Below are 144179 nucleotides of genomic sequence, written 5' to 3'. Positions count from 1 at the left end.
TGTTACTGTGTAGCTCTGACTGGTGATTTGATGGTTTAATGGGAGATCATTTAGCCCACGTTTATGACTTCATGTGTGTCTTTCTAATTACAGCCCTAATTAAGCCAATTAGGGTTTCATAACAGTGTGAAGTTAATTTAGAGAATGAGATTAAGCCCTGACTTTGGAAGGGGGGTCTTTGGAAAAAACAATGGACGGTGACTCGTGCTCTTGTTCTAATAACAGAAAAATAAAGAAGCATTTTTCTACCAGCCAGAGGTATATAATGCAATTTCATGGTGAGAAATTTTCCAGCCTGACAGTAAATGTTTTCTCTGAATCTCTGGTATCAGCCTGCCTTGCCCTGGTGCATAAGCCAAAGATACAATTTGATATTTCACTCTTAGTTACCTTAATGCATTTGAAAGTCATGCAGACACAGCTGGTGTATTTGTATGCCTCTTATTGGTTCCTCCTGAAAAACATCACACTTAAGAAAGTTGATATTCAAAACTCATCAGAGAAAGTTGGAGAAAATTTGAAGGAACTGTGAGGAATAACCAAGTGATCCTGAAAAAGCCTCACTTCTAGATATATGCCTGATCATAATCCACATTTTAAATTGAGATTATCAGCACCAAAGAAAGCAATTTCTACTATTTCTCAGTTTCTCACTTGGGCTGAACATGATTGAGTTGCAGCACTAGTCCCTATGACAATGCCACACTGGCTGGCAGAGTTTAGCAGAGAAATGAGACATCTGTGATTTTACTCTGCTGAAAATTATTTCTTGGATTGGTTTTGTTGTAATGGTAGACACTGGAGCTGGAATAGCAAAAAGAAAAAGGAAAGAAGAGCAGAAGAAAGCTAAACAGGAGAGTGACTGAGCATGGGCTACAACACGGACTAAGCTGTTTGTGATAATGTTCATTCTAACCCACATTCTGCAGTGGTCTGTTCAAACTCAAGAGTCTATCAATAAAATGAAGAGTGAGTTCGCCATGCTTGGTGAGATTGTAGTTGGTTGATGAGCACTGGTGGGATGTAAAAAGATTGACTAGCATTGCAAGTTATGAAAACCTATCAGAGCACTGGGCTGTGAGTAGAGATAAATACAGCCAGCTACAAAACTATGGTAAAAACTAAACCAAAAAACTTTGCTCGTTGTCACGTTTTAAACAGAAGTTCCATGTAACTGTTGATAAATACATGACCTTGTAGTGTTATATGTGGTTGCCTTGAACAAAGAGAAGTCTTACCAAAAGAAAGATCTGATCTCTGTTCATTTGCTTAACAACAATCACCTTGTTGAGGGCCACGTCCATACAACAGTGGGTTGCAAGAGTTATTTGGAAACAACAGTCTTTATCCCCCCAAAAAATGCTTTTCCAGATAGCCATCATACCCCTTTAAAAATCTACACCAAAATAACATTTTGGAGGAGTGGTGGTGTAATTTTCCATTTTAAAACTAATTTTAAAGGAGTCATTGAAATCATAGTGACTGACAGATCACTGTTGACTTGAACAATCACACAGCTCTTCCTCAAGGACCTTCCTCATCATGTATTTCCCAACTTCAATTCCCACCCCACACCACCCCCTAGTTGACTGGTGCTCCAGCCTCTGTCCTTCACATCCATCAATGCCACACTGCTGAGGTCTCCTCTTCCATTTCTCATCCTCATCATGTTGAAAGAACCGACCATATTTGACAGTCAAGGTCTCAAACGCTGTGGCTGTGACGCATCCATTGATTTAGACCAGCTGACACATCAGCAATCACCTCTCCCACAGATCTGTTAAAGCAGGAGCTCAACACTGAATCATTTGATCATCGATCTGTGAAAACCTCCAGGTTCAGTTTTTTTTTTTGGCACTTTACTTCTGGATTAGTGAAAGTCAGTCATCTGTTTCATTTGTAAGATTTTCATTCTTTATTCATGCCATCAAAACTTGGTGTCTACTGGCCCTGAAATCAAAATATTTAAAATTCTCTTAGATGTGAGATCCATATTCACTTTGACAAACTGCTCAGAGATTTTGTATGTTCTTCTTTTAAATATTTATCTGAAGATCCAAACTTTGTTATATCATTTATGTGGAAGAGATAATTCAGCATATATATATATATATATATATATATATATATATATATATATATATATATATATATATATATATATATATATATATATATATATATATATATATATATATATATATATATATATATATATATATATATATATAATAACAGCATAATATGAGTACATTCCAGGTAGTTACTTGAGCAATTTTTCATGTATGCACAGGGAAATATAACAGCCAGTTTAGACTTTTATGTTGTCCACCCTAAAAACAGTACTTTTTTTTTCAATTGGGACGAGTACAAAACCTAAATTGAACAACATCTTTGTTTGATAAAGGAAAAAAAAAGGAGACTTCAATCTGAAAGTTTGCTTACAGAAAAAGCTCAACTGCCAAGTGCTGAAAGTGTTAATATGAAGAGAATCCCACTGAACCGATTAATTTTATTGGATATATACTTTAATTACAGATAGAAAAAACAAACAAATCAAAAAAAAAACTTTTAAACCCATTCATTCATCATAAGGCCTGACTGTGTGTTATCATCAACTCTGGAGTCTATAAGATTCCCGTTTGCTGTCTATAAATATGAAAATACCAGCTACAGTCTGGATTACATTCTGTATATTCACAGTCACTCATGACCAGCATCTATTACAGAGAAGTTTACTTTATTTGATGTCAATGTTTCAGGATTATTTTTTTTGCATATAGTAGTTACCCATCATCTGATGCACCATGCACCTTTAGGTCTCTTGTTTTGAGTAATGATACATTAAAAGCATTTTCACTTAAATTCAAACCACTTCTTAAAGTCTTTGTCCCTTCTCAGTCCTCAGGTGCCACAAAACAAAGTCCATCCCTCTCGAGGCTGCGCTCAGTACCTTCACCGTCCTCACTGGGGTCCCAGCCCCCCCTGCGTGCTTTGGCCATCACTGTGGTCACTCCCCCACAGGCGGTAAAACTGACTGAAGTCCACGTAGGGCGGGACCCGGCCTGTTTCGTCGGGCTGAGCGGCTTGGCTTCCCCTCTGGCGGAAAAGGCTCCCGTCACCTGAGCTGGAGCTGGAGCTCTGCGTCTGTGTGTTGGTGGACCGGAGGGTGGCTGTGGGGCTCTGACTACTGGGGAGAGTGGAGAAGTGACAAGGGGCAGAGGAGGAGAATGGTGGTTGGTTGGGGAGGGGGGAGGAAGGGGAGGGGGCAGGTATGATGGTGGGGACAGAGGACAAGGTCGCAGGGGTGTCCAAGGAGAGGGAAGGATTTGTGTCATGGGTGGAGAGACATTGTAGAGAGGTGGAAAACGGAAGGGGACAGGGAGGTGGAGGGGTGGTGGAGAGTGAGAAGAGGGAGGTGGAGAGGGGGAGAGAAAAAAGAGGAGAGAACGGGGAAAAGGGGGGTTTAATTGTGGGCTGCATGGCGATGACGGGCGGTTGGCAGGTTGCAGGATTGAACGTGCTAAAGAAGCAGAAAGAGGAAAGGGAAGGACAGAGCGAGGTCGCAGGATTGATACGACAAGTCGGGGCCGTTAGGAAGAGAACAAACGTGAGTCAGATGGTTAGAAGCAATTCTTCTGCACAGACAAGGAAGAGAAGACACAGAAGGAAAGTGTGCACATGCTGAAATGGGAAACAGCAGCCATTAGAGTGTATTGTTCTGTTAAACCCCAGGGCCTGTATTCACAGAGCATCCTAAGGCTAAAAGTAGCTCTTAGTGATGTCATTCTACGAAAAATCTTAGAATTCCTCGGATTCTAAAACTTTTCATAGAATTTCCCTCGGTAAGATAAAAGTTATTTACTAAGCGTCTTAATCCTTAAGTGAGCTCCTAAAGTGAAAAACTGTCAGGAGGAGGGAGGAGGACTTTTGAGAAGCCTAAGAGTAAACACCAGACTCTCCCAACATGCTAAACACAGCTTCTGCCACCTGAGACAGCTGTTAGCTGCTGATCCACCCCCTAAACAGTCTGGTTAATGAGCAGATGAAATTCTATAACATTCATACAACTATTAATATCAAGGAGACCTACGTCATTCCCTAAGTGGTAGCCCACAAAACTGTTTAAGAACAACTTCGCTTCCTACTGTTATCTCTGCTCTCGCTTGGGGTTGCAACACATAAGAGCGCATCTCACACTCACATGGAATATACGCGTGAGGAGAGGGAGCGATGCATTGATTTGTTGGGCGATGCGCTCCAAAGTCTGCCTCTTCCCCTGTGCCCTGATCTAGAGACCTAAGTTCTCTCTTAACACTCTTTTATGCTCCTCCATAAGCTGAGCCAACAGCAGACTCCTCTGTTTAGCTCTTTTTTTAAAAATCCATGTCGTTCGTTGTTTTGGTCGTTCTGCCAAATCAAATTGCTTTTTAAAAAGACGCCAGCAATCACGGGAAGTACTGACAGCTGAGTCTGCGTCCACCATTAAAATCAAACACAATGAGTAGTAACATGACCAGCATGGACAGTAAATGGATCAATAAGCAAATCAGTATAATTGGTGTGTGAATGAGGTACGCTGACACGTTTTGAAGCTGAGTCACTATTGATTTAATTTAGCTGAGTTTGACATGAAATTAATGTCATGATTACAAATTTCTGAATACGGTCTGAATGATGTGATCTGTTGGTTTTACTGTTCATTCATTATTAGGGGCATCTTTTTCCCTTTTTGTACCAACCAATCACAGATTTTAGGAGACTGCGTCGTACCTAGCAACAGGGTCAACCACACCTCCTCACAAAGAGAAAAGTTTCGGTCTCCTCCTTGCTCGGAAATTTCCTAAATTACTCTTAAGCTAAAAATCCTTGCTAGGATTTTTAGGCTAAGTAAGGAGCTCTCTGAGAAGCTTTCTGAATACGGGCCCAGGTGAATTCAAGCAGGTAGATTCACAGCATGCTGGAGGAAGCTGTCTTTCAGCTGTAGTTCACTTTTATGTGATTATAGGCCAATATTTAGTCCAGAAAGCACTCTGACATGTTTGAAGCATCTCGCACTTTAAAAAATAATCTACATCACACTTTATCTTTTGTATTATGAGGAACATCTGGCAAAACAAAGCTGAATTTTCTTCTTCCATTTCTTAAAGGTGTTAAATCAAAACACTGGGAGAATAAGTGTTACCTTAATAAAAAATATAAACAAAATTTTGTTGATAGAAATAAAATAAATCAGAAACAAGCAATTGACTAGATAAATGAGAATACTTGGAAACTTTAGTCCTTTTTGATTCCGAAGGAAATGATTCCTCAACCTTTATTCAAAGTTCTCTGAGGTCATTGAGGGGGACCCCTTATTTACAATGAGGCCAAGAGCACTTTTTAATGTCTAGATGAAAAATCTTCAGTAATCTTTGTGTTCTTTCTCTTTACCTTTAAAAAGCCATCTTCAAAAACATTATCACTGAAGAAGAACATCCACTCATCTGCACTTTGACACCAAACAATGCAGAGGAGGCACTGTGGAAAAACATAAATCTGCAGCTTTGTGTGGGACAGACTGCTTGAGTGCAGTATTATTTTTATTAAACTAGAAAAGTACTCAGAGAGTGCATACTTCCGCCAAGCATACTGTGACTTTCATGCAACACTATAGTCTTACTTTAATGTCATACTCCCTTTCAGCAGACTGTCTGCTTCAAGTTGGTGTTAGTTGCAGGTTTGTACGATAATTTGTTACCTGACAGTGTTGAAATTGATGATGACCCAGTACATATTGCATATTGTTGATCCAGAATATTGCAAGAATCTGGGTCATACTTTTACATCCATCAGAAATTATGGTGACCTTGTCTTGTTTTGTTTTGCAAAGCAATTTGACCATTTACTGTGGAGTTATATGCAGATGGTGAAAACAGCCCTATCTCACAGTGATAAAGAGTCCTTCGAAAAAATCCTGGATCCTGACAGTGATCCAGATCACTTCCAAAATTTAATCACTTCTTTCTTATCTCATTTTGAACATTCCCTGAAAATTTCATCAAGATCCACTTTTTGAGCCATGTAGTTCAAAGACAAACAAACAAACAGAACAAAAAAACATAACCTCCTAGGCGGAGGTAATAATGTACTTGCCGGCAATAATTTCTTTGAACATCACTCAGTCTAGGGGGAGAAACACATTTGTTGTTCTTATTTTTTGGCTACTTAGTTAAAAATGATTACTTCTGGTAACAGTTTTTCATTTTTGGCCAGGGTGACACTGCCTCATTCTGAAGAGCTCATCATTTGGTGGAGAAGGGACATGACATTGTAGCAAAAGTAGCCTCTGTGTGTGAAAGTGTCGATGGCTGAACAACAGCTTTCCAGCAAAAAGTTTAACCCGGCTATATTAGCAAGCATCAGTCCGGAGACTCTTTTGATCATCATGATGAAATAATCTCATAGTGTAGTGGTAAATTACCAGATGGTTATGCAATGCTCTAACCTCACAAGCACCTTAACGCCTCAATCCAATACTCTACCTCCGGCCTAAACACAACTGTGTTTCTGTGTAGTTTGTTACAGAAGAACACTGCGGATAAATTGGCTAGAAATGCCCACAAGAGTAAAACTAATTTGATCACATAAATACAATTCCATTATTCTTAGAGGAAAGTTCAATATTGAAATACTTTTGCAGCTGCTCTCGATCCGTTTGTTTTTTCTCTTCTGAGGAAGAAACCCTTGGTTGAGACATTACACACAGCGGCAGAACAATGGGGAGTTAAAGCCCATGCTGACACATAAATAAGCATAGCAGTGGAGGGAGGCAGGGGAGTTAAAATCAAGCTTACCTAAAATAAATATAACAGGGGAGGAATGAGAGAGTTGATGATTCTTGCTTATCTAAATTACCCCTAAAATAAACTTAACAGTAGGGAGGGAGGAGTGGAGTCAAAATTAGGCTCACATGGAGGGAAAACAACACAAGTGGGGAAGAGGAGTTCACGAAGCAAGAACACAAACTCTGCACCACAAAAACAAAGAATTAAGCTCATTCAGAGCATGCATGCCAGACAGAAATACGCACATGTGTAAATTCCAAGCTGAGGCCAGCATTAACACAAAGTGAACTTACCCTGGTGTTGGGGTGCCTTCCTCCAGGGTGGAGGCTGTGTTGGTTCCATTGGTGAGGGTCCCCTGAGAGGGCATGACCAGTGAGAGGGTGACACTGGTTTTACTGGTGCTCTGGCTGTTTGAGTAGGGCACTGACACTGGGTAGATACGACCTCCTGTAAGAAGAAATAAACATGAGTTCAGCGACTTTTATTGATTCAAAGCCATGAGTTAAACCCACCCCGTCAACTGTTCTTAAATGAAAATATCAAAACGCAGCATGCTTGTATTTAATACTTTTCACAAGAGCTATTATTAAGAAAAACACTGAGAAGCTAATGTGAAGCCTCAGCATCAAATGGGCACCCTGGGAATGAGGAGAAAATTAGATTTTTTTTTTCCGCCTGTACTTTATTTTGGCTCAACGTGGATTTCTTGGCGGCTGCTCTTAAAATCTTTGATTTCTTTTTGTGAAAGCTGCCGACTATTATGTGGGTTAACCAAGTATTTTTTTCAAGGTTTTCTTTGAAGTATGTCCCACCACTAGTGTAAAGTTTTCAATGTAGGATGGATGGAATGAGACACATTTATGTCTGGGAGACGAAGCCTTTAAATGCAATACCAGATCCAAAATAGATTTCCAATGTTTAAAATGTGGTGGTGGTTGTTGTCAGGGGCTGGGCACCCAAACACAGAGAAAGGACTTTACTGGAACCCTGGTGTTTATCATCTTGAGACTAACAGGTTGCTAATTTGGAGGCTTTCACATTTTCAGAAACACACCAAAATTAGTCAACTCATCGCGTGGCACAAAATTCAGATATTTCTTGGGTCTCATAGGAAATGTGCTCAAAATGCTCATTTGTGCCCTGAGTATGTTGTCTTAAATTCTTAACTGAATCCAGAATGTTCTTCCCTACCTTGTGTGGGTGTCAGTGCTCCATCAGCCAGTGGGTAGTTTAGCGTGCGGATCAGCAGGGTCATGTCCTCATGCCGAGAGCAGAAAGTCGCCCTCTGACGGCCAGACACATAGACATCGTGGTGTAGCCGTTTGACGCGCTCCACCACTGACTGAGCCGCTGACTCCAAGCTGGTCTGCTGGGCCAGTTCTGCTGCTACCATGGCAACAATTTCCTACATTGGAGAGCGAGGGGAAGGAGGAATCAGAGAGAGAGAGAGATTAGTGATGGAGTTAAAGAACTAAAGAGCAAAATGAAGAAAGACAGAAAAACAGAAAGCCATTAGGACTAAAACAAGAAAACAGAAAACCCGAAGTGAAAGTGGAAGCCAGCATAAAGGGGCTGGAAACAGAAAAGTAACAAAGAGAATCAGAAAGATGACCCTTATGAAAAGGAGATAAGAGGTTGTTGATGGTAGAGAAAAAATAGACAAAGTCAAATGGGAGGAGGAAAAAGAACAGAAAAGGTTAACAAAACAGTAAAAAGAAGAGATGACAAAGGAGGACTATCATCATTCAAAAGTAGGTTTCAAGGTTAAAGGATTTACAAGAAGAAACGGGTGGCAAAAATGTGGTTTCTGGATGATTCTGCTGACCTGATTGGCCTGTTCGGCTCCGTGAGCAGACTCTAGGGCATTGATGAGACCTTCTGACATCAGCAACAAGAAGCCAGTCACGCTGTCCAAAGACTGGCTGCCATGAATCTCCGGCTCTGCAATGATCGGCCTTGTCTTGGCCGCACTGATGGTGGAGGAGGACAGGAGAAGATGAATATGTTAGCAAACACATTTATATCAAAGACAGAGGAGGACAAACAAAAAAAAAGCAGAACTGGAGGAAGGAGAGGAGGAAGACTGAGAAAGAAAGGAGGAGTAACTGAGGGAAGAGAAAGGCGTGAGTGCACCTAATCCAAAGACAATAAACCTGGCTAATTTCAGAAATCCAGAGAATTGTTTACATGTAGTCCACTTTGAATTTCCTGCACTTTGAAAGCACTCAAGAGGAAATTCTATAAAGATTCTTTTGTGTGTTTTATCGAGGATCAGGATCGAAATGACTTGTAGATATCTGAGCCTGATTCTTTTGGCTTGGACTGCAGACAGAGGCAGGAAATGAGAAGTATGAGAGAGAAGGGGGCCCCCAAAACATGGAATTTCAAGAGCTGAGCTGTGGTAAAAGAAAAGCTGGAAGAGAGTCAGATCGGATAATAAAGAACACGATACAGGGACAGAGCTTGAATGGTTGAGGCAGTGCAGAGAAGACATATGCAACTGTAAAGTTAGAAACAGAAAGCCTAACATGTCAGGAGGTGATCCTTAGTCAGAAATAAGCTCCCAGAAGACACAATCTGTTAATAGATGAGTGTTTAACCTGAGGCTTAAAGTCTGATGGGGAACATCTTCAGTTTGTGTTGATTTTGGTGTCCTCTAATCACATCTCTTAGCTCAAACAGTCCTGTACATCCTTTTTTTTTCTTCAAACAAGCATCCTTATCTGGCTTTCTTTTGCAGCCAGATATATTACTAATATATTTCTGATGAATGCTTAGAGTATGCTGTTGATGTTTTTGCCCCTCACCCACCCATCAACAGTAACTATAGGTATCAAAACTCAATGCCTGGGGAAATCAAGCAGACACTTGGCTTTGAATTCACCATTTTCACAGTTTTGCTCAATTGCATCATGACAGAACGGGGGACATGCTCAAAAGTTTTCATTCTTGAAGCTGGTTTCCAGAATGCAAATTTGTTGTGGGAATTTCCTCTGCAGTTTTTTCATAGTTGTTAGTGTTTTTGTTTTTCTATTATTTTTATTTTCTCTATATTTACATTTTTAATTGCATCAAAATGGGGCCTTGTCTTAGTGTGCTGCAGAGTAACAATATAATGAAATGAAATGAAACCAAAAAGACTAGACTGCTCACAGAAATGAGCTCCCTTGGACTCTTCTTCATTTTGTCACACTGGCACTTATCTTGTTTATCATGTCTGATTGTTGCAAATATTGACCCAGCTGAACGGCACAGAGCGAATTCACTGAATCAAATAAAAAAAATTCAACAATGAGGAAGAGGGCTGCTTGAGTTCTGACTTTACCTGAGTAAGTCCATTTCATTGTAGTTATATTTGACTCGGTAGTCTCCAAGCCTCCTGGTGCTGCTCTGACCGGCAATCTGCCCTGCCTGCTTCACTCTGGATGAATCCACGCCTGTTAAAGAGGCAGAGAGGGAGGAGATGAGTTTGAGGATTGCAATATGATGATATTCAGAGGGAATGTGGGGGGAGGAGTGGGAAAAAAATGTATGAGGAAGGGGAGGATGAAGCAATGAGACAAGAGAAATAAGGAGGAGCAGGAGGTTAGACTGGGAGGAGGAGCGCAGGATGCATGAAGATATGAGGGAAGAGGTCACCTTCAGCTGGGTTAATGGAATGACTGCCATTTGGTTTAAATCATTCAGAGAGGGGCCCAAACATCACAATAATGATAAAATACCCTACAGGAGACAGAGGAGCGGAGAGAAACAGAGAGGTCTGCCTCCTCTTCCAATTGTGTGGTGTGAAACGATGCTAAACAGTGCAGCTAATTCTCCATTAGAGTCATTACAGGTGTCAGGCTGCACCTTATGCTTCTCCTGCAACACTAATCACAATGTATGTATTTCCTGGTACATACACAGCTCTTATTACTGGACCATTGGCTGTGCTATCCACCATGGACAGAGGGCTGCATGTGTGCGTCTTTAACAGCTGGGCCACACTAATGGTCACATCCGTGTGTCTGTTTGTGTATCCTCCATTGAAGGCAAAGAATGTAATATTGTTTGAATGTATGTCTCAAGGTACTGTATTTTTGTATGACAGAATTACATATATTACAGAAAATGTGAATGACAAACAACTTTGTTTCCCAGGGTTTTCTGTCATTCTTAGCAGGGCTCTGTGAGATAAGAAAGTATCTGATGTGTGTAATTAGAGTAATACCTACACTCACCAACCACTTTATCGGGCACACCTGTCCAACTGCTCGTTAATGCAAATTTCTCATCAGCCAATAACATGGCAGCAATTAATGCATTTAGGCATGTAGACATGATCAAGGCGATCTGCTGCAGTTCAAACTAAGCATCAGAATGGGGAAGAAAGTAGGGATGCACGATATTAGATTTTTGCCGATATCCGATATGCCGATATATCGAAACCCCTTTTGGCCGATACCGATACCGATACCGATAATCACAAGTTTGTTTTTTTCACTGTAAAGAAAGCTAAGTCTATCCTGTGCTGGAATTTATATGTCACTATTATTGTGACGGTCTTATTTGTTTAAGAAACACATATGAAACAAGACAAAAAAGATTGTTTTTACCATAAATAAGAAATGTATTATTTTTTCAAACTCAAGACATTCAGTATTGAAATACAGAAAAATAATTTCTTTAGATCACATGAACTTTAAATGTACAATGCATTTTTAAACATCACCAAGTTGCATTTGATTATTTTAGAGCTACTGTAACAACCTGGTGACAGACACAGAGCTCTGCAGTGTAAATGAATGAAGTGCTACATTTTATTTAAGGAGCTTATTTTTCAGATGGAAAATAATAATAATCCTACCTGAATAGCACCTTATCAGCTGTGCCTATCGGCAGAAATTTCCATATCTGCCGATACCGATAAACGTGTTTTTAAGCTTTTATCTGCCGATACAGATATTGTGCCGATAATGTCGTGCATCCCTAGAAGAAAGGTGATTCAAGTGACTTTGAACGTGGCATGGTTTTTGGTGCCAGACGGGCTGGTCTGTGTATTTCAGAAACTGCTGGTCGACTGGGATTTTCACGCACAAGCATCTCTAGGGTTTACAGAGAACAAAATGGGAGTCTGTGGTTATTCCTGTCTTTGTTGAGTCAGAGATGACCATTTTATGAAGACAGAAAGGATCTGAACTTGTCATACCTTTATCTAAACTGATGTGAGACATTTGAAACTAGAGATCAACACCTTTAAGTCAAGAGGGAAATGTTTACGGCAGTAACAAATTAGGTTGGATGCAGTCTAGAGCAGAGGGTCTATGTGTTTTTCATCCACTCTGTGTCTGTCTTTTGAAAGAACTGTGTCTCACCCAGGGCAGCCAGTCTCTGCAGCTCGTCTTCATTGTCAGTGCTGTGGGGTCGACCAATCTGGAGAACCTGGTTCTGTCCATCGCTGCTGGACTTGCACAGCAATGCCCTGTTGGTACCTGGAATATCCCACAAACACAAGCATTGATGATGTTAATGGAAACATGCTCGATGTAGTCAGGTTGCTAAAGGCTGGTCAGATTCTGTCCAACACACTTCAATAAACCATGTAAAAAGCCACTCGTTAATGATCTTCAGGTCACCCCAGTCTCATTTAAAATGCTCAGAGAAAACATCGGCCATCAATTTGACAACTCATTGTCAACCCAGCTGCCATCCTTTCAAAAAGCAGCTCTCTAATTGGCTCAAAACTTAAGTTGGAAACATAAACAAGTGAAAGATGAGACATCTTTGATTTCCCTGAAAAGGAAAAACAATGAAGAAAGGTACTCGACTCAGTTTAAACCTTGAAATAGTTCAAAGTTTATTATGATTCTTCACATGAACATTTCGCTCATCTCTTTTTGTGATCTTGCGACAGATTTGGCCTTCAGATTTTCTCACATATAGTAATGACGCAGACACAACCTTAGTCACGTTGCCTTGAGGTGACTCATAGGGCCCAACCTACACCAGTGAATCAGTGTAGAAAAAGAAGCTTCATTCTGAATGAGAAAGCAAGTCTGAGAGGCACACGGTGAAAAGGGATAAATGACCTTCGCTGGCATAACAGAGATGTTAAACTGGGGCTTCTTCCAAAAACAGTGTACCAAATGTTAATTTTTGCCCAGATAATTGTATTATTATAAACCAAGCTGTGACATTTAACCAAAACCAAACATATCATTTTCTAAAGGTGAAGGACATCATCAAAGTTTCTTATTAATCGTAATTAATTGTATCTAAATGTCATTATTGCTTGGTAAAATATATTTACCTCTGTCAAGGACGTTATGTTTTTGGAAGAGTTTGCTTTTTTTGTTTGTCTGTGAACAACATAACTCAAAAAGTAACCAACAGATCTTGATGAAATTTTCAGGAAATGTTCAAAATGGGATAAAGAAGAAGTGATTAAATTTTCGTGTCAATCCGCATCACCGTCTGGATCCAGGATATTTTTCAAAGGGTTCTTCATCAATATCAGATTGAGCCGTTCTCACCATACTTGTATATAACTCCAGGATAGAAGGTCGGGTTGCTTTGCAAAACATCACAACACAAGGTCATGATAATTTCTGACAGATGTAAAAGTACGATCCACATCCTGGCAATATTTTGGATACTAAGATCCGGAATATAAAATATGTACTGGCACAACATAATTTTCAATACTATCAGGTAACAAATTATCGTACAAACCTGCAGCTAACACTAAATTGTAGCAGACAGTCTGCTGACAGAGAGTAAGTGTTGCGTGACAATCACAATATGCTTGGCGGAAGTCTATGCTCTCTGAGTGCTTTTCTAGTTGTACATAATTTCAAGTTCAATTTCACGATTGTTAATTCATAAACTGAACAGTTTGATTAAACTATTTGAAATTCTGCAGTAAAGTTTAAAAAAACACCTGCAATCATCAGACAAGAATGCAAACCACACACAAAAAATCTGAACAGATATTATTGACTGTGTGTGACATGCAGGGTCTTGCAGAGGCCCTCTCAGAAACCCCTCATCTTACCCGAAAGTTTTAAACAGGAGTGATGTATGTTTCACTTTTAAACTGCAGACAAGGCCATCCAATTAGTTACCATCACACTGAGTGAAATTGCAGGCGGGGGCCCATGTGCTGCTCTTAGACCTCTCTGGGGCCCTGAGCCTCAGCTCCTGTAGCCCTGGATGTTTTTCAGGCGGCGCTGACAGAAGGAGTTACAATCTTAGTCTTTCAAACTGATGCATTGGTCAAAACATACTCTACACACCATTTCCATAAACTTGGTAATCATTCTTATGAGCTTGTGTGTAAACTTGCTACATGTCTGCATGAAAAAGCTTACGATGTCTGCTGTGTGTTCATGCACCCTTGACTACCCCTACACAAACCCCCACTCCAAGAATATCAAGTTATGGGCCACACGACCTAAACTGTCAAATATATTTCACATCAACACACAGCTGGGAGTGCTTTTTAGAGCACATTTACTCTAATTTCAAACCTCCCTAGGATTCATGTTCTGTCAACTTTGAACTCTTGACCTGACATGACAGACCAATAAGGAGAGACTGTAGAGTCCTCCTTTGCCACTAATTACTATACGTCCTATTTTCTGCTCTGCGCCTCGTCCTTGAGAACAAAAGAAAAGGAAGTCTTGGAGAGAGGGTGAGGGGCTCTTTTCCTTCACCTGCCATAGATTCCAAACCAGAAGCTGAGAGACAGAAACATCGAAAACATGGAGGGGTCGACATTTTTTTTAACCCAAGTTACTTAAAATAAATGAAACCTTCAAAGAGAAACTGATCATAAACGCATCTTTTCCTAAGCTACGAAGGTGGAAAGCTGCACACAAAACACATTTATACTGAATACCAATGTCAGCACTCAGAAAATGATATCATGCTGCTGCAGGGATTTGACAGTGACCCACATTGTTGGTATGTTTTGATTGATCTGGGTGGGAGGGGCACAGAAAACAGAACCTGTGGGAAAATATGTCTGGCTGCCTCTAAAAATAAACTGTCTGCCCAGTTCTTAAATGTATTACTCAAGTCACTGCAATTTTGGCATCCTACTGGGGTTAAAGAAGACACATCCATATGTGTGCAACTGTGAGACAAGGGCACATGATCACAAAACTCAGTGGTCCAAGATGTTTTTAAGAAAATATCAAGGAAAGTGTCAAAAGCTCCTGTAGCTGCTGCTCATCATTTCCTTTCATGGATCTTTATTTAACTTCATTAGATGACAAGTAATAGTATAGCAAATTGAGCAACACATTTTAAATAAAAGATTTAAGAAACCCTCATGTTAGTATTGATATATTTTTCATTGGTATGTAAGATGAACAAAGGCCAAACTCACAGCTGTGCTCTTCTTGTAGCTGCTGCTATGCATTCCTTTCCTTTTCAAATAGACAAAAAGAGCATGACACAGAGATAGAAGCCTCCTTAAGTGGATCCTTAGTTTAAAATAGATCATTGAATAATTTTTTGTTTTATTTTCAAAAAAGTGGATATCATGGAAGTATGTAGCATAAGCAGTGTGAATTTCTTTTTTTCTGAAGCAGCTGGCATGATTTTCTTCCCAGATACATTGCAAAGCAAATGAGGATCCCATCACAGAATGATGTCATGTCATGTTGTGTGTTTTAACTGTCAGCTGATGCTGATACCTTAATTTTATTTAAATTGAATGAACTGCGAGGAGGTATTGAGAGGTGAAAAGGAAGACAAAAACCTTCTGAAAACCCTACTTTCTGAGTAATATTGTGTTTTGTTTGTGTTTTTTTTTTTTCCAGAAAATGATGCAAAGAATCAATCAACACATACAGTTTGATCTATTTCTGGGTTACATTTATATTTTTAAATATAAAACCTTATTACCCTTTGTACTGGCTTTTTCAAACACTTGTTCGCATTTCAGTGGTTTTATGGTTAAATCTCATAAAAACATAGTGACATTTGAAAACCATAATGCAGACACTAAGTTTCATTCCTTGATTCGAACATGATTCTCATGACCTTCTTCACGTCTGTTTTCACAGTACCAGTTACACCATGCTGTAGGCTTCAGGGTCTGATTAAAGCAGTCTCTTACTTTTGTCAATACTTCTTCACTTTAAGTGTTTCTGCATCTTAACAACAAGCCTTGCAGTAAAACTAACACATCTCAATTAAGTCATATAGAATCTGTCTTTAGTTTCAAGTTATTACCAAATATAAAATGATTATTCTCAGCATAGCAATCAATACTGTTAAGGCCTCACTCTACCTGGAGATTTACTGGACCTCTGGAGGGTCCACTTACCAATTAGGCCTTTTCTTTCCTACTGACTGAAACTTTTATTTGTCTTTTTTCCTAGGTTAAAAAAATGTTTTGTTTCCAAGTTCCCTTGAAAAGGTCTTGTTCCCTGGAAAATTCCAGCATAAAAAGCCCTGTCTATTTGCTTCTACTTCTTTTTTCTTTCTTTCCCCTTTATTTTTGTTTCATAGAATCACTAAAGAAACAAAACACAGTGTGAGGAGGAAGAGTAGGAGGCAGTGTTGTACTCACTGTGCTACACCAGCACCCCTGACAGAGATTTTCAGAGCCTGACAGGCTCTTAGCCGAAACCTGTTGAAGCCTGACATCTACTGGTGCAGCACAGACTTTTGAACTGCTATCGCTCCTGGCTGATCTTTAGTGACAAGATTTTCCCACACTTCTACAAAGATGACAGTAACGCATGACTAAGTCGTTATATTTCATCAGTAATGAATATGTAGCATTATTCATTTAGATACTTTGATACTAACTAGTACACAAAGGTGTGTGTGCATGTGTTTGTGTGGGTCTCCATACCAACATTGGCGATATAGAGCTTGTTGTTGAGGATCAGCGCCACCACGGCCGTAGCTCCTCCTGACACCTCCTGCTCCAGCTCCTTCAGACGCTCCTGCACCTTCTGACTCTGAGAGGAGTGGTGGAATGACACATTCTGACCAGCCCCGAGAAGTGGATGGAGAGAGGAGGACAATTAATACAAATATGTGGAGAGTGGGAGGAAAGAGTTAAGAGAGAGGAAATGAGACAAATGATAAAAGAGGAGGTGTGAATCGAAAGAGCATGAGACATGAAACGAGATGAAAGGCAAGTGGGAACAAAAGGAAAGGGTCGAGTGGAGGAGGAGAAACAAGAATTACATGCAGGAGGTGAGATATAAAAAGGATAAGAGATGAGTAGGAGCACAGGAGATAGGAAAGAAGGCATGAAAGAGGTGCACGACAAAGTATGAGAGCAGAGAGAAAAAAGTACAGATAAGAACGGGATGTTCCTAATGAAGCAGCTCATGAAGCGAACATCATCTAACAAAAAAACACCCACCAGCAATATTATCAGGATATGAGTATATTTGAGGAAGCAAAGCAGAGAGGAGACATGGTACAAAGAATAATGGACTGGGTGAGGGGGAGCAGAGAGAGCTGTATCCAGAGAAGGAGAACTGAGACCAGCTTATCTAATGAAACAGGCTGATGAGCCCAATTAGAAACATCACAAGCTCATTCTCCAGCCGCTGAGCATTACCTCACTCTAATGCCCAAATCTGTGGTTGCCATGGAAGCCAACAGAGAACTCCTCTTCTTAATTTTCAGTCTAGTGTGTCAATATGCTCAGGAATGTGTGTGTGACTATGTTTATGTGTGTGTGTGTGTGTGTGTGTGTGTGTGTGTGTGTGTGTGTGTGTGTGTGTGTGTGTGTGTGTGTGTGTGTGTGTGTGTGTGTGTGTGTTTGTGTGTGTGTGTATGTACCTCATTGTGTGGTGGGAGGTAGTTGGACAGGTGAGCTTTCTCAGCCAGAGCATCGTCTATTGTCTTAAAGTAGCTCTTCTCCACCACATCAAAGGCCTGCAACAGTATGAATAGAAATATTTAGATGACACAGTTCAGTGATGGCAAGCCTGTGCTCAGACGTAAGAAGAAATACTATTTAGCACAAACACAGTTATTAAGTAATTTAACACACCAAGAGCTGTACACACCTGAAAAGGTTCGTTCTACGATAAAAAAAAAAAAAAAAATCAGGTTGTACTTTATTCTGCTTCTAACTGAGCTGGTAAATTACTTAACACACACAAAAAAAGATTTTAAAGTGAAAGTTCTGTTGTTTTTTAGCTGAAGGATATTGTCTCTAAGCTTTATGATTTGTCACTGACTCATATGCAAGGTTACTGTGGGACCTCAATTCTTTTGAATCTACAGCTCATTATTTTACCACTCTGTAACTCTGTACATATGCATTGTTGGTGTCAATGAGCGTTTCATACTTTCCAAAATTCAATTAAGAAATCATTTATATTTTTGAATTTAAATGTTCATTAAGCAAATTTAGAATACACAGGTCTAACTTTTTTTAATTGTTATTATTTCATTCCACAGTGAAAGAGTAAAAGCCTATCTCTTACCCATGCTAAAATACCAATCTAACAGATCATTTTTCTGTAACAGTTAAAAAAGCAAGGCGTATTAAAAGAAAAAAAAAAGTTGTGGATTGTCCTTTATAACTTTTAATCTAGGCAAAATAGCAAAGACTAGCAATAAGAAAATGACATGTTTAAGCCCAAAGCTTTCCTCAGCCCTACAGGTAAAAATGGGACACACCCCTTAAAGGATAAGTTTGGTTTATACAGCCTTTACATTGTTTATAGAATGAAGTAGAACAAAATATTCACCCAGAAGGCTTTCCTGATCCAAGCAGTGCTTTGGGAGATATTTAGATCCAAAATCGTGCAGCGGACGTCCGTATAATGGGATCCATCGGGGCATAGACAGCGCCGCTCCTAAAACTAAAAAGACTTTGTTTACATTTGCTCCTCAAAGAAAGGAGTCAGCTCTCCAGCGAGTACTGCGCATGCACGGAGGGGCAAACGAAGTACTCTCTAGAGAGCTGACTCCTTTCTTTGAGGGGAAAATGTAAACAAAGTCTTAGTCAGTTCAGAGGTCATTACAGCCACACAGCGCTGTCTGGAGTGACACAGACTGCAGCAGAGGACAAACCCGGAGCAGACCATGATGGAATATTGGTGAAAAACACGAGTTTTTGGATGATTAATGCAGTTTTAGGAGCGGCGCTGTATAAGCCCCTGATGGATCCCATTATACGGACGTCCGCTGCACGATTTTGGATGTAAATATCTCCCGAAGTACTGCTTGGATCAGGAAAGCCTTCTGGGTGAGTATTTTGTTCTACTTCATTCTATAAACAATGTAAAAGCTGTATAAACCGAACTTATCCTTTACTTTCACATGTTTTTACAAACGAAACAAGTAAAAGATCACATTTCTTAAGAAGGAGGCCATCAGTAACACATCCCAAAAAGACCATAAACTGGACACCATACATTTATATCCCCTTGCAAAGCCTCCGTGTAGTTGTACACCCTCAGAAGGTTTTGATTTCAGTGTGACAAATTTTATTTGCCTTTACACACACACACCTGTGTAAGGATCCTGCGAACGTCATTGTCGGTGTGACTCGAGTTGAGCTGTCCCAGCAGCAGTTCAGCTGTCAGATACTGAGAGGCAAATCTGGCTACTCCACCGCCATCATAACCATTAAAAACCCCATACAGGAAACAGCCATCCTCTCCTCTGATTGGTGGGGACAAAAACAAAACAAACAAACGTGTAAAGCTCTTAGCACTTTTTTTCTGACTTGAAGGTTCAAAGCAATCACTTGATGCCTTAATATTTTCTACAGTGATAGATAAATCACATGTTACATTTTAAAACTTATGTTGATCAATCTTTAATGATGAATTAAAAATAGCTAATGTAACTGAACACAGAATTAAAATATTAAGTTATGACTAAAAACTGCATTTAAAGTACTCGAACTTCTACTGAACACCAGTCAACAAACATTACACTGACAAAATGTCTGGATGTGGATGTCTGTGATTGTGCTTGCAGAGGTAAATGATTTACTTTAACTTGAAGTGGATTACAGAGTTTATGATGATTCTTTTGTTTACACCTCATGCTTACAGTGACGTTTTGTATGTCCATGTATTCTTACCTTAACCTGAGGTGTCCATCTTCGTTGCTATGGCTCTGAGTCCCTTTACCATCAGGACCGTATACACAGTTTGGTGCTGTACCAACCCCACACATCTGACACAGGGGCAGGTCATCTGTCCAGCTCTGGTGCTGTCAATGTGTGAACACACGGAATAAAAATTGGAATGTTTTACATCATGAGGCATGTGTCAGCCGTCATGGCTTGTTGCTGTGAATTGCAGTCAGCTATTGTTAACCCTGCCCAAAGATCCCCAAAATACATTCCAGAAATGTACACCAAGCAACATTACGGTGTTTACAAAGTTGGTTTGGGCAACTGTGACGTGCTCTAGATGTCTCTGATAAATCGTTTCATCGTTAAAGTTTGTGACGCTAACTGTTAGCAAAACTCCACATAATATCTTTAAGCTAGCATTAGCCTCAGAAAGCCGCACCAAACGACATGGAAAGGCACAAAACAACACAGGCGACCCCACGGGAAATAACAGACGCAAAAGTTCTTTCTTGGATCAGTGCTTCATTGACTTTACACGTTCGTGAAAGTGATAACAAGAGGCGTTTTCACTTACGCTCTGCATCAAATTCCGACGCTGGGCCGCCATGTTGGACGGTGCTGGTAACGTTCATGGACGCATCACAGGGTCGGAGCTACAGTTGTCGCAGCGATGGACAAACATTTTACTGCATTAATCGAGTATTTGAAAAATAAATTGACAAACTCTGGCATATTTGTAAGCTAACCTGTTTTATTCAGAAATCCCCGCCACATATTAAATTAAGTAAGTTTTCATCCTGCGTAAGTTTCAAGAAAACCTTAAAAACGCTGAAGATTCAGACGGTGCACGAAAGCACACCAGTCTTGGGCCTTAAAATGTAAGTTTGCATAGACTTTTCATGCTATTAAAATAAAATTATGAATAAAATTGTAGTCATCTTTTTGTCTGTTGTTCGTTATCTAAATTCTACAATCGACTTTTTAGCTAGGTTTCAGACGGGCCTTAAATGCAGCATCAGAGAAGTATGTCTTTTCTGATATTTTTGCACTCTCTATTGTTTGTTCTATGGGTAGTTTCTTTATTTTTGGTTGGATGAACAGAGAAGAATCATCTTTAAGTATTTTTATGTCTATGTTCAAGAAAACAGAGAGGGAATCAACTCAAAACAAATTCAACTTCCGTGTTGTTGACATGAGAAATTTCTTTGACATTGTCGCCACCCTATGGCTAAATACGGAACTGCAGGATGACACCAACCGAAAAGTTTGTTAAATGCAACATGGAGGTACATTGCATTTATTTTCTTGAGACAAAGATTTAGTTTAAAGCTTCGATGTAAATTTAATAAATCTAAATCGCTACAAAGCCAGCCCTCTAACACAGTCCTGCAACTCCACGTGTTTGCCATGTGATGAAAAAGTTAAGTAAGTAAAAATCTAAAAGTCTTGTGTCATAAACCGGGGCACTTTTTTGTGAATTGTGATAGTTTGTTGCTAGTTAAAGTGGGTGTGCAAGACCTACACATCAGTCATATTCACGAAAAACACATTTACTGTATTTTTTGTCAACAATCAGTAGTGGTTAGTATGAATTGAAATAAAACCCCAGGTTGCTCTTGCATGTCAGTATCTTATCAGTATTTCTTTATTTTTATTGGTTAAAATTTAACACATCAAAAACATACATTTGTACACAATCTTTTCTTACATCTGACCTTGCATTTTGAACAGATTTCACAAAGGTACATCACACATTTCTACGCCTACAAGATTGTACAGTAAAAGTATATATGTGCATATATACTTTAATAATTTGGTCACATTTTTTGTCGCTGTTTTTTATAGTTAGTATTATTATCCCAAAATAAAAACTTCTCCATACCCAGAAAGCAACATAAAGGAGGTCTGTATGACCTCACTGTATATCTTATCACAATAACACTCAATAGAACATAGATCTTCTTTCTTATGTCTTTTGATTTTTTGTACAGAACTAGCATAATGCCCCAAAATAAAGCATAATCTTTCTTCAAACACTCTAATATACTGAATTATAGATTTACACATATTTATAGAGAGATAGATATACTTTACTCATTAAGAAAATGGAGCAATGCATGTTCATAAATACTTAGGATGTTAATGGTTGCCTCATTTGCTGAAATTTAGTGGAGAGATAAACAACCTGCAGTTCTTTAATGTGGGATTTTATGTTTGAAGTTCTGTAGGTAGAAGACTGTTACTTTTTTGTTACTTGAGATGCTCTGTCAGTATGATAATGCTATTTTTGTTCAGTGTTTAAACATGCTCAGGAACAAAGGCAAGGAAAAAACCTGCTTGCTTTTGACCCAAACATGCTAAAAGAGAAACTAAGATTCTGTGCATGTTGTTGGGTTTGTGTTGCCCTGTGTTCATTGGATTCACTTGGCAGTCAGCACTAAGGCAACAATTGCGGAAAGAAAATAGTGGCTTCTTCAGGGAAACAAGAAAACACACAATGTTCAACATCCACGCATCATTAAAACCAGGAGACCTTTCAGCACACACACACACACACACACACACACACACACACACACACACACACACACACACACACACACACACACACACACACACACACACACACACACACACACACACACACCTTGTAACAGTTGAGGGGATTAGTTGCCAGATATGCCACTGTTGCTTCTTTGTCTATGCTGATATCCTGTAATGCACCTCTGAGGAGTTTAGTCAGCAGATAACCTGTGTTGTCGAGTTGTTTTTTTTTTTTTTTTAATCAATACGTTGTGAACGTGTTGCCTGTATGTGTGTCTGTTACCTGTGTGTTTGTGTTCCGACTGACACTGAGCTTTGTAGTTTTGCTGACTGACTGCAGACGTCAGAAGATGAAGGCATGTAGCTGATCTGCTACAGGGTGACTGTTTCTGCGTACCGTTGACCTCTAAATGCTCCTCACTTCTGATTTTGTTTTATATCTCTAACCACACACAGTGGATTTCCTGAACCTTTTGCATTATTCCCCTGCAAACTCACAGCTCCATGACATCTCCAAAACTTTGCTGTTTCTTTAGCATCCCAAGGTTGATAAAGTTGCCCAAAATTTCTTTGACTCATATTAAATCTGCCGTTTAACCCTCTGAAAATAATGAAAATCAGTCCCATAACTTAAATCTCGCAGTGTGAAATCAACCAACTCCTCCCCAACATAATGTAGTACTGATGTTTGATGTACACACTAAAAAGCACCAGATCAAACTTAATTCAGTTTGGGTCAATATGTAAGCTACATTGCCTAAAACATGTCTGTGTCTGTGTTTTTATCTAATGCTTCGGGTTATTCACTCAAAATCAGATTTGTGATTGAGTTCCAAACATTGCCTTGTTCATCCAATGATGGATTTAAGAGAAAAAATGAAAGCCTGCTTCAGAAGCAGTTTTTTATTTGTCATCACAGGGTTTCCGTAGCAATTTAGTTGATTAACGTGGCAGATTCTGTGGAAAAGGCCCGCTTCAGCCACAGTCATCATGAGTACTTTCTTTGGTTGACAGCCCAAAACTCCTACACTTAGGTGTATTTACAGTCATTAAAACAACATTTCAATATATTTTTTTGAATCTCCAAATAACCTTGCAAATGGATCCCCTATTTTTACACACTGAACCTTTAGTTTTGGTAAATCCAACACAAGATAATAACAGGTCACTGGTATGGTGTGTGTCAGTGCTACAACTTGGAACCCAGTGCTCTTTAGTGTGACTGAAATTGTTGTAACCCGCACTATATTGGAAACTGTGGGCAACTTCAACCTGCAGATCCCCCTCTAATAACTCAGTAATCCTGACGCTGGTAGCCGCCACTCCCGTCAAAGGCCCCATCACTGTTGGCCTGGCCCCCTCCTCCAGGACTCTCTACGTCATCCCCTCCAAAGGAGGTGTAAGGGGCTCCAGCTGCGTCCTGACTTGGGTCCGTGTAGTCCTGGGAGAAGAGGGCAGAGTCTGCCCCCAGCTTGTACTTCTGGAAGCCCAGGAAGCACTGACCCGCCTTGGAGGTGGAGGAATGGGAGGTGGAAAATGGGAAAAGGTGGATGGGTGTGGAGAAGTGGATTGACAGTGAAGCAGAGATGGAGTATTGTTAGTGCAGAGGTTTTAGGATGAACAGAAAAGACAAAGAGAGAAGGAAACATTGATTAGTTGACTCTGAAAGCTTGTGAAGCTTGATTAGATACTAAGAGTGAGTCATTTAGTCAGTTAGAGCAAGTTAGTTCTAGAGGCAGCAGAGCAAGAAGGCTAGTTATTCAATGCTCAGTCCATAATGAGAAACAGCAGCTCAATGCCACTTCAGTCCACAGAGAAACAAGACCAAGCAATTAAAGTGTGTCTGTGTGCATTATTAAACAGCTGAGGCCCTGCACTGTAAAACAACACAAATCTCAGCTGAGTCGATATTTGGAGCTGTATCAATATAACAGCAGAACAAGCCCAATACACAAAGCACACACAAGACTCAAAGCAAGAGAAAGGAAATCACAAAAGAGGTCCAGCTACCTTAGGCTTTTAGTGATGGGAAGTACAACAAGCTTTAATTTACAGAGTGCGTCTCACTCAATAAATTTTAATGTCACATCAAATCATTGTGAAAAGTTTTCTTTCAGTCTGACATCAAACTGTGCCATCGTTCCATTAAATCTTTTATTTGGGTGGTTGATTGCATAATCATAAAAAAACAATTCAATAAATAGAATGAAAAATGAAACGATTGTAGTCCTTATCTCATAAAACAGAACAATTAACTTGCACCGGAATATTTCACTATTAGGAAAATAAGTATGAGTAATACAGCAGGAAAGTGTCTGTGTAATAAAAAATATTTATGACTCAGTAACAGGCACAATTAAAAGTCATAAAATCCTCTGAATATGCAACAACAGTTTGATATTTCAATTAGTGTCTGAAAACTGTCTCAATTAAACTGCAAAGTCGTTGTCAGTGGGCTATTAGTGCATCAAATCTACCAAATAAGTTTAATAATGAAGTCAGAGAAGGGGAAAGAATCACTTTCTATGCACTCAAGCAAAGTAATGTACAAGGAAAACCATCCAAAAAAACTCATCAAAAAGTTTGAAAACCCACTTTTTGACAGGCTGGAAACTTTCTTTTTCACCTTCTTTAATATAATGAGAAGAATGGCATCTGTGTTTATTGTGGAGCTAGTTAAGTGAGCTTAGCATGACAGAAGAGATATAAGTGAGCTTGACTGTCATAAGTGAACAAAAAAAAAACACCTGACCATGTTGCCAAAGCTTTTGATAACATGTTGCATAACTTTTCCTACTAGATTGGAAAGGTTTGTAAACCTGCAGCCAATAGGCCTCTCTAAACATGAACCCCTAAACAAATGAAAATACTTCTTTCATACCAAAGCTTTTGTACCAATACAATAAATAAGAAATAATGTCTTTATACCACAGCTTAAAAGTATGCCATCCAAACAATATCCTGTTTTCCATCTGTTTTCCCCAGTTTATATCATTATGCTACGCTATGCTAACTAGCCTAAGTTAGTATTACGCCCCAGTCCTTGCGCCAAAGCTGTGCCACAAAATGAAAACACGTTTTTTGTTTTCAGTTACAGAGCTTGGTCGGGAAGATAAAGTTAAGGCTCTGATCTTTGCTCACCAAAAACTAAAAAATACAAAACTTGTGCATTTTGAACAAAACACTTAGAAATCTTATATCTGAACTCACCTTAAAAATACAAGTTTTTTTTTTTTTTTTAACAAAATCTGATGCTTATACAACAATACCACCTGATTTTTATTTTATTTTTTTAGAAAACCTAGTTATTGATAAGGTAAAAAGGTGAGTTTGCACTTGATTAAGGGCTCAAGGTTTGGAAGTACGAAAAAACAAACTTCTGTTCTGATCACTAAAAATCTTCTATAACAGTTACCTTAGGGCCTTGAGAAAAATGCACATAAAATGAAGAACACAATCATTTCTGGTGGTTAATAACTTAAAACTCAATAGCCAGATCTACAAAAAGTATGACTAAGCTAGTTTTTCAGTGTTTATCTTCTGATTGTTGGCATGACATTAGAAGAAACCTCCACATTCATTTGTAAAATATGTTTTGGGTCAACATTTAGCAGTAAAAGTGGGTGGGGAGCCTTCAATCCAAAACAGATAACAGCATTCTCAGTGGGTGTTAAAGGGCAGAAATCTCAGCATTTGGCATTGAAACTGTTGACTCATCCATCACCCATTGACACTTGAATCAGCCCACCTCCACATATATCTTCATTATAATGTGCATGGTTCAGAGGTTGTTTTAGAAATTTAACCAAAAGTCATCAAGCAACATCAAACTGGAAACACTGATGATAAAGCTGTTCTTCTCACTGGCTTGTGGTTACACTCATTTGCAGGACTGTTTCATTCCACAAGTGCCCTTAAACAAGTGCAACCCCTGCTGAGCACCAGAGTGAGTGTATATGTGTGTGTGTGTGTGTGTGTGTGTGTGTGTGTGTGTGTGTGTGTGTGTGTGTGTGTGTGTGTGTGTGTGTGTGTGTGTGTGTGTGTGTGTGTGTATGGACTATCAGCTATGGAGTGTTAATGCAGCGAGAAAGAAGAGAGAGCAGAGTCAGACAAAAGGTTAATTGGGCTGAGGGGGGAACAGCTTGGTGTACTCCTCTTCAAATGACAAGTTCTTTAATTTCTCCATAGAGAAGAGAGTCTGTGCGCCCTGTAGGAACAACACCCACACATGGATGAGTTTGCGTGTCTGCATATACAAATGTACACTTTCAAAGCATCCAACAAATAACCAAAAGAAGCTGAAGTATCAGTGAAGACAAATACATTCTTAATATCTCGGAAGCTAGAAAAAAAAATTCTGGGCTTTGTCCACTAATGGTATTTTTGCACTGTCAGTACCTATTTTCTACTAAACCACATGTGGAAGTTCTTATTCAGATTTTGACGGTCCATGCTTGTTTTTGAAGTACAATAACCAGTCAAAGATCTGCTCCCAATTTAACAACACATCAGAATCAATTCTTTAAGTGGTTTTAAATAAAATAAAAGATGATACAGAATTTTAAAAAAGAATAGGGTTTGGATAAGTGGAACTGCCCTAGAGCAATTGCCATAACTGCTGGTGTGAAGCGCTCTAAGACTGAAGCTGTGGAAGCTGTGAGTGATAAAAACGGTATCAGAGGACACAGCTCCTTAAAGATGGTCAGTTTCCTGTCACCCATTGCACCTTACAGCACAGTTGGGTTTATGTTGTGCTAGATTTCAAATATAAGAGGTGAGCAGACCCTTACCCAGGTGAAGATGGAGAAGAAAGAGAAGGTAATAGCTGCACGAGCGGCGTCTCCCCCCTCCCTAAGGGGGTTGTCCTTATGATTGGTCACCTGCCACTGGTTTGCCAGGAAACAGAAACCCACGAACCACATGAAGGACCAGAACGCTGAGGAGGCAGATGGGTACATTTAGTGTGTTAAAATAACAATAAAACTGCACGAAGGCACTACCTGAGACATATAAAATGCTGTCACCAGGAAAATAAAAACACTAGATTTAAGACAGAGATGTTATAGCAGAATGAATCTGATAAAATAATATTTGAGACCTTTTTCCTGGAAAAATGAAATTACATCAAAACACTTCTCTGATCACGCTAAATATGTTGGATAAGATAGGTTGTGGTTCTTCCCTTGTCTCTGAAAAGTACAATTTGTAGAAGAAGAAGAAAAATAGATGTGATTTGTGGTTAAAGATATCAGGTAAAGAAAGTCTTGTCTATGACAGGACGGGGAATTCTGATACTCACACTTGAATATCTTGTCATTGTGTCTGACAAGCTGCAGCAGAGTGACCAAGGCACTAAGTTTCAGAGGCTTGTTAGCACCAGAAGAGCTCTTGGCTCCTTATTATCCCTCTCATACCTGCAGCCTTTTTGCTGTGATGATAACCTTCCCACCACTCTCTGAAATATCATTTTGATAGAATGTGAAGAGCATTATACTTTTCTCTGAGGGTTAGATCTTTTGGTAAGCTAGGAATTCCTGTCTGAGACAGAGGGTGTACTAAATGCTCTCTGATCCAAACAAAACTATATAAATTAAAAGCAAGAAAAACACTATCAGGTAGGAGAAAAAGTTGCATACTCATTTCATTGTTGTTTTCATAAGTAGCAGCTTAACAAAAGACCTGCTTTTGGTTATGGGTATTTCCGCTGAGAACTTCACTTTTACCCTTTTACACCTTTCATACAGCCATTCTCAATTGCATCAAGCTACTCTGTAATATATAAAGGGGTACTAAAAGTGCTTAACACATTGAAAATTAGCAGGCACAGAAGCATTTTAACATCCTTTATCCTATTTTATTCTTTTTTGTGTCTACAGAGTTTCCTGCAAGGCTTTCCATAACAACTGAATAAGCTTTTAATACTGAAGGCGCCATGAAGGCATGTAGGAAACTCTGCAGAAATGCCCAGGGCACCTACAGACAAATTCAAGACTGTATTGTTTGTTTTTCAATTGTTTTTTACAAAGTGCTGACACATCTGAACTCCAGCCTGAGAATGTAGCATTCTTTGAGGTTAAAATAGTTTCAGATGGTTTTATTTTACCTGGTATGTATAATAAACTCTTACCCATGTGCTGACACCTACTACTCCACTAAGAAATATCTTTAAAACCTTCAAAACAAAGTTCCACTTCAGGTAGTTAGGTTGTGGTGCTGAAAAGTTAGATTGAAGAAGCCTGTAGTAGTACTGGGTTTACCTGATACCCCGACATCAGCCAGCACTGCCTTCTTACGGTCTTTCACGCTGCTAATTTGGGGGAAGTAAACATCCAGAGCCAGGAAAGCCATGCAACAGAGGAAGGCCATGGAGCCCATAAAGACGCCGTAGTTACAGGCGTTCTGGTTGCTGTTGAAAATGCAGTATTCCTCCTCTCCCGTGGGGGGGTTGATGTAGCCCTCATTGGCGATGCAGCCAAAGATCACGATGGAGAAGAGCTGCAGAGGAGGAGGGAAGAAAAGATGAGACTGATAGAGAAGAAACATGCAGCCTTTGCAGGTTGCTGTAATGTCAGGACCTTTGAAAGGACAGAACACACAGAAAAACCTTTTTTCAACACTTCTAGTCCCACAGATACACACAAGAACAGAATGGGGGACATCAAAAGAGCCAGTTTTTGCATTTACACTGTTTAACAGTGGTGTTTTCACACTTGCCAGGACACATTATGGTCTTGTTTCTAGCATCACCACTACAGTGGCTCTACATGTATAACTGAGTGAGTAAATGTTGGTGACATGTCAATTCCAGTGCCTTTTCAAACACTGCATACAGTCTGCACAGAGCATTTTCCATTCTCATTGTGTTTCTTTATTGTTCTTTATAGTAAGTTTGTTCCTGAATGTGTGCAAAGCAAAATTAAGGACTAAATTACAAATTTACTAACCTGAACAGCCTGTTCATGGATGTATTTGTTGAGCTCTGACTCAGCCTGCATCACTATGTTTCATCCCATTCATACAAGCTCTTTACATCACGACTGCATATGACCTGCTGCAGTATTTTTAGACTGACGGGATAATATTTGAAAAAGAAAACACTCTGCCGTGACGTTCTAAGCGCAGTAATGTCACAGAAACCCTGAGGGGGAGTTTTATGAATAATCCGTCGTGTCTTTTTTAAAACAGCATTGCCCCACGTGCCTCTGGGTTTCCTCACAAAACATTGAGTTTGACTGCAGAAAAATTAGCCTCTCTTGTTGTTTGACATTAAGTGTGACAGCTGCTTAACACACAATAATGTAAACAACACATTCAATCCACATCGCTAATGCTAAGCTAGCATATATCAAATAAGCACAAAAAAGCTTAGTTTGATTTGAAAGTTATCACATATGTGATGAAATAAATGAGAGATTGTACAAAATGCTCAGTGAAAATAGGATTTAATCATGTTTGGTAAGAGTATCTAATGACCTTATTGATTTTTGTTTGCATTTTGACTACATTAAACGATAAAAAGCTGCTTAAATTACAATAGATCACATTTTTTATTGCCCTTGACTTTTTTTGTCTGAATGCACTGAGCCAGGGGAACCAACTCTGCAATTATTCTACAGCAGGAAATAAAAAATAAATATAAATATGTGTCATACCCTTTTTATCATTTAGAAATGTCTGTGTTCTGGGTTTTATCTTATGCCTGATGCAATACAAACGTGCTTTTTGTTGCTGTTGGTTTTTTGTTCATGCTTTTGTAGTGGGCATATGCAGTCTTTACAATAGTACCACACATATGCATATTAGCATCATAATACCTTTAAATATCTTATGCTTAGATTAAATCCTGTCATAAATCTCTCATCTGCTCTGCGTCTTTTAAAGTAACTCTTAGTGGAAGTTCATTTCTTATGCATCATAATTTCTCACAGATGTGGCCAGGACTGTATTACTTCAGTGAAACACAAAAACAAGTAATGGAAAAATAGCCTAGCAATGTTCAAAGGTAACAAAAAGCTTCTTAAAAATGAAGCTATTTATTATGCAAACAGTGCCTCTGAGTGCTGATTAAACACTCAGGCATACACTGTGATAACTCGACTGAACGCTGGAGTCAGTAAATGTTTGGATATTATGGGGCCAGAGGAAACACATAATGAACATAAATAAAAGGATCAAACTTCTTCAAAGTGGCATAACAAACTCATGTTTTTTCAACAGTGGTATAAAGCAACTTCACATATGTACAGAATGTATATCTATATGATGTATCAGTTTATTTGACAGGATTTGAAATACAAATACAAACTTGATAGGTTTCCTTGATAGGTTGATGCTGGTGACAAATTGGAGTCAATCTGACAACAGAAGCAGTTTACTATGACAGCATTTTATCCCTTCCTCCTATTCCTCATCCCTTCTTCTCTGTTTTTTTTCTGATTTCCCCTTTCTCTTTTCCTGGCTGCCTCATAGACTGAAGGCACGAAATGGAACCCATCACAGGAGCAGGTTACTAAGATGACATCTAATCCCTCTCTTGCCTCTTCTCTTCGCTGCTGTCCTCCAATCATTATAGTGTCACAGCAGAGCGGTAAACATGAGACCACACACACAGACACCCACAGCGTCAGTGTTCCACCCTGCAGTGCAGTCAGTGGAGCAGTACTCTCTGTACTTCACTTGGTCACAACCGATCAGACAACTCCATCCAACGACAGACCCTCAAGGCAAACCTCTAGGGAGTCCGTTCAGTCCAAATGAGACCATGTCTGTGTGTGTTTGTTTGTTTGCAGTCAGTGTGAATATGTGTGTGTGTGTATTTCTGTGCTGTGTGATGGATTATGAATTGGAGCCCCTTTTGCATGTGAAGATTTTTAACCTCTCTCTAGAAAGGGTGCCAGTGTGAAAACAGACTGAATTCCTACATGGTTGAATACTCCTCTAACTAGGTCATAAGATATAATTTTATGCAGAATCAAGCACATATGGAGGCTGATTTGATCGATAGATGGGCAACATGTAGCTGTCTGTAAGGCAGCAAAGCAGCCCAATTCTACCTCTTTATCAGTTCACAGAGCAGACAGAAGAAAGCTGGAGTCAGCAGTCCAATTCAATATGGTGTCCAGAGTTGTGTCCTACACAGAAATTAAGTTAAATCAAACACTATTTGTTCAGCTCAGCTGGAGTATCACACAGCTTGCAAGTAAACAGTCTCAAATGGGTTTGCTCAGTATGGATAATGATAACAGAGCCAGGTTAACAACCTCATATCTGTGCTGGGTACACATTTCTCCGGCAGAGTTAACCAGACATGTCCAATATTCCTAAATCATTTCCACATCACAACCTTCTTGATGTGGATGCCATCTGTCATCTGTGCTTGTTTACATCTGGATAGTAGAGTAATTAAGCAGCAGCAATTAACTGCAGGGCAACTCTAGCTTGTGGCAGGAAGCTGCACTACAGCTAGGTGTTTTAGACCTGATAAAATAATAATAATAATAATAATAATAATAATAATAATAATAATAATAATAATAATAATAATAATATGTTTCACCGTCTGAATGTTCTGGTACAAAGGGTAATGATGTATGACCATTCAGTTGGGTAAATGCACAGACCTAACTGTTACCAACATCTTTGGCCTCATGATACTTTTCAGATTCTGACTTATGTCACTGTGACTATGTTCATATCAGAGGCCTTTTCTTATTTTTATACAATAGCTACAACGTTAACTATTTCTGGGCATTCACACCAAAAGAGGCAAAAGTGGCAAGCCGGAAGTTAATCCATTTTCAATGACAGCCCGGCGTCCTGAGCGGCTAAAGCAGCTAATGGGTCAAAAGCAGCACCAGATGAGAAGTTGAGCCACAGTCAACTTTATGGTAAATAGCTATGACGTAGTTCAGTGGCAAACGGTGGCAACCAATCAGAGTAGAGATGTCCTTTGACCTAGCGGGTCCCTGAGAACAACGCATGTAACTTTGGTTCCTAGTTCCATCATGGATATTGAAAAGCTCATAAATTGTGTTTGGGCTCATCCTATTCGTTTTAATGTCCACCTTTTTGGCTACTGCAACCAACAACAAAAAACCGTTGCCTGGGATTGTGTCGCGGAGGTGGTAGGTTGTTCTGGTGAGTTAAAAAAATGTGCAGTAATGGCAGAAAATAGCAACGTGAAGTGTAGTCTGTGGCAAAGACGTAGCCTAGCCTAGCTTGCAAACAGTTCTTGCTTCATCTGAATGAGATGACACCAGGGCTCCAGACTAACTTTTTTCAGCAACGATCTGAGGTTTACGGCGCAATAGTAATTATTATTATCAAACAGTCTCCCGCTGGATCCTTCTGAATCCTTCCATGGATGGCTTCGTCCCTTCAGACTGTGAGCAACGATCTCAATGGACGCCGGTGACCTGGTTTTCACTTGGTCAGCTCGTGACTGATCAGATGGTGATTTTACATTATGTCCATGCCATGCTTTAAACTGAAGTTGAACAACAGCAAGCAGCTGCTGCTGTGAAGAAGTCCGCTGGTGGAGTGAACCCCACAGTTACCTGATGAAGACACATCCTTTGGAAACTGCTGTCAAATTTTGGGGGCTTTGTAGTAACCACCAGTTGGCAATAGCCTTCTTCTGACTGTGACTTCCTTTGTGTGAGTTGAAGTTGATAACAGTCATTCTAACTAGATATTGGTATTGCAGGAATGTTCACGGAGTATTATAAGTTGCTCATCTGACCAATAAAGTCCAAATTCAATATAAATTTGTTAAAGGCAATTGTTGAAAATTTAAGGATTTGACTGATCTTGTTCAGATATTGTCAGGGGCTCATGTGTTCAAAGGGTTTATGTGTGTGTGAGAGTAAGAGAGTAAGAAGGGACCTTACTTTCTTTAGCTGCTCCAGTAATTTACACAGCTGCTGTGTCTGTGTTTATGTAATAAATGACATCTATACAAAAGAAAGAATGCACAATAGACTCTGCTGACAGCTACCCGACCATGAAGGCCATGAACAACTACGCTGGGAGGAAACAAAGATGTCAGTCATGATGGGGATTACAGCTCAGTTTTTCTCCTCTGCTCTTCTTTATCTGCTTTCAGTCATCTTTTTTTACACTGTCTAGTGAACAGTCTGAAACATTTTTTTTACAGCTGATATCAAGTACTTCACATCTGAAGTGCAAGTTTTTTTATTCACTTGACACAGACTTAATCATGATTTTAAAATAATCTGATCAATTCACTGTGCAAGAGGAAACTTTAAGCAATAAACCACCATCCCCATTTAAAGAAATATTTTGGTATAACCCACTGCTGACCTATCTTACTTCAGCGTAGTATTTCATTTAAAAGTTTCATTGTTTCCTTAACGCCCCCATTTAATTCTTGACTTTCTGAGTACAAGAATGATTCTATAAAAAAACTGTAGTTATTTGGGGGTTCTGTGCCACACCTCTGTACCACATGCACATGTCAACAATATGGTGTTACCTTAATACATGAGCATCTCCCAATTCCTCAAACCTAAACCAAAATAACACAGGATTGAACTAAATGGCCCCTAAATGACAGCCTCTGTTGGGTTTTTGCGATTCCTCTTTAATTCAGAAAAAAATGCAAATGCTCATTCTTTCAACAAACTGAATGCATACATGGTTCTGTAGGGTAATTAAAATAAGAGGCATAATTTTAGGGCTCTTATATAAAAACTTGTGTAGTTGCACAGCTTTAAGAAAGAGTAACTTGTTAACATGGTATTGGTGAAAGAGCCTGGGACTTAAAGTCTTTGAGGTTGTGAAGTATGCAGTATCACATCGCAGAAAATAGGTTTTGCTCTTTAAACGTTTAGAATAAACTAAGACTTGTTATCTAAGGTGAATATTGATTTAAAATAAAAATGACTCTCTTATAGTTACTCTTGAGCACCAGCCCTCTGTCTTAAAATGCAGAGAGAGCAAACAACAGGAAGTGTTTAAACCAACTTATATCTGGAAAAGTCTGGTTATACTTTATAGCAGCAACACAAGTGACTTAGTATTATGCTCTTTATAGGATGCATCTAAGCTGTAAATTCCTACAGTTGAAACTGAAACACTTTCTACAGCATGCTGGGAGCAAACATGAGCTGGCATTGTGAGGCTTGATGAGAGCAGTTTGTCAGCAAGCATTCACAACCTCTCTGTCCCTTTTCTGCTCCATCTTAAGCTCCATACACTCCCCTCTCTATGAAACGAAGGATGTGTGGAGGAGGGTAGTAACACCTCTATCACCCCTTCATCTACTTGCAGCCTTTTTTCATTAAGGAGAGAGATGATGGAGGGATTGTGGTGGGGAAAAGCGTTGGGGGCAGAAGGGGTATGGAGGCGGTTCTATTTTTAGACTGGCTGCATCATCGCTCCCTCCCTCTCTCCTTCCCTCTTGTCTTCTTCCATCTCCCTTTATTACTGGCCTGGCCTCTGCCCACGAGCAATCTTCAGGAAAAATGAGCATGCTCCAACAAAGATGCACAAAAACTCACATTCACACACCTATGGCTACATGGTTTGTTCACTGCCTTACATGAATGGTTCACTTTCAGATTCAGATTCATATATACTCTAAAAAAGAAAAAGCTCACAAGAAAACACAGTCAATCACATTTCTGTCCTTTCAGAATAGTTAGATGTTAAATCTGTCCTAAAGATGCATATAATGAGATGTAGAGTGGCACATGTCTAGATAGGTATTTGCTTACATCTTTGCTGCATCTGTATCCATCAAAAAACTTCATCTTTGGTAGATTCTGATCAGAGACTACTCTTCCTCTAAAGACCTACTTCTTGCTTGGGATGTAAACGTTTTTAGGTGTTTAGTTCTTCTTGATCTTAGCTCAGCTACATTTATCATCAATCATCTCCAATATATTTGGTATCAGAATTTAAATATATAACTTGTTTTATCTCTTATCTAACTTAAGCAACCTTTTCTTCTTAAATCAGTGAGTTCTTTTCAGCAGGCGTTCTCATCTCTAAAGTTCCACAGGGTTCTATTTGAGGTCAGTTGCTGTTTCTTGAGCTCTGTTGAAAACACTGCAAAGACAACACGTTGAAAATGTTGCTGAAACTGAAAAGTTGTAGTTGTTGATAAAAAAATATCTGCTGGCTTTAAAATGGGCATTTGCTTTATTTCTAGTGAGTATTTCAGAAAGACAGAGTTGCTGGGGTTAGTTTAACCCTGTGGTTGAGTCATGCTCCCCATGTACAGAGGCTGTAGTCCTTCAAGCAGACAGTCCTGATTCAATTCAGCATGTCATTCCCACTCTCTCTACTCAATTTCTCACTCTATCCAACATCCTATGAAACTAATAAAGTCATGAAAAGCTCCCTACACTAATAAAAAAAAAGATAGAATAGCCAGTTTTAAAGCAAGGGACATGGACAGAGTAGGCATTCAGAATAGTGAAATGCTAATACCTCACGTCTGTTTCATATCACTTTAAACCGTTTAAAAACACTGTGTAGCATATTTGTTCAGCAAATGGATGAAACATTTACTTTGCAAACACATGTTTTTGAATGAGATATTTGGTTGTTCACTAAGCACCTTTTTCAGAATTCCGTGAAACAATCTCATAAGCAGCAGCAAGGCTGATGTTTCGGGTATCAAATAACAAAGTGTCCGTGCTGATAACATGATTTCCATGGCTTTGGTCAGCATACTGAATATAGAACATACACTGTGCCCCTTGTGGTTTTTACTTGGATACAGAAAAGCCAGTTTCAGAACAAGGACAGCAGGACCTGCAGGGGCACTGCTTCTGAGCGGTGTGACACAGTTTGGTTTTCTGGCTCTCCCCTGTGAATCTCTACTGGGACACACACTCATCACCAGGGATCTTCTTTTTTTTCTATATACCCTTGTGTTCCACACTTTTTCTTCCCCCTATTTTAGTGAAACAAACACACAAATGTCCTCTCATGAAACAAGGATTGGTTTTGGCGTGACCTAGTTGGTTTAGTTTGAAAGCACGTCGTCCTCTGGGTCACAATTTTATTTGCTGTCACATGGCGAGGAGCAGATTGAATTACTGAGCTTTTTCTCCAGCTGCTCACAGATATCCAGCCCAGTTTGGGATGGTTGCTGCAGCTTGTCCTTCATACTCACATCGAGAGCATATCACAGGGTGTAATGCTCATTTTCTCTGCCTGCGCTGCTTAAGCACAAAAGAAACATTTGTATCTCCTGCATCAATGACCTCAAATCTGTCCTACGCCAGTAAAGGTTACTGACACCAGACAGGCCTTTGTAGAATGCTTAGCATAACTTCTACGGACAGCTAATGCTTGAAAGCTCCTCTGAGGAGAATTTTTTATCAGGTTATGAAACAAACAGAAACCAATACTGGTATCTCTATGGACTGCAAAAGCAGACAAGGTCACCAGTGACAACACCAGAATGATTTTTAAAGCTTTTCCCCTGGGCCTGTGTGACACACCGACTGGCAGTACACATACTAAAAGAACTGTTGTTCGGGTTTTTCAACACAAAAATTTACAGAATGTACGTTATTCAGTTAAAAGGTGGCAGAGTTAGATATTTCAGCAGAAAAAAAGGCATGCTTGTTTAGGTTAAGATCAGTAAAGAGTTACTGTTTGTCTATAGAAGTCATTAAGATCAGCAGAAAAGGAAATGTCCAAGTTACTTAAAAAAATGCAGTTGAGGAACAGATGATCTAGTGGTTTGTAAGGCTGAGACAATACACTTTTCTCCTAATTTGATTATTTTGTGATTTTTGGGGTGCCGATTTGATTTGTGATTCTTCAAAATTTCCGAATTTTGTGATTTTTAGTTTGCCTTTGTAACACAAGACCATGTGAAAAAAGTTTAATGATGATGATGATGTCTACAGACTATATCAGGAGCCATATTTAAAAAATATATATGCACCACGTGTGTCAGTTTTTAGGATTTATGCAGGGCCACCTCTAGTGGTTTGGGCACAAGCCCAATGTACAGAGGCTGTAGACCAGAGTCCTGCACTGGGTACCCGCAAAAACAGCTGATTTGCGTGTGGTTTTTAAAAACGTTTTTTTCCCGGTGGGTTCGGATCTGGGTGGAAAAAATACCATACGGGTCGGTTCGCGGGTTTTAGTCTGACACATCAAAATTAATATAAAATAATAATGAATACAATAAAATAAAAACGTAAGTTGTAAGCTGGTTGTAAGGCTGTGACCATATAGCCACGCTCTCCAGTTCTTATAATACATCCATGGTTGTGACATGATCACGGCTCGTACCTGCTGAGCGTCGATTAAATCTGGACAGAAAGCAAGTCTACTATTTCACATGTAAAGGTCCTTTTAAGAGATTAAATGTTTAAAAGCATTAAACGTAAAAAACGAGTGATTTTACAGTTGTATGTATGAAGATCACAGAGGGTTGATGATGGAGCTGGAGTCAGGCTTTTATTGGAAGAGTTGCTTCATTCAGGTGCGTTGTTTACTCACTGGCATCTGAACTACGGCGATATACCGTTCAATTTTCAGACAATATGACCCCAAAATGATTACTTTAAATAAGGCTGCGGGTCGGGCTGCGGGTCGGGCTGCGGGTCGGGCTGCGGGTCGGGCTGCGGGTCGGGCTGCGGGTCGGGCTGCGGGTCGGATCGGGTTGCGGTACTAATCGGGCTGAAGTGCGGGTTTGCGGTTCAGGTGCGGGTTTATACGTCCCCGGGTCGGGGCAGGGCGGATCTTGAAGATTGGACCTGTGCAGGACTCTGCTGTAGACCTCAATGCTGCAGTCCCTGGTTCAACTTCCAGCCACAATCATTTGCTGTATGTCATCCCTCACTCCCTGCTCCTCACATTCCCTGTCTCTCTACAGCTGTTCACACCAATAAAGACAAAATGCCAAAAAGTAACTTACGAAAAAAGAAAACAGAAAGAACACGTATCCAAATGCACTGTGAGGAACTTTCACATCCACTGGTTAAATGACACCTTGGGTCAAATTCCAATGAGCACTAACCTTATCACCTTATCTAGGCTTCTTTTCTTCCTTTTTTTCTTTCATACTGTAAAAATGACTTATTCTTATCTCTTGGTATCTTCTGATGTTGAAAAAGGCTGGCATGTGTTGTGCTTAAATGTTGTGTCTTGAACTCTAAAGTTTTAACCATAGCATAAACTAAATGCGGTCCCTGGTATAAAATCAAATTTGACCAAACACAACTTTGTAAACTACATATGAGATTTGCCGCCTCTCACCTCAACAACATTCCTTGGTCAGTTAGAAGCCATGAAAAGTAGAGCATGTGATATGGTTTCATATCTTTTTAGCTTGTGCTACAACTTCTTAAGCTCTGTGTGTGTGTGTGCTTGGTGTGTGTGTGCATATGGGGAGGTTTCCCAGCCCCTCTGATCCGTTGACAGATCACAAGGCTTCTGGTGATGATGAAGGCAAGCACTGTGAAGGACACCACGTGGGTTTCTGATCTTGTGACTGCCAGAGACTCACCTACAAATTGCACATTAAGAAAGAAGTGTATGTATGTTTGTACATCTATGAGCTTTTACCAGAAGTTATTCCTCTTTCTTCCTTCCCTTTGTCTTCTGAAATAAAAACAAACTTTAGATTTTAGAGAACTGTTTGTGTAACAGACTCAAACTGCAAACATATCTCAGTCCCTGTGTAGGTCTAAATCCCAGCGGTCTAGTCTGGCTGGTTGTGAATGATTTAGAGCTGCTGTTGTGCTGGATGAAAGACCTTTTGGATCCTTTGTAAAGGCCAGACAATTGAGCCAGGCTTCTGGTCACCCTGGTATTTAAACACTGTACCCCCAACAAAGTCCTGTATTACACTCAGCTGCACACACACACTCACACAACCACACACACACACACACACACACACACACACACACACACACACACACACACACACACACACACACACACACACACACACACACACACACACACACAGATAGACAGATTGGCTTAAAATTGTACTTTGTTCAAGTCTTTACCTTCAGCCATCAGTAAAATGTGTTCACAGTCATCTGATAAGTGAAATCTCAAACATTGAAATAATGCTAAAAAGGTGAGCTGCAAATCTGATATGCTGCAGCTCTTTCCTGACAGAAGTAGACAAATTACAGGAGTTATGACGGGATGATTCGTGCTGTGAATCTGACAAATTAGTGGCTTCCTTTTGGACTGCTGACATTTGTTGATGCTGGGAACTGGGACAGTGGTATGATCCGACGAGACGATGACAGCCGTGAAGTTGACAGAGGCAGAGTGTGTCACACACTACAGCAAGAGTTCTGGAGTCATTACAGTTCTGTTCCCTTTTTTAATTTTTTTATTTTATTTTTGCAAAATGAAGAAGGTTAGAAAAAAACACTAGCGGTTGAACATGCCAATGAGGGGAAATTTTTACAAGATAATAAACTCATGAGACAAATATTTAAACATCATGACACTTTGCAGAAAACCTTTTTGGTATGATTCTTGGTGTTTTGTATAATGCTTGGCTATCATTGCCATTAGAATGAAACTCTCTCTGCAATATAAAGCTCTTACTGTCTTGATGATGTTGCAGAATTGATGTAATCGATCTACTTATATGTTCTAGGACATCTTACATGGGTTATACCAATTACCAGGAAAAGCTTCCAGCTATTCAATCCCCTTCCCCCTTCTTTGGTTAATTTCTAAGTGTTCACATTTTTGGATTAACTGTACAGGAAATGTAGTCAAAGGAGTGGATGATAACATGCAGCAAATGATCATGGTTGGTACCAATCAACAAAAGGCTACAGCCTCTGTATGTATAATTTCAGGATAGGGCAGTGGTTCCCAACCTTTTTTGGGCTGTGACCCCATTTTTACATCACAAGTTTCTGGCGACCCCAGACACCTAAAACAAGTGGTTTTTTTGCTAAAAAGGTTTTTGTTCATGTTATATATATATATATATATATATATATATATATATATATATATATATATATATATATATATATATATATATATATATATATATATATATATATATGCAAATTAATACTGAACAAATAACTAAAACAATTAATTATGAAAGAGCTGCAGCATCTTAAACCAGTAACAATGAACATTTTAAAGATAAACCACAGTGCTTCAGTTTCAGCTTCAGAGTTTTTTTGTGTCTTTTATGTTTTGTGACTGTTTTCTCAACTCACCATATTTAAAGTGATTCTCCGGGATGGAACAAGTTGGGTCCTATCACAAGGTTTAGGGCAGAAATTACCCCTACAGCAGTGTTTTTGTGCAGCAGAAGCCCAGAGCGCTCGCACCAAACACCCCCTCCCTGCTCCTCTACCGGTTTCCTCTGCACACAGACGGGGCCATATTTTACTTGACCAAAAACACAAATAAACGGATTCCCACCTAAAAAATCTGATATCGGTCTGCATTCACGCTTTATTTGGAGAATTTTCAGCGCATTACTTTCACACAAAAACACCGCTTCAAAGTCAGTGGTGAGGTGGAGAGAGCGCATCTCATCTCCGACGTAACATCCAGTCGAGAGGGTTAAACTTCTTTTTTTATTATTGTTATTAACATAATAATTCTTATTATAAAGGAAAATTCGTGTTTTTTTAATTTAAATGAAATATATGGGCCTATTCAATCATTAAAAAATATATCTTTTTTTTTTTTAATCAATTGCTGGAAGTTCCAGGCGACCCCATTTGAATTCCGTGGGGTCGCGACCCCAAGGTTGAAAAAAGACTGGGATAGAGGAAAGCAGTGACCTGCTTTCTAGCAGTTTGCTAGAAAGCTCTGACACAAAGAGTTAGCATAATTAAATCAGTCACGTTTCCTTTACTCTTTTCTTTGTTGATTTAAAGTAACAGAGCCTTAATTAAAACAACATAATACAACATATAACTGTGCCAAAAGGGATTTATGCCACTTGAGACTAAAAAATACCTCCGAGAAGCAGAATCTGAATTCTCAGTAGTGCCTTTCACCTCTGACCCTGGTCCACTTTGACCACTAATCTACAGTAATCTAATGTCAAACTAATCCACAGCTCCATTTAATATGTGTGGTTTGTGTATTTCAAGCTTACTCACAGCACTCAAAACACAATAAGCCACTTTAGATGCAAACACAGAAATCTTCCTGTTTCAGACCAACAATAACAACACTGCAGTGGCACTGTACCTAAGTAGAATAATACCAATGTTGAGTGTCCCTATCGATTGAATCATTCAAAAATAAAAATAACAGAAAAAAAAGAGAACTCTGCTGGGTGTGATAGTGTAAGGTCACAACACAGAGAAGACAAATCTAGATTTGGCTTTACTGAACAGCCTCTTGGGCTCCATCTAAGAATTATTACATCAGCTTATTTCCACAATGATAGTTTAATCTTAAATATTGAACATGAGCACACAGTGATGATGTCAGATCATTTCATCTGTCAATCAAGAAGTCGAAGACTCCAAGGCCCTTTATTTTCAATCGTTATGACCACAAAAGCTCCTAGCCAACATCATTTTGATTTAATAAGTATTTCTATATATGATTATTAATCGATAATTTGTGCTCAGCTGGTGGGCTACACAGAATTACGCAGAACCTGATGTAATTGCAGGGACTGACTGCAAGTTGATTTGATGCAGGGTTAGCAGTGATACAATACATTACAATACACCAGGATATGCTTAGGTTAAGTATGTCATAGCACAATGCAATAAAAAAGACACCATGTAAAACTGCATGTGCCAATAATATGAATCTGCAGTGGTTTCACAATAATAGAGGAGTTGTAAGACAATATTTAAATTTCTCACTGTATCTGGTTAAATAAAAGAGTAAAAAGCAATGCACAGGATTAATGTCACTGGCACCACTAAGTGGAGTCATGTGTTGTGGTGAGTCAAATCAAACACAGGGAAAATCTGTTCAGGGAGCCAAAGTATTTTAAATAGAAATAGAAATATTTAGCAGCAGGGATTAAAGACCGACATATTACATCTCTGCATATCGCCACATGGATACTTTTTCATGCCTTTGGTTCACAGTGAATGAGCTGAATAATACAGCACAATAATACAGGATCACGGCTGGAGGATATCAGCTTGTGTGGTAGGGTGTGTGTCTGTGTGTGTGGGCTTATTGTCTGCTGCAGTGGCGTGCAGTCCTGGACTGGGCATACCTGATTGCTGCTGTCACCATGGCAGCAACTGCTCGTATAATGAGAGAAGGAGGGAGGGAGAGAAAGAGGGAAAGTGATAAAGGGAGGAGACCTTGTCAGAGTACGATTCAAGGAGAGCCACTGCAGCACGGAAGAGAGACAGAGTGACACAATCACAGGTCCAGGACTCTCTCTCTCTCTCTCTCACACACACACACACACACACACACACACACACACACACACACACACACACACACACACACACACACACACACACACACACACACACACACACACACACACACACAAAAACACACACAGTTCTGCTGAACACACTTCTCTAATTCTTGCTTTACAATCCCTCACCTTCATTGACAAGACCATAACGAGAAACATGATCAAATGATTGTAGAACACAAGGTTCCATCATCATAAGGAAACAGATGGTTCCTGGATCAAACAAAACAGAACAACAAAACTGAGTCTAACTGGACCCACAATCAGCTGATTTTTACTATAGAGACCAAAAGTGATGCTTGGGTATGATCTAAAACAAGGAAATCAAACCATGTTGTTTTTACACAGGGATGCCTCACAGCTATCTTGCTTGCTGTGGGGTAGGTGTAAGGTAAGGTGATGAACAACAATCTTTAAAAGTTTTCTATGCAAGACATTCAAAAGTGAAGAAGAATGATTTTTTTTCTGAACAGTTTAGGGGCTGATCAGTATAGGGTAAGATGCTTGGTCCACAAGTGTTGCCAGAACTGACGGAGTCCAACGTTCCTCACGGAAGCTTTAAAGTTCAATTTTACTGAATGCTTAATCTTTTAGGGAACTTTTTGGCTCAATTTGGACATATTTTGGGACCAAAAAGGTGCAGTGTTTAATATTAAGCAGCAAAGCAGACTTGGTGAAAATAAAATGTTCATAAGTACAAGTATAAGTACATTTATTTGTGTTAATAAATGACTCAAAATAAATGACTAAAGACTCAAAATTGACTTTTCGTATCAGTCTACTTACTAAGAAGCCATATTGTATTTTAGAAAAATCTCAGAATTAAAAAATGAACATCTATCCTATTAAAAAGAAGTGTAATGGAACACTACACAGAGTGAGGATCTTACATTTGGGGCATTTCTACCTTACAGTACTATACACCAGCAAATCGATAATATATACATAAAGTATAATTACCTCCATCTGGCTCATCATTGTCATCATGTCAAAAATATCCAACAAATAATCTCTTTTAGTCAATTGTGTATCAATTGTTTTTATTTGCCCGAGTAAGATTATGTAGTAACAAACAGCATAAGCGCATAATTCTTCCTGTTGCTATTGATTGATTAAAGCTTTTTTGTTATCCTCAGTTATTTACATTGTGATGATGACCCATCTGCCTGACTCAAAACCATTTCCTGTCCTCTTTCAACTCTGTGATCACATCACTCCCATTATCACTGTCAACTATCTGAATGCCTGCCAGTAAATATGAACCGCCTCAGCCATTGATTCCATCTGCATGTGCTGTGTGATCACTTCCTCCTGGCCCTCAGTCACATGTGCATTAGCCACAAAGGAGTTTCACTGATATATTCAACATCAAACTCATGTTTGTACACGTTGTATTCATAATAATTAACTCAGAGGCTGTAATCTGTGCTTAAACCACTGTTCACCACAACCCTGTGACTTCCACTTCTGTATGAAAAGAAAATTAGGACTGCTGATAGATTTTATTGTTAAAATAAATCAGTGGTTTACAACTGCAACAAAACATCAACAATAAATTGTTTTAGTCATTTTAGAGATAAAGATTGGACATTTTTTCGGTTGAAGGTTCTAAAATGTGAGGTTTCAATTCTTTTAATGGACTCATTAAAAAAGTTATTATCTAAGGGTTTAAGACTGCTTGCAAAACAAACAAGTAATTCCTATCGCAATAAAAAAGCCCTTCAAAGCTGAGATAAAACAGGAAAAACAACATTTTGAGGTACTGATTTGAGCAATGAGATTTGGGGTAATAACTGTAGTCACAGCTGCTAGCTGCTTGACAGCTAACTAATGAATCCCAGTGCAGTTTGACTTGAATCTGAGAATTGTTGTTGCACTTGTTTAGTCCAAGCTTCTACAAAAATGTGTTGTGTTTTTTATGTTATTTGGATTTTTCTGTCATCAAACGTTATTCATTTTTTATTTAAAATTTTGAATGAGTTAAATGTAAGTTTCAAAGCAAAAATCAGCTTCTGACAAGCACTGTGTGCTTCTTTTCTCTCTTGACTATAAGCTGAATTATTCATTGGCTAAATCTGGAAACATCACTGTAAGCAGATGGAAAATAATTTATTAAGGGGAATAAATCTGTACATTTAAAAAAGTCCCACTGACATTTTATGTATTTACTAGAGAGCAAACAAAAGAGTCATTAAGAACAGGCAAGGATCTTAAAGTTAGTGCCGACTTCAGTGGCTCCTGTGGACAAATAAGTATCTGTTCTCTGTTTGCTGATCTTGCAATTAGTGTTTTCCTACCAAAAACCTTACCAAGCTTTAGTTTGACACTCATTAAACACATAAACTGTGAAATACATATTGAAATACATACAAAAATTTGGTGGTTTTAATCAAATTAACTGTCAGTTACTCCCATTCAGCTGTTTTAGACATCACAACAAATAGAAGGAGTCACAAAACATGTAACTGATTGTCTCACATGCTTCTTCAGGTCATAAAGAGGCATTAACATTATTGTTAGCCTGCTTCACAATATGCTATTTAAACCATGTTCAAATTTTAGGAGTGACACTGTTTGAATTTTTATACAAACTGAAAGATAGAAAGAAAGATTGATAGATATCGATATATAAATATATTTATGTTTTTATTTATATGCATGTATGTATGTGTATAGTCAAATAAGAGCAAAAACATAACCAGGACAGGGATTTAAAATAATAAAAAAATTCCAATTCTAGTTTTAACTCGACTTCTGTTAAAGCCAAAGAGAGTGACACCAGATCTATTCACATCAAACCCAAGTGTGCAAACACAGGTGAGCAAACAGAGGAGAACAACAAACTTAATGAAGTTTTTGTCTGAGTTAATCCAGTTGGAAACTGAAGTTGCAAGACCACACTTTCTGTTTTAATATAAACCTGTGAGTACTAACTGACTGATGTTCACCACAAAGTAAGACAAAGCACAAAGCATCTGTTCTACAAGCACATAAAAGCATTAGTACAATGCAAATATACCACATGCATATCAAAATAGCTTTCATACTGCAGTTGAATTCTGACATGTAGGCACTAACAAACAGAGAGTGTTTGTGTGTGTGGACCTGTTTTACATGAGGCTGACAGAATGTGCTTCTCTGCAAGAGTGTGTGTGATGCTAATATCAACTAGTTACTCAGCAATTACTAAATCATCAACAACAACATGGCCAAATTTAAAAATGCAAACCCACGTTTCTGATGTGGGAGTGTTTCAATGATAGAGAAACTTAAGAGAGCAGAAGAAATTTCTTCAACGGCACAGAGTTAATCCGTTCAAATATTAAGTCTGGCAGAAAAAGTAGCTTGCAAAAAAGATACAAATGTAAATGAAAAAAAAAGGAAAGAAATTTATCCAATCATCATTTCAGGATCAGCCCAAACATGCCACAATAATAGAGGCATTTTCAAGAGAGCTGCCTCAGAGCCCCTTTTTGTATTTCTTATGACAAGATATTTTTATTTTCACACAAAAAATACAAAAGAAGACCATATTTATCAGTTAGGGTTAAGCAAGTGCAAATTCGTCCAGTGGCTGACAGAAACTTTGCTCAAGGAACTTTGACTTCTGAAAGTTAGATGATTCTTCTGAGGAGAACCCAAAGGAAACCGACACCAAATTTAGTTGAAAAAAAAAAAGGATTTTAGATGTTCAAAGCTGTCCTTATGATGAACCTGAGTCTCTGAAGAGCAGCAAAAAAAAACCAAACCTCAAAGCAAGAAAATGATAATCCAAATTTTGAATAACAGTCTTATATAGTCGATCAAAAGTGGAACCCAAGGCAGAGAGATGACTCTTTAATTAATCTTAGATAATCAAGCATAAGGTGGTTTTCCTCCATCTGTGACTATATCCATCGCCCCCTTCCATCCTGCTTCTTCACCAGAAACATACAGGACTGACTCCCTGAGGCTGAGTCACACACACACAGACACAGTAATGTCATCTCCACAGCCAGCCCTCGAAGGACTCCAGAAGAGGCAGAGGAAGAGTCAAAGATGAACCCTCAACCACTATTCAGTATTCATTTCTACCTGTACCATCTCCTCTAGCACACACACACACACACACACACACACACACACACACACACACACACACACACACACACACACACACACACACACCAAATGCAAAAAGTACTTGGAGTGTTTCCTCCCCCACAGTCCACAGCAGACTGAGTTTTAGCACCATCGCACCAAACATCACAACTCAGGCTATGGCTGTTACTATGGAGACAAATTGTTGCTCTGGTGACACAGAGGGGGCGGGGCTCCTCATGATGACATGTAGAGTCATTTCATACCTGTAAGTGTGCTGGTTAGCTGTTTGAACAGTATATTTCATGCACTGTTTGATAAGAGTTATGTGTAAGGATACTAAACACTATATTATTACACACAATGGAAAAAAATTATAGAATAGTTGATTTGATCAGTTAATACTATAATTAATAACAGAATTTCTGAGATTATTAACACCTAAATATAACATTTTTTTAACTCTACCTTTTTTACAAGTTCCTTTTTTTAGTTAAAAGGGCTCTTTGGTCTTTCTATTACTGGGTGAAAAAATGAAATACAGGAAAGTCATGTAACAGATGAAACATGATTTCTGACAATCCGTGGTTACAACCTTTTTTTTTTTTTTTTGACGTTTCAGCTTTTAGTTCAAAATTTTCTGAGTTTGAAGTTTCTTGAACTCTGGGGAAATTGTGGATTGCTTTTTCAGCGATCAATTTTACAACAGATTGGCCTTTTTGTAGCCCACTAACATAGATGGTTGACAGAAAAAATGTATAGAAATAATAAGGTGATGATAAAGCTGTTGACCTTAAAGTTAAAGTTATGGACACTGTATGATCACTGCTCCTAAAAACGACATCATGTGTGTGAAATATATATCATAAAAGTTTTGGCAAGGTTGTTTGTTTTCTAGATTCTAAATGATAAGGCTCCTCTGTTTACCTCTCCCACTGATTCCCATGATCCTCCATGTTTTTGTTCTTGTTTTTTTTTTTACACCCAAAAGGGTTGTCAATACAAATCATTTTGCTCTTAGTCTTTGTCTTTCATCTGGGAATTTTATCATTAGTTTGTCCGTTCTGTATTACTGTAAAAAAAAAAAAAATGTCAGGATGGCAGCCTCCAACTCCAAATCAAATCATAATTAGAGTACACACAATGTCTGTGGCTTTACTTGACATGTCAAATAAAACAAACTGACTCAAAGGACTCTATATCATAAAAATAATTAACTTGTTTATGCTTTTAATGATAACTCTAAAAACATCTGACCCAATGATATGGATTAAAGGAGTCTTTCATGGCTCAGTGAGTGTTCACATGACTGCATTCACAAGTCATTCAAGAGTGAAAGGGTTAACACGCTCTTGACCTATTTCTACACTTAATTTAGACAGTTTAGAAATAAAGGTCATGGTTATGTTAAGTCTGCTTTTCGTCACACCAATAAAGTCAGTCACAAGGGACAGAAAATCTTAATATAGGGTGACAATGCGTTGAGAAAGTCATACATTCTCAGGAAAAGGGGTTCATGCTCTTATTTTCTGTTGCATTCAAAGAGTAACTTTTACACTTCCACCAAGAATGGACAGTTTTTGTGAGTTTGTGATAGAATAATACAGAGTACTGACTTGCTCTAGCTGCTTTTCTGAAAGTAAAGGCTTTGTTTTCGCATGAATCTCCTGCACCTTTATTTGTTTAGCATATGCCTGAAAACTCCCTCAGCATTATATATAATCATTTAAGGACGTGCAGATAGATCTATAAAAAAACACAATCTCATCTGTATGACTTTTGTGCTGGAAGTGAGGTCACTCTGAAGATAAGACCTGTTTATCGGTTGAATTACTTGGTGATGCAGAGATAAAGACTAGTTTTTCTTTTTTCTTTGTGGTTTAAAAAAAAAATCCATAAAAGGTAAACATTCACAATATCAATAAACTGTAATGCCAGAGATCAGAGAGAGATCAGAATGTTGGTATATATCTGAGTGAAAGTACCTCTTAGCCAGCCACTATATCTAAATAGCAGAAAAGTAAAAAAAAAACAAAAAAAAAAAAAAACAGGGTAACCAAAGTAAGATAATGTAGTGTGGTTAACAAGAAAAAAAATCATTCACTGTTAAATAGAGAAAAAGTGGTGTCAAAGGTCATAGTTACTCTGTGTTCCAATTGTTGTTGTTGTTGTTGGTCTGTCACTAAGATTAAAGGTCAAACTCAAAACTTAAGGTATGAGGATTCCTAAATAAATAAATATGTGTGCTTTATCAAATTTGCAAAAGTAACAAAATGTTCCAGTATAATGATCGAGTTCAGGAAACTCAAATGACCTTTCCTGCCATCTATGCCTGCTAAAAAGCAGTACTTACCTGTTGCTATCCCTACTCGATAATGAGCTTTCTTATGTGGGAAGAAGGGGTGGGCAGTTATTATGAGATTATTTGTAAACAAATCCTTGAAGTGTGCCTGTTTGTTGTATTGTGCTTATAAGAAAACATTAGTCGGTGACTAATATATTATTAGAGAAGAGCAGTTAATGTAATTAGCAGTGATTAGGACTTATTCTGGGCCTACATCAGCCTAATGAAAACTCCATACTGAAAGCCTTAAACACAATGGAAATGGACATAGTATAAGCAGCTTTTTATTGAGCTAATACAAAGAAAGTTAAGTAATTCTACTAAGAAGGATTTGGTGTTTATTGCATATAACTGTTTTGATGCATGTCTGGGCCCCGTCTAGGTTACACGTAAAGTGCATACATATTGGTTTTAATAACAGGCCTATAGCCCATCTTGAGCCGAAGCACACAAACTTATTTTTTCGTGTTTTTCCCTACAATGGTTACTCACCCAAGACACTATGCGGAGAATGGTCTGAGGCTGCTGGAAAAAGGTGACGGGGTCGAAGGCTCCTCCGGCTTTCCCTGCTCCGTATGCCTGCATCCCCTCCATGGTCCCCCGTCCTCTCTTGTGCTCCCCTCCTCCTCCTCCGCGGCTGGTTCAAAGGCACAGGGTGTGTGGAGCACCGGGCAACCGACACAGAAAATCCCGAATATGTGCTGGCTACTTCTGCTTATGCAAGGATGGATGCTCGTTTATCCTTGGCTCCTTTGCACGTTGCTCTCTCTGTTCTCCCTTGTTGAATTTTTTAACCTCGGAATTCCCAGTTGTCCTCTTTCGGTGTGAAGGCAGAGGAAGCTAGCAGTATGCCACTGTTTTGATGATGCTCTCTTCCCTTCTCTAACAGCGCAGGAGCCGGTGGCGAACACGTGAACGCGCCTCTGTTGTCACGCCTCGCACAGAGCGCTCCTCGTAAACCACGTAGCGAGCACGCGCTTTTGCTCTTTAGGCGTGCTGCATGAAGTCACGCGCTTACTTGCTATTTGTCCCAATTTGTCTGTTTTTTTTCTGAGAGTATACTGAAGAAACAGACGATGAAACGAGTTGATTCAAGGAGAATATGATGTGCATTAAAACTACGCTACATATCTCAAAAAGCTATACAAATTTGTACTTTCTTCGTGACCTGGTATTGACTCAGAACTGTGAGTTCCGTTTCAAAACCGCTTTTACGAGCTAACTCGATTTTTTTCAAATGGTTCAATGAAGTTCACATTCCCATGAAATTAAAAGTCCCTGACAAAATCAGCGGTGCAAACGGAGGCAAGTAAACCCGCCCTCTGGTGGTTTTGAATGGCTTTGCTTTTAATAGCCAGATTTACTTAACACCAGCCCTCGTCTTTTTTTAAGGACTTTCTTATTCTAAAACATTGACCCCATTCCACCATGCTCATTTAGTACAGTTCCAAAAGTACAAAACTGGCACTTGGTCTGACTTTTATTCAATATTTGGCTTCCAATTACTTACCTTTCTACCTGACAGTCAATCTTCGGGGAGGAAATAGCCCTTATGCGTCATTATCTTGCGTCATCCAAAACAGCCAATGAAATGCAACAACATGCGGCGCGTCTTCTCTCGTTGGACCAATGAAATCTCTCTGTAGCTGGTTGCTAAGAGACGCCTTGTATCCATGTTGTCGAGATAGTAAGAGGAAGATATCTTGATGCATAATCGGGTAAAATCAGGAAGTCTTCAGAGTTTAGGAGTTTAATTTAACCATCACTAATGAACCAAGACTTTTAGCCTGCGGTGTTTTGAATTTCTCTCCTAAAATGGTGAAGTTGAGGGCGAGATGTCTTCTTGTCGGTAAGGTTTTTTGACCCTCCATCAGTCGTAACGGCTCCAGGGCTAATGCTAATCATTTCTTGCAAAACATGTAGGGGAAACTAGTGTGCACTGAAACAGTAAAACAAGCGACGTATACCTGTATGGTATGTACAATAATGGACAAAAATTGTTCTAATTTCTTTTTCACCTATCTTTCAAGGAACAGGCTCCCTGTTCCCTAACTGTGCTGCTGTTGCGATAATTGTTTACAGTCTCAACCTATTCGCCTTTGCCTATATGTGTCATGCTACAAAACCGTCACACATTTTACCCTTTCTTGTCAATTGCAAAATAAACGTTGTGTCAGTAGGTCAGTACCAGCTTTCAAACGTTACCTGGTAAAGGAGGGAAGCGATCGACAAAGTGCATTGTACGGAAACTCACAGCGGACAAATAGTCCATCCAGATTTCCCTTTATAGCGTTTAAAATCGACTTGATATCTCTTCTGTTAATTGACAACAAATACAATAACCAACATTTAAAATAACGTGTACATGCAATAAAACGGAGAAAGCATGGTTAACACACAGATAAGCTAAAACAATAAAATAATGCCTGCTTATCATTAGTGTCGCTCATATCTGTGTGTGTGTGTGTGTGTGTGTGTGTGAATAGGAGATGCCGCAGTGGGGAAAAGTGTCCTGTCCCACATGTTCCACAGTGATGGTACTATGTTCCAGAAAAACTACAGCATGGTAAGAACTTAAGACCATTATACTTAAAAGGTCGTCGGTTTGATCTCTTGTGTGACGTTTATCTATTCGGTGCATGTGATCCCAAATACACTACCTCATATTTGAAGCAATCTACATATGTGAAACTCGTTCTAAGTTGTAAAACAGTCAGTTAAGGGATTTAGGGATGTGCTGTTCTCTGAGTCAGGGACCAGCAACAGGCTTATATTTTTACATTCATGTGGATGACTGAGGTGCTTGAATGTTTTCCTGAAGGAGCAACTCATGGGGTTTAGTTTTGGCTCCTTGCCAGCAAACAATAGGCAGCAGTATTTTGAGAATCCCCTGATCCATGTGCTATGAAATGCTGCAATATTTTTCCATTTTGTTTAGTCAAGTGTAGCTTCTGTTTTGTGAGTTAATCAACTCACCCCAGAGATTTTTAAAGTAACAAAAGCAAAAGTTACAACTTGTAAAAATCAATCAATCAATCAATCTTTATTTATATAGCGCCAAATCATAACAAATGTTATTTCAAGACACTTTACAAAAACATTTACAGGTCTAGACCCGTAAATGTTAATAAAATTTTATTAGCAGAAACCCAACATCAAGACAAGATAAGGAGTCTTATCTTATCTTAATCCACCATGAGTACAGGACTTTGCAGCATTTAGCAAGTTACAATGGCAAGGAAAAAGTGATTGTTTGGAAAGAGTATCAATGTTGGCTTCTTTACAGTGTTGAGGAGGGACTTCTGTAGCTTTGGTGGATTGTAAAGATAGATTGGTTGACAAGTGATTACCCACTCCTGCAATGATCTTTGCAGACTCCTTTATAAATATAGACAGAACACCAAATAGGAACTCACACAGCAGTGTTACACAAGTTACCACATGAAATTATTGAAATGCAGTCAATCAATCAGTTGTTTTAATGATTAAATGATGGATTAAAAATGAATTGGCTTTAGAAGTATGTGAACTTTTTTGCCTTCTGTTACAACGTTTATATCCCCCCAGATGTAACGGTTTCAAATTATCCTAACTAATAATGGTCAGTGATACTCAGGATTGTATGAAACACTGGTACTTTCATGAGTTAAACTCCATGCAAGCTTTTCAAGGTCCTGCAGAGGTCTGCTAAATGTACCACAGGAATCAGTGAAGTGCAAAACAGCATAATGTACCAATTAATGCTGATGCAGAGAAGGCTAATCTGCATTATTTATGCTAATCTGCAGGAGGGAGGGTACTGTGTCATTAAACTGACTCTGTGATAGATAGGGTCATGGCTGCTCTTTGATTCCATCTTTCAATGTTTCAGGGATCCATGCTCACTAAAAGCTTTCAGCGCTCATGCTAGCTAATTCAGGTACATACAGTTCCAGGACCTGCACAGCAGTAGCACTCATATTTGTGAGTTTACTTTTAGTCCTTGTAGATGGTTATAGGGTACGAAACAGGTTAGTGGGTAAAAAAGTGGACAAGAGCCAAGCGTGTGTGCGTGTTTGATTGTGTGTGTGCTTTGTACAGCTCCTGCTGTGTCAGCAGTATTGGGGGTTTCTGAGGTGACAGGAATGTCGATAATTAATACGGCAGGATTCTGGAAAGCTACCAGAACAGGTACTTAACAAGCACAACTACACATGCACACGCACATGCACGCTCACGCGCACACACAAACATACACACACACACACACACACACACACACACACACACACACACACACACACACACACACACGCAAACACACACACACATGCACACGCACACGCACACAAATTGCAAATTGCCTATTGCACAACAACAACAACAACAGTGTTGGGTTTCTCCACACTGCATAAACCGATACACCCTAGTTTGTAAAGCTAGAGGTGCCTGGTTATGTTGAACAGCTACAGTAGGAAAAAAAAGTAGGAAGGTGCTGGAAAGGTGCCATTGCTGTCAAATCTACCATTTTGTCTGGAAAACTACCTAATTTAACACTTTACCATCCTCTCATAGCACTCTCCCATGAATCTCATGCATTACATATTAAAAACAATTCCTTTGCCTCTCTAAACTGAACTCAGTCATGATCCCCGTATTGCCACCTGCAGTAGCCTGGGTGGCAGTTGGTTAATGGCGATAGCAGAAACAAACCATAGCTGTCAAGTTTCCCATTTTGGCCAGGAAACAAATGTATTTCACACCTTTAAGCCTAGTTGGGACCACAGACTGTAAAAAAATAGAGACCATCTTGCTCGGCTCACAGTGAGGTCCCCACAAAAACCGCTTGCCCTGGTGACTGGCTGCAGTATCGGTTAAAAACTCTGTCTCCCCAGGCATTCCAGATAAGCTGTGGTCAAACTTTGAAAAATAAATACTCTCTATAGAAATGTTTCTCACATGTGTATGCTGTAGTGGTATGAAGGTACTTTTGGGCTGCTTTGTGTTCAAGTCCTCTTATTTCTGACAAGTTTAGTTGTCATTAGTTGTTAGACATTAAAACCATAGACTTTATAAAATATGGACTTGGTCTCTGCTATGTCACCAATCTGTTCCTGATACAGTGAAATGAAGCCAGATGAATATGGAAATGACGCATGCTTTGAGCTTGCTCTCTAACAGCAATAGGGCACCTGTCATTTGCATAACCTGAGTTGTGTCTCTGATTGGATAATCCAACGGTCCTAATATCTTCTAAACCTGCAGAGTTAGAAGAAAACCCATCCCTCTTATAGTGTGTGCCAAAATTATCGTTTGAGACCCAAGCTATTTTTTTTAACTATGCTGTAAATGGTCTTTTTAATGTCGTAAAAGTGCTTTGCTTTTTTTTTTGCTTTTTTTTTGGGGGGGGGGGGGGGGGGGGGGGGGGTTAGTGTGTATGTGGTTTCTGGCCTTTGTGCAGCCAGCCTTATGCAGATTCTTAATGAACAGCAACTTTTAGCACTTCGACATAGGCTTCATTTTTCTAAACCAGATGTTGCCCCTTGGGTGTACATTATGTTTGAAGATGATTGACAGCCGCTGGTCTGTGTTGTTTTTTGGGGGATACTACAATAAGTCAGGAGGGAGAGTCAAGAAGAGATTAGACTTTTGAAAGAAAAAATGTAAATATTTATGTACCCTGGCTCCACTCAGATTCCCTTGGAGTCCCTCATGGTCTCTTCCGTGCAGACTCTGGCTGCACAAAGGCGCCACCTGTATTGGGGGTGTTTTGGCTTCAAAACAGTTGATTGGTAAAAGGTAAAATTGGTTTTGTAAAATTTCCCTCATTTTCAAATCTGAAGCTTGACAGGTATGTTTGGTGCTTTATTTTTAAGTTTCACCAGGTTAGTTTATATGTTAGCTGAGTAGTAAACTGGTCCTAACACATCTGTGCTGCTGATTGATAACTCAACAGCCAAATCCAGGGAGGATATCACATCCAAAGTTAGAGGAGAAGCATGCAGGTTAGCTTTTATGAACCTGTAGATCGAAGTCCTGTGTCCACCAGTCACTGCTTAATGGGCTGGATGCAGCGTAACAAGCACCTATGGGAAAGTGCTGGACATGGTCTCTGTTGTTGCTATGCAACTGTTAAAACACCTACTTCAAGCCAACAGCTTGTTTGATGGTACTTAAAATATCTTCTTTAAGGCTAGGAAATATCTTGACTACTGGTCTGACTGTTGTGGAATTTCATTAAGAATGTGTAATGTTTTTTTCGTTTGATTGTTTTTGTTTGTTTGTTTTTTGGGGGGGCTTTGTTTCAGGTATCTGCAAATGAAGAAGACACTTATCTTTTGTCATCTTTTAGTTTCTATTAAGTTTTCCTGTATTTGATGGCATTTTAAAGATCATTATTTTCCCTCATCAGTTCTGACCTGCCAGTCTCCCTGTCCTCTCAGATATTTTGCATATTCAGAAAGAATATTCAACTCCAACAAAGTTATTATATTTAAGTCTTTTAAATTGATATGTTTTCAAACACCACTTGAACTTCTGACCATGTCTATCTCGTAGGTGCTCGCTACACTCAATTTTCATTGCATTACAGGGCCTTATTTTTGAACAATCAAGATGATGTTATACAATCACCCACATTATAAAAACAGATGTCAACAGACTTTTTTTTTATTTTACTGCATACATGATTAGTAGAAAGTATAATCTATAGTTCCTCTGGGGTGTTAAATAAAAAAGTGCCATAAATAATTATTTATAATTTGAATAGAAATAAATGAAAGTACCTTGAATATTTCATACAGCTGAATTATAGTGATTCTTTTCTGCAGGCATTAAAGGGACAGTTATTTCTAACATGGTTTATCCCTTTTTACCCTGCTGTTTTTAATTCTTGGAATAATTTGTGAAAGAGAGAAGACATAAAACATGTGCAAAATAGAACAGTGGAGAATTCTTCACTCTCCTCTACCTGATCAATGTTTATGTTTCCAAGTATCTGTCCACTGGCCTCTAAGTGGCCTCTATGCATGAAATGGCAATGCTTTATGATCGTTGTGCATACTTAGAGCGTTATAAATACATAACGGACAGCCATGACTCAGAGGTGCATTAGCAGTTTAAGCAGCATTAGATGTGTCAGGTTGAATTTTCTCCTCGAGATTTCACTGCAGATGGAAACAGGGAACAGTGTGTCCTTTCCATCCGGAGTAAAGACAAAGAATGCAGCACTTTGTAGTTATTCCTTGTTCTAGACGTTGGAGTCATCCCTCATGTTCCTCAACTTTTGATTTTGAAGGGTAGCAGAAGCTGTCGGCCATTCTGCTCACGTCCCCCTTTGAAAATGTCAGACAGCCCGTTAGCAATATTCCAAGCTTATTTGTTACTAATAGGCCTTCATTGACATTCCAGAAAGAGGCTTCCTATGCATCACACCAGCTCATTAGACTGCTGTGGGACCGCCGCACAGTCTGTGTTTGTGTGTGTGTGTGTGTGTGTGTGTGTGTGTGTGTGTGTGTGTGTGTGTGTGTGTGTGTGTGTGTGTGTGTGTGTGCTGTTTGATCCGGGGTTATTAACTGTTTCTGTGTAAAATCAGGTAAATGTTAGTCTTCCGTGTGTGTGTTTGTGTGTGTGTGTGTGTGTGTGTGTGTGTGTGTGTGTGTGTGTGTGTGTGTGTGTGTGTGTGTGTGTGTGTGTGTGTGTGTGTGTGTGTGTGTGTGTGTCTCGCATTTGACACGCTTAGTTAAGTGTGAGCTCAGGAGATCAGATTAATTTAGAGTTTGATTCTAATGTGAAAAAAAACTCCTCTTGCTCCTTCTTCAAGGTCAACACTGATCTCACACCAGTGGATACACAGTAGCGAGAGGCAGCCTGCAACCATCCAGTCCACTTAGGACCTCATTAGATCTTCAAGCCTGTGAAGAGCGTGCATCTGTCATAGGAGCATATTTTTCATATCCAGCTTACCCACTGCTGCCTGCACTTTGATCTCCTTTATATCCTCCTCCTGTACCGCTGTAATCCACCCTTGGTGAAATTTAAGAGATTTCCACGACTCATTGTCTCCAACCTCAGCACCAAACCTCAAAAACTTCTTATTCCTGACATAGCAGAGAAATCTGCATAGGACGGTCTAGAATCTAACTGCTTAATATCACAAATGAATGATTAAAAAAATACATTTTGGTTCACTCTAAATGTATGAGGGAGGGGGTGTGTGTTTTAGCCACAGTCAAGGGTGTCTTTTTATTAAAAGAGCTACTTGTCCATCACCAGACAGCTGGCGCGCTAAGTAAGCAACTTGCTGGTTAACTTTGTTTAGTATTTAACACTTAAAGTAAAAAAAAATTTTGTTGGAGATCAAAAATAATTGGAGTAGCTTTAAGAAAATGGACATCACCAAGTGGACACCAGCACACACAGTATTTCAGTAGCATTCTAATGTTTTCCTGCTGCCGGCTTTTGTCGAGAGCTATCAAGAAATATGTTTAAAGAATAACTTTCTGAGTTTTGTTAAACTCAAACTTCAAAGAGTATAATTGTCCTAAAAAGTAATTTGTCAGTGTTGTCACCCTCCAATGCCTTTATCCCAATACTTGTTATTAATATCTAGACTTTGTTGGCTAGTAATAGTTCAGCCTTTGCCGTTTGTCCTCAGCCACACAGTCTCAGCCAAATAATGATAACTCTTCCTCATATAGCCTGAACTGTGCAATCAATCAAATAAAGAAAAACGAGAACGACTTCTGACTATGATCTGCCAAAAGGACTGGAGACGAGACGACCAACAATACCCACACTACTATCTACCAGTAAATGTCAGCCCAGTATAAATGTAACCTCCACCTTTAGATTAGTATTAACCTTTAAGACTCTCACTCTGTCTTCATTTTTGCCACTGCTGGACCTGAAGGAGGCCTGCAACTCACTTTGGCTTCAACAGAGCTACTGTTTATCTCCCTGTAGGCTTTTTCTTTATTGAGATGTTAAAAATAAGATTCGGAGTAATGGAGACACATGAGAGAAGGTTTCAGGACGCCGAAGCTGCTTTCAAGCCAAGCCAAGCTGCTAATTAGTCATGCTTATGTTTCGGCATTAACAATAAATCAAACCAGACAGTTTGTTTTGCCACTGTGTACAGTGTCAACTCTGTGCCAGCAAAATGTCTCTTTTCTTCTCTCTTCTTTTTTGTGTAAACCCACAGGAAGATTATTGTGGCTTTAAATTATTTAACGATAGGGAAAAAAATAAAAAGTAAAAAACAGTCAGATCTGAGCCAGTGCAGCTTTTGTGGAAAACTGATTAAACATTTTAGTTAAAGAAGGCAGGAGAGTACTACATGAAATGACAGGTTTTAGAGAGTTGTCTTTCATGATACAAAAAAGAAACTAACTGAAAGCATTATGTCTGCTAGCTTTGCATTCTTTGGCTTTAATTAACATTTTGGCTCTGTTTTTTTTTGCAGACAACTGGAGTGGAGTTGCTGATGAAATGTGTCAATATCCCAGAGACTAACGACAGTGTGGTGAGTCACGAAACAACTTTACAAGGTCATGTTTTTTTGTTTTGTTTTGTTTTTAAGTGGTACTCAGGTTAGAGGGCTCCAACTCTGTTTTGAATAGGATTTTGTCATAAAGCTGTGTCTAAGATACATTCATAAAAACAATGGGATGTGCCAGTATATTGCCATACCTTCCCAACTGACCAGACAAAAAGCATAAACCCATGTTTAAGACACATAAATATAGTTTTCCATAACACTTTTGTGAAACTTGTTTTGAGCTGTAAGTGAAGCTACTACACGGACAGTGTAAAGCCTCAAAAAGTACTTAAACCCCCCTTTAGGTCTAATAGTATGCAAAGAAAATAGATTGTTAATCAGTCCTTGCTGTGTGGAAGTGTTTTGAATTGAAGGCATGTTTTCTTAAAATATCAACTGGGACATTCAACTTAACTGTCCGAAGTCAAAGCAAAGTAGGGATGGGTACCAAGGTACTTTTATACTACAGTACCAATTCATGTCAAGTAAAACAGTACCATGTTTGGTACCTAAACCTATCCTTGTGATTGAGAGGAGGTGGAAGAGTAGGCAATTTTCCATACTGGACATGAACACAGCATTTCAAGTTTATATATTGAGAAATAAATATGTTAATGTTTAAAACTTTGAAATTATATCATTAAACAAATTAGTATTTATTACCACATAAACACGCACAGAAGTACCCAGTGTTAGCCCATCAATGGTTTCATTATCAGCGACTTGCAGACAAGCAAAATAGAGATTGAATGGGGCCCTCTAACAGAATCAGAAATGGCTTGGTATACACCTAGTTTGTGTGCGCATAAGAAGCTGACGCCAGTATTAACCCTTAATGCATAAACTGGGCAATAGGTGGAGGAAAAAAATGTATTTCAGGCCTTTGGAGGTCATAAATAGACAGGTTTGATGAAAACATCGAGGTTGTGCCATCCATGTCCTTTGGAGGGAGAGGTAAAAGGGATTTTTTTCTCATTTTAGGCATTTTTAGACCACAGCTACCAGCAGCAAGTGCCAACCAACTCATGTTACTCTACGATAGTGTTACATGTGCTTGATTATACCAGTGTGTGTGTGCTTGTGTCCTGAATCATGTCTTCTTTATATATTCTGCCTGCTAAAAGAAGTATTAAATCAAGTAATTAAGGTGTCGGTAATAGGAATGCTTCACTCTCTGGCAAAGAAGTTTTGTGTAATTCTATAAGTTCCCTCTTTGTATTCAGTAAGAAGAGGGGTAGCATTGCAGGTAGAACAGTTATGCCCAAGTGAGGGGAAACGATATGAATGGTAGGTCTAAACCCTTATGATATGACTACATCTCCATTAATAACACCTTTTTCTCGTCCTCTCTTCTCACCTTTCCTCTCCAGGAACTCTACATCATAGACTCTGCAGGGAAGGAGACATTAGTAGAAGCCTGCGAGAAGATGGTGAGACTTTTCCATTTGGGGTTTCCATTTGCATGAAACTAGTGACAACTGGAAAAAAGTGAATTGGATAAAAAAGGAAGCTACTGTTCTCACTTGTTCCCTCTCCTTTTGACCTGTCGGACCTGAACTCCTCTCTGCCATAGTGGGGTGAGCTGTCGGTGCTGTGCCTTGTCTTTGACCTGACCAGTGAGCAGTCATTTGCCAACTGCAGCCACTGGATGGAGAGAGTTCATGCTCACTGCCAGGGTCGCCATGTTCCAGGTAACAACCTGTAAAGGTCAAGGTATCTGTTCAACAGTAGAGAGGAGCCAGCAATATAAGTTGAAGTATTTCTGAAGTCTTTGTGATTGTGTGATGTGCACGATTTCCAGATCCTAACAATGAACTCTAACATTATAAACATACAGTTTTGGAGAAAGATCAAAATATTGATCTTGCATAAGGAATGAATGTCAGCTTTTTTTGTTACTTTGCATTGAGAATGTTCATACTCACAATAAATGTGTGTCTGTGTGCACGCCTCAGGTGTCCTTGTAGGCAACAAGTCAGACCTGTCTGCTAGAAGGGAGGTCCAGGCATCCGTGGCCCAGGAATGGGCCCAAAGCCAGGGGTTGGAGTACCACGAGTCATCAGCTGTAAGTGTATCTTGACATGATGCTATATTTCACCAAATGGATACTGTATGGCTGTATGAGTAGCAACCACTGTCAATCATCAGATCCCTGCTTTCTGTTACAGAAGGATAAAGAGAACTGCGATGCACCACTCCTCAGTTTAGCCCGAGCCTTCCACTCTCTCTACAAGGAACATCTCGAGACCATCCAGAACCTCAGTCCAGGCTAGATCCTTCCAAAGTACCACACACATTGATTTTACACTCACAGCATAATAAACGCAGGTTTTCCATCTAGGAGATCTAAAACACATACATGTGTAGATGTCAGCTGATCAGGTAAAACTTCTCTTTTGTATTACCCTAGCAGAGAATGACTTGTACAGGATGGTATTTTGATATGACCGTGAATAAAGTTGTTTTTATAAGAGGAAGGAGCAATGGCACAATCTCTCTTTTCTCTGTTACTCCTTTCCTTAGCTGTTATCAGTTTTTCTCTTTTTGTTGTTCTTTTTTTCGCGGAGGGAAAATCTCATCCTACCTGCTTTCTCTCTGTATCCCTTTTCTTCTGTTTCTTTCTTATTGTGTTAACTCAGCCAGCTGTAGCCTCACATTATTTCAGGCATGTCTCTAGTGCAGGTGGCGCTAACAACCAGTAATCACAGTTTTAATTAACCGTATCCCATTCAAACCAGGTCAAAGCCACGTCCTTGTTCTCTTACAGCCTCTCAGGCCAGCTGCCACCATTCAAATGGGGGCGCACTGGAACAAGCCAGACACAATGGTATTTTACCTCATTATGCGGCACATTTAAAGTGACTGCAGCGTGTAATAAGCACGAGACAGTCCAGTGCCCTACTTCAGATCTGCTGTCACTGAATTGTAATTTTTGGCTGTTTTATGTTATCAGCACCTTTTTTCATTTTCAAGAGACATTCCACCAACCAATAACAGTATTTTTACTCAGACTTAAGGAGCACTGCTGAACACACAAAGTAATTTCAAGGGCTTCTATTTTCCTGAACAAAATTCCCCAAAGAAAGCGCATTGAACAGCTTGTTATTGTTACTGCAGCACAATATTTTCTACTCCTTCAGTGGGTGACAGTAATTATAGCAATTAAGATCTTTCCCTCCTTCTTTCATCACTTTTTTTGTTATTCCTGTTGTGTGTAGGTGTCTGCATGTGTTTTCTGCTGTCTACTCATTCACTTTCATTTTTAGCAAGCATCTATTCAGATAGTACTGTCTCCTGCTATGTGAATCACCATGTAGATCCCCCGGTCCATGCGCATACACCTGGGTGATATGTGCATAGAAAGTGTAGTTTCCTTTTGCTTTAACATGCTCATGCATAGAAGGATTTAACACAAAGCTTTTGAACATCCTGGAAAATAACTCACTGCGTTTCTACTGTATCCCTCAGTCTGACTTCTATTCATTTTAAATGGAGAAGCATGCCTTGGGAGCAACACTTAATAACATCTCCGGATATAGCGTGGGTTGTTGGGTTATTGCTTTGGGACAGACTTCTTTAGTTCCACAGTTATTGAAACATTTGGTCAGCAGTAATATGAATGTTAAGATAAGCCTGTTTTAGTGGCTTTTTACTCTTCCATTTTGCTCAGTCATCTGTCCCTACTACACTCATTATTTCACTCTTATTTATTAACATGTAAAGCACATTTACTCCCTTGGTGCAGAACTATAGCACAGCTGTAGATGGACCATCTAAACTGCACATCAAAACAAATAGGTCTGCTGAAGGTGATTGGGGTAAATTAGAAAGTTGTCTGATGGCTTGAAATTTGTGTCAGGGTTAACTTATCCTGATTTAGATGTCTCTTTAGACAACTGGTGTAAATCACAACTATCTCTACATTAACCCTTTAATTTTGATCATGCAGAAGATTATTGCCCGTTATACAATAATTAATGCAGTGTCTTTTTTGCAGTACTCAGCAGACCTCTAATGAATGTTTTAAAACTGCTCATGCCTTACATATTAATACTTACATGTGAAACAAGGCAGGAGCTTTCAGCTAAAGGACACATAAGTGCCTCTTATCTTGCTATGCATGGCTTCAGGGGGCACAGAGACGCCTTCTCATATTCAAATAAGGAGGGACACGTAGATAAAACATGGAATATAAACACCATCATAACCCACAACAAACTATTTCAATCTGGATCGTCATATATCACGGTAAGAGAAGAGAGGAGTATGACGGGACACACTGTTAGAATAAAAATAAAAATAATGTTGACCTGAAAATGATTTTTTGGTTAAATAAAGTTGGTTTAAATGCAAATGCATGATTTTTAGTTGGCCTCAAAACACAAATATCCATTGCAGACAAATGAAATAAGATGGGGAACTAATCCTCTACCATCATAGATGAAAAGCAGAGGGCTGGAGCCTCACAAGGTTTAGCAAACAGCTCAAGCACCAATTACCTTGGTGGGTTGAAAACTTACTGTATTTATTCTCAGATTACCTTGTAATGTCATATGGCCAAATGTTCACATTTTACAAATGGTTTACTGTGTCTTAAGCTTTCAAATTCAAATAGCAAGTTTGGTTATGAGCAGCTGCAGTTAGCCCTGGCTTGTCCTATCTGTGCTAGGTCTGAGTCTGCTCTGGGACGTCAGGGTTTTATTTCAGCTTTTTTTCACTGCAGTGCTGCTCACCCAAACAAACACACAGCTTTGTATTCATGACACAGCCTGAACAGAGGGCTAGGAGTTCCAGCTCATATTTTACACCTACGCTCACCCTTTTTCTTTCTCATGCACTTTTCCTGCAGATCAGCTCTTTGGCTGGTGACTTCCAGTCTTTTTTGTTCATTTCCAGTCCCTGTAGTTTTGAAGTGATGCATTTCTGTGTGCTTATTCCCATGATCCTTTGCAGTTTATATCAGTCGTGCCCTACAGAAATATGACCAAATTATATCATAATACTCTAATTGCAAATTGTTCTAACCTATACTATCATTAAAATTTGATTTAATTGACCCCGACCTTCGTCATCTCTTACTCTGTTACACTGTGTGTGTGTGTGTGTGTGTGTGTGTGTGTGTGTGTGTGTGTGTGTGTGTGTGTGTGTGTGTGTGTGTGTGTGTGTGTGTGTGTGTGTGTGTGTGTGTGTGTTGAAAGCTAGTTTCATAGCCCCTAACTGTCTGTGACCTAAAAAGCTAGCTAATTACAGGTGAGAGAGGAAACAGCAGCTGTTCCCCAGATCTGCTCCCCTCCTGTCTGAACTGCAGAGCGTGACAAAAATCAGCCATAACGCCTCAAAGCTCACAAGCATGATAACAAATGTGCTCTATTACATTACTACCTCTCTGCTGTTTTAAAGCAAGTTGCCTGTTCTTGCAAAAATACCATACCATACCAAAAAATGTGGATTGCATGGGATCTATGTGAATGCATTCACATTTTCAAAGAGACTGGGTTGCGTATAGCTTTAATTTTTTTCAGTGGCTTGTAAAGTCAGAATCATTTCTGTGGTCTCCAAACAACAAACTTCCAGCGTTGACGCCTATTGTAAAATACGCAGGGGGTGAATCAAAAGCTGCCTGCATTGATGATTCATACTGAAATGTCGAATCACCTTAAAAAGAAGTGCTCAACATTGATAAGGTACAAGCCTGCTTTCTGTTAAAGAGGGGACTTTAAAACCCCTTCATCCATCTGTGAGCCTGCAGCTTATTCTGAGAAATCTATGAAAAATTCTGCAGCCTACCAGCTCATTCCCCTGCCACAAGTTTTCTTAAAGACTAGTAACCTTTAGGGGTGCTTGGAGAGTTCTGCTCACAAAAGTTTTTATTTAAATTTGGGCATTGTGCTTTAGATTTTAGTCATCTGAATTTACTGTGTATGATTTACAGCTCACAAAAGTCTTATCTCAGATTGGTTTTGCCTTCTTTCATCATCAGTTTTAATACTTCATTGTAGTGACTACCTTTTTAAGGCCCCTAACCCATATCTCCAGAATCCAGCTCTCTGGAAGCCACCTCTACTGTTGCCAAGCTTCGTCATTGTCACAAGATAATTGGTCTTTGTCCATTTGCAATGAAAATTAGCCTATGGAAAGGGGAAATGTTGGACCCGTAATCTGGCTTGGTTGGTTGCTTGGTGGAAAGGAACAAAATCATCACAGACAACATAAGAGAGCAGGATGTTCTTGTTTCATAAGTGTTATGTTGTTAGGCTCATTAAAGGTGCTTCACAAACCGAGAGGAAGAGGTCAGGATTTGAGATAATCTTGAGTCCCTCTTGTGTACATCTTAGGTGACCTTTTAAACAAGCAATTCAGAGCGCCCTGGGACTATCTACCTAGCACTGAAATCAAACATTGTTTCTGAACTATTTGTTCATTAATTACTTGTTGTTCTTGACACACATGGGGTTTATAGAGAAAGGCATAGGTGGACCAAAACAAAATTCCCTGCCTACTTCATTTATGCAGAGGACAAAATCCAGTAAAAATCAAAATTGAATGAAAAACAGTAAAAGCATGGACTAGCAAAGGTCTAAATTTTCCATTATCACTGTTTCTGCAAAAAAAAAAAAAGTGGTGGACTGGTATGTCATCTTCAGGATTATATAAAGCTTAATGAGCTGTAGGTCCTCAGCACTTTGGACAGATCCATGACTTCAATACAATGCCACTTATAAGCAATTTGATTTTCAGTACTAAAAAAAAGAAAGAAAGAAAGAAAAATGCCAATGCACATGCTTTACTAAAAGGGTTAAGTATAGCTTCAAATGAGCAAATATTTTTCAAAGCCACAGTTGATTGTATAGTAAGTTCTTACAGCAGGAAAAACACCTGCAATTGTGATTTTCCTCTACATCAGTAGTTCTTACTACCAAAGTTGGATAAAAGTTGCTTATATTTTGATACAGCTTGTCTGATACAATGCAACACTAGATCTAGTACAATTCATAATTTATGATTTATAAAATGTATAGCTAATTCTGGTAGCAATATGTTTAAAAAGCTGCTGTGTGGGTGTTTATCTTCAAAAAAAAAAAAAAAAAAGACTGGGTCTTTTCCAAAGATGGAAAGGTCAACCAAATTAACCCTCTACAGCACTCACGGTGATTGAGGAAGATTTATGTTTGGCTGAGTTCAATGAGTCCAAACCCTGTCATGTAAAATTCAAATGGTACCTCCACACCAGAGGGGGGCAGTGTACTGCTTCGCTACTCAGGCTGTCCTACTCCTCCACTCTCTTTCCTTCATCCCTCCCTCCTCTTTCCCTCGCTCGCCTCTCTTCAGTGATCACAGCAGTACTGCAGAGAGACATGCCAGCCACTTTGATCATCACACCAGGGGAGGGCAGAGAGAGAGAAAGATGGAGGAGAGGAGGGATAGAGGAAGAGGGAGATAGAGCACATACAGGCAAAGTATCATGTAGCAGGACATAGAGGCTGCTGTTAAAGAATTTGACATTTATTCTGCAGCTAATGGAACCACAGGTCAGCCTAGCAAAAGAAATCTCACTGAGAGATAGAGAGAAACTGATCAAATGAATAGGAATGTTAAGATAAGGCTGTGCATGATGGAGTGAGATTGGAGGATACACGAAGACCAGAGGACACAGTGTTCATTGTGAACTAAAAGCCTTACCTGTTTCAACAAACCCTTCCAACATGTTGCAGCAAACACTGTTTGCAGACTGAGGACTTTGCATCTTACATCACTATTGATTCAAGAAGGTGTAGTATTTTCTAAGCCTTATGTTGGTAAATGTGCAGCTGGAGTTTGTAAAATTGAGGCACAATTGGCTTTTCTATATTGATTAGTGCTTATCGGTTATTGGTTATAGGTGGTAGTCCACCAGTTGAATCTGAAAATGGTCTGTACTCTTCAGTAGCATAGCATAAGATAAGTAAGTAACATAAGTGTGCTTCATTCCAGACATACAAAAACCGATGCTCTGTTGGTAGAGTAGACGCCCTGTGTAAAAAAAAAAAAAAGCCAGTCCTTGTTACACTGATCATAGGGTCAACTCCTAGTTCTGATAGTATTTTGTCTATGTCATCTTAAGCTCTCTCCCAACATTTTCCTGTTTCTCTCTCTCTGTCTGTCCTATCAAATACAGACAGAAGCCCAAAATAATCTCAGTAAATCATATGGCAGCTTTTCCCAGCCAAACAATAATGGCAATTGTGTTTTTCTGCAGCAGCAGATGCTCCTTTTGGCAGGCCCAAGAAACATTCAAGATTAAAAACTTATCAATGTTTTTGTTCCTTTTTTTAAATTTATTTATTTTTGTTTTTTGCCCCAAGTGAAACACAAAGTTAGCTGCCCGGGGAAAAAAAAAAAAGAAAGGGAGCGGAGGGACTTTGGAGTTTGAGGCTAATTCTGTCTGCCTTTCCTGCCATCCAGCTTGCACACAAATGCTGTTGTGAGATGTCATTGTAATGCTCATTTCAATACACACAGTGAGACATGTTGAATACTATTACATGTTGAAGTTTAGTAGCTTTGTGTTGTAGCAGCTAGCCCCACCTCCTATTTAAATCTGTATAGTCGACTAAAACCTTTTGATGATGCTAGTAGTTAGCTAGTCACTTTTTTTTTTATTTCTCCTAAGAGGGACATGAGATAATGATTTAAGATATCCCTAAGTTGCAGAATATCCCACCAAACTAGGTATTTAATTTTATTTGTCATAAATAAAACCACCCCCCTTTCTCACTCCTATCCCTTTTCCTGTTTGCTCTGAGTAAAATTTGAAGTGAGGGGTTCTTTTTTGTCTCTAAAGCAGCAGTGCCATTTTTTACTGAAGGAACACTGATACATTTGTCATCCCTTTTCATTGTGTCAGTCTGACTGAAGCAACCACCCAGTGATCCTTCCTTGTTATGCAAAAGAAGTGTCCGATGATGCTGTACACCCTTTCTTTCATGTGAGCCTGCACAGTCTGAAACAGAAAGTTAAAAGAAAGTTCATAACCAGTGTAATTATTGCAATTATAGGACTTACCCTTTCGTGTTTCAAACAAATAAAGATTTTGTTCAAATTTGATATTTTAGATGCAATGGTTTTTCATTTTCCATCTATAGTAAGAAGTTTTGTTTCACAGAAGTAAGAGGGCTTTTATTTTGAAGTCACATGTCAAGTGTAATTTTGAAGATTATTCTCTCATCTGTGGCATGCAGATGAAAAAGCTTAGGTTTCTATTTTACTTTTGTAAGTATTCAGTATTCCTTAAAAGCCATAATACTTCTGTCTGTACTGTTTATGCTGCAAACAATATTTAAATTATCTCAGTTAATAGTTTTCACATTGGATTCTGAGGAAAAGCTTCAAGTTAAGCAGTAGCAATAAAGTCACTTGTGTCTGCCTTTGCTTGGAGAGAATTACAACAAGCTTTTGTGCTACCAACTACACTTACACCCTACAGAAGCTTTTAGCTTGGGCAAGCCAGCTAACTTAAAGAAAGTCTGGGTATGTTGAGTTCACTTTGTGGTAAGGTTACTCCCTGGGTTCAGTCTAACTCAGCTGCTGCTTGTTTTTTGGTTGTGGAAACTGTTAGATGTATCCATAGATTAAAAAACATATCCAAAGTTTATTACTATTACTTTTCAAACTTTATGATCACCCTGAACTGACTAATAAGGGGATTCTCCATAATGAAGGATTGATAGTGTCTTATTCTGACCTTAATTTAGAAGTCACACGTCTGACACACACATTGGTATTGCAGTTTTCCCCGGCATCACAGAGAAACCGATGTTTTTTGCACTGATACTTCAAAGAAAACAACTCGTGCAACACAATTCCTGTTCAACTGAACATACTTACCTGAAAACATTGTAAAGAAAAGCATCTTACCACTCATATTCCTTCAGAAACTCTCACAGTGATCTTCTCTTGTATGTCATCCCTCACACCTTGAAAAAACATAGCCTCAAGGCAACTGTTGCTTTTTTATTTTCTTTCTCTGTCTTCTTGCAAAAATGCCTAAGATCTGTATATGTGGTGCCTGTCTGCAGGTGTTACAGAGCCACTTGGTGAATATTTTGACCAGCATAATACAAAAAGAAAATAGATTGAAAAAAAAAAAAAACTCTTTCTGTTCCCTACAGGGGGGTTCAATTTTTATTCGTCATCAGGACTTGATGCATCCAAGTTCAGAATCATTCAGTTTTGGCACCTTGAAAGACATTACGCTTTTTTTAAATTCTCATTTACAACAACACAACGCAAAACCAAATAACAAGAAAAGAATGAGACAAAGAAAAAGACTAAGGCTGTGTGAGAGTCTGAGAAAATAAAGTTAAATGAAAAGACAAAACTTTCTTGTTAAAAAAAAGCTTTGATACGTTCTCCAAAGTTTGTTCTTTTTGTTTCAAGCGTAATGAAGCCCCCACCCAAATAACCCTCTGAAAAATAAAAAAAATAAATGAAAGATTGAAATAGACACAGTACTGTAACATTAATTTCTACTTTGACACCCCTCTGCCCTTAAATGGTATCATTGTTCAGTTGTTCAAAACATAGGTTCTTTAAAAGCAGATTGGATGGTTTTGATTTGCATGCATGTAAATTCTTAAGTTTTTGGAGTCATTTAGTTTCACCTCGCTGGTAGCCATGTTCTCTCACGCACTACTTTGTGTCTTTGGCAGTAGTGACGCTTCTTTGTCCACAGTCTTCATCAAGTTTGTTGAGAGATCCTCTATTACCCAGAGTTCTCTCTTCACTTTGCCCCTTTATGGAGCAAAAAAAAGGCAGGGTCAACTTTCAGAAGTAGTTGACCCCGAACAACGGTGGCTGCCAGGGTTTTGCCGGAAGGCCAAAAAATTTCTTAAGTCGTTGTAAAAGAATGTAATAATGTGTCTAATACTAACCAATATCAGTTTATCAAGAAGGCTGGAGCCTTTGCTCTTCAAATGAGCCAGTCACAACAAATCCTCCATGTAGGTTTGGTTTCCGTGAGGACTTAAGTTTCACTTGTAGGTTACGTTGTTTTCTCTCTTTTTTTCTTCTGGTTGATGTTTTAGCGCCAGGGAAGTCTAGTCATGATTTATTAACATATATATTCATATATTTATATATAATCAATACATATATTAACTTACTTGTTTTTTTCCTTTTTTTTTCTTTTTTTGCGGCTTGAATAGCTCCCTGCTAAAAACCCCACACCGCAAAGTTTCACAGTATTGATGCGAATAAAGAATGAAATCAAGAAGATACAGCAACTAAAGAAAGGAGCAGGGTACAAGGGAGGTTAGGGGGTGTGTGTTGAGGGGCATGTGGGATGGAAGCGTGAGGGCGGGATTATAGGCGGGGCCAAGGGGTCAACTACACCGCCGTATTGTCAGACTGAGGAAGTGTAAAAAATATAAAGTTCACCTTTTATCGGGTAGTCTGGCCCAGCCCACCACTCTACTGTTCCACAGCCCCGAGACAGACAACCTCCAGCAACCCCCCCTCCTGACTCCTGTTTCCCCATCCTCCCCTTCAAATCTTTACAAACATGTTCAAAACTCGTTAAACAATGGTAGATGGGAAAATCATGCATGTTTCTTTTTTTACGCATTTTTTTCTGTTTCCTTTTTTTTTTTAAACAGAAACTCAGTGATCATCTGAGGTGCTGCGGAGTGCTCAGAACTCTCCCTCTGTTGCTAACCCCTCACCCCATCTATCCATTTACCTCTTTCTATTACCTTGCACCGTGATCTCTCTTTCACCCCCCTCCCTAAATTCACTCTAAATTTTCAGTGTCTGAGGTCCCTTTTTTAGTTTCATACAGGTGTGGTGCGCCGGTTGGCGGAGTTGCCGCCTGAGTCTTTCAGGTCCTTCTGGATGCAGTTGTGGACCTGCAGGAAGTTGTGGTCCCTCTCCGTGGAGTTATAGGTGGCTGTTGGGGTGCCTGTTTGGCCCTTTGGAAGCGTGTACATGGACAGCTCGGTGGAGGGTAGCGTCCCGAATGCCTTCAGGCCCACCGGAGATGCCTCACGGGAGTGAGAGGGATCCGTTGAGCGGGACGAAGAGCGTGAGCGACGCCGGTAACGATAGCGGTAGCTGGGAATACGTGTGATAGCCGCACCTTGGAGGTAGTCAGCGGCTCGAGCCCCCACTCGCAGCTCCCGATGGCGGTCTATAAACATGTGCACGGCCAGCACACCCACCATTTCAGCCATGATGAAGGAGAGGGCACCGAAGTAGAAGGACCAGCCGTAGGAGTAGCTGTTCTTCTTCGAGTCACTCTTGGAAGGGTCCCCGGCGTTGGCTGATATGTACACAATGATGCCTATGATGTTGCTCAGGCCTGGGACAAAAACAGAGGCAGAGATTTAAAAAACAGCTAAAATACAGCCAAAGTGTTACTCAAGTAGGCCCACACACTTAACAACTCAAGTCATCACAGTTATTATCTTTGTCAGCTGAAACTAAGTGGGACCACTTCATCAAAGTTTGTACAGAGTGTTTTTGTACTTATGACTTAACCAATAGTTCATGGAGTTCTAAACATCTTTATTACTCCCCTGGACTACAGACCCTGGTTTTTCTTCATCCATCAGTCTAATCCAGTCCTTCTGTACAAATGTGGGTCCAAGGGATTTTTCACAATTATGGATAATTAATGCTATGGAAGATCCAGTCCAATCTTTAGCCCTGTTACCACCAAGCAGTCCAGTTTAGGTCAGTACGGTTTGGTACGTGTTGGCTTGGTTAGGCCTGGTTCTGTTTGCGTTTCCACAGCCAACCGTGCCTCCTCGTGGTATGTGGCATGTATGCTGGATGCCAACAGCCACATCAGTAACATAATAGCGAGACACCATAGCAGCATGACACAGTGTACCCCGCAAATAAATCCAACGAAGAAGAAAAACACGACACAGTAAACAAAGAGCAATGATGGAAGACATCCAGCATTTCGTCCTCTTTGTGATTGGTATGTGGCTCTTTGCTACAAAGAACAATCAAGCTTTGTTTCAGAGAAGACTGTGTTCCACATGGAGAAATGCAGCGGCTGTTGCACGTTAAGTGATGATTCTTTCAACCAATCAACGGACTGCAGTGTTGTAGCTCCACCTTCGGAGATTGTATTGGTTTAGTTTGGCACCCCTATGGAAGGGTCCCAAAAAGTGATGGCTCGTCTCAGTTATTTGGAGGTCTGTCCAGGGATTAGTCAGTGAAAACGCTGTAAAATGCGTGCCGTGCCACGACAAACTAATCTGAACCACTTGGTGGAAACGGGGCTCTTGATAAGCATTATTCATGAATTAAATGAGTTCAGATTTTGTGATGATTAGGCTGACTGGGATCAGTATAGAGGAGCCGCAACTGAAAAAACCTTGAACTGAAGCACCAGCGAGCCAAGACAGAAAACAAACAGAAAGGTGTGAGGACTGTGAGGGTCGGATTGAGATGGATCAGAGCAGAAAAGTATCAGGGACGCCTTATTTTTAGAGTGTAATCCCAGTAGCCTCCCCTTAGCCTAGCAACAGGGTGAGAGAAACAGAGAGGGAGAGAGAACTGCATCTTTCACTTCTGACTTGGAGGGGAACTAGTTATCTAGTGCAGCACAGTAGGCCATGGCCTAGAACCAGAGTACAAACACACTCATGCATGCATGGACGGACACACACACACACACACACACACACACACACACACACACACACACACACACACACACACACACACACATACACACACACACACACACACACACACACACACACACACACACAGAGGCACAAAGATGCAAAAATGCTCTAGCAAAATGGCAACCTGGACTATCTTTGTCTCCCTAGCTTTATCCTGAGGCTTAGAATTTTATGGTACACACCCAAGGATAATGCATCACCTGGTGATTAACATTCACCATCGAGGTTTTCGCTGTCTCCAAAACAGGACTTTGTTTTTTAGCTGCTCCATATAACTCTCCTATGTACCTCTTTTAAATGTTTGGACCCTGTTCTGTCCCTCCGAAAGCCCGCGTTTGGTGCTTGTGTTTAATTCCAATTGTATTACAACTCTAGTTACCCTCTTTTTCCATCTTTATATTAAGGAGCATTTTACTGTTGTGACAGATATAGCTATGTTTTGTCATCTAAAGGTGAGCTGCTTCCCAGAAACTGATGAGACCAGTGTATCAGAAGAAAGTATAAAGCGAGGTTTTTCATTGTGTTCCTGTTCAACTGTTTGTTAAAACAAATACTGTAAATTGTCAGCCAATCACATGCCAGCAACTTAATGCATCTAGACATGGCCAAGCTGACCTTCTGAGGTTCAAACCAAGCATCAGTTTGGGGAATAAAGGTGATTTAAGGGCTCAGTGGCAGAATCATTCGTCTCTCAGTCAGAAGGTCAGGTCTGATTCTAGCTCCTGTAGTCAGGCTGAAGTACCTCTGTGCAGGACACTGAACCCCAAATTGCTCCTGTTATTGGTCAGAGGTGAATGAATGAGATAAGCCAATACTGGTCCCTTACTGTAGCAGCCTCTGCCATCAGTGTGTGAATGATGTGTGAATGTGACTTTAACTGTGAAAGTTCTGTGAGTGGTCAGAATGACCAGGAAAGCGCAATGTCAGTACAAGTCCATTACCATTTTCTATTCATAATCATCACTGAGGTCATGTTTTAGTTTTATGTCAACTTAAGTGGTTTGGTTTGCTTTCATCTTTGTACTTGTGGTGTTTTTAACTGGCAACTGTGTAAAAAGCAGACTGCAATGTGGAGCATTTAGCTGCCAAAGAGGAGTGGGAGCCCATGCGCACAGGTGCTGACAACGAGACACCTGATTGTTTGCTCCTGGAGAACCAGAAGTCAATAGCAACATGCGAATAAGCAGACTCTGTAAGATTTATTGGCAAGAAGGAACAAAGAAACTCTCTACCCAACATCAGTTGCCTTACTTTTGTGCTAAATTTACTTTAAAGGTCTTTTCGAATAAAAGCCAAAATTTAACTGTACAACTCCACCCTTCTTTCTTCCTGAAGCCTCCTCCCTTATTTTGCCCTTCACACTTTCACTCTGACATTTTCTGCTCCTCCTGTCATCCAGTCCCTTCTTCCCTCACACTTCCTGGACTCCTCCCTCCTGTTGGCTTCTTACCTGCAGAGACAAAGAGGATGCCGGCACTAAGGATGATGTTGTGGCGTGACTTGTAGAATTCGCTGGCGGCGATGCAGAGCCCCCCCATGAAGAGTAGGATCACACTCAGGATGGGGAAGATACTGGAGGCTCGTACAGCTCCTGGACAGACACATAAAGGCAGAAAAAATTGTTATGGACAAATTGTCATCACTCAACACATGTCATAGATATTCTGGCTACTGGCATGAAAAACAAAACAAAACAACAGTGAGTGAGGTAATGGTAGATAAATACATCCTGTGTTCGAAGATAATCAGCCACCTTTGACATCCATAAGAATTGTGCCAGTATTGCATTTACATGGAAAAAAAAATGAACCAAAACCCAACAATGATTTCCCCAGAGTTGCACATCCACTTAAAAAAAAAAAAAAAAAAAATTCCATATTACTTTGATATCTGTGTCACAGATCTCCCCTCCACTGGGCAGTATGCCCATCCCCTCCTACCAGCTCTCTATCACTCCATCTCTCTACCTCTTCGTCTATCTTTGTCCTCTTTTGCGCCCATATCAGTTTGTCCATCCGCTGTCTCTCTGTTTGCCCTCTGTGTGGCTGATTTGCTGATTGGCCTTGGGGTTGTCATGGTTCTGCCATGGTTGTGAAACTGGATGCTGGTTTCTGAAGCGACTTATATCAGATTCCTTAACTGTAACATGTTTTGTTTTCCTGCATATTTTACCTGCAATTTTGGGCATTCATTTTTCTCTCATTAAAAAATCAAAGAGAAATGATAACAAAAGACAATATTCTAGAACAGTAATGGTTCATGTTTACTGTGCTTTAAGATATATAAAATGTTTTGCCATTAATAAATTATTGACAAAATATTAGTTTAATCTCAAACATTAGACATTAATTGGAGACAGAGTTGTCAGGCATTATTTGGTTGAATGCAGGAAGTGAAATAAGATAACCAAAAATCTCTGTTAAGCCAACCACTGAAACCAACATCTGTATCAAACAAGCTGAAATGAACATTTAATTACTTGAAATGTGTTTTAAAGAAAGAAAACCTTTTTTTAAAGACACTGCTTGGGAATCAATAAATGGTAATGGCTGCAAAAGAGTAAACATTGAATTCATATATACTTCTGACATCTCATGTAACCAATAATCAACCCCTCATAATGTCGTGTTACTGAGTTAAAATTTGAAATCAAAGTTTAGGCAGCAGTAGATCAGTCAATCAGTGACTTGGCTTTGTAACTGGAGGATTGCTGGTTCAAGTCCCAGCATGGACCAGGATTGGGAATTTGGCTGATAGCTGGAGAGGTGTTAGTATAATTTCCTTAGCATTGTTGAGGTGCCCTTGAGCAAGGCACCATACCTCTTAACTGCTCATTTTTTACGCTACTTTGGACAAAAAAAGCTTCTGTTAAATGAAACTGTAAATTGTAATTGTAAAAGTTGATGTAAAGCCAAATTTGAGTTGCGATGTGTGTCCAAGTTTTAGTTTTAACCAGATTTAAATACCGTGTTTTTCCATCCAGCCCCAATTTAGAGAAAAAAAAAAAAGAGGAAACATCTTGTTTTCTAAACCAACCCACCACGAATGAAGATGCCATGGAATAGATGTTTCACTGTTTCATGGGGTGGGGTTGTTGCACGGGAAACTTTGCTAAGTAGCTTGGTGGTTCATGAGTTTATTTGGTAGTGATGGTGGGGAATGGTCCTTTGTTTAAAACAATTTGGGAAACACTGAGCTATAGGACCATGGAACAACTCCGCTCTTCAACCAAATAGGAGAATCATGCTTCCCTCTTGTGTAGGCACGTTCACATGATAGACTGTATATAGAGTGGACCATTTACCATTGTATAGTTTTGAACCCAAAATACCCCCATCACAGGCGCAGCCATGGGCAGCAGTTGTGCAGCCAGAGTCTGCGCAGTAGAGACTGTGAGGGATTCTGGGAGAATCTGAGAGGAGCCAGGTGACATTTTTTTTTTTTTTTCTTTCGAGAGTCTGGTCACTTTTTGACTATACCTCCCAACATATTTTACAATCCCCGAAAAAAATTGCAGCTGTCAATCATAGTTAAACGTAACGTAAAACCTTGTTTTTAACCTGTTATAACTAATGGAAATGAAACTCTACAAAAAAAAAGAGGACTTGACTGCAAGGCAGCCAAATGATACCTTCAAAATACCACAGCAATCAGATGTGAGAAACATTTTTAGAAGGTACTTCAATTTTTCAAAGTTTGACCACAGCTCATCTGGAATGACTGGGGAGCTGGATTTTTGACCGATACTGCAGCCAGCCACCAGGGGGAGCAGTTTTTGTGGGGACCTCACTTGAGCTGAGCAAGACGACACCACCATATTTTTTTACAGTCTATGGTTCACACATACACTAGATATGGGGAAATATAAACCCAGCCAACCAACAAAAGTCCTAAGTTTTGTAAAACTGACACAATTTATTTCATTCAATGTCTGAGTCCAGAATGCTTTAATAGGACATTTTGTTTATGCATGTGCCAAAGTGGAGGGCAGGGAGCTGAGATAGAAGAGCCAAATATGACTTTTGCATTACTGGTGTCCATACACCAGTTTGCCTACATTTCAGAAGTAATCTGGACAATCTGATCTGATACCTCACTTGCCTCTTAGTCTGACAGCCCTTCTGACTTATCCTATCAAGTTCTGTTTGAGCATTGTGTTAAAAAAGTATAATGTTTTCGTATCTGATAAAATTGATGGCCAAGTCTAGAAAAACAGAAACTTGAGTGCCTTTCTACAAGGCGCCTAAAAATGGCTGTGAGAGGAAGAAATAGCACGCTTGTTCCTGATCGTGTTTCAAATGACAATAACTCTCTGAATCATTTTTTTCATTTCCTTTTCTATATACTCCCCCCTCTGTCTTTTAAAATCTAATTTCAAATTCAAATTCATCTGTCTTTCAAGCTGTACTCAGATGAATCTATTCACTGAAGCAGATCAGATATTAAGGTGACCTCAGACTTGGCACTGCATCAAGCCTCCCCTCCTTTTCCTCCTCCATCGTATTTGTTTTAACCCCATCTCTGCTTCTTCATTGACATGAGCTGTCAAAGCAAATTGTCTTCAAGGTGGAAAGCCTCTTTATCCAGCAGCATCCTGTATGCACAACCAGGCACATGTGTATTTTTTTTTACAGAGTAAGCGGAAATGCCTCCTGTGATACACACACACGCACACACATGCACCTGTACTACATTTTATTTATCACTCAGCACACACTATTGGCTGCTGCTACATACTCACACACACACACACACACACACACACACACACACACACACACACACACACACACACACACACACACACACACACACACACAGCACATGTCTTGCACGTAAAATATATTGCAGCAAGCTTGTATTTCCTAATCAAATTTTTATTGATTGTCCTTAAGCTCCGCCCATTTAAAGCTGATTTTCTTAGACATGTAAAGTCTTGCATTGCAACACATATCAGGTGTTCATTCAAAACACTGTGGCACACCAAGCTCGCAGTATCTCTGAGCTGGTTTAAAGTTTTGTACTCTTTTATTCTTGTTAGTCTCATTTAAAACCCAGCAGTAAGGTCTAAATGTGAACTTGATGAATATAAACATGTTAACATGTTAATTTAGTCCTGTGCTGTTGTGACTACATTTTGGTATTATTACACAAATCATGCTTTGAATTGTTTACAGCTCTTCTTAATCTAAGTGTTTTGTCGTGCAGCCCCTCCTTCCTGTTGATTTTCTATTTGATTTGCCCTGTGCCCCATTTTTATACAGTTGTTCTCAACATTGTTCTGCTGTTTAACTACCTGTTGGTACATTGATCTCATTCATATGTGGTGAAAACTGTAACTTTAATGGTTAGTGAGCTCCTCAACTATAAAGTAATTTTATGCTAATTCACCTGAACAGAAAGCCATTTTTAATGATCTTCTGGCTATATAAGATAGTATAGTGTGATAGCAATGGTGATAGCAGCAGTGTTAAATTTGTTAATCCAAAAATGTACATCACTGGCCAATCTCAAAGAAGATGCTGAGCTGAATCTTCAGCTGAATAGCTTCATGTATAACTTGACCACAACAGGCAAATGAGAATATGTTTCTGTGGAATGCTGTGAACCCACAGGAGCTGTTTCTTGAAAACTGTGTACGCATACAATGAGTAACAAATTTACAAGACCACCACCCAGTGTAAGGTGTTTGCCACAATTGCCCTTAATTAACAGTAGATAGCTGACTATAAAAACACAACAACATTGGTTAATCTACCAGGATGTGCAAGCTCTTCAATCAAAATGATGTATGTTTAATGCTAAAATACAACTATTGTTATCAATGAAGTCTTTAAGTATTTTTTAAAAATAACGCGGAAAGAAATGCTGAGCCTGTCAATACATAGAAATCCCATGACGTTGTTTGACTTGATAATATTTGATTGACCAATGGCAGACATTTTCTTGTATTTCTGAGGGGTAAAAAGTGTGTACTAGGTGTTTTTCCTCATTTTTATGTCAGGTGGTCGAATAAATTTCTTACTGGCACCAGTGTTAGTAGCTGGTTAACAAGTGGCATAATTTATGGTTAGCAGGTAGTGATGGCAAATAAAGCTCCGACAGGGTGGACAAGATGTCTTGTCACCATTAAATGGATTTCTGTTTCACAATGTAGTTTATATACTACTTACATTTGAGGGATCATTGACAATTTATCCACACAGAGTCCATGCATGCTGCGGTTACTAAGCGTTGCCCAATACTACGTACTCAGCTGTTCTTATAGTCAATCATTGTAATCACAGTGCCCTGCGGTCTATCACCTGCATGTGCCACCAATGGCACAACATCTTTGCCTACTGCTGCTACGCTATTTTTGTCGGAGTACTTTGCAGGCACGCCTCAAACTCTTCAGAGCAGATTGACGCATGCCGTTGATGAAGCAAAACTGTGGTGCAAAACCACCAGAACTAAACGCTGAATGGTTATGTGTTCATATCTATATAGTAGGAATGAGCAAGAACCGGTATCAGGTATCAAGCATCAGGCCGATACCAGTCTTATTTCAAGGTATTGGTACTTGTGATGGCTGCTAATACTGGCAGCTAATACTTTAGACAAAAAATATCTAATGTCAAGTAAGTCCTCCTCAGCAGTAATTGGTGCTACATTGCCTTGGTTTGACACCACGGCAAATGTGTGTCAGATCCTGTTCAGACAACATAAATGAACCAGGGAGAGCTAAAAATGGCAGACACTGTTTTATTTTGCATTTCAGTTGATTTAAATAAAAAAAATACTAAAACTCTTAGAGTTAGTTATTTTTCTGCACTTTTGTTAACAATGAAAAACGTGTTTGTTGCCCTCACATTTAACACTAGTTATCTAATGTCACAACCTCCACGCTCTACCTGAGTTTTCCAGAAAACAATTTGAATTCCTTTCTCCAGTTAATGTTTGAAAGAGCCACTGCTGTGTTGCTTTTAAAGTTTATTGGTTCCTTGATGCTTTTTGGTTAAGTCTGGCAACTCTACTGCTTCTGTTCAAACAACACAGCACAGAAAATTACTCTGGACTCTGCTCTGCAAAGTAGTTCATAATTTAAAGCTTTTCCTAGCATTTAACTAAAGACACTGAAAGTCTACTGGCATTTATGGAACAACTAGTTGTGAACTGTTTCATCACTTGACAGAGGATAGATTTAAAGATGCACCAGGCAACGTGAATGTAAGCAAAGACAAGTTTCATAGCAAAAAAAAAAAAAAAAAAAGGCCACACAATAGTTAAGCAACTGTTTTGGGCAAAACATCATGGATTGCAGTTATCTGAACTGTTTTGAGATGAGGCAGGAATTTTTATAGTTTACCAGAATAGCCCAACAACCAGGAAGACAGCGGTTCAAGCTCAGCAGCGGCCTCCAGCATCATCAACAAAGAAACTAAAGACATATTGTAGGTATCTTCTCACACTGCTGCTGCTGTTGCTCATTTAATCCCAACTCACCTCTCTCCATCTCTCTGCCTGTGTGCTGTCATGTTCTTGGTGGCAGGGTGCGCCTGGAGGCCAGCGCATTTGGTTAGAAAATCTTCCTTTTAAACTCCCTGCCTCCTGCTTGAAGCGCCAGTGCAGAGAGGAACAGAGAGAGAAAGGAGAGAGAGGGAGGCAAAGATCGCTCCAGGCAAAGCAGCTTCACAGAGAAGTGAAGGCCTGCAGTCTTCATGCTTCTGCTCTAGTCTCATCTCCTTTTCTGCTCCCAGTACTTTTTTTTACCTACTCTCCTCGATTCCCCCTGCCTACTTTATTTTCTCTGTACATTTTTTTTTGTCAATTTCTTAGCTCCCGCTAAAGTATCATCTTGTATCCTCCTGTATTTGTGTCCTACTTTACTGACTGCCAAAGTCTTGGCAGTCACTTCTTCTATAATCCAGGGCCTAATTCCTACGATCTTTCATTTATCTTTAGAAATGAAAGAATTATATACATAAAGATAAAATAACTTCCTGTCCTGCTCATGGTTTCTGATGCTAAATGTGCATCTTAAAGTTAAACCTGGGGACACTTTGTAGTTACACAACTAGAATATAAGTTAACATAAAGTTAAGCAGCTTTGGAAATATACCAGAGTGGAAAATGTACTTAAGGGGGCTGTGAGGAGTTAAAAAGTGATCTTAAAAAGGCTACCTTCTACATTTATGCCTGATTGTAATCCACAATTTAAAATTAGATTATCACCACCATTAACGGATAATCAGCCTTTAGCTCGGCCTGTGTCACTCAATAACACAGGGGTTAAGCTTTTTGTGATAATGTTCATTCCAACCCACATGCAGCAGTTTTTCTGCAGTGGTCTGTACAAAATGAAGAGTGGGTTTACGATAACTCTGCTTGGTAGATGACTGGCAGCTAGCTAACCAGGATTCACTAAGGTTACACATTAGGTACCTGTCTTAGAGCACCAGACTGCCAGCTGCGCTAAATATAAACGGCTACAAAACTACTTACGAACTGACAGTCTTTACTTGTTCCCACATTAGCCTGCAGATACGTCGAAGCATTAGGCTGCTGATGATAGCCCACTGGTACTGCGTTTGCTTGATGTCACGTTTCAAACTGTAGTGCTGCGTAACTGTACTGATAAATACCGGTGTCTTGAACAAAAAAAATTGTTTTGATCCGATCTCCATTTAATTCCAAAACAAACACATGCCTCACTGAAAGTAATTTACAACAGTGTGCAGAGACTTCGGCGAAAAAATACAATCAAAACAGATCCTCCGCATAGCATTTTTAAGTAACCAAAATCTAAAAATCCCAAACAAAGGGGCGAAGGTCCACCTATTTGTCTTATCAATTTTTTTATCACTTCACAAATGGAAGGTTGCATTCAGCATTTAAAATAAGACTTCATCAGGCAGTAGCCTTACGATACGATACGATACGATACAATACAATACAATACGATAACCTTTATTGTCCTCCTAGGGAAATTTTTTTTGGACTTGCCTGCTGCTTACAAGTCTCCACAATCTGATTAAACAAACAACACAAAATTGCACATTGCCAGTATTGCCGGTATTGCTCATACAGACACACAGACACTGTATTGCACATTACAGAAATATCAAACTCATGGGTACCACGTCCACAATACAGTCTATGGGTTTTGTAAAATCTTTCCCACAATGTGCTAATTTTACACTTCAGCTGAAACTCACTGGGTTTCCATGATTGCATCATAGGCATAGTATTCCACTACTATAGCAACTTTTGTGATAAAAAATGGGCCTTTAAATGTTTTCAGTAGTTATTAATTGGGATGAATCATATTTTTAAACCTACTATGTTTCATACTGACAAAGCTTAATTGCATTTGTGTAGGCCAGATGAAGATAAGTGCACGTGTATGTGTGAAAATAAATTTGTAGCAACAAACAGGTGCAAACAAATAAACAAACATCAGTCTGATCAGTGCTTCAGACATATTAAATCCTAAAACCCCATGTAAAACAAATTTTAAATACATTTTAGTGTACTCCCTGAACTGGTCATCTGCTTTTTATCTGCACATAAGCAATTTGTTGAATTATTGGAAAAGTTCCCAGTGTGATTCTGCAGTAGTCTGGGTTCATCATTTGACTGATTCTCTTTAAATCAGAAGAGAATGAGACTTTGCTTCTTTCCTATACTTAGATAGTAATCTTAAGGAGAAATGGGGCATCCTGATAATGATATAATGATAAAGTGACTTAACACTTGATGTAACACTTAATTTTAAAATGTAGAAAAGTGTCATGCCAGACTAGTTTTATCACTTTCTTGAATTTTTCACTGGTTGAAATTGACAGTGTAGCAACAATACATGTGACATTCTTTTACAATGTAAGGGAATGTGAAGCATGCACTGGGGTCCTTTAATGTTGTATATCAAAGAGTCTTAGAGCACACAAACACATAAACCCAAAACCCCCAAAATATCTGTGTTCCCTCTTCTTATCAAACTTCCTTTCTTTTTCATTCTAACACTTTCAACCTCCCTGTACTTCACCAACTGCTTGGTTGGTTCTGCTGCAGTGGTAGGTGTTTGTATTCTACTGTGTGTGTGTGTGTGTGTGTGTGTGTGTGTGTGTGTGTGTGTGTGTGTGTGTGTGTGTGTGTGTGTGTGTGTGTGTGTGTGTGTGTGTGTGTGTGTGTGTGTGTGTGCGTACGCGGGCATGCCTGTGTGGGTGCGTGTGTGTGTGTGCGTGTCTATGGCTGACTTATGGTTTCATTAGCTGCGGCAGAGGAGAGCCTTGTAATTGTAGCTGAATTATAGAGGCGGGGGTGGACACTACCATGGGAGCTCCCAAGGTTCAGACACACACACGCGCACACACACACACACACATTACAAAACAGTACAGTAACTCACCTATTACTTTGTCAAACACACACATACACACACACACACACACACACACACACACACACACACACACACACACACACACACACACCTCAGCTCAACAAGCTACAAAGTGAACACACTCATCGATCAGCCGCCCACCTACTCACTTGCTCACTCTCCAGCTCCAAAGTGGGGTGTTTCCCATACACACTGTACACTACCCACGCAAGAACAATCTGCCCTCTCTCTCTCCCTCATACACACACTCACTTTACTTCTACTTTATACACACACACACACACACACACATACACACACACACTCACACACACACATTTCGCCCACGTGGGAGAGCCCAGCAGCACAGAACATGTGGTAGTGGGAACTTGGCAAAACAGCTTCAGGGGAATAACTAACTGTCTGTGTGTGTCCACAAAAAGCCGACGGACGTGTTCAGGAGACTTTGTAGAAAATGAACACTAGTTATTGAGAGGGAAGAAGTATAAGCACACAAACCACCAGGCAGATATGTATGTATGTCTGTGTAACTGCATGTGCCCATCGTAAATGCGTGTGTGTGTGTGTTTTCATGTTGATGTTTTAAACATACACCAGGGTGCTCGCACAGCCTGCCAGTCATTTTCATGCCGTATTACCCATTTTAATCGTGATATGCCTCCATGTCACAACTGTGCTCCCAAAAATAGCAGTGATGACATCAGTGAGGGGGATGATGTCATCAGTAGGTGACGTCACGTGTCTCCTAGCATCCCGATCTGGAGTATTAGCATTATGTACGAAGATCCAGCGGTCTAAATTTAGAAACTGCGCACAGCTTCCACTTCAGAGTGTTCAGAGAAAACCAGAGGTCTGTGTGTCCTGTGTATGTGTGTGTGTGTGTAGTTGTGTCTTCCAGTATTTCTGTCTCTGTGAGGACCACGTGTTCAACCTCAGAAATGAGGACATTTTGTAAGAGGAATTGAGTCAGTTGGTCCAAATGTTTTTCCAGGATTAGAAAATAAAATGATTGACTTTATGACCATTTGTGTAAACAGTATTTATTGATTAAACCTTTTTTCTTAGTTAATTTGTATTAAACTTGAAGTATGTTCTCTTATCTTTTAAAATGATTCATAAATCCATCTATTCCATTATATAATGAAGCTCAAAGTCTGCAGTCAAATGCTGCAAAGGATGCTGCAAAAGATGCTGCAATCTGTACCTCTGTCTTCTGTGCTCTAAATTTAAACCAACAATTTCTAACATGTGACATCTGAGGCTGAAAAGGTCATAATGAAGTTACTTAGAAAGAACATGCATGACATGCACTGTCTAAGAATAAAATGAAATTAAGGAAGTGACAATGTGATGTGATATTCATTTCTTTGAGTTCATTTCCAAATCTTGCTTTATTAAACAAATATATGTAAATGAGATACAATGTTGATAAAGGATGCTATGAGGAAGATCTGTTTTGATTAGAGTGCATTGCCACCTTCTGGCGGAGTCTCATACACACTGTCAGGAAGACGTAACTTCTAACAAGCCGTGTGTTTGTTTTAGAATTACATGGAGATTGGATGGAAACAATTTTTCTTTGTTGAAGACAAACCGGATACACTGCACCAAGGCAAGGTATTTATCAGTACAGTTACGTAAGGCTATGGTTTGAAACGTGACAACAAGCAAACTTTCTCAGTCTGTACCGTAGTTTAGCAGCTGTTTATACGTAGCCCTGTTGGCAGCCTGATGCTTTAAGATGTGATGGTAACATGTAATGTGAGCAAATCCTGGTTATGTCCTGCCAGTCACCTACAAAGCAGAGCAAACATAACCTCACTCTTCATTTTATTGATCGACTCTCAAATTTGAACAGACCACTGCAGAATAACTGCTTCATGTTGGTTGGAATGAACATTATCACAAACAGTTTAGCCCCTGTGTTAGCATTTAGCATGTGCTTTAAACTCTCCTGTTTAGCTTTCTTCTGCTCTTCTGTTATATTTCTGTCTGACAGTTAGGCTCCTGTGTCCACCATCCCTACAAAATTAATCACAGAAATTGTATTTAGAAGAGGAAACACATCTCTTTTCTTACTTCTAAACTTCGTCAGCCAGGGTGGTATTGTCATAGAGACTTGGACGCGCCATAAATCAATCCATTCCTGCTCAGCCCGATCGAGAAGCTAAGAAGTTGCAATTGAAATAACCTGCATTGGTGCTGATAATCTCATTTTAAAGTGTGGATTACAATTGGGCATATATCTGGAAGAGAGACTTTTGCAAGGCCGCCTAGAAACTCCACACAGCCCTTGCAAAATGGATGTGAATATTTTATTCTGAAGCACATTGGATACATTCTGAGAACTGGAATGAAAAATGACTTAAGTGCTAAACTGGAAGTGGAATCAAGTTTTGTTTCAAAACTTTTTGCATATGTTTCCAGCCCTGACAGTGGAGTTGCTTCACAGTGTGCACCTGCAGATAAAGGGGTCTGACAGTGGAAGTTCACAGCCAGACTGTCTGTCTGCTAACTTATGGTAATGATACTATACCATAACGGCTTAGAATCAATCAATGTTGACCTCAAAGTATGTTTTTAGTCCACTTACATCCTTTCAAATAAATAATCATAAACAAAACAACAACAACAAAAAAACACCTGACTTCATCTTCCAAAGTAAGTAAAGCAATAGTGAAACGGTGGTTGGGTTAGGTGGCTGCAAATCAAGTGAGCCAATTTTAGGTTGTACATTCTGTCGAGTGTCATGTGAGAAGAAACAATAGCTCATGGGAAAGCAACCTGATTGAAGAAGGAGGTACAGAAAAAACACAGCCATGGCAACTGTAGCAATGAAGCATACAGAAAGACAGAACCAGAAACAAAGAATCAACCCCAAAAACAGACTATGTTATCATACAGTGTGCTATGTTGGCCATATCACTGAACTTAGCCCACTATGACGACAAAAACTGTTGGTGTATCATAATATGTGGAGACTTATCTTTTCACCATCCGTTTTTTTAAAATCTTTTAGTGTGTGTTGGCTTAAGACATACATTGCACAAGTAATGGTCTCACAAATATAGAGGGATGAATGTATGTGTGTGTGTGTGTGTGTGTGTGTGTGTGTGTGTGTGTGTGTGTGTGTGTGTGTGTGTTTGTGTGTGTGTGTTTGTGTGTGTTTGACTGTGCCTTGTTCAGCCAGTTAGGGCTAGAGCTGAGCTGTTGGCCATATCTAATCCCATTCAATGGCTTCATGCAGGATAGAACACACACACACATACACACACACATACACACACACACACACACACACACACACACACACACACACACACACACACACACACACACACACACACACACACACACACACACACACACACACACACACATCCATCTGTCCTTCTATACTCACACTTCACATGCACGTACACTTGCACCAATAAACACACATCCTCACACTGTTGTGTATTTCACACCCTCTCAATGTAACCTTGGATACACACAGTCACTATAAGATCCTAAATACACCCTGAAACAAGCCAGCGCAAGTTATGCACACAAAGACCATTGTGATAACCAAGTATTTTACACTTTCTGCAATTTAAAATAAACACTAACAAAGATATTTTCTTCTTTTTTTAACAAGCATGACAAACACTTTTAAACAGTTCATGGTAAAATTGTCTTCAATTCACATCTCAAAATTTCTTAAAATTCCCAACAGTGACTAATAATATTCAATCCATTTTTTTAAAATTATTTGAATGCAGTGGTGTTTCAACAAAATAATCTGAAATTCATCTTAAAACACATTTTTTTCATGATGACACCAGAAGACATCTATCTAACTAAGATGAAATACAAACACCAGCTCTGAATTCAAGGACAACACTAGTAGAGACCACAAAAAGAATGTTTGATTAAATCAAGCGGCAACCTCTGGTGTAAAAATATGAAGCCTATGCTGAAGTGCTAAAAACCATAGTTCATAGACATTCTTCTTGATGCTGCAGAAACAATAGAAACCAAATACAGACCAAGCCTGAAAATTCAGCTTTGACTATAATAAACATGTTAACCTGGTTTAGAAAATGTTTCACTGATAAACTTCATCAGCTGGTGTGGTGTTGCCATGGGGACTTTGACGTGCCTGTCCGACCCAATCAGGAAGCTGAGCATTTAGGAATAATCTTTTTTGCCTTGAAAATCTCATTTTAGATGGTGGATTACGAAAAGGCATACATCAAGAGGTGAGAATGTCCTCACAGTCCTTTTATAAGATAGGACAATGGAGAGAGTAAGGAGTGACACTTAAAGCAAAAGGCCACAAGTTGGAATCAAACCTGGACAGCCCCTCTACATGGAGGCAATCACAGGCTCAACCAGATCCTTGATTATGAAGAAGTTTGATGGCATTTGAGAGCGTGTCAATCAGAACAGAATGCTCCCATAAATGACTTTTGTAGCCTATCTTTTCCTAAAACAATCCTAATATATTATGCTGTTAAGACAAGGGTGGTGGCTCTCTCTCGCTGTGTCTGCAGCTGATAGTACTGCTGCAGGAGGGAGGCTGACGCTCAGCCTTATATAACTACATGTACAAATTCACCCAGAGAGAGGTGGGTGGGGGTTGCGGGGTGAGAAAGCTCAGAGAGCGGCAGACATAGGCAAAGAGATCGACTCCAAAGACTCTTGGGGAAGGAAAGAGAGAGGCACAGGATGTAAGGCAGAGGGTCGAAAGTGGGCATGGAACAGTTTGAGGGTGTTATTCAGCACAAAAATAAACACAAAATGAGATGTAAAACTGATATCAAAGACCTGTGGCCTTTACAAAGTGGTTTGAGAGGTAACTTCATGGGTAACTCTGGATCATAAGTTGTGTGGAACATCTAACGGCTCCAGAGAGGGTTATATTTGGGACAACAGATGGTAACATAAACACCGACCAATCAATTCTCTTTAAGTACAGTATTTTTAAAGGTTCAAGCACAACCAGTGAATGAGAACAGACAACTTTAAACAAATGTATTTTTGCACAACTTTCTTATCCCTCATATTAAACTGGCATAATACTGCTTGGCAGACTTTGTGTAGTATTATATTCTAATCCAGATAAAGCCTTGTGTGATCGGGGAGTTCAAAAGATGCTGCACTAACACCCTCTGACCAGTTTGATTTAAAACAGTTGAAAAGGTAAACGAACAACAGCAGCACAGTACAAGGGACAGCTGCTGCAGTGCACTGCTTCTGAGGACATATCCCAGTCATTAATGTTGCAGCAGGTGTTGTCCATTGTTGCTTTTTTAATCCTGTGTAGTGTTTCTAGTCAAAGACACTGATGCACAATCTGAAATGTGTTATGAAATCTCATTAAATGACAAGTATGGTAGAATTTTAATGCCTTCTGTTGCCTATTTGATAACTACTACAATGTGTTAAGTGACTCTGATGGCAGGACAGACTGTTCCTGTCAGTTGATGAGCTCCATTACTTGGCCAGATGTATCTTACCAAGCAAGTTGTTCCAGCTGCTGAAACCTAACAAGACCTCAACTCAAGAAGTCAGGTCACAGAAGTTTAAAAGGGAATGTTTGAAACTGTGCCAATTTCATCCCCCAATCAGCACCATTTTTTCGTGTTGTTGATGTTTGTACTAATTCAGAGTGACATTCAGAGAGAGCAACTGAGTTTTAAATTTAATATCTCTGAAGACTTTTTGATACCACTACTATTGACACACTAAATCAGTGATTCTAAAACAAAGAGTAAAAACAGGAGGACTTCATTAGCCAGATATATAGTAATTTAGGTACATAAAATGTACATTAAATGGTTTTTTTAAGTCCTCTGACAACTTCAGCATTTTTTCACAACAAACCACCTTCATCCATTCATACACACATTAACACACCGATGACAGAGGAAGCCCATTTGTACTTACTAATCCTCATTAAAGGCAGCAGCAGTACGGGGTTCAGGGTCTTGCACAAGTACACTTCAGACTGCAGAAGCAGGCATCAAACCCACTTAACCAAGTAAAAGACACAACTGACTCTCTTACTGAGCCATATTAATTATATGATTGTTTTTTTCTTTTATTTAATACTGCATAAGTATACATTTTTAATTATGAACATAAAAATCTATACCGCTTATCCTGTCCAGGGTTGCGAGTGGCTGGGGCCTGCACCAGCTGTCTCATGGTGAGAGGTAGGGTACACCCTGGACTGGTTGCCAGTCAATCGCAGGGCTATATAAACTTATTAATTGTTTAATTCAGTGCAAAAGACAATAATTTTTCGATATTTGTGCGTCAATACCCAAATATTTGCATATGCACACAACGATTGCTTCTTGATACTTTGGTAGATGTGAGCTTAATTTGTCATCTGTTGTATTTCCAAGAAATCTGTTTTTATTTACTGTAAATTTCCATCCTGTCTATCTCTAACTGTGCTTAAGTGTTTCTTCTCCGGTTGCCAGTCAATCGCAGGGCTATATAAACTTATTAATTGTTTAATTCAGTGCAAAAGACAATAATTTTTCGATATTTGTGCGTCAATACCCAAATATTTGCATATGCACACAACGATTGCTTCTTGATACTTTGGTAGATGTGAGCTTAATTTGTCATCTGTTGTATTTCCAAGAAATCTGTTTTTATTTACTGTAAATTTCCATCCTGTCTATCTCTAACTGTGCTTAAGTGTTTCTTCTCCAGTTATCAACATACATTATTTGAGTTTAGTTTGGTTTATACTAAATTTTGTCAAACCACATTTTTATTCTGCTCAATTCTGAGGGGAGGTCTTTCAGTAATGTTCATGTAATGTGAATCTAAATGAAGTCAGGTAACAAAACAAATAATTATTTTTTTCTTTCGAGAGTCTAATCTCTTTTTGGCTCTCCTTCCTTACATATTTTACAATCACAAAAAAAAAAAAAAAAAAAATTACACAAGAATGGCAGCTGTCAATCATCACTAAACTTACATAAAAACTCATTTCTGACCTCTAATAACTACTGTAACCAAACTCGTCAGAAAAAAGACAACTTGAATACAAGGCAGCCACAATTATATCTTCAAATCACCACAACAGTTGAAAGTGTTGTGGTTTGGCATTTCTAACTTTTTACTTTTAATGCTTCATGGACAACACAAAGAGGTTCAGAGCTTCCCATAAGCCTGTTCTTCCAGCTGCACTAAATGTCTATCCACCACTGCTGTGAGAAGGAAACTTCATCACAGCATTAACAGCCAATATGTCGTTTGCTATTGCTTACTTGACTGCCTGCATCAAGAGTTTGGGTAGACATAACTTGTCATCACTGCCAGCCATAGTCTCTCTGGAGAAAGCCAACCTAACCACAATGTACTGAGCCACCAATGAAACTGTAAGTAGCAAACACTAAAAAGATCTATCAGCTTGGTATGGCAGGTGTGGTATACCTGCTGCTTAGTGCAAAAATATCCATATGAAACATTTAAATTTCACACAGCAGAAAAGCTTCATGATTTTCTTTTATTCATGAAACCATGTTGAGATGACTACAAAAACATGGCAGTTTTCAGATGAAATGTCAAGACAGTACAAGGTTTTACTTTAGTGTGGATGACAATTTGGGGCTGTATAGAGATTGGTTCAGTTTTGCAGACAGAACCAAGCAAACACTTAAGTTTTTTTCATTAGGTTTTCTGCACTTTTGCATTTGAAATAGTCAACTGTAAAAAGTTCCTACTGAGCAGAGTCAGTGGCTCCTCTTAGATTAAGAGATTTATAGATTCAAAAGAAAAAGTGTCCTCCACCCTAAACATGATGAGCTGTCTCTCAGTAAATGACCAAAACTAAGAATGCCACATTAACACCTCATGCAGGGATTATCTCTGTTAGGGACGGTTTATGTAAATGGATGGATTTTTGGAAAGAGTATCACTTGCACTTTGTTCAGCCACTGCATTAGATAACATCAGGAATCTTCAGACACACTTCTACCCAACATGGAAAATAATATAAAAACTTTGAGCTAACATACTCAAAGACCCATGCATGTGATTTCACATGAACAAAAATGCTCCCTTAAAAAAAATTAAAGCTGTTGTGATTTTTCTTGAGACGAAACTCATTCATAACTTTCCAAAAAGTACAGTCTGAATCCAATTTTGGTTCCCTCTCCATCCTGTTCCCCAATCTTTCCCTGCTCCACCCCACAGCCTCCATCCACCAGCTGTCAGACAGGCGTGCAGGCCTCAGTGGAGATGGACAGACAGATGGATGGAAAGCAAGAGGGGAGGAGGCAAGGGATGGATGGAAGGGAGGAGAGGAAGAGGTGTGACCCATATAGCAGAGCCTGGAGTATTTATAGAAGACAGTGTCCTAATTGGCAAGCCGCTGGGAGAGCAACAGCACTGCACTGGTACCCTACTCCTTGTCCTTCACCTCCTCAACCCTCCTCCCTTCTTGTCTTTTGCCTTCTCCCTGCCACCTCGTCCTCTTTCACCTCACAGAATGTATCTTCTGGAGCACTTTGTTGCTTTTTCTGGTGTTTTTCCTTCCTCCTTCAAATTAGCAACCTTCTACCCATCCTTCAACTTCAACCTCCACCTCTTACCATTTCTCCTCTTTTTAGTCTCTCCATTTTTGCAGTGCCCTCTCCAGTTTCTTCCCTTCAGTTTCATGTAACTTTCTGTCTTTGCCCTGTATCTTTCACTTCCAACTTTGTCTGTCTTCTTTCCTCCATCTTTTGCTCTAATTGGTCATGGTCCAAAGTCAGTCCATTTAAAGCGTAATAAAACCACAATCAGCAGTTCAACAGTTAATAGAGATACCCTTCTTGACACTTCTGGTTCCCAAAATCCAAATTGGTTAGTCTCATGCAAAAAAGGGGGAGTGCAACAACCAATGTGAATATCACAATGGCCAAGTCCACTTTTCATTAAGTCTACTGCTATCATCACAATGTATCTGCTGATTTGGTCACAGAACAATTGAAGTTGGAGAACAAATACAAAGTAGGCAAAACAAACCAGCTCTGAACAAACAACGAAAACAAGAAATCCTCGGTGCATAAATGTTAATATAAACCAGATTTTGAGTGGTGGATGAATGGATATGAGGAGAGACTCACGTAGGAAGTACTCTGAAGCATCCGCCTCATAGTCGGCATCCTCGGGGAAGTGATCTATCTGCTTACACATGCCTTTGAAGGAACCTGTAACAGAATAGAGGAAAGAAGATGAGAATGAGAGCTGTCATAGGTCTAGGCAGTTCAATGTTTGTATTTCACTCAGAGAAATCCTGCAGGTGAATAAGATGTACTTATGCAATGTTTATGATACTTTATATGCTGCTTTATCCAGTTCAATGCTGACTCAACTGCAAGTAAAACTGGGATAATGACAGTGGAGAGTCAGAAAAGAGATACAGAAAGACAGGTAGAAGGAAATTGGGGTCCAAAACAAGGTTTTTTAAAAAAGAGGGAGGTAAAGTATAAAGAAAAGGGACGGATAAAAAGGGATGTGGTTAGATGTAACATTTTAAATAAAGGGAATGGGAAAGAAGCTTGATTTTGCAACAACTTTGAGGTAAACATATCACAGGAAAGAAAGTGTCAGACAGAAGGAGACAGGGGGAGTTTAATCTAAATGCCTTGGCAGGCAGGAGGAGGCTGAAGGAGAGATTGAGCAAAATGCAAATGAGAGAGAAGAAGAAAGGGGAGCTGATAGTGCCGCTCATTAAGAAGAATTGTGTGGTTGTGGTTGTGTGTGTGTGTGTGTGTGTGTGTGTGTGTGTGTGTGTGTGTGTGTGTGTGTGTGTGTGTGTGTGTGTGTGTGTGTGTGTGTTTAGTTTGGTTCTGCTCCAGTGGTAATTGTATGCCCTCCCAAACCACTGCAATTAAATGGGCCCTTGTTAATTGGCGATTGAAGGACGAAAGACAAGCGCCCGGCTTTCAAATGGGCATCGGTTACACACACACACACTTTCACAATACAGCTTGCACTATCAGGCACACACAGATATATACACATAGCACAAGCATGTACTGTGTAGCATCAGCGCTATAGTCAAGAGCCTCACTGGTTGTCTCTTTCACTCATCCCAGAGCTCCTACAGTAAAGTTTCATCATGACCGCAGAGAAAAAGACCACTTTTACACATAAAAGAGCAAAATAAGAAAGATAATGACAAGACTCTTCATATTTAATACACCTCAGCAAACACTCCTGTGAACAAAGTGTTTTCTTTAGGTAGACTTTGATAGATACGGTAAAGATATTTCACCAGGAAAAGGCTCAGATACCTTTCAACACCCAATGAAATGCTTTCATCATTTAGATAATTTCTGAGTGGAGCTGTGTGCTGAAAGTGTGCTTCCTGAGAGAACTGTGATAAACAACAGAACAGTTATTTCATGAGAAAATAGCCTCAAATTCCTACTATTTGTTGTGCAAATGTGAGGGGTGCAACAAAACAGACTCCAATCATGCTGTGTGAACTCAAGAGGTTTTCAAAGAAGAAACAACTGAAACAACGTGTTGATGAGAGGTCTCTTAGGTGACATGGAAGACTCAAAAGATGGCTTTGTGTTTTCAAAAGACTGAGTCAACATTTTTGAACCATTATATCATAACTTATTCCAATGAAGATGTATGAATAATGCATTAATTTGAGAGCAATAAAGGAAATACCCTTTCTTTCTCTTCTTCTCCCTTTCTTCTCTTAACTCATCCAGGTCCACCTGTTATTCACATTACATACAGTATCATTACCCCGGATCCCCCAACTGCCAAAACTTACTTCCTTTATAGTAGAAAGCAACTCTTTTAGATTGCTTCCACCACTGAAACTTGGTGTTTTCACCCCATCCACCCCAAAAACCTGGTCTTAAATTCTAACCCTTCTCCAGGCTCTCCTATTTTTATCAACAGTCTGGACCTTGTTTTCTCTGCCTAACTCGAAGCTCTCCTGCCCCCAAATTGATCCCATGCTATCCTTCTTAACTATCAGTGGCACCACCCTCTCCTAGTTAAGGTTTTACCTCTTAAACAGACAACAGCTCATCCATGTTATCGACTGCTCCTCCATCACAAGACACACCCCAGGGTTCACTGTTTGGTGCTCCCCTAGTCATTCTAGACCTGTCCCCATTCAGTAGAATTATACGCAAACACAGTTTTCATTCATTTTCACTGTTATGCTGATGATGTCCTAATCTACATAATCCATCAAATGCATCACTTTCAAACCTTAACCACACTGACGGAATGGCTCTCTAAAATACAATAAATTAGATTCAAACCAACTTCCTCATTCTTGTTACCAACCTCAAATTTTACCCTGTAGAGCCCGCACAATCGAAGTTAAATAAATAAATAAATAAACAAACCAAGAAAGAAAACAACAGCCAGAAAATTCTAGTTTTATTTAAACTGAGATGTTAATTAACCATTTTAACAAAACCCACAAAAAATATTGCTATATAATTTTTTTAAGGATATATTTTTTTGAATCACACATTAATGCATTGGGTAGTTTAGGCACCTTTTTGAGTTTTTTTTTTTTCTTTTTTTTTAGTAAATATGTATTTTTTCAATGCAGAAAATTAAATAAAGAAGTATATTATAAATAAATAAATAAATAAATAAATAAATAAATAAATAAATAAATAAATAAATAAACAAACACTAATTTTTTGGAACTGAGATGTTTATGACCCATTTTTAACAAAAAACACAAAAAAATACTGCTATATCGTTTTTTAAACTTTATTTTGTATCACACATTAACGTATTGGGCAGTTTTAACAACAATTTTTTAGCAAGATTTTTTCGAAGAAATATGTAGTCTTTCAATGCAGAAAATACTTCTTTTTTGTTTCTTTAGAATAATAACAATTAAGGAATTTTCTTATTACAACATCTCAAAAAGTAGAAATGATTTTCCAGAAAAAGGTGTTTGGATGGTATTATGAGATCAGCCAACTACAACAGAATTCTAGATGGTTCATCTGTGAGAGTCCTTAATAAACTCCCTTTTCCTCCATAAAACTCCACTGGCTTTCCATTCCCAAACACATTTATGTCAACTCAAAGTCAAAGTCAAAGTGGCTTCATTTGTCTTCCTTGGGAGAAATTTGTCTTGCAGAAGGGTCTTCAGCACAGACAACACATCCACGACGTACCACTCAAAATCGGTCAAAGGAAAATATAAAAATATCAAAACACATAAATTCAAAGTCTTTCTTCTAATTGACAAACCCTTAATAACCCAGACAGAACTGCCCTAGTTAGGTTTTTGAGGAGAAGTAAGCACAATCAACAAATTGAACTTATCTGGGTTGGAAACCCCTCAGTTTGAACCTTCCTGTAAACACCTGTTTACATGATTTGTGATTTTCTTAGCTATAACTCACAATAAATTGACAGCATTACAAAAGATTCAAAATGGTGTCAGTTGTAGTTGCTAGGAGATGCACAGAGTAGAGGATACAGTAAAAACACTGCGGTACCATCTCTCCTTCCACTTCAATAATAGTAATAAAACATCTTTGTGTCAATGTTTGGCTTTCGGTTTTAATTTAACGTACGTCTCGACATGAAGATGTCAAACACATCAGTTCACACACTCGGCCGTACAGAAACTCCCCTCTCTTTCCTCAATCAGCGCTCTCTCTCCCTTTCACACTCTCCCTCGCTCCCTCCAACACATGCCCACCCACGCTGCAGCACAAGCACATGTAATCTGGAATTGCATTTTCCCTTCCTCCTCTCTCCTATCGCTCCCTCCAACAGCCACTCTCTCCCCTCCTCTCCTCTATCTGTCTCTCACATGCGCGGTTACCCTGAGGACCAGATTCCCATTTGAACCGAGTTGGCAGCTTTCCCCCCTCCTCTGCCCCTTTCCTCTTCTATCTTTCTTTTCTTCATTCCCTCTGCAACTCAAATCAAGAGCACACTTTATTGTCTCGACAGGGATGAAACCTGTGCAGCCTGAGCAGAGCATTATGTCATCATCTGAGATCCACTGATGATATTGACTTTAACAGATGGCCAGAAACCAAAACACTTCAAATGGAATGAGTTTCAGCATGCTGTTTTTATTCATTTATGAGCCTCGGAAAGCTTCAGTCATGAGGGTTTTACATACTGTGGTAGTTATCACATCACTGCAGACCTAAGAACAAATAGTCCTAATAGTTTCTCATCTCACTCAGCTGCTTGTATGAACCCTGTTCTAAAATACAGAAGACAAGAAAGGCTTCCCAGAAGTTCCCCCTGTGATAGACTACAAGTCTCAAACACTGCCTCCTCCGTATGAAAAGAGGGGACTTGGGCCAAACTGTAAATTAAAATTGACATAATAGTATTTTTCTTAACTATGGTTTCTCTCATGCAAGTTAGTTTTTAATTTGCAGATTTATAGGAAACTGTTCATTTTTTCAGGAGTTCAGCGTTAACTTAGAGAGATAAAAGAAGGGCTGGGATGTCATGATTGACACCTCTGTTGGCACCATTTAATACCAGATTAGAAGCGTAAAGGAGGGACAGTGAGAGGAACAAACACAATGGCACAGTATATATTGAGCTTGACCTATCAGTGACTGACTGCTTCAGACTGACTGCACAAATTGTTCTGCTGTGGATGGTGCCCACCTGAGGGATCTTTAACATTTTAATGGTAATTTAAAGGTACAATCTGTAGAAATAAGAATATTTAGAGATATTTATTGATCAGATTCTAGTTCAAAGCACTCCCTTGCTCACCCCTCTCTTGTGAAGTGACAGTGGCCTTCAAGGAAAAGAAGCTCCTCTTTTGCATGATAAGTGGGAATCTCCAATTGTCAAGTTTTAAATTAACTCATCTGTTCCTCTTTGTCCTCCAGTCAGTGCATTTCCACTAGTCACACACTGAGAAAAACAAAACAAAACTCATGTTACTATTTTGTCGGTCTCTTTGTCTGTCCCAAATCAACTTGTCAACTTCGTCAACATGGGTTATGTTATACATTTAACTAAAGTAAAGAGTGAGAAACAAGTTATATTACACCACACCACCTTACCAGCAAAGGAGTAGAGATGACACTGTAGATGCCAACCTGGATTGTTATGTGCAACACCACAGTAAGCCTGTTGGTATAAATGTCAGTGCCTTTTCAGAAATCCAGAAACAGGTTTTTAGAAATGGCTTTGACCAGCGAAACACTAGTTAGTCTCTGCCATTGAAAGCGTGAAGATGGCAGAGATCGACCAGTGTTTCAGCTTTAAGAGAGACCCTGTTGATTGACCATTTTCTGCAGAATGCATCCTTCTCAGGTGTTTTTTTTTTTTAACCATTAAATACGTATCTGATTATAATATTTATATAAACTAATATGCATTCCTGATTACTTTTTCAGCTGTTGAACCCTCTATTTCCACTTACATGTTAGGTAGAAGGTTTTGAGTTTACAACGTCACCCTTTAAACTGTAACAACAGGAACTAACAGAGACACATTCACACTTTCAGGTTAAAAAAGACAAAAAAAAAATGTTTGGGTGTTTTTAAACTCATGCAAAGTACAACCTTGTGTTATGTCAACAGGAATGGTTGGAGAAATATAAACAATATGGGTGCTTTACCAATCAGAAACTTTAGCTGACTTGACCTGACCCCCTAAGGGGCCATTTACACGACAACGGTTTTAGGGTGAAACACTAAAGTTTTGTCGCGTTTCAGCCGCGCCTTGACACGGAAACAGTGTTTCAGCTGACCTAAAATGCAAACTTTTGAAAACAGCCTCCAGAGTTGGATTTTTATGAAACCCTGCCGACACCGTTGCCTTGTTAACAGTAAGCTGGTGTTTTCAGTGGAAACGCTGACGTCACACTCTGCCTCGCTCGAGCGCATACAACAGGAAAGTTGTTACGATCGTCACGAACTGCCGTGCTGTGCTTGTGCTGCTCAATCTGCTGTATCTGCTGTCTGTCTTCATGCAAAATGTGCATCTCTTACTCCACTTTTGCTCTTAGTATTCCCCAATACACCAGATGATCGGCTCAACTCTACTTTGGTGGAAATCTCCCCGAAGCTGCTCCTGGACAAGACAGTTATAGCACCATCCGCAGGCCTGGCATGCTTACTGCAGCGTTTTCAGTCCCTCTGCATTTACGTGTATACGCAGATTTTTTTCTCTGCGTTTTTGCTTAGTATTAGTGTATTCAGATGAAACGTTGTCGTGTAAAAGGGGCCTAAGTTCCAGGACCTCTGGAAATAACGACCTACTGCAGGACTGTTTCAAAGGATTGATCAGTTTCACCAAAACTAAATTTCTGCTTTAGACGCTGTTGTCAAAAAGCACCTCATTCCTCATTGGGAACATTTTTGCAGTCAAAAAGTACTTTTGGACAACTTTGAGTGAAAATAAGTGAATGCTACAATCATTGAGCTAATAAATCATTACAGAAGCTAATGTAAGTAGAAGAAAATGCATCACATGCTTTTTACAAACCTGCACTAATTTGATCTTAGCTAACGATAAAGGAGGAGAAATACAGAGAGTAGAAGTTTAATTTACTACGTGTTTTTTGCTTTTTCCTTTCAACAAAAATAGAAGCTACAAAAAGAAAAACTCTAAACTCTTGGCTGTTCACTCTCTTCAGAACAATAATCACATACGTATACACAAGTCATTCATTCTCAACTTTTCTATCTTAATTATTGGTGATTGCTGCTTAGGTGATCTGAAGTTTTTTAGTACTGTAAATGACAGGTATACACAAGACAAATCACAAAGAGAAATTATAATCAAATACAGGCAAACTGTTTGGAGCAACATGAGGGAATCAATTTTTAAAAAAATTCAAAAGTCATTTTAGTATGCTAGCATCACTGTTAAAAATAGCTATCAAAAGCTTTTTGCTCTGACATCAAACAGAACAGACAACTTTCATATCAGTTGTGAAAAATCCACGCTGAAGAGACTCCCGCCCTCTGTCCTTCCCTCCACTGTTGTCATAATGAGGTGTCGCTCTCCTAAATTGCTCCTGCTGAATTAAACATCCTGCTTAAACACAGAGCAGATACTATTATTCTAAGAACAACCTGCACCTCAGGGGTCAGGACAGCTCTGTCACCTACTTATCCTCACAGTGAGAGGGCCCTCTGTGACACACCGCAGATGATTTATACCAATAATATGACACTTTGGAGACCCCCTCCCTGCTGTCATGAACCAATCAGAGCTCTGGTTGTCGGCTGACCTCATGGCTGTTAAGGATAAGTTAATGTAGTGTGATGAAACACTGGCAGACATCCTGTTATGAAGTATTAACATCCTAACCCACTGCAGAAAGTGTGTGTGTGTGTGTGTGTGTGTGTGTGTGTGTGTGTGTGTGTGTGTGGGAGAAGCACAGATGTAATGTAAAGTACAAACGCCCTCCTCTGAACCAGTTCTCTGTGTTATGCAAATACTTGGCATTGCATCTTTATTCTTTATGCTAATTATGGCTCAGTCTATGTGTTTGCTTTAATGCCAGTAATGAAGTCCCGCTGCTGAAACGAGGTGGATGAACATCACACACCTCAAATAAAATACGGTTCAGAGCAAAGATGGCAATTAGCTCAGTTCAGTCGATTACATTATTCTGTGATTCACAAAAAGTGTTCTGATAATGTAATTATTTCATCTGGGAGAAGGTTTTCTGATGAGTAATGCCCTGTTACCCTCCAGCAAGAATCTGTAGCATCAGTACCAACAATAGATAAAAGAACAGTTACAGAGATGCAGCTTCTGTTTTACCAATCAACAAGCAAACTTTAGCTTTACTTTACAAATATTACTGGAGCACGGTGCATACATTTTTCAAAGCTATAGTTAACGTTAATTAAATGTTGGTATGTCTGCAGAGAGAAGGCTGCACATTCCTCTCACCCAAGTGTCAACCTACAGTCTAAAAATATGAGGCAATGGAGAAGTGTTAAAATCTGCAGTTCAAGGAGAGTCTGCTTGAGGCTAGCTCTGGAAACACCTGAAAAAAGTCTCTCATCTGAAAGGCTAATTTCTCTAATGGCACACACTGTACAGCAGTTAAGAAGACATTAAGAATGCGATTCTGCCCGATCAGAGGATCAGCTCAGAGGATTGACAGGCTGCGCCATAGGGGTTGGTGAGGAGGGTCAAAGTCTGCCACATTTTCAATATGGCCCCTGGTGACGATATGCATCAAAGGTGTGTTTCAGAAACAGACAGGTGATGCCACAGAGCCCATGTGCATTCATTACAGAGACTATGCTCTTACCCCAGTTATCACCAGACCTCATTCATCAACTGTTCTCTTTGAGAAATTTCCCTTTGAAACGTATTTATGTTGTGAGAGAGGATACTCTGAGTCACACAACAAAAGAATTTGAGCTGAATTTTGGTCAAAGAACTGCACACTGCAAGCTGATTCCCAAACTCCAGAGCTTGTTCCTTGATTATGCCCGCTCAAAGGGGAGACAACATCTGGAAGCACCATGGGAACACGCTGCTGATGAGGACATCTGAAGTACATGTACACAATTTACACAGTTTTCTTGCAAAGGAATATTTTTTAAGGAATTTTGATTTGCTCACAGGGCAATGCGCATATGTCACTAACCTGTCGTAAATAAATCTTGTTAGTTAAACAAAGTTCAACTAATAAAATTGGATTTTTTATCTGTGTGCCCGGAGTTCTGATTATCACTATTGCTCAGAAATGATGGCTTGACTGGAGCAGCAGTAAAGAAGTAATTTCCTGTTAAAGATTAAAGAGTGTCTGTCTATCTGTTTATAGATAATAGATGAATAATGCATGGCAGAATTCATACAAAACAGAATCCTTAATCGGCCCCTGTATGTGTGAAGTCATTGCCTACAGAAATGTGAGGTCTTGCCAGGTGATTGCGAGCATAACCAATGTAAACCTTTGGCCCTGGTCTGGTTAAACAATTAAACTGTATCAATACAATGATGTATATTCAGTTCAAATCAACTCTTTTGGCACAAAACAACTTCTCTAAAAAGAAAACTCAATGCGCCCCAGGAAGCTGTGTAAAGAGTCACTGTCAAAGCATTTGCTTCGTTTAATAACTTCATGGTGAGCTGTATTTCATTTTAATCTTTGAACCCAGACAGACAAATTTATTTTCATACAGTTTCAGAACACATTCAACAATAGAAAGACCTATTAAAGATAATTGTAATAAATGTGGAATTAAATTCTTACCCTACTTGCTCTGACTAATTTAGAGTAAGCAATTACTTTTCCTGTCTAAGGGCAGGCAGACACACACACACACACACACACACACACACACACACACACACACACACACACACACACACACACACACACACACACACACACACACACACACACACACACACACACACACACACACACACCAATCACTTTGATGTGATGTGTAGTTGTGACAGAGAAAGGAAACTACTGAGCTTTGCTGCTGAATAGAAAAAAAAAGAGTCATGTCTTGATTTTTTTTTTTTTTCAGATGTAAGATAATGGAGCAGTGTGTTTTCATGTGGCACAAAACAAGAAGCTTTTAATGTGACAAGCAGCACAAAGGGTTGGTCAATTACAATTTAGATGGCAATAATTGATGTGACAGTGGGGGGCACTTGGAAGGCCAGGAGTTCGTAGACTCCCCCATATCCAAGTGTTAACACACTCTGTCCTTGCTTGAATGGGGCAAAGCAACAGAAGTTGTTTTTTTGCTTACAAACTTCAAACTTTAAAATGTTAAGTGAAAGTAATTATGTCATAACTTTGAAAAATCTATGTATAGGAGAATTTATATTGTTTGTACTGTATGTTCAAGGGGAAAAAAAAGCTTTTTGGTTTGGAAATCTAAAGAACCTTTAATAAGACCAACAGAGACATGGCCTCAAACTTGGAGGTGCTGGGGTAAAAAAGTAACAAGCCTGGTGAAAATCGTGAGAATGTCAAAGTAGAGAAAGAGTAGTGAAGTTGGTGCTTTGAGTAGGAACCATGGGACAGTTTGTTGAACTCTGGCAATAAAACGTCCTTATAATGTTGGTGAGAAATCAGAAACCATATAATGACCAAATGACACCATGTATAATTCATTGGAATGTATTAATGGATAAACAAATACAATATTAACTGTAGCAGCACGCAGCAGCCAAGGTCGAAGCCAAGGGTCAACTAGTGCGCTGCAACACTTAAACCGCTGAGTCAAACCAATGCCCAGATAGCTGTATGTTATAGAAAGAGCAACTGTAGGACTGCCCCGTGATAAACTGATGACATGCTCAAGGGGGGGAATTGTAGATCAAGCTTGACTGTATACATCCCCTACTCTGGGCTATAGGCTAAAAGATGAAAAATATATGTTTACTGAGGTAAATAACAGGTAACTATCTCATAGCTGTACAAAATAAAGGAAACTTGACTTTCTGCAGCAAATGCTCATAATATAAGTCCAAGGCTGCAGAATTCTCCCACATCAATATATTTCCAGGAATACTTGACTGGTTTAATGCCATCTTTCAAGCCTAAAGGGGGTAGTACTGATACTAAAAAGACACATTTCAGATGGAGCATTGCTTTAATGAAGACCCCAGTGTGTGAAATCTGCACAGGTCAGAGAAAATAGTGAGTCATTATACCCGCTGGAATCTCATGACTGAAGTTCTCTACAGAAAGTATCACAGTACAAATCACAAATCTGCATTTTAAGAGCATTTCCACTTAACAGCAGCCGGTGAACACAACAAGTCGACCCACCAAATGTGTTTGTTTGTTCTTTTCTGACTAAGTTGTGCATCTGTTGAAGACCACTGGAACTTTCAAGCCAGTGAAGCCTCATGTTTGAGCCCGACTTTGCACTCGGGCCACTGAGAATCAGATCTGTTGTCACATGTATAATGCAGGAGAATGTAAGCATCACTAATAATGTTGCTGCTCAGCTCCCATGATGCTTTTTCCTCTCTTTATCAGGACCAGATCTCTTTTCAAGCATTCCTCTACACAAAAACAAAGCAAAGAAAAAATAACATTTCTTCTGCAAGTTGTACTTCCTGCGATCAGACGTCTACATGATTTCCAAATTCTGACTTTAACAGCCTTTTTTGGGGACAGTGTGTTAGTGCTGCAGCTCTACAGCTTTTCAGCAGCTGAAAGTAGGACTTGTTCTGTGTCACCAGCATGAAGTGCTCTCAGGACAAGGACTTTTACAACTTTCTGCAGGCATACCAGTCTCAAACAAGAGTTTGGGATTTTCAGAGCCCATTAAACAGCTTCGCCTTGTCCTAAAGTAGATAAAACAATCCAACAGTGTAGGTGAAAATACAGCATTTACAAAAACTTTGTCCTTAAATTGACCGCAACAGATGTGTGTTGGAAAATGGGTAACAGATGACACGACTTTACACAGAAAGCTACATTTGCTGAAATTCCACAACTACGGGATTTTGTACTTCAACTTTTTGTATTTTACTGTCATAAAGTAGGCTGTGACACAGTTGGTGTTGTTTGGGGAGATACAGTTCTCTTGTTTGCTTAAAAGTCACCTTTGCATGGATGATGTGCACTCTACCTTGGTTTTTTCATTTCTGTTTTTTTTTTCCTCGTTAGTACTTCAAGATAAAAGTGTAGGTTAACATCAGAACCATACCCACCCTTATCACTTTCCCAAGTGAGTGCAATGGTGACCTGATCCTACCCTGTTATAAAATCTCGCTGTAATTCATTTTTTGAAAACTTGTGACCAAGCTATTAACTAAAAAGATTAAATCTACAACCACACTAACGCTCTGCTGACCCAACGTACTGATTTTTAGGTTTTGATGTTATCCAGTCTGCCATACCACTGTGCTTGTGAGCATGCTAAAGTTAGCCTCCTGACTCTAACTACAGACAAGTGAGGCTAATTGAAAGTGATTGGGTTTGCAAGTCTCACACCAGATACAAGACAAATTGAAATATTATCTGACGAGATGACAAAAAGATCAGGTGATAAGAAAGTTAGCACCCCCTGGATACTACCCATTGTGACTGTAATCCACCGGGCGTGTACACTCCAGACAGGTTGCCGGCCAATTACTGGACAGGATCAACAAACAACCAGACATGCTAACACAGAAGTGGTGTACCAAGGAAAAACACACGAATGCTCCAGGAGAAGATGCCGACTATACATAGAAAGGCCCCAGCCAGGAGTTTTGCATGATTAAGTATGCCTTCAATCAGGTAGAGGTTAGGATTGTTAGTAGGGATTTACAAGACCAACCAGTATCTAAAGTTTAATGTGGTAATAGCAGGACAGTGTCCTCGTCAACAACAGCTATATAGTGTTTTACTTATCATGATTAATGTTTAATAATGGTCATATCTTGTTGGTCACTCTGCACAAAGCATGGAATAAGTAAAACTCAGCAGTCACAGGTGTTGTGAAGTAACGTTTTGCATAAATTCATATTTTTGCTCCAGCAGTTAATAAGAACAGTAAATGCAAGATGCAGAATTCAAAAGAGTTCATTTATAAATAATTTACTAAATAAAAAATAAAAAAGATACTGAGGAAGAGAAGTTAAAAAAAGCATATAAGGACAAGAATGCAAAGGGTACACAGTCAGTGTTTACACAAAAATGCATTAGCGCACTTTAGGGTCCACACCTGCCATTTCAATAGTCTAAATATGCCAAGTAGGATTTTGGAGCAGAACAGGGTCAAATAATTAAGCGATTACAGTTAATGAACACATCTGAAAGAGCTGGAATGGGGAGAAGCAGAAGCCACCTGCAAACAACCACGCTGCTGTCCCCCTTTTGAGAAATCCCTCAGCTCCCTTTGGTCCCTTCACTGCTCCATATCCTAGTTTTGTTTAGTGAAACTTTCTGCAATGTTTTCCTCCCCCTCCCACTCTCATGGTCTCCATCAGCACAGAGTGAGAGAAAGAGGGGAAAAGAGCAAGATGAAGGGATAAAAGAGGAAAGAAATAAAGGGAGAGAAAGCACGAGACAAAGGGTAAAGGAGAGATGTGACAGAAATGTGAGAGACTTAAAAAGCCAGAAGAACTCCAGCAGTGCTTACTGATGAATGAGGCAACAGATGTATCGTCCTGCATAAAATTACAGCAGGCGGCTATATGTGGAGCAGCTACCTGCCCTCATTCTGCAGCTCTCATTACATTCTCTCAAAATCCTGTGTTAAAACAAAGCAGAGCCAGAAAGAGTGATGTGTGCTCAGATTACACCTCGTTACTGTGATCTACATCACTGTGCTGTTAAATCGGCAGCTTTTTAAAAATGACATAACACTTAGGAGATGTTGGTTGAAGTGTTACTTCTTCATATTTAAGCTCAAGAGTGACATCATTTATTCTCATGAAATTGGCAATGCTCAAATTTGAACCGAAAAAGGCTAATAATGTCACTTTATTGATTATTCTAACCTTTGAGAACATTTTGTGATGAGTGATCATTTTTAGTCCATTTTAATGTTTGTACAAATACAATTTTACATGAATATCATACTGTTTCATTGTCATTGTATTTACAACATCCCCTTGTAGTGCAGCTTCATCCTGAGGTCGCTGCCCCCGTACATTCCTTGCTAAGTACATTGGATCAAGTGTTCTGGTGATGGATTTTAAAGTGTAGGACAGGGGTGGCCAACCAGTCAAGAGACCAAGAGCTACAAAAATTACCTTGGTACTACAAAGAGACACATCACACATGTGGCCTTAGAGACACACTTCCTCTCACAAAAACGAAATAACAAAATGAAATCAATACATTTTCATATTTTTATGTCTATCTATCTATCTATCTATCTATCTATCTATCTATCTATCTATCTATCTATCTATCTATCTATCTATCTATCTATCTATCTATCTATCTATCTATCTATCTATCTATCCATCCATCCATCCATCCATCCATCCATCCATCCATCCATCCATCCATCCATCCATCCATCTATCTATCTATCTATCTATCTATCTATCTATCTATCTATCTATCTATCTATCTATCTATCTATCTATCTATCTATCTATCTATCCAGCTATCTATCTATCTATCTATCTATCTATCTATCTATCTATCTATCTATCTATCTATCTATCTATCTAGATAGATAGCTATGAGCACTTGACCGATTGAGAGGGGCACATGTAGCAAAGAGAAACCGAAACTTAAGTATCAATTCCATCACCCAAGTATTGATCAATACTGATCCCAACATAGGCATCATATATATTAATATTTAAGATTGATCAGCACACCACTTTATATATATATATATATATATATATATATATATATATATATATATATATATATATATATATATATATATATATATATATATAAAGAGAGAGACAGAGAGGGAGGGAGAGACACACACTGAAAGGCAAAGAGCCACATGCGGCTCGTGAGCCACAGGTTAGCCACCACTGGTGTAAGACATGCTTGCCCCCTCAGTTGAGAACAGTTGCTTTTTGGATCACCCTCATGTTCATCATTTTCCTTTTCCCTCTTATTCTTCTTAAAACATAGAAGTTTTCATTAGTGAGGAAACCTGGCAGCCTGATAGCTTTCAGGTCCTCCTCTTATCAGCCATGCATGCAGTCAGCCAGCATATGAAGTTCAGAGGTAATTCAAAAAACCTGGTACTTCAGTACTGTCTTGAATGTATGTCTGCATAAATCTGCGTAAATATAAGATCCCCCTTGTTTCATGTACATTTTCTCCAGATCAGTGTGGTTTCTTCTATTTGTTAACCACTCCCCTCTTTGACATGTTCGAGATGTTAAGAAACTCATTCAGTGACATTATTTCGCAGCTTTTGTAAGAACCTTATCTGGAAAAAGCAAGCTCCATAAGCCTTAATTTCACAAAGCAGTTCAGTTCAGTTTATCTTGGTTTTGTGGCCCTTTATTAAACCAGAACATCCCCAAATTACAGACCTGTACTGTCACACTTTTGGTTTCCTTCTGTTGCAGTGCCAGACATACCAATGTGACCCAAGAAAGTGGAACTAGAGACACTGCAGTCCATTGATTGGTTGAAAGAATCTCTCATGCATAGGTTGCAGCACACAGCCTCCTTTGAGCTTGATTGTGCTTGTAACAAAAAGCCACACGCCAACCACAAAGAAGATGAATTGCTGGATGTCTTCCATCATTGATCTTTGTTTACTGTGTCACGTTTTTCTTCTTTGTTGGATTTTAATATTCTTACGCTGTGTTACGCTGCTACGCTGTCATTATGTAACTGACGTTGCTATCAGCACCTGGTTTAAATGCCGCCTACTAAGAAGGGCAGAGTTGGCAGTGGAAATGCAAACAGGATCAGGCTTTACAATCCTCTACCAAACTGTACTGATCTGGATCACTTGGTGGAAATGGGGCTTTAGACAGTTCTCAAGCTGACCTAGCACTAACTCCAGCAAAGTGGCTGCATGAGTGGAGAGGATTCTGTACAATCATCACTTTTTCTTCTTTTAAAGTGTTAAAAACCTTTTACAATAACATTCCCGAGCTAAAAAGCAGCAGCCTATTGATCTAGTAAATGATTTAAACAGTGGTGTTGCTCTGAGTGCACAGTGACTCAGAGCTGCAATTAAAATCTGAATAATATGCGCTGATTATGCACCACAAACATACATACTCGAGCACATTCTTTGTATTTCCGCGACCTACAATTTGAGCTTTGATTTACAGATTTAAAAGTTGAGAGACAAAGCTGATTGGTGATGGTCAAAATGTGCCACATTACAGCACATTAAAATGCACACTCGCTGCAGTAGAAACCTAAATGGGTCAGAATCAGCCATTAGCTCATGAAGGTTGAGATGTGACTGACGGGACTCGATGAGATAGTGGGTCAATGAGCAATGAGAAGAAAGCGCTCCCTCTCGCCTTCTGTCTTTCTTCCCCATCCAACCCTCTCTCCCTCTCTCTTTCTCTTTCCCCCTCCATCACCCTTCTATGCCCCACAGTGTGTCTGTGATGGCCATTGCGTAACATTACTAAAGAAACACCACACCAGTGAGCAGCAGAGGAGGGGAGGGAGGGGTGAGGAGGAAGCGCTGACCCAATATCTAATGAAAGAGAAGAGAGATGAGGGGGAGGGGGAATAAAGGGCGATGGAGATGAGAGGAGGGAGAGAGGGCGGAGGTGAAGTCACTGTGAGAGATGAGAGTCGGAAAGAATGGAAACATGGAGGAAGAAGAGAGTGAGTTAAACCGAGAGAGGAGGTGCAGGGAGGGAGGCTGGAGGGGGAGAGAGGGAGACAGAGAGGGGCAGACAATGAGTTCAGGCAAAAGGAGCCGGGACATTTAAACTATAAATAACCAAGATACTAGCAGCAACACTGGTCTGCTCTCTTCCTCTGTTTTATCCCTCCATCCTTCTAGTATCCTCTTTTTTCTCCCAAAAATCAAATGCTGCTCCATAATTTCATCGTGTCTGCTGTTTATCTGCTGTGAGTTAACTCACAAGTACTCCTAGATATGCACGCTTATGTGCAAATCTTAGCTTTTATAATATCTTCACAGAAGAAAAAAAAAGATAATGATAATAACCCCCCCCCCCTTTGTGAAGTGAGTATGAAGAAATGAGCCTCACACATAAAGACATTCTTTTGAACAGGACTGTAAATATGTTTGATTTTGAGGTAAACACAGACATCCTTCGACATTATGGTCTACTAATGAGATTGTTTGTTGCACCTCTTAGCGTCCATGTTGCTGCTTGGCGACAATCCTCCTTACCACTGCAACCCTTCATTGTCTCATCTTCTACCCTTGATGACCAAAAAGTTCTGCCACCTGGAAGCATGGTATTTAGTTCCATTTATTACCACCTTTTTAAAGGTATAGTGTAACCACCCCACAAAAAAAAATAAAAAAATAAATAATAATAAAAAGCTATTAATAATGTCACACTTGGCAGCTTTATGATGCCCATGCCCACACTGTTGCAGGCACAGGCTATGACTGACTGACTAAGGTGTACTTATTGACAAAGAAAACAATATTTTACTACATGAAAACCCTTGAATAAAAGAAAAAAAAAACAGATCATGGGGTCACAGTTTCAATCCAGGACCCTATGGGTGCACCTCACTTACAGACATAAATACATGATTGTGCAGACACCACATGTGTTTTATGCTCTGAGAACACCTACCAATCTCACCTTTCAGCCTTGTGCTGTAATGCAAAACCTCTTTCTTCCAATATGAGCCAGAGGAGGTCAAAGACATATATCTGGAAATACTTTATAAACTTTAATGATTGTGTATGAGATATTACTTAAGCACCGATCTTTGGGTTTTGCTGTTCCATGCTCATACAGAGGTTTTGGATTAACAAATAGAAGGTAAGAACTTTCTTTAATGGTGTTTCTTTACTAAAGTTTTAGAGTTCATTAAGTTACTTTGGGTTAATTATTGCTTAGTTCTGCAGAGATATTTTTGAAGAAGTGGACTTGTTCAGACCAAATAGTTTGATACATTAGAAAAGTACCTCTGCATTGTGGTTTAAGAAACTTTCTATAAATTGCATGTGGTTAGATCAGTTTCTGTGTGATGCTTTAGAGCAAATTTTCTATATGTTTCGATCTACCTCCATGACGTGGCACATTTCTATCATTTTAGTACCATATTTTCCGCACTACAAGGCACTTCGGAGTATAGGGCGCACCTTCAATGAATGGCCTATTTGAAAACTGTTTTCATATATAGGGCGCACCGCATTATAAAGCGCATAGAGTAGAAGCTGTGCTAAAGGGAATGTCAACAAAACAGTCAGATAAGTCAGTCAAACTTAGGCTACATCCACACGGAGCCGCACATTGTCCTATCCAACTATTTTCTGTGCCGTTTTAAAAAAAAGTGCGCTGTAAAGACGAAGCCGTTTCTGCCGTCCACAAAAGCCGTTTCCAGAGATCAGTTCAAATGCCAGACCTTTGGGGGGCGCTGTATTGCTCTAACAATAAACAAGAGAAGAAGCCCAGGCCAGCCTGTGAGCTAATGTTAGCACTTAGCAGAATTCCTCTTTACGGGTTCTACTGCTTTCCGCTGTTATTCCGGCGATGCCCCCTAACTATGGTAAGGGTATATATAAGGCGCACGGTCGGCTTTTGAGAAAACGGAAGGCTTTTAGGTGCACCTTGTAGTGCGGAAAATACGGTATTTTAAATCTGAAATTAATTCGAACTGTTATTATCTTTTTCATGAAAATAAAAAAAGCTGAATTAGGGTTTTTTTTTTCTCTGCCATGCTTAGGTGCATTTAGTTACGCACACATTCACACCTGGAGGGTTCACAGATGAAACAGTCTTACACTAAGCTGCAGAGAGGTTAAGCACTACACCTCAGCAGTGGTTTCTGAAGGCAGCATGCAGTAAGGTGTGTGGGGGTGTGTAGGAAAGAGATGCTATATTAATGTTGGTGTGCCTATGTGAGGTTGTGTGCATGCTCTGTGTTTATACTGTATACATGCACTCATACAGACATGTCTGCTCCTGAATTCATGTTTTTGGCTGTAAGTGCACATGTTTGTGTTTGATCCGTCAGCTGTTATCCACGGGGTAGACATGTTAACGGGTTTGGCAACAACTGTGGGGATCAGTAAGAGACCACCAGGTACACATTCATGAATACACAGAGACTCTGTGTGTGTGTGTGTGTGCGTGTGTGCGTGTGTGCGTGCGTGTGTGCGTGTGTGCGTGTGTGCGTGTGTGTGTGTGTGTGTGTGTGTGTGTGTGTGTGTGTGTGTGTGTGTGTGTCTGTGTGTGTGTCTGTGTCTGTGTGTGTGTGTGTGAGGTCCCATTGAGTCAGTGGAAGCAGAGCAGGGGGTATGAGTATGAGGGGAGGGAGGGCTTGGGGGACTATGACTCATCCACTGCATGGGCCTCTGGCTCTCTCTATTGCTCATGCTTCTTCTCTCTCCCTGCATAGCAACGGCTGTGCAAAAGCTCATATAGGTCCATAGCAACCAGTGCAGATAGAGTAGTGGCCTATGCATTGCCAGGTCAGAGAGGGATCCAGGAAATCATCCACGCAAATTCACGAGTGTTACATATTTTGTGGATGTATCACGTAGAACTTTTGAAATATGCATGAAGGCTTTCATGCAAATTCCAGATGATACATTTTGTGCTACAGACTGCAGTGGCTGTACAAGTTAGAAGGTCAAAATTCAAAGGGCAGTTTTTTAAGTTACATAGTTACATAGTTAGAAGTGATGTAGTGCTCTAGACCAAAGTCTGAATCAAGCAAATTCTGTGTGAAAGAACTATCAAGGAAAAGTGGGTGCCAACCTCAAACTGTGACAAACGTCTGGCTAAAATGTAAGTGACCTGGTTACAACATTGCTGAAAACAGGGAAATGGTGACTTAGCAATTTAAACAACTCAACCAAAGTGGGTCCAAGATGTTTCATTCATTTGAAGTGCTAACATTAGAAAGGTTGCTGGTATTTTGGGATTCATTAAAAACGCATTTTAGTCCCACTGCAGGAGAAAAGATGAGTCCCCATCAAGAAAGCTGTGGTGCTCTTATACACACAACAGGCAGCTCTCTTGATGATTGATGATTTCAATCTCCAGAGACACTGATGCAATCAGTCTAATGTCAATAAATAAAATATGATTTGTACACAGTCAGGCAAGGCTCATACAGTGAATAGCTGGAAATGAAACAGTGCTCCTCCTCACAAGACATAATATTAGTGATGAGGATACAACTTGGACTCAGACTCAGGTAACTGGGACACTCTTCCCTTCTGATGATTCAGATCTGACTCGGGACTTGAACACAGAGGATTGAAGACTTGACGTGACTTGACTACAAGACTGGTAGTAAGTCTCATTTGTGATTGTGGTGCAAAACAAAGTAGCACTTAGAGAGAGCAGCTCCAGTTAAAAAAAAAAAAAAAAAAAAGGGGGGGGGGGGGGGGGGGTATTCTTCTAATGTCTGCAAAGTGAAACATTTTGGGCATGATTTCATTAATTTGGGTTTGTATTGACTGTCATGTTCCGGCAAAAAACTTAACTTCTAATTCTCCTTACTTGTGTTTGATATGTCCTATTAGAATTTACAGCAAACAATGGTTTGATCACAACAAGATGCTGAGATGCCCGTGTTTGTTTGCAACATCCTGTAAGCTTACAATGCTGCGTCACACACTCAGGAATTTCAGAATAAGAAGTCAAGGATGTGCCCCTTCTTCTTCTTTTTTTTTTTTTTTTTTCAAATATGGTGGCCAAAGTGGGGCACTGACTTGTCCCAACTACTTTGTTTCAGTACCATACGGATTCTAAATTTCTATGTGTTACTTTTTAAGTTCAGAAGTTCACACACCAGACTGAAAACATAGGTATCTTTTTAGTTTGATTTTTAATGAAAAAACATAACAGTCAACAGTCATGACTTCTAGTTCTTGAGTAGATATGGCATCAAAATGCTAGCAAGAAGTTTTTTTTTTTTTTTTTTTTTTTTTTTTAGTTCCCATTACTTAAAAGGCCAATAGATTTTAAGTATTTTGGGCTGGCACCTGGAGTGGTTAATCAGATTTGAAAGGGGGCCATATCACCACTGGCCAGCTCTTAGGTAAGATTCTTCCCCTTAGTTCATGATTTAAAACATTCATTTCTTGTGCGTATGTCAGCCACATTTATCTTCTTTTCTAAGTCTATAAATACTAAAATAAACAAACAATCTATGGTTAACCCTTGTCATATGTCAGGTAGTTTTGCAAAACCTGAACCCTTTATTAAGCTGTGGTTTGACATGAACTTTAGCAGTGAGGACATGCTGTTCAGCCAATTTACAATGATTGCAACACCAAAAACCATGACTGCAGGAATATTCCACTCATATTTGGTGTGTTTTGGGGTCTTGTTGTTCCTCTCTTTGCCCTGGCGTTGGACTGTGCTTGACTCTTTCTTTTTGGACACAATTAATTGTCTGACTCCGTCTACCTGCGTCTGAGTCACACTGTTCAGCCAGCTGTGTTTAAGACTTTAACTGCAGTCCCTAACCTAAGATACTTTTTTAAGTTATTCAAAAGAAATAAGAAATGTGGATTCCTGGTGAAGTCACAAAGAGGTCAACAACTATACATGAATCCATGTACCCGACACATACCCAGCTGGAAATGCTACATACAATGGAGAATGACTTATTCACCTTGAAACACAGAGAACCAAAATCTTCTCAGAAGTAGCTCATAGCTTGCTGTAACACCTTTAAACAGTGACAGAAGTGGGATTAAAAGCACAGCTTATAGTTGTATAAGCAGTGAATAGTGTCTCTCAAATATTCACAGACTCTCAGGTTTTCTCTCCACATTAGCACATAACTAAACATGATGAAAGTGTTTGTCACTAACAGCTGACGATCTGGCCACAACACAAGCTCCTGGAGTCCAGGTTTTTCCTCTTGCCTGCTGTGTCGACAACATCAACTATGACTAAGAATCACACACAGCAGCATCAGCCGTCACCCTGGCACACTCAGTTTAACATCTCGTCTACCTCTCGCCTCACCTCTCCTCCCGCCTTCTCATTACAGACACCGCTCCTCTCACAGATGTTGTTTGGAAAGATTTCTTCCATACACACTTACGGCTTCCTCTCCCCTTTCTACCTCCTTCACAGATGTTGTTTGGCACATTTCTACTCATCGCTGTCTTCCCCTTCTCTACCACTTTACCTTTCTCTTGCTTTTCTCGAGCTACATCTTCTCCTTTTCACCAAATTCTCTCCCTCCATCTGTTCTTTCTCCCACTTCCTCCTTCTTTCTCTACCCCTCCTTTCACGCCATGCTTTCCCCTTACGCTTGCCCTGTGATCAAGCTCTCCATTTTCCGTTTGGTTTTCCTCATTCTGCCCACACTTTTGTTCCCTTTTTCTTTTGTGGATGAAGATGAAATCTCAGACAAGACTAGTAAAGCTAAAAAAGTGTCCTAAAGTTCAAGTAGAAGTTACTGTTTTTGGTTGAGGCTGGTATGGGTCCAGACTTTGTGATGGGTGATCAAATTTTACATAATTGTGCACCATGATGGAGCATCTGAAGTCCGCAGGTGCTCAGGCCATTAGGTGTGTTTGTCTCTTTAAAGTGCTAAGGCCACATTAAGGGTCAAAACAACAAAATTACTCAGAAAATTTTCACAGCTTATCCGGTCACATTTTCTTTATAAGAGGGTTGCTGTTTACTTATGTGCAATTCATTTATGTATGCAGTTTTTGTTCTGCATCAAAATATCAAAACAACCACTCTTTTGTTTTTAAACCCACTTGGCAATAATCCTGAGTCTCACACAGTAGAATTATTTTGCTCTGAAGGAAGACAGTCTGTCTTTTATCATTTAAGCAGGAGGAAAGCTATTGAATATAGTTTTTACTCTCTGTAAAAAAATAAAATAAAATACAATAAAAAAACTTTTAATGTATCTTATGCACTTACTAGTATTAGTAATATTGTGCAGTTGAATTTATCATTCTGCTATAAGTCAGAATAAGTGAGACATCTCCTTGACAAGAGGAAGAACATTGTGACAAACACTTGTCATTATTTTTGATATTCTAAAGACATTTTATATTGACTAATCAATAGATTAATCATCCGTGAAATGGGTGCTGAGAGTCAGCAGAAATACATTGGAGGCCTGAGAAATACTGCAAGACCAAAGAGCATCCAGTAAGTGCACAGCCTCCAGGGGAAAAAAAAAGTGCTCTGAGCGAGCAAATATCCCGGTGACCCAGTGAGTGAAAATCCCACTGTTTCTCATGAAAAAGAATAACTCTCCTTTTATGGTATCACAACCAAAATATAGTCCCAACCACTTTCAGCGGCGACTGGATCTCCATTAATCATTTAGACAGAGCTCACTTTGGTGTGATACTGAACATGTGCACAATAAGAGAGACAAGAAAATGCTATAACTGATCACACACACAAAGGTTTTACACATGTAGAGAGGATTACAGTGACATGCAGTGTGAAATTCAAATAAACCTTAAAAACATGCAAGCATGAACTCAGTAAAGGTTATAGAAAGGTATTATTTGGATCTCTCACAGTAACACTGGACTTCCACCTGATTTGTCTCAGGTTTGTCCCTGCTCTGCAACTGTTCATTCCAGGGTTGGTCCTTTTTGGTCTATCAACACCAATTGCTGCTTTTCAAAGCACAGCATGGAGCAGTGATACAGGACAACTGGAGTCTGGGGGGTTTTGTCGTGACAGATCAATGTTTGACCTGCTGCATGATGAGACTCTCATTCCTGTTTCCTTTACTGTCCTCTGAAGACCTCTGGTCCATTGACACCAGACCTGATTTGTCTTCACAAATGTATTTAAGTGAAAAATAATCTGGTGTCAATACAAAGTGTTTTATTCTGAAAAATCCACTAAATGGTTTAATGTTGTTTTGGTGCATGACTTCCTGTTTGCCTTAGTGAAGGTGTCGCACTCTGGGATCCGGCAAAAATAAAAAGGGCTCCAGATTTCCAGACCTGAAACTGACCTGTTACTCAATCAGCTTTTGAGATTTGATGGAGCAGAGACCAATTTGGTGGAACTTTGCCATAAACCTCATATTTGTGTGTCAGGTGTATGAGCTTTTTCAGGTAAACACAAACAGTGAATAACACCTCTTTGTTTTTATTGCAAATCAGGTCTTTGTCTGGAGCTGGTTGAGATTAGGGGTTAAATTAGGACACTGATCAGAGGCTAGAGTATTGGTTTAATCCCAGTCTGCTGACCTTTGCAGCATCATGTCACAATATGGTCCACTATCTTACTCTGTCCACTGTCCTGTGTCTCAGAATAAAGGGAGAGAAGCCAAATAAGTAATAATAATAAAATCAAACAAAAATTTGAAGGTGTTACTTTCAGTATAAGTTCATACAAGTTAAAGGTTTGTCTTGATAATGTCCCACAAGTCTGAACACACAGTACTCTTCTATCAGAGAAATCTTCATGAGAGTTTCTAATTTCTGAACGATATCTTTTGGTCCAAAGCTGGTATGGCTTTAAAATCTTCGACTGCAGGAATCCCAAACCAGCAAAAAGATTTCCTCCTTGAAATGATATAAAGAGTGTTTTACGGGGGTGCCACAACAATCGCCATGACAACAATGATTACTCATCCCCAAACAAGTGAAACAACAATGAACAACATCTAATCAGACTCAAAGCACTGAAGGTGTGATTATGCACACTGCTGCTGCTTTGCTATCTTTATGCAAACAATCTCTCTGCCTCTCTTTCTCACTCTGGGCAGAATGATTAATTTGCAACTATTGATTTCTTGAGAATGTGGGAGGGATTGAAAGTGAGAGGGACAGAGGGAAGGAGGGAGGGAGGAGAGAGCAACCAGTATTCTGAGAAGTGCCTCGCTGCAGCTCTTGCCTCTGGTCCCAAGAAAAGCCACTGGGTGCAGAGTTTGGATTCGCCAAATCACTGTCCCTCCTTCTTTCTCTTCACTTCTTATTCAAAGCCCCCTTTTTATTAATCCGTTCTTTCCCTTCTGTCTACCTTCTGCCTCTCACTGTCTAAACTGCCCTTTATTGTTCAACAGAAACACCAAGCACTTTGCACAAAGCAGAAAGAAACTTGGGGTAGAGACAGAGAGAAAGAGGAAGAGAGAAGACAGTGAAAAGCTTTCAGGACAAGAACAAAAATGTTTGTCCCCTCTAAAGTTCATTAACTATTTACTTCCATAAACTTTTTGAAACTGAGAGCCCAGCTGTTAGTTATGTTTCTCAACAACTACAAAACAGTTTCTTCTCACGCGCAGAAAAATATCAGCTGAAAAAAAAAAAGAAAATTGTTGGGATAAATCCCGGAGACATTGAATATCAGCTCCCTCCTCAGTGATTGCCAGCATGTGATGACCCTTCTAATGGGACATCTATAAACAAATCACACTGCCTTCCAAAACACACACTCTTGATTGATTGCTTGAAAATGTCACACAGCACAAATTATTCACAAGACAGTTTGAAGATCCGTCATCAAGTCTGGGTGAGACAAGACTGAGAGTGAGAAACAAACAAATTTTGGTATTAACTTTATGAAATTATGGGCTTTATGAGAGCTCCCAATAAGTAAACAAACATCTGGAGTACCAACCTGAGGGATCTTTAAAATAGAACTAGTGCTTCAGTTAGCATAAAGGGACATGGAGTCATTTATATACTGACACCACCAGTCAGACAGCTTTACACAAAAATGTGGATCGCTCATGCTTATGTATAGCCAAATGCCTATTCATTCTCTAAAGTACAATGTGCTCTTTCATGTCAGTGAGGATGACCGATGAGAGCACGGAAGTGACTTGCAGACAGACGTAACTGCAACTCCAAAGAGGAATGATGAAGTTGGCGAGACTGAAGAAAAGTTTTTTTTGTGTGTTTTTTCTTTCCCCATGGCAACAGCATCCCTACAGTTTTGGTGTGTTATAAAAGGACAACCATGACAGACTAAAATGATAAGTATTGATGAGAAACAGCAACCAGGTGAATAACTGTTGTTAGCATTCCTTGGAGTCATCTAGCCTAGCCTGATGAGACACATTTGAAAAACGCAGCCTCACTCACCCCTCCCCTTCGTGTTCCAAGATCCCGCCCCCACAGCTCGTATAGCCCTTCTTCACCTCCTAACAACACGCCCCCTCCGAAAGAGCAAGCCGGCCGGCAGAAAATGTAACAAACAAGACAGTCATCCTCCTTGTAACACACAGTGGTAGCTTTTTCAATTGGATCAGCGCGATCAAAACCATGAATTAGCCGGCGAAGCAGGTCTGGCGTTGCCACTGCCAGCTGATCAGAGCAGAGCCGACTGTGGGCGAGGCTTTACCTTTCACGGTGTGTCTTCACCAGCTCAGTATACAATGCTAAAGATGTGTGGCTAACTTATGCTAAAATCTATTGACAGAGCTGACCCGTTCCGACCAGCAGCGTTCAGTCATTAGCCAGTACAGGCACAGACTAACCAGAGTTATTCAGCTGACACTTATTGTAGTGGTGAGGCACTGTGGTGTGAGGGAGAAATGTTTGTGATTGCGTTGGATCCATGGCTGCTAGTGAGAAAATTAGAGAAAGGTAACAGTAACAGCTTCCTGGTTTCGGTCTTCTCTGGCTCCATGATGCTTCGGTAGCTGACGTGAGAGGGGTTGTGGGGAAGGATGAGGCGGGACCATGGGCATGACGGTGCGAAGCGAGGGAGACGGACTGGATGGACTCACGTACCAATCCCAACTGCGCACACCATGGGCGGTTGGGATTGGCCAACTAGTATGCAGCTTTGCAGCGGATATACTGAATGGATTTTTTTCATTATTTTTTGTCTTTATATTTTGTAGATTGGACCATAGGACCATAACAGCCCTATAAACAATAATATTAATATGTACAAAGGTTCCAAATCGTAGACCATAGCTTTAAATAAGCAAGGGTAAGTACATTGCAGTATAATTATCGCAAAAAAAACCAGATTTAATGCAAGTTCACTTGCCTACTGCAGGGTTATTGAGGCCACACTCCCTACGTGCACTGTGCATGATGCCCACAGCACAAGATCATTAAAGGCATCACCTGATGACTGCATAAAGTCAAGTAAGTTTTGATAAAATGATTTGAAATATTTACAAACTTCCCAAACTTAACTTTCCCACCCCTTTGTTACTCCACAAAAAAAAAATTATGTAGACTGATCTGAATGTATGTGTCCATATTTGTATGAGCCCATGTGGCCGACTGCATATGTGATGTAAGTGTTGTTGTACAGTGTTAAAAACAGAGTTATTCTTTCTTTTTTGCATTCCAGCCAATATTTACTGATCATGCTGTGTTTCCAAGATGCATTGCATGGCCATAGCATCACACCGAATAGAAGTTCTCAGTCTTTTGAGAGCAAAGTTCAGTGGACTTCAGTACATTGAATGTAGTCCACTTTAGCTCCAGGGATAAAATGTTGTGTCTTTTTCTTTTTTTCTTTCTTTTTTTTTTCGGCTCATTGTTAAAGAGACACTACAAACAGCACTGAAATGACACATGTCCATAATGTGGTAGCATCTGTTTCAGCACGTCTAATTTGAACATTGTTCTATTTTTTTCTGACGTTGCATATTTAACTCTAAGCTTTTACAAAGAGTCAACAGCGAACAATCTGGAGCATTGAAACACAGAGTGAAACAAGATGTTAGAGAGAAGTGACACTCCACTGTGCATTTAGCAGATGGCAACGCAGTTAGTTTTAACAGTCACTTAACTCACAATTAGGTTTAAGAAAAAGTGCTCATACTGACACACTAATAAGAATTCCTGACACAAACACACACTGACTGGAAACCTGCGCTGAATAAAGTTGAGTAAGGTTGCGTGTGTCACCTGTCTGTCAGCAGCATACAGAACAACAAACAAGCAGACTAGCTGGAGGCCATTTTGTGTCCACATGCTGCTGTCACTGCACTGACCTGGACTCAAACTCTGAGTGGCTTCAGGAAACTGCTGAATTGTTTTGCTTTATTCTGACTCAACTCATGTACCACCATACCTGCTGCAGGGGAAGAGGCTCCCCGTTCTCTGGAAAACAGCACAATCACAATCACATTCTCCACCTTGTCATCAGCTGTTTGCATGAGTGAAGCAGCTTGCACATCAAAATCACAGGTTTCACAGAAACAAACACGCAACAACATGGTCATTGTACCCTCCTTAATAATGTTAATACATCCAAAAATAGAAACACTATAATCTTTATACTGCCATTAAGGTAGGGATAGGTACCTTTCACATTTAAAACAATACGGTACCGATGTCTGGTACCTTGCAATTGGTATCGGTACTCAACGGTACCAATTTTTAGTCCTTTTTGTGTTTTTATGGAAAAAATATCAATTTGTTTAATAATAAAATCTATTCTATTCTATTCTATTCTATTCTATTCTATTCTATTCTATTCTAGGGAACTTGATGTAAAACTACCTTATTTGAAATAGGGGTCAAAAGACATTGCCAGAGCTAATCTAAAATAAACACAAAATACTTGTGCTCGGATGTAAATAAGCACTCATTGCAGAAACCCATACCCTTACACCCTTATACCAGTATTCTCACACCTGTAACCTGGTGGGACAGAGTTTTCTCTGTCACCACCCCCACCGTCTGGACTGCTCTACCACTTCACATCCGTAAGTGTCCAAACTTCTCCACTTTCAAACCACTCACCAATTCCCACCTTTTTAAAAATGCTTTTAAAATATGACTGCCTTTGAATGTACTGTGTTGTTCTTCTTGTTTTGCTTCTTTTCAATTCATATTTTGTTATTATGTAGTGTTTTATATGATGTTTTTATCATCTGTAAAGTGCTTTATAAATTAAATGTGTAACTATTATTATAATAATAATAATAATTATTATTATTATTATTATGGGCCATGCAGCCTGCCATGGAACTATTGATGTCACCCACAAGCCAGACATAAAGAGAGATGGGAACAGATAGGCAGCCAGAGTCAGTACATCACTGGGGTTATCAAGTGAGCACTTTCCCTCTACTGTTATTCCATTAAGCTAGGTGTTTGACACCTCCATGTGATAGGCTCCAGTGTCCTGGAACCACCCTCCTTCACGCTAGCTCTCAACTCCCGCACACACACACCAAAGAAGAGGAGAGGGTAGGAAATGTTAGAGGAGTCAGAAGATGACGGGGAATGGCTCAGGCCTTGACATTCTCACTTTAATAAGGTAGGCCGTATGTAAAGAGATGTTTCGACATAAACTTCAGAGAGCCAAAATAAATAAAATAATTTTAAAATTAATAAAAAACCCCATGATAATTAAGTCATTGCTTTTTTTTCGAGCAACGTTTAAAAATGTTCTGGTTCCAGCTTCTTAAATGTCAGCATGTTTGTCATCTTGTTAATATAATAGTCATCAGTTTTAAATTGCTGGTTTGAAAGAAGAATCCATTTAATAGTTCAAGTTTTACTCTTAAAGTTTCTGATTATTTTTCTAAAATTTACAACCTCTGGCATTTAATGAACTCAGCCACTGGATCATTATTTCAAAAAATAATCAGCAGATTAATCAAAAACAGTGATTACAGGCCTGCATTTCCTTTTGGGTTGGTTTGAATAAAATGCCAGAATGTGATGTTGAAACATTTTCACAAGTCAGTCATCGGTTCTGGGTATTCCTGAATACAGCCTTGATAAGGTGGTGCGTGTGTCTGCTGAGGACTCATCCTTCCACTCACTTCCACTGCTGCTTGCTAAGCTCATTGCTTACAAAGCGACTCAGATGAATGTATCACGTCAGATCTTCTCTCATCAAGGTGGCGATGGCTGAACACCAAGAGGGCAGCCCAGAGACAGAGTAGGGATTTGGGTCTTTCCTGTTGTACTGTGTAACACTACCAATGGATAATATCATCTTCCAGCTTCTTTATAGCCAACAATAGCCCTGCCTTTTAGCCAAATACATATTCAATCTGTGTTTTTTACAGCAGCTTTTAGCTTTTAAAATTGAATGTACCACCAGAACACATTGCATCCATGCATGCATGAAAATAGACGAGCGTGCAAGCTGTGGCTCAGAGACACACTTTCATTGTCACTTACTGAGCTCCTACCTGCCCAATACAGCCACAGTCCTTTACTGGGTCATTTAGCAGCAGCACTCAATCATTGGCTAGTTCCAAGTGTCTTCAACTGATTCATTTTACTTCTACTTAGCAGATGTCTCTCAGCAACTCGCTTCTCCTGAGTGCTGCTGAAATAAGGTGCACATGGACAGAGAAAAAGTAGTTTCTGCAGCTTTAACTTCCCCTGAAAGACTTTTGGTACCATTCAGACAAGCGAAGCACACAAGAAAAATATCCAAATGAAGTTTTCTCCTGTTCTACTTATTTTGGGCAATACATGAATTGCATAACTCATAAATGTAGATTAAACCATTAGGAGCTACACCTGAGACCCTGTGCCTGCTCTGAAGGCTATAAGAAATGGTAACTGCTCTGTGAGAGAACAGCCTTAAGCTAATTCATGCAAATTACAAACTCTGAATAATGTTCTTTTTATATCTCTTCAGGTCTCAGCGTTCTGTACTCTTTGTTCAGTTACTGAAGCACCACAATAAGAAAAGGCTAAAGGATCGATGGATTAATATATGACTATTTTGTTTTTTGAGGAGTGAATATTAATTGTTAACTCAGCTTAGAGGTGAGGCAGTGACTGCAGGCAGAGTTAGAACTCCTCACAGCTTAATTAATCACGTGAGCTTTTTTTTTTCTTCTTAAACCTTGAATATTTTGCATCCTAATCAGCCTTCATTTATCTTCATATTACTGCCCCGGTGACCTTCCTTACAGTCTCGTATTTAGTTTGAATTTAATGTAAATGTGTGCTCTGAAATTATCTTCCATATTTCTGTCCTTAGATGAGTGTATTTCCATTTTCTGTTCACGCACTCTAGTTTTTTATTACAATCTTAATATTTAAAACCTTCATGAAGAGTTTTTGACTGGTCTGAAAAAGACTGAAATTAAAAATGTGGCTTCTTAATGACCTACAGTAGCAAAAAAAAGACCAACAAGGACTAGATTAATGTTTTTTAATCTCCACTGGGAGGTTGCAGATGAGATGATTTGCGTCATGCTGAAGTAACAGCCGTTTTTGTGACTTTATTTTTTTTCTAAGTTATTTTTGGCCTTTTATGCCTTTAATGATAGAAGAGAGTAGGGAGGCAGTGGACAGAGTAGGACATAGCGTGAGAGTGGGGTGTGGCATAGGCTACGGGAAGAAGCAACAAGCTGGATTTGAACCCAGGCCATCCATAGGAGGGTGAACCTCATGGAGTGCGTCCTAAACCCGTTTCATCTGCGCTCCTTTTTTGTCATTTTTTCAGTGGCAAATATTCACAATAAGTATTTCACTTCAATAAGCATGAGACTGTCAGAATATACAACTCGTGAAATAGAAAATGTATCATTCCATTTTTGTTATGTTTTTCGCTTTTTAAGTTTGAAGACGGGGGTTGGGGGGGTGGGGGTGGGGTGGTGGTGGTAGTAGACCCCATCCTAGCGGGATATCTGAACAGTTTGCCAGTATATCACTGGGCTTATGTGAAAATGGACAATAGGCAATGAAGAGTAATCTCTTAACCTGATGATCATGTTTTTTGGACTGTGAAAGAAAGCCAAAGTACCTAAAGAGAGAACCGACACATGTTAGAGGAGAACACAGAAAAGTTCCTGTCCAGCCTGGTATGCAACCCAGAACCTTCTTATCACCTCACCACTGTGCAGCCCCACTTTAAGCATGTCATACATAAAAAGTGCAAGTCTCACGTCCTCTCTAACAAGATGCAAAATCAGGGTCCCTGCAAAGATAGAAGTTCAAGAACACAAACACACATACATATGTATTACTTAAGATATAGCAAGCCCAGTATAGACAGACCTGGTACTTTCAGTATCAATACATATTTATTTTTTCAACCTTTTTTTTTTACAAAATGTCCCACCTAGAGGTGTAAAATCAAGGTCCTCACAAAGATAAAAGAACAAGAATACACACACAGCGCACTTTACACATCTGTCACACTTATGCCGCCATGCACATATAGACAACTGCACCCAAACAACTGCAAATCCACAAATGTCTCTCTCTCTCTCTCTCTCTCTCTCTCTCTCTCTCTCTCTCTCTCTCTCTCTCTCTCACACACACACACACGGTACGGTCTACAAGCACATAGAGAATTTACAGCAGACCAGCGGTCGTAAAACACAGACAGCTGAGTTCATCATAACTCGCTTAATGCAGCACCATTACCGTTAACGCGAGTTAGCCACATCTGGTGTGTCGCTGTAAACTCATTCCACTGACTATAAAAACCTGATGAATCAAAACCTGACACCTTGCCGGGTTTCTCTTTGTATCATGAAGACATCTGGCTGCTTCTCACACAGTCAACAACCGGATGACAGAGCTATTCGTTTCATTTTAAGCATAACCTGACTGGAGGTTTAAGCAGAAACACACAATTCACTACTTAACAGCTTCATGTAAAGACATAAACTCATGGAGATATCAACAAAATTATAATGACATGTCGATACTGTGTGATACTGAGAAATAGGGTTGTTCTGCTGTTAGAAATCAATCTCTAACAGAGACATTTGAAGGACTGCACTACAGTATGTTATTGTATAAGACTCTCAGAGTGTATCAGAGCACCCTGGCTGCCAGATGGTGTGTTTTACATCGTACTGGGTTGCATTTAGCCCATGATGTATCCCAAATAGTACATCTACAAATACATCAATATTGTATTACAGCTTTAGAGCAGCCTGCTCAATGTTATGCTTTGGGGTGTAAAAATATCAGGAGGAACTTTAAACAGATGGTTTTCTAAAGCAAAATAATCTGTCTTAATCCAACACACAACAATCCAAGTAATGACAAAATCCATGGAAAAGTGCTGCTTGTTGAATAATGTGCTACTCGTGTTTCTGTGTGTGTAAAATACCTGGCCTCCAAAACAGTACTGTGTGTCATCATTATAATGGTTAACGGGGAAAATGTGTGATAATGAAGTCATTTGGGGTTTTCACTGTCATCTATCTATGAACGCGTTTTGGGTGTCCTGTGTAAAACTGCCATAATACACCACTTGACCTGACAACACAATTTTGGCCTTTAGCCTCAGAACTATGACCTCTCTGACCAATACATCGCATCATGCAAGAGTCATTACAGCTATTACAGACACAAGAACTCTTTTTTTTTTTTTGCGTGTGTGTGAAGGTATATATTATATGTTTGTTTTTTAAGAGGGCCATAACGCTGTCACTTAAGAGCCTGTCATGATTTTTTAACATGTAGCATTATATATGTGTAGCCATATTCCTTATTTATGCCATCAATCAGCCCTCTTATCAGCATCAACACTGTTTATGAGCTGGCTTTCTTACTTATTACCTGGATGTGTTAATACTTGATTTCTATTGGTCCAAAGCCCAGAACTATGGCAAGCAACTGTCAACTGCAAAAGTAACACCAGGGACAACAAATCACACACAGCGTATTAAATCAACCCATGGAAAGGAGTCCAGTATATTTTGCCTCTGCCTGTTGACTCTGTGGTAAAAATATTATTTTCTCTCTCTGAAAATAACAACACTAACATGGCAGAGATGTGACAACAGCCTGAGCTACTGGACCCAACCATCTCTGGCAGGAAAAAAGTAGAGCAACATCCTTTTCTGTGATCTAGACAACAGCAGCAGAGCTGGTGGGAGCTTCTCTAAGTTATTGATCACTGCAAGGTAACTGAAACCATAAAGGGAGTGATTAAAGCAGAAGTGTTAACAGTTGTGTCAAAGGCTGCTGCTGCCTTGGAACAGCGGCGGACTTTTGCTGACAACAACCTAATGTTCGCCCTTCTTTGAGTGTCTAGCATCTACTCTGGTGTTGTTGCCCCACCGGTTCCTTCACTAACTGGTCTTGATGATCCAGCTGTTGATGTAACAGCCAGAGTTTTCCTCTGCTTCAGTCACATGATTCCTCACATGTTCACCAACATATTAACAGAGGTTTTTAGATCTCAACTATCATGTTTAATTTAATTCAAAGTGTAAAAAATAAAGCATACAAACCTTGAGTTAAGCTGGATTCAATCCCCTGAAAGCTAAAGAGAAATTAAACAATGGCCCAATTGAGTCTACGTTCAGGTAATGTTTAGGCAAATAACTGGTTTGCTTTAGATCTGGAGGTTCCTGTCTGACTTTATTGCGTCTCAAGTTGTCATATTGAGAGTCACAGCCATCAGTTATCACACCTTCCTTTTTATGCAAGTATACGTTTAGACGAGTAAACCTGTCTCTAAAAGAAAGGATTACACATCAGTATTGAGGAAGCCAAAGATTTCTGCTGAGTCATTTTTAAAAATAAGCACTTTGATAGTTGAGTGATAAAAGATTAGATACAGAAAAGAGACAGACTTCTGGATTTTGCCATTGGTAATAAGTATTTTCTTCTGGGGGATCGTAACTTCACCTTAAGGAAAATGTCAAGTACACCATGAGATATCTCAATTCTTAGTTGTCACTCTCCTTAGAAACAAATTGAAGACTTTTCTGTTACTAAATTATTGTGGTGTCAAAATTAAGTAGACTCAGAACAAAGCATTAAATAGAGGTGGAATATAAAAACCAAATGTAAAAGAAATAATATGCTAAAACTTGTGTGTTAAAAACAAGGTGAAATAAGCACAACAAAGTAAATGACAGGGGTATTTGCAGAGATATAAGATAAATACTTAAATAGAAATACATTATTAATGCAACAATGGCAACTAAATGTGTGTATGTTGATAAAATGAATGTTAAATGTGTTATAATATTCAATACTGCTTGCAGATTTTGAGTACACACCAGCACAACTGTAAATCTGTGGTGGACCCCAAGAGAAGTAATGAATGTGCGGGCTAATACAGAGCCTAAAAAGCCAAACTTAACTACAATAAATGAATGGTGCATGGTCATTATGAAAGGTAATACTATGCAATATATTGTAAGCATGAGCTACACCTGAAGTTATTTGTGAGCTTTTTATCATCAGTCCTTTTCTTTGATATTAAACACAATATAATGAAAGACCAGGGGATACAGAACGTGACAGTAAAAGTACATGTACATTACACATTAAAATGAAGTGAATTTGAATGTCTTTTTAGGTTCTTTATCAGAGGTTTCTCTCTTATCAAAGGAATGTGAGAGTGATTTATTTTAAATCATGAAATGCTCAGAGCACTGGTGTTAGCAGTGTGGTAACATAAGAAGAAGGAAATGTGCTGTACATCCATATTGCTCTCATGCACTTACAAACACACACACACACACACACACACACACACACACACACACACACACACACACACACACACACACACACACACACACACACACACACACACACACACAGAGTGCGTGTTCCCTGGTCATTCCCTTTGGCTCCCGATGTCTGTAGGATTAGGGAGCAGTCGGCCTGTCAGCACCTCTCCCACCAGGCGTTAAACAGCCTGTGTGGAGGTGCCAACAGCTCTCTGCTGCACCACGCTCGGCCTACTATAATGTACAACACAGAGCGTGACATACTGCAACTACTGTGTAACGTAGGACTCCACTATGAAAACAACACATGATTGGAATCACTTCTGGCCTTATCAAGGTAGGGGGAGTGAAAAACATCATCATTTGACAAATACCAAAACTTTTCAATACTGAATGAGGATGCTGAAAAAATACCATACGACTGACATTAACTGATCAAACCAACATGACCATAACACCACAAAAGTTATGCTTTGTGCATACAGATCCTCACACCCTCAGTTTCTAACACCAAATAATGAGACAGTTACAAATACCATAAGTTTATTGGTAAAGACCAGGGAGAGTTTTGTCTTACCTGATTAGCATGAAAAAAGATAAATAGATTGGAAGGGAAAGTAAGTGTTTTTTTCAAAGATGTCAAGTTCATGTTTCATTTAAACAGACTGATGAGATGTTTGGTAATGTGTGATGTATGTATTTTCTTTATTCATAAATATAGAATGTATGTGTTCTGCAAGAGTTGAGGAGAAAGTTATTCAACTAATATGTCAATTTCTAAAGAAATTAGGACATCCTGTTTGCATTTTTGTCATTTTCATTGGAACATACGTATTCAATCTATATTTGGATGGTCATACACATGGTGATAGTGTGATACACATTGTTTTGAGAATCTGCCCTGCAGAGCTAAAGCCAGTGATCACATCTTCAATTGACAAATTTTAAATGCCTGTGCTACAGCTGTATGTGTGTTAAATGTACTCTGTATGCTCCATCGTGTGTGTGTGTGTGTGTGTGTGTGTGTGTGTGTGTGTGTGTGTGTGTGTGTGTGTGTGTGTGTGTGTGTGTGTGTGTGTGTGGCTTAATATCTCTCCCATGGTGCATAACAGAGTGTGTCAGTCCCAGGTGTGTGAGAGTACTTGTAACAGTGCCTCTGATTGAGAGGCTGTGATGCCTGTTTGACAGGCGGCCTTGAGTTGCCAACAGAGCACTGTGTCACCATAGTTACGCAGCATCATGTGACTGTAGATACCCTGCACGCAATGAAAGACTGGGAGAGTAACTGCAGTTCAAGGAGCAATGATCATATTATTATTCTGATGAGAAGGTCACTTAGGTTATAAACACCACTGTGCCGTTCAAGACAATGACTCTGATATGTGTTTAATGCTGAAACATAACTAAAAATGTTTTTGTTCTCTGCATTAGGAAAAAAATACATATATATACTTGTATTGATTTCATTGAAATTTAGTTGTCAAATGCATCCACGTTCAGGCCTTCATGCAGATTAGGGTGATGATTTAACATTCATAGCTTTCCAGGAAGCTACATTTGCATGTCATTTGTTCAATGAGTACACAAACACTTTGGCCTAAGATGGCTTTGCTCAGCAACATGAGTCATCATACTGCTAGAGTTATTAACCCAGCACTTTAACGCTCATCTATTATGTCATGTACTCATGAATACAAACATGTAGTACGCATACTGACTGACCAAAACAATCACAAGCATGAAATAGTACTCTTACCGCAAAGTGGGTAAACTTTGAGAATTTTCACTTATTGAAATTAAATTTTCACAGAATGCACACACTGCAAAAGTAAGCAAAACTAAGCAAATAACCAAGCATGGACTGATATCAAGCAGTCAAGAAAATCAAGCGCCCTTGCTCATCTCAAATAATCGTGGATTATCTCCTGACAGCGCCGGAGTTAAAGTTGAGCTGAGATGATGTGAAAACCACAACATGGACCTGGTCATTCATTAATTTCTGGAGCAGGGTTTAGAGCCGTCTTGGTGGCAGCTGCCATAATCCAGAGTCCCGCTAACTCCAGGCTAATCCAGGAACAAGCAAGGAGTAGGATCTGAGGCAGGTTTTTGGCCTCTTACCTGATAGCTACATTGTGCCAGCATGCCAGTTCACTCAGCCCACCCCATTTAACAAACTGCATACAAAGCACGACTCTGAAAAAAAGAAATGAGTGCATTTATGCAAGAGTTGCAGCTCTTTTATGGCATTTTAAGCCTCATGTGGAGATTTGAGGAACTGCAGCGTTTGTACTTCAACATTGGCTTAAACAGCAGAGGTTGCTGCCTTATTTAAAGCATAGACTGGACATAGTCTCCCTGATGTCACCCGTCAGTTTCTAAAATAGATTTTTAAAGCAAATCAGCTGGCACGGCCGTATTGGAAGTGATGTAGGTTTCGAGTCTCCAACAGCTGTAGGGCGCCTGTCAGTCACATGAGCTGAGCTGTGCCTCTGATTGGGTTAGCTCATGATTTCAATATTGTCAAAACTGCCGAGTTAAAAAAAATGAACCCCAGTATGATGTGTGCCAATAGTGAACTTAGCGATCAGGCGGCTTTTTTGTACCAGGCTGTAAATATGATTATTTCTACTGTGAAAACAGTTCCTTTGACTCTGTGTGTATGTGACTCCTGGTTCTGTCAGAGCCAGCCTAAAGGACACTAAAGAAACCACAGATTTTAGCACTTCTGCATTGTCTTATATTTTTGGACCAGAGGTTGCTGCTTAGTTTGAACCCAGCAGGTAAAAGTCTGAATCTCTCAAAGGTGGCAGTGGATAGGGTGATGATTGTTGGTCCCTTCCCCTTTCATCAGATCTAAGAGACCTTACTCTGCCTGATCTGATTAGAGCCACTCCACACTCACACTTAGACCAAAATAACTATTTCATACTCTGAGAGAAAATACAATAAGGACAAAAATTAGTGAAAACTAGTTTTTTAGATTTCAGCAAAAATGTGTCAGGAGTTCATGTGTGAAAAGGCCATCTGTTCATTTGTAGAGCACCTTATCATAGATGCAAGAGGAAATGTAGAAAAATTTACCGTATCATTGTTCGAAAAATGAGTCATTATTCTTTAAGTTGACTGGTTCAAATTTGTATAGAACAAATTTTTAACGAGAAAAGGTTTCACAGGCCGCAAGGTTCATTTTGACTTTAGAGGGTTTAGAGGTAAATACAGTGAAGCTTACTGCTGATACAAAAACACACTCATAGACACTCGCACCTCATTCCCAGAAACATATCTCTGGTCACACACACCTCTCTTGCTCTCAGACCTGCTGTGATGGAGATTAATAGCAGCATTTAGGGCCCACTGAGCTCCACCTGTCAAGGCTGGGGCCCCCAGGGCAGTGCCGGTCTGTGCCTCGGATGGAGATACTGTCCTGAGGCGAGATCCATCATGGAAGTTTGCGACAGGCTGGATCTCTAGAGCCAACATCCACAGCTGGACCACCAACACAGGGCCATCCTTCCAGGATGACAGACACACAGAGTGAATCCAACCTGAGCAGACTGGATAGCTGCTGGATGGAAGAGTGTGGGGACCAGCAAACCACGTCAAAGCTGTATTGATATCAAGAGGCTCCGATGTGGCTGCGACAGTATTTGTGTGAGCACTTTAATACAAATTTATGCCGTTGTGAGAACACATAGACAAACACACAATGTTAACGCTGCAAGTGTTTATGATCAAGAACTAAAAAAGGCATTTGATGTGCTGCATCTAAGTTTAGTTCCTAATGTGATGTTTATCATGAGTACAACTCGCTGCCTTTGTGTATCTCACTCTCACACTTTGCACTGTCTCATTGGTTTAGTTTTAGAACAGCAGCAAGAAAGTATCTGTTGTGTCTGTGATGTTCTATGTGTCACAGCAATTCTCAACCGTCCAGCTCAAGTAGGTGTGTAAAAGATAAAAGATGTTTTTGTTGTCACAAGCTGAAGTATTTAAACACTTCACTGACTGTACAGTCATGGTGAATCATCCTGAATCAGAACATCTGAACACCTCAAACAAGCTCACATAAGTCTGCACATGATATGGCTTAAAAAAGACAAGGTATAGAGTCACAGAGAACAATAGAAAATATCTGAATCAGTATCCAAATGCTTTCTGTTGCTGCTTGAACCCCAATGCAATATGTTTCCTCTCAAAAACAAATGTAACACTGGGACAGAATAAAGGAGAAAAAAATTAAAAAGACACTATAATTTTTCACTGAAACTCAAAGCAGTGAACCAATGTTCAGTCTTTGGTTAGCAAACAAAATATGGAGTTATATCATTCTGGGTTGTTAGGAAATAAACTTCAAAAGGGGTTATAGTTCATCCTCAGGGGCACTACACATAAAAAAATTCAAATTATTAGATGGTTTAAAATTTAAAAACCTAAATTGCCTTCATGTGGACAGGAGGGCAATTACAGGAAAACGATCAACGGGACTTAAAGGGCAACTCCAGTTTTTTGACACCTGGACCTTATTTATAGGTGTGTGCATGCTCATATACTCACTCAGACAAACATTGTGCAGCTCGGAGTCCTTCAGAAGTTATTTAGATCCAACCGATTTTAGCCGCACTTAGCTGGGGCCACGGCAAGGGAGCTTCAGCGCAGGACATAATCTCTGCAAAATCGCTCATTTCGGCTATATTCTTTCATCCATTGCTATCCATCGTTATCACAAACACACTCCTCTTCTGTTGCCAGAGGCGAACACTGTCCACAAGCGCACCACCCGTTTGCATTGAGTCGTGGACGTGCTCCAGTTAGTTGTTGTCTAGCCAGCTCTTTGTCTCTCTCCCTCTGCATCCTTCTTTCACGGAGCTCCTCATCCGTGTACTCAGGCTCAAACCGGTAAGGACAACCGTCAAACTCGAAGTCGTAGTCTGAAGACGGTAGACGAGCTGACTTTATGATAACACTGGCGATGGATGAAAAAATATAGCCGAAATGAGCGATTTTGCAGAGATTTTGTCCTGCGCTGAAGCTCCCTTGCCATGGCCCCCGCTAAGTGCGGCTAAAATCAGTTGGATCTAAATAACTTCTGAAGGACTCCGAGCTGCACGATGTTTTTCTGAGTGAGTATATGAGCATGCACACACCTATAAATAAGGTCCAGGTGTCAAAAAACCGGAGTTGCCCTTTAACTTTTGAGGACCAGAAATTCCTACACTGTTAAAACAAAACACAGAGTGGCTACTGATCAGGAAATCACAAGAACTGTGCATCGTCTTGTGCCACTTTCTGTTTCATCTGAAAATGTATTGTACTCATGATATTTAAGCACAAAAACAACAAACAAACAAAAGACAAACCACACTGAGTACCCCAAGCCTTTGCAGTTTGCTCTTGTTTCATTTAGTAATGAGCTTTCAGCATCTCCATATGCTCCTATTCTAGAGGTGCTCTCTTGCCTCATATAGACAGTAACCTGATTATGGAGGGATAAGTGGTCAAATTCAGATTTAAGATAATAATAAGAATAATAATAAGAATAATAATAAGAATAATAATAATAATAATAATGTGTAAGTGTGTTTGTAAATATGGGAGGCCTACGTTGCATCAAATCATAATAGCTCAGTTGAACGTATGCACACAAACCCGGCAGACAGTGAAGCTATTTATTATTCAGTACAGTTCAGTTTATGCCTTTGTGCATGTTTTGTGAGCCAGACTTGGTCTTTGTCTCATTTGCACAGGTTTAGCCACAATCCTTTTTAAAACAGCCCTCTCAGTTATTCCAGCCATGCCATGCCATTACATTGTTTTGCTTTTCAAATATTACAGAGCGTTGTAGTAACATCAGTTTAAAATGACAACAATCCTGTAGATATTGCAATACAAAGTGTAATGGTTTTATGTTAACCAAACAGTAAAATTCAATCGTAAATCACAACCAGGTTCTCTTCTTTTTTCCTTGCGACCACAATGATATGCTTGAAATGTACATGATAGAGAAACAAAGAAACAATGTGTTGTAGTTATTTTAAAACAAGCTCTGGAGCTAAAAATAATTTCAAATCAATTTTTCTTGCTTTTTTCATGAAGAGTCTCTTGGAGTTTGGTGTTTGCAGCACACAGACAGCTAAAGTTTGACAGCTGCTGTGACCTGTCAGTCACTTCTATTACAGTATCAACAGCAGCTCGCCCACAGAGTGCTGCTGGATGCTGACTGTTTGCCAGCCTCAGCGCAGAGGCAGAACAATGACTCTTATTTCCTTACCCAGCACTCCTCCATCACACTTCATAAATAGCTTGTTACATCCTTCAGCTTTTAAATGAAGGCACTACAGCTTTGATTAGACCTTTGATAACTTCGGTGTCTGGGTAATATTAATAATTTAACTTCACTATGAGTTCAAATGTTACTCAAGAAGTGGAGTTGTGCTTCAAGTTGTCCTTAAAATGCATTTGCAATGACTGAAACATTAACCTTTCATATTAGAAAAAAAATATGGCAGCGCTGCACTTGGTTTCATAGATGAAATTGAAAATTAACTTTCAACACAACTTTTGGCTAAAGTATGTTAAAATGCTGACACTGCAACATAGCTGAAAGTGAACTGTAAGGAAACTTACTCCTTGGGTCCTTGGCACTCAACAATTTAAAACAGCATGGTGTTACCTGGATGTTGGTGTGCCAAGGGTATTATGTGTATTATGTTGCACCATCAACAAAAAAGACTAACTGCAGTTTGTCACATTAGAAGTCCAACAATCTTTTACCACAGACCTAAAAATTAGATTTAAACTGTAGTTTCTGTGACATTACCCTTTAGTTTCTAAAGGGGTGTTAGGAAGTCTGTCAATGACAACAGAAATGTTACAAACAGTGACTCAGACTTACTTCCAGACAACCACACCCCTGATTGAGCTTTGCGATTTTCATACTAAGTTGAAAATTTGTTTAATTGTGCTTTAAAACTGACATTTTAATATTGAACCTAACAAAAACTCCACAGGTTTTTGGAATCAACCTCAAGTGGACACCGGAGGGACTGCAGTGTTTTTGCTCTCTAATACTTACTTCATTTCTCAACATCAAAGGTTGTCAAACATTAACCTTCCTGACTTACTGACCTTCTAAAACACTTTGAGGCATATTACATGAGAATAAATCGATGCTCACCAACCCAGTTGCTCTGCGGTTTGTAAAAAAAAAAAAACTCCAGCGTTTCAAATTATCGGCCGGTTTTGTTTCAAGTCACCACATGCAGAGCTTCTTTTCTCATCATGAAAAAACCTTCCTCATTCTAAATATTGTATGTTTTTGATGTGATATGTTCTTTTGGTATGCTAATTAACAGAGAACTTACATCTATCAAAAGTTATATCTACATTTCCAACTTGATGTCAGATCCAACAATGATCTTGAACTTCAACATACTTTAAACAGTCTCAATGCACTAAAGTCTACTATGGATATATAGAATGCTGAATCAGTCATAATCCTGATACTCTGCCAGTCAGAAAACATGTGAAACAGCCTTGACATCAGGCCATAATAAAACAGGAGCCCCACAGCAACATCAGCAAATGACAAATGCAAGGCAAGAATGTTTCCAAAAATATGAAATTTGGGGTTTAATTATAACAGTAGTAACAGAGCTATCATCATTTCATTTGTCTGTATTCTCATCATCAAAATTAAGTGTTTCTCTCTTTTGCACACCCAAATCCCATATTGTACATAAAAAAGACAGTTTTCGACTATATCTGCTGAATCATCCCACATTTCATCTAAACACTTTTTAAAGACCAGGACAGAGCACCAGTGTGTGTTACTTTCAGTTTGATTTTTAGGTATTTGTTAAATGTGATGTGCCCACCATGATGTCTGATATGAATAATCATGCTTATTTATCAACCAGAATACTCAATAATCTATCGTTGCATGACATGTGCATTCATTATCCCCTGATCAGCTTACTGGAGCTTCAGATAAAGAGTCAGTTTGTGTTTTTTTGGGGGGTAGTTTTTTTTTTAATCTGATTCCATGTAATTTGTTCCTTCCCATGCTGGTGTATCACTAGCTGGAGCTTCAGATAAAGAGGCAGTGTGGAGAGGCCCTGTTGATGATCAGCACAGTGAAGCTAACAGAGCTGATGGCTATTAGCATAATTAATGTCATCGCTGTAATGCACTTCAATTCTGACACAGCCTGCCTCCCTCCCCTCTTTCAAACAAACACACACACACACTCTCTCTCTCTCTCACACACACACACACACACACACACACACACACACACACACACACACACACACACACACACACACACACACACACACACCACTACATTTTTTAAAGGCCTAAGCATTAAAGTAGAAGCATAATGAATTCTGCTATGTATAACTCAAGGCTCAGCATAAAAATGTCACGTGTGATCTTCCTTGGTTTTGTGATGCTAACATGTCACTGTGATGACAGAACTGCCCCGAACACTCAGTCAATCACTGTTTTCTGCAGATAATGTACATCATGTACTGAGCATTAAAATAAAAGCGTGCACTGTGACGTATTATGTTTAAAGCCGGGGCAAGATAGGTTAGATAGAACGTAGGCCTGTGTGTTAAAGATAGCACAGGATGCCTAAGGGGGTGTGACAGAAAACCAGGGCTGCCTGCTCTTTCTCTTGTTCTTTATTCTCTTCTTCTTCTTTTTTTTTCTCAACACCTCCCAATTTCTCTCTCCCTCTCTCTTCTTCTTCCCTCTGCACCACGCAGCTTTAAAGCAACTGTAGCTCTGAAGGCGATGCACACAGAGTGAGCTGGATCCCTCTCAGATTCCTCTCTGCTCTTAACCATTTCGAATCTTCAGTGCCAAGGACACAGAGCAAGCTTAGAGTGTGAAAAGTAAAGCCACTTAGCCGGGAAAATAAGCATATCACATGGAGTGAGTTGGCGTGGCCGCATTCACATCCACAAATGTGTTGTTAATTTGACACAATTCTGAAACCTCTGCCAAGATTCCATGTTTCCTGTTTTGTAAAATGAACACATTTTGTCCTTAAACTCACACTGTGTGAGAAGTTCCAAAACTGCAGCTATGATTTCATTCCCATAACCTCCTCTTTTGAAACGATTACATAAAGTGGTCACATGTTTGATCACAGGTAGCTTTCATCACACCTGCACCAAATTAGCAGAACTGGAAAGGAGCTTAAAATAGCAGTGATATGAAACAGGTGGCTCGTTGTTTTTCTTCTGAGGTAATTTCAAATAAAACAAGCGTATCATGGAGCAGAATGAATGTTCACGAGGCACATGAAAAGAACATGTACACAAAGTTCACACCTCGCTTTCCATGGGCAAAACAAGGGAGATGAGAAGATTGTTTTTTTCACACTAAATGATGATAAGCGCCATTTAATTTGAGTGCCCAAAAGCCTGACATCCAATCTCTCATCTTCTTTCTACCTTTTTGTATCTTAACGGTAAGTAGGAGCACCTTAGTGCCTGTGCGTGTTAACTTGCTAAATCTAAGGATTTCTTTATTTTAACTTTCTAACAGTGGGCTAGCATTAACAACTACTTCAACCGTGCAGTGCCCAGAACACACAAAATAGAAAACACCACGGTAGGTATTAAACGGTTAAGGCCTGATAAGACCTCAAAGGTAGGGTCTGCAGGAATTTTTGTGACTTGTTAATTAATATAACATTTAAACTGGGCTCCTTCTCCTTGGCTCAATGCCAGCAGCAGCGCACACCCTCTGCCTCCAACTGTGACTACGTAAACACATTTACTAGCACAGCATCCATCTGCAGCATTGCGTTTCTGCGTGGAAGAGACTCAAGAGCTGTGCACCTGACTTGACTTTAGCACAAGCTAACCACAGGTATCTGACACATACCTGCTCAGCATTAAGCCAATTCACATCACTCTTTGTCCTGTGCTGCTCTCCAAGTGCTGGAGAGTGAGTGAAAGTTGGGCCAAGCTTCACCCCCCGTTTGGTAAAAAGTTTTATTTCTTTGGCTTTTTGTTTCACTTTCGTTGTATCTTTCTCCCTGCAACGTCGACTATCATAGCCACTTGTGATAGCTTCTCCCATTTGCTAACCAACATGCAAAGTCACCTGCGCACTGGGTGCGCTGGGATTGGCTGATGTAACCACGCTAACTCCCGCCCAGAAACTTCCCAATACAAGCAAAGCATCAACATAAAGGTAAGGGAGAGGTTTGAGGCAGGCATGTACAGAGGCCCAGAGGTGACAGTTGGGCAAGATTATTCCTGTAAAAGTTGACTTTTATCATTTTTATTTTATTATGGAAAATCCTGCAGACTCTGCCTTTAAGATACTTGAAAATGTGCTATTGTTATACTTCATAGCATCTCTTTGCATTTTCTTCTTCTTCTGTGGTATTCACTGTACCAAGACGTCCATGCCGCAGCCCTGGCAGCCCAAGGCCTGACCTTTTCACTGCATATAAGGTCAACGGGTTAGAGATGCAGCCTGGAGCGCGGCCTCTACAAAGCCAGAGAAGCATCTTTGAAAATGTAAAACTGATGAAAACAAAAACAGCCAGATATTTCTTCCCTGGCTGTCCTAGCCTAAAGCTGTGCTGTAGGAGAAATATGGATAACACAGAGCAGAGCCCTGCTGTACAGAAGCTGTTGCGGTTGATGAAGCTGCCAGCAAAACTGTATGTTTGTCATTGTCACGTCAAACAGGAATGGATCAGCTCTAAACTGTAGTTAGCTAGGAGAACATATGTGGCAAAAAAGGGTTGCGAAATGTTTAAATACTGCTGAATTAAAGCAAGTGCTTCCGGATATTATGCAGAAGAAGAAATAGAACATATATTTCAGTAAGTACAGTAGCAGATGAATATGTAAAAAGAAAGGAGGCCAAGATTTAATACCCAGGGAAGCTGTTAAAATGGGTTTTCACAGAACATATTGATGGGTACAATGATATTCTTTGAGATTTATTTCAACAGCTGTCAGCCTGTTATAATGTTTCAGCTTCAGCTGCACATTGTGTGCCGTGATATCTTCCTGCTAGCAGCATAAAAAAAAACACTTGTCTGAACATGAAAAGAAAGATACAGGAATAGTTTTCCTGCTAAGAACCAGTTTAAAAAAAATAAAACAAGTTTAAATTTAGAAAGGTAGAACTCAAGGGCTGGAAATTGTGTAACCATCCTATGAGATCAATGTAGAAGTTAACCTCCAGTGCTTCACAGCCCTCTTCTCTGTGTAAGAATAAGGAGGTTATTCGTCATTTGAGATTCATGACCTGACATTAAATTGGCGCTAGTTCTCACTGATTAAGATGCAACATTTAAATGCCATGGGCTTGGCTCATTTTATTCTGTAATGTCAGATCTGATAATATAACTGGCATGTTTTAAAGATCTAATCTCTCTTTTACACCTCTCAGAATCTGCAGCAAGGTTTAAAAAAATGCCTCTGTAGCTTAATGCTAGATTGTGAAGTATGGTGAGGTGCTCATTATACTGTGTGGCTCCACAATGTGGGGTCACAGGCAGGAGTGTTAACCCTGCAATTGGATAATGTGCATAAGTGCAGAAATCATACACACCCCCACAAACACACACAGTGCTTGAGAAACAGGTGAGTACTTATTATGACACATATCAACCGATGGGAAGTGTTTTGAGTCAACAGCATGCCTGCTTACATCACAAGTGCAACATGAATGCAGTCTGTTGATGCATTTACCATTCCTAAAATGTGAGTCGGAAGCTGCCATAAGAAACATGATTCAATACAGAACAATCTAGTGACCAGGGACTCACTATATCAGCTGGGTCAAAGTTGAACCATTTTTTATCACACTTTCTTTCTTTCTTGTCTTCACTCCCTAACCAACATCTTTTGATAAACACACAGGTGCTATTTTTTCCATGATCACTGAAAATATAACCAACTGAAAAACCACAAACACACTGAAACTATGTCATCCTGTGAATCTGGGGCCGAGTGTTGAGTGATTCAGGCAGAGGATGGATCACAGACAGAGCGTAAGTACCTGTGTGTCCTAATCCTCTGCAGTGTGTGTGTGTGTGTGTGTGTGTGTGTGTGTGTGTGTGTGTGTGTGTGCGCGCACGCGCGCTTGTATTGCTATTCTTGTGAGAAACATCAAAATGATATACCTGGGAGTGTTTAGGGATTAAGGCTTTCACGATGTCAGGGTAAGAAGTAAAAGCAGGTTGTGGTGCTGATTTTTGGGATCTGGCCCTGGACAGGGTTAAATAAGGAAGAGTTCTTCAATACAGAGGACATTATAGAAATGTTGGTTACCTGATTTTGTTCTGCTAAATGAGAACGAGAAATGAACTTTATTTTGGACTAATAGAAAATCGTTTAGAGTTTGGGGACTCTTTAATCATTTGTCATCTTTCTACCAGACATGTTTGGGTCTTTTTTACATACATTGCCTTTTAGTAAGACTTCTTACAGTGTGCAGCACTTTCAGCAAAATCCAGGCATTGCTGGTGCATGAGCTACCTTTTAAGAAAGCCAACTGAGCGGGTTGCTTTCAGTGTTTTAAGTTGATTTTTGGGACTGTTGCCTTGCTTTGAAGATAAGACAGTGGGTAGATCAGAAGAAAGTGGATAATATCGTGTATCAAAGGGCAGAGAGTCAGAATTGAAGCTGGGCCACCACCTTGAAGGATTTTAGCCTCTGTACATGGGACAATGTTTTAACCTCAGAGTCAAACTGGTGCCTAATTTCCTAAACTTTTACCAAGACTCACAAAGTTTTTCCCCAAAATTTATAAAGAAACTGTTCTCTTTGGTAAACCCATTCATTACTCCTCATGTTCTTGGCACCTGGGAATATTTGCTAGTAAAGAGTGACGAAAGTGGCACCACCAAAGTTCTTCTCTGAAGATACACTGTCAAGAGTTTAAGTGCTTTCATTCTCTAATTTCAAGGAAGGACGTCACATTTACATTACACCTAGTCAGCAAAGTGAAAGGCACCAAGGTGGGGCAAAGTTGCTCCATCTCTGATCCCTCCTTGGAGGTAATAACAGCAACAGAATGGGGTAACATGGTGAGGATGCCCGTTAGAGTAACACCGCTGGTTATTCATGAATATCCGACTGTGTGTGTGTGTGTGTGTGTGTGTGTGTGTGTGTGTGTGTGTGTACGTGGTGCTTTTGCTTAGTGTTCACTAGCTGTACCTGTCGTGCTTCCACAGGGCTATCATGCAAAATGAAATCAGACATTGGAACACCATTGTTGCGCCATTTTTGGGGGGGCAAAGTGATGGTACAAAGGTGTGGTAATGGCAGGACTCTGTTCCAGCACTGCATTGGGTAAGCAGCTCTTGACTTAAAAGATGATCAAATAATCTCTTACATGAACCAAATCTGACTTTATCTTTGTTTCACATTCGTGCAATAAGGAAAGGAGATTTTGGATTTGTTCCTCTGCTCCATTCCTTGGTCTCTACAGGTAACAGATATCACGTTCAGACGAGTACAGAAAGAAGAAAGGATTACAAAGATTACTTGCGTCTCCCTACACAGGCATGGGCAAAGAATGTAAAATCAAGACAGATCTAAAAAGTCTGTGATGAACTCCAGTGTGCCTGTTCATAGATCTAAGAACAACCAGCTGCAGGCATCTGGTTTGATTTATTTATCATGAAATAACTGAGATTTTTCCATGTTTCCTTCGGCCAGAGAGTAGAACAACATCAGCAGGACTAGTGACCACAGGTCTCAGTCACACAGTACCTGAACCATGTGTGTCTTTTCAAATCCAGTGTGGTGTTTGAGCCAAGCTTCTCTCAGCTGGGACGATTAAAAAAGCCTAACAGCAGACCAGCTATGACAGACAAACTCTAAAAACCCTGAACAAGGAAGCAACAGAGCACTGCAGACTAAATCACCTGTCAGGAAGAAGATGCACTTACTCTTCAACATGTCAAGCCAAGTTTTCCTTCAATTTATCAAAATGCATGAAGGAAAGACGCTTCAACAATTCAAATCAAAGGTTATTTTGAAGAGATCGACATGGTTCATAGGTAGTACAAGAACCAAGAGGACTTGAACCACCAACCAAGTGTGCAGATGGATGGATAGATGTGTGTGTAGGTTAGAGAGTGAGTGTTTCCATGTGTGGAAATGGATGCAGAGTATCTACAGGATAGTGTGGGCATGCAAGCGCATGTGTAGGCATGTAAGAGCAATTGCAATGCTGTGTGTACGTGTGTGTGTGGGCATGTAGGAATCAATATGCCTGCGTGCCTGAGCACACTGTGTCGTTGGTGTATCTGTGCAAGGATACATGGCCTCATCAGGACATATGCAACTCACCTTCCAGGCAGCAGGTCCTCCAGAGGCCCGAGTGCGTCATCACTTCCTCGTTCTTCTTGCTGGTCTCATTCTCGTTGGTGCTCTTAATCTTGCAGACGCCACGCGAGTACAGCCAGTAGTCTGTTCCCACGGCGATGGTCATAAGGCTGAAGGCGGCGAAGGCCCCTACCGTGGTCAGCAGCATCTGAACTCCGCGGTCAAAAACGCCCATGTTGCCGCATTCCACGAAAGGGGGGCCCCCTTTCCTCTTGATGTACAGGAAGTAAATATTTGTGAGTTTGCGTCGCCACGCCAGCTCGGAAAACGGGGGGTGGGCAGTGTCGGGTGGACAACGGTAGCGGGGGGCCGCTGGGGGGGCGGGGGAGTTAGGGGAGCTCGGGGGAAATCGTATGGTTGGTTTTGGGGTGGGACAACACAAAGATGAAAATTAGAGTAGGGTGAAGGTTTGAGGGTGGTCGTTTGGCACAAAAAAGATAAGTCAATCAGACTTTGGTGAGAAGGTTTTAAAAATCTGACCCTCAAGTAGCAGGAAGTTGCCCAGCTCTAGAAAAAGAATGTTGACCTAAAAATGGGCTTCTTGCAGATCCCACCAGAGATCTGGTCTGGGATCCAGGCCTACTTTGTTGAGTTGGAAGGCCTCTAAATGTCAAACTCTGAAAAAGGCTAAGATAATGAGAAGATGGAGGATTTTTCTCTGTTTCTCTGTGATCGTCTCAGGCCTGAATTTGGCTTTCTGAGCTGACTAAAGCAGCTGCATGTATTACAATCCTCACAGCTTCAACGGTGATATATGGAATGATGTGCATGTAGCGCTTGATTTTTTTCCTCACACAGGCTGTATCATACAGCCTACACTGTCATTCTTAGGCTCAAACACTAACATTCACACACATATACACACACAAACACACTTATACTTATACACACTTACACACTCTGGCTTGCTTATGGTGCCAAACTTTCACTCGCTCACACCTGTACACAGACGAGCACACGCATGCACGCAGTGTGAATTAATTCATACTGATAGGGGGATGAAGAAACACCGGGGTGTGGGGGTGGAGGGTGGTTAAGACTAACACAGTTGGCGGCCTGATTTCTTTAAAATGCTCTCCCCAAAAAAGGCAAAAGCAGAGATCTTAAACAGATGAAGACACAATTCCGGATGAAATCTGACTACCTTGATGTAACACAGTGGATCAGTGAGTTATGAAGGCTCATCTCAGGCATTTCAGGAGAATCAGACTATCACATGTATTTTGAGGGAAGAGGGTGATGGGAGGAAGGCAAGACAGACAGGCAGGGCCCAAAATATGTTGAAAAAATGACTGAATGTGAAAAAACAAATTCAAAGCAGCAGAATCAAGCGCTCCCCCAAAATCAAGGACAGAGTGATAAATAATGGCAAATAATCAGCCGGTACCATGTCTGCCATGAAAACCAGCCATTCCTTAAGAGATGAAGGAAATATAAACCAACCAGGGACGATCAACCCCTCTCTCCACAGAAACGGAAAAAATCAAGCCAAAAGGAGGAAGAAAATTAATAAGTTGTGAAAATCAAACAACAGCCTGCTTAGTTTTCCTTTTTTCTAAAATTCTGATCCCCAGTTTCCATATGTGGTCCCTAGACCTTTCTCCAGCGACAGTGTAAATCTGCTATAGGGGGATACAGGCAGCGGTACCGACGGTACACCGCGGAGAGAGGGGCGCATCCAGGCGGGGAGGCCGAGCATCACCGGTCATGCAGCCGGTCGCAGGAACGAGGACGACACGGCGGGATGGACGAAGCTTCCCGGAGCGTCAGAGCCTCTTCGTCCAGCATCCACGCGATCCTACACGGTTATATCACGGCCACCCGGAGCACATCGAGCGCACATACATACATACATGCACAGCCGTCTACTGTCACCACATGGAAATGATCAGAAATCGTCAGAAGCGATGTTCTTTTGTTCGCAAAGCCGTTAAAGCGTGGGGGATTTTGTGCGCAAAAAAATGGATAAAATTTCAAGCCGAGCAACACATCAATCCTTGGTTTCCTCGTCTTTCTTCTTCGCAGAGCTGAGATAGAAGTGGAGAGAAGAGAGGAGGAGGAGGGGGTGGATGATGGTTAGAAGCAGGGGATGAAAAAAATCGACACAACGAGGGAGCGAAGAAGAGAGAGAGAGAGGAGAAGAGATGTTCTGTGCGCAGCATCAGCAGCACTTAACGCAAAAACAAGCGCACTGCAAAAGAAAAAAAAAAAGAAATGTCCCTTTCAACAAGTCATTTCATTTGAAGCCCTCATGTCGCTCTTTTCAGTGCAGAAAGGCACATGTGGCTTGTTTGTGTGAAATATACAGGTGTGTACATCACTAATCCTCTTTTTTATTTCTTCTTTAGAAAAGAATAGAAATAAGCCAAAAAAAAAAAAAAAAGAGAAAAAAACAAACTTGTATTTTTTTTTCTTTGTCTTAAAAATCTACAACATACAGTGCATCTGGAAAGTATGCAGCGCTTCACTTTTCCCACATTTTTTAATGTCACAGCCTCATTTAAAATGAAATAAATTCACATTTTCACCAAATGACAAAGTGAAAAAAAGTTCATTTGAAACTCTTACACATTAATTAAAAAAAAAAAAAACATCACATGTGCTTAGGCTTTCACAGCCTTTGCTCAATACTTTGTTGATGTACCTTTGGCAGCGACAACAAGTCTTTCTGGAAATGATTCCAACAGCTTTGCAGCACCTCTCAAGCTCCATCAGGTTGGATGGGGAGCGTTGGCCATTTCCAGATTTCTCCAGATATGTTTGATCTGATTCAGTATGGCTGGGCCACACACAAAGACATTCATAGAGGTGTCCAAAAAGCCATTCCTTTGATATCTTGGCTGTGTGGTTAGGGTCATTGTCCTGTTAAAAGATGAGCCGCCGCCCCAGTCTGAGGTCAAAGTGCTCTGGAGCAGGTTTTGAAAAACATCCCCACAGCATAATGCAGCCACCACTATGCTTCCACCACCAGACAGCAGAGTGTTTTTTTTTTTTTTTTTTTTGTTTTGTTTTGTTTTGAAGCATTTGCAGGAACTAAAAACACAAACTTTTTT

The 144179-nt window shown here is 39.7% G+C and overlaps 4 protein-coding genes across 5 annotated transcripts; 1 reads left to right on the top strand and 3 right to left on the bottom strand.

Moving 5' to 3' along the window:
- Positions 1 to 2463: 2463 nt before the first annotated feature.
- On the bottom strand, positions 2464 to 20559 carry tab1 (TGF-beta activated kinase 1/MAP3K7 binding protein 1). 2 transcript variants are annotated; one of them, XM_074665291.1, is made up of 11 exons: positions 20462 to 20540; positions 19891 to 20021; positions 19310 to 19463; positions 17625 to 17720; positions 16678 to 16813; positions 12182 to 12298; positions 10153 to 10264; positions 8653 to 8797; positions 8019 to 8232; positions 7121 to 7274; positions 2464 to 3187 (listed from the first exon to the last, which is right to left on the bottom strand). In XM_074665291.1, exons 1-11 carry the CDS (start codon positions 20492 to 20494, stop codon positions 2965 to 2967), a joined length of 1515 nt encoding a protein of 504 aa, XP_074521392.1. In that variant the 5' UTR covers positions 20495 to 20540; the 3' UTR covers positions 2464 to 2964. The 2 variants fall into 2 exon arrangements, with proteins under 2 accessions (XP_074521392.1, XP_074521391.1); XM_074665290.1 differs by having other exon boundaries at positions 2468 to 3190; positions 20462 to 20559.
- Positions 20560 to 22651: 2092 nt separating this feature from the next.
- On the bottom strand, positions 22652 to 50253 carry LOC141804150 (synaptogyrin-1-like). Its single transcript, XM_074688462.1, has 4 exons — positions 49764 to 50253; positions 28689 to 28926; positions 27222 to 27367; positions 22652 to 23938 (listed from the first exon to the last, which is right to left on the bottom strand). The coding sequence occupies exons 1-4, from the start codon at positions 49863 to 49865 to the stop codon at positions 23726 to 23728; spliced, it is 699 nt and encodes a 232-aa protein (XP_074544563.1). The 5' UTR covers positions 49866 to 50253; the 3' UTR covers positions 22652 to 23725.
- Positions 50254 to 50925: 672 nt separating this feature from the next.
- Positions 50926 to 63879, top strand: ift27 (intraflagellar transport 27 homolog (Chlamydomonas)). Its single transcript, XM_074688475.1, has 7 exons — positions 50926 to 51120; positions 51758 to 51837; positions 58714 to 58773; positions 60159 to 60218; positions 60362 to 60479; positions 60744 to 60853; positions 60957 to 63879. The coding sequence occupies exons 1-7, from the start codon at positions 51087 to 51089 to the stop codon at positions 61059 to 61061; spliced, it is 567 nt and encodes a 188-aa protein (XP_074544576.1). The 5' UTR covers positions 50926 to 51086; the 3' UTR covers positions 61062 to 63879.
- A 6131-nt stretch (positions 63880 to 70010) lies between these two features.
- cacng2b (calcium channel, voltage-dependent, gamma subunit 2b) lies at positions 70011 to 143220 on the bottom strand. The gene is made up of 4 exons (XM_074665081.1): positions 141091 to 143220; positions 91968 to 92051; positions 73918 to 74058; positions 70011 to 71122 (listed from the first exon to the last, which is right to left on the bottom strand). Exons 1-4 carry the CDS (start codon positions 141299 to 141301, stop codon positions 70596 to 70598), a joined length of 963 nt encoding a protein of 320 aa, XP_074521182.1. The 5' UTR covers positions 141302 to 143220; the 3' UTR covers positions 70011 to 70595.
- Positions 143221 to 144179: the final 959 nt, after the last annotated feature.

Source organism: Halichoeres trimaculatus, unplaced genomic scaffold, assembly GCF_033239565.1.
Source record: "Halichoeres trimaculatus isolate MK-OKI-2021-1 unplaced genomic scaffold, fHalTri1.1 fHalTri1_scaffold_2, whole genome shotgun sequence".
Taxonomy (NCBI): domain Eukaryota; kingdom Metazoa; phylum Chordata; class Actinopteri; order Labriformes; family Labridae; genus Halichoeres; species Halichoeres trimaculatus.
The sequence above is the reverse complement of the archived record's forward strand: the minus strand, read 5'-3'. Positions and strand labels throughout refer to the sequence as shown.

Bases quoted from the DNA above. Each gene is read 5' to 3' on its own strand.
- tab1 (XM_074665290.1), bottom strand. From the start codon at position 20,494: ATGGCGGCCCAGCGTCGGAATTTGATGCAGAGC. The intron at 20,022-20,461 runs GTAAGTGAAAAC...ACACATTGACAG, and splicing joins GTCGGAATTTGATGCAGAGC to CACCAGAGCTGGACAGATGA. The intron at 12,299-16,677 runs GTATGGAGACCC...GGGATATTCCAG, and splicing joins GCTCTATATCGCCAATGTTG to GTACCAACAGGGCATTGCTG.
- LOC141804150 (XM_074688462.1), bottom strand. From the start codon at position 49,865: ATGGAGGGGATGCAGGCATACGGAGCAGGGAAAGCCGGAGGAGCCTTC. The intron at 28,927-49,763 runs GTGAGTAACCAT...CCTCCTCTGCAG, and splicing joins TTCTCCGCATAGTGTCTTGG to CTCTTCTCCATCGTGATCTT. The intron at 23,939-27,221 runs GTAAGGGTCTGC...TCCACCTCCAAG, and splicing joins TCTTCTCCATCTTCACCTGG to GCGGGTCAGTGCTTCCTGGG.
- ift27 (XM_074688475.1), top strand. From the start codon at position 51,087: ATGGTGAAGTTGAGGGCGAGATGTCTTCTTGTCG. The intron at 51,121-51,757 runs GTAAGGTTTTTT...GTGTGTGAATAG, and splicing joins GGCGAGATGTCTTCTTGTCG to GAGATGCCGCAGTGGGGAAA. The intron at 58,774-60,158 runs GTGAGTCACGAA...TTTCCTCTCCAG, and splicing joins CAGAGACTAACGACAGTGTG to GAACTCTACATCATAGACTC.
- cacng2b (XM_074665081.1), bottom strand. From the start codon at position 141,301: ATGGGCGTTTTTGACCGCGGAGTTCAGATGCTGCTGACCACGGTAGGG. The intron at 92,052-141,090 runs GTGAGTTGCATA...ATTCTGTTACAG, and splicing joins GAGGACCTGCTGCCTGGAAG to GTTCCTTCAAAGGCATGTGT. The intron at 74,059-91,967 runs GTGAGTCTCTCC...GTGTCTGTCCAG, and splicing joins TGCTTCAGAGTACTTCCTAC to GAGCTGTACGAGCCTCCAGT.